Here is a 121,896-nt window from a genome sequence, read left to right on the forward strand (position 1 = left end):
AACCAATCAACCAAAGCAGTTATAAGAAGATTCATCAGTGGTTAAGTTAATATGGTTAAAAAAAACTAATGCATGTGGCCATGTAAGAATGAGAATTTTCTAATAATAATTTAATTAATACACAGTAGGCAGTGTCATTAACATGAACATAAAATAAATGAATATTGCCGTATTAGGTGTTTATATTCCTAGAAAGAATAAAACAACCGAATTTACCATTCCTCGGTAGAATGTAACAACTGCATTTACCATTCATGCCAGTTGTAAATGATTGGAAACATTTTTTTGAATAACCCACCTAAAAGACTGAGCTGATCATTTTCTTACCTTTTATACCTGTAGTACTCCTCAGCAGCTCCTCGAAGATGACGTCTTAGTGTTGCCATTGACTTCTCATCAGTATCATAGTCCATATCACTTCCCCCAAATTGGCCACCTTGTGGTTTGAAGGATGGGTCTTCCCTAAACTGGAAATTTGAAGGTTATATACAAATACAAAGTGCAAACAAGGATCGATGCTCTGTAATCAGAAACCAAGGAATACCAGCTTGTTACCATTTGAGTTAGCATTTTATCAACTACATCCATGTATGGTCTCAGTGGATCGCGCTTGGACATCTGCCTTGATGTGGCTTGAGCAACCTACAAAAATAAACCATCATTAAACTTCAAGATTTTGTTTATGTTGTGATAACTAAACTTATTAGCCTCGTCTATTGTCCTGCATCCCCATCCACAACCCTAAATTATATGTAACGCCACCCTGCTTTGCTTATAAGTTTAAAAATTACTAGATTTTTAGTGTATCCAGAACTTAAAATTAAACCAACTAGATTTGGGGATGACCAACATAGGGGTAGGGTTCTATTATATGTTTATTATAACAATAAGACACAAGTTACAAACAATAAAAATCAGTTCTTATTTTGCTTGCAAGAGATTAACAAAAAGTTTCACCTCTGCACATCCAAACTCGGAAAACAGAAAAGATAGAAATTTAAAAACTACAAAGTAACTTTTACTGGCAACATTTACGGACCACTTACAACAATAGCATTCGAAAGTTCATGATGTGCATCGTCAAGTTTGACAGCCATTTTAGCAATTTTGTGGGAAAGGACTTTCTGGCGGGTGGTCCAGTCAGAATTTCTCCAAACACCTTTGGGAATTTCACTTAAACCGAAGCCAAGAAGAAATGCACCAGTAACAAGTCCAAAAGTATTCGAACAAGCCATGGCTAATCCCAAAATACTTCCACTCCTGTTCATAGAAGAATAAACTCACTAGATATTAAATAAAGGAACAAAGTGGGGGCTTCAATTGAAACCAAAAAACAAACACACATGCATATGTAGAAATGAATAAATAAATAAATAAAGGTCTATAGCAAATGCATGGCTTTAGCAGATAACGTAGTGCATTACAGATGCCCATAAAAACTGGTTCATGCAAATCCTCATTACAAAAGAAAAGAAAGAGTGTTCGGGCACAAACTCATGGAATACATCAGCCATGTCAAACTATGTAGCCAAACATAGCGAAAAAGAACCTGACAGAATATGTCATTGTAAATATTCAAGAAGAAATAAGTTATTATGCGTCCAGCTTTGAGGACACAATAGAACTTTAAAGTGAAATCAAGAATATTTGTTAAACAATACTAATTAGAGAACTTTAAGCAGAAGTATCTTAAAGCTAATTTCATGCAACAAACATCTAAAACATAGTTCAAAACAACTAAGGTTAGTTAATATGATGAGAACCAACCAGCTCTTGTGCATCATAATGAGTAGAATAAGTCCACAAAGGCCAATGAACCCCAAAATTAGATAGAAGACTAAGTTAACATGTACACTAGTCTTCAGTCTTTCTGATACAGTGAAGTCCCCAGCATCTTCAAAACCCTGAATAAGAGGCACGACCGCCCTGTTTAGGATTCACATAATTAAATACATGAGCACATGCACATCTCCAATCTGTACATAAATACCTCCTTCAATGCTTAGTGTGTACTAAATAGGCAAGCATATAAGAAGATGAGAAGTTAACAATAAGCAAATTAACAGATAGCACATGCACAAAATCATCTATTTTTTACAAGTATGCAGTCAACATGTATGTCAGTATGTGCGTATTATATATTATCAACAAATTGAATACAAAGATATATCTTTGATCTTTATATTGAATTTCTTGATAATTTAGAAATCAAAATATAGGACTGACCAAATGGAATAAAGGACAGAAGAATAAAGGAAAACAAGGCATAGCAGATGGAGCAGTAACAGAAGTTGTCACGTGGATAAGAGTAGAAACACAATGGGTTAGGACTTAAGAGGTTAAAGTTGTTAAGAGCAAGGGTTTAGCTTAAATAGTAGGATAGGGGTAGAAGAGGAAACATTCAGAATTTCGCGCAATGGGAAGCTGAGCAGTAGCCCATCCTAAAAAGGGGGAATCCTTTGTTGAAGAGGAAACGCTCAGAAGACAAAAATCTCCTTTTTCTGCTTGTCATTCATCCTACTATCACAAAACTGTTTTACTTTTTTTCCTCTCTTCTTTGTGCATGTTTGGATACACGGTAGAAAACCACAATGAGACCAAAATCTCTAATGGTAGACAGTCACAAAAGCTAAGGGGAGTTGATTCATGTCCATCGCGATTTAGGCTTCACCGTGTATCCAAACATGCACTTTATCTCTCATCTCTCTTACTCTTGGGTTAACGCAAACAAAAGATTATAATCTGAATTTAATCTAATATGAGTTGATACTAATCATAGAGATTCTCACTAAATAGCTACTTTGGCTCAATCCTATTCCACATCATATAAATGACAAAGTATATAGCCAGCCAGGTGAAGCTGAAATTTGGTCCTTTCTCAAATCTACAACTTATTGAACTAAAACAAGAGGTTATGGAAGTATTGCATTCACAATATAGAAACTTTTCCATATGCGTACCAAGTAAGCAAAAACGTACTCCAATAAGACCAGCTCCAAAGGAAAGAAATGCCTCCATTCTCAAGCTGGGAAGATATTGTCTGCACGTGATAAAGAAACAAACACCATTATGTCAATGAAATCATCATCGCACATGCGATTCTTCAACGATCAACAAATTGTTGAATGAAATTGGAAAATCGATGAAGGAAAAAGCAGTAGTACCGCCCAAATGTCAGCAGGGACGAGGATGATGATGGAGAGGGAAGAGAACCAGGTGTATCCAACGGTGAAGAGGACGTAGAGAGGGACGTCAGGGCCGGCGAAGTACCTGAGCGTGAGAACCACCATCCCCATTGTGAGGGGCAGCGAGATCAGGTAGAACACCCACATCTCTCTCCGTCTCCGATGAAGAGAGGAATTCAGAAACGTTGATCGATTCGCAGTCGCAGTGACTTTCCTTCCCGGTAAAGTACCAACTGTACTGCGTGCACTGCACCACCCTCTAGTCCTCATATTTTTCTTGTCAAGGTTTCGTTGTATTCATTTGAATGGGCCAGGCCCAAATACAAGAGAAACATGGTTTAAGCTTTATTCATACAAAAAGCCCAAAATATAGTCACATCAAGCCTGCCCTGCTAGATACACACAAAAAAATTGTACATCAGTTAGAATTTAGAATATTGACAAAAAAAAAAATAGTTAGAATTTAGAAGTGCAATGAAAAGTCTGGGGTGGGCGCAGGCTTCTACGGGTCCGCCATGCTTTTTTTTTTACATCGGAAAGACAAATTGCTTCCATTAGGGATTGATCTCTGGACATTCATCTCCCCCAACCCATTTGTCACTCAGCTCTTACTACTTGAGCTATCATTTGGAGATGACTATCATGCTTTCTATGATTTCCTTTGTTAATTTGATATTTCTTCTTGAATAGATGAAACTAGAAACAAGAAAGAAATAAGATAAATAAGACCGGGATAACAACGTCGGTCTCAAGTAAGAAGCAGACTCAACTCATTTGAGAGTAAGAATCAATTTTAGAGACTAAACGAAAAGCGCAAACTAGCATGATAAAATTTATATATTCTAATAAAATGTTTAATAATTAGTACTCCATTGGAGGTTCTAGCTTATCTACTACTTTTGATCAATACATCTTTGGTATTTATATCTAGTTTTTTGAGAAAACATATTATAATAAGTGTTTAAAAAAACTAATATTTTTTTTTGTCAAAAGATGGAATTGGTGTGCTTAGAGAGCTGCACTTTCATGTTACACAAGCTGCCGAATTTTGAAGCTTCCCTCACTCTGTATGACTCCAAAGTCCAAAGTGAACACTAGAAAGATTCTTTAAACCATAATGAGAATTTATAAACAGTTTCCCCCACTTCCTTTCAATGCTATTGGATTATACTTCATTTTCATTCTCTTCCCGTGACATGACAATGTTGCCAAATCAAATTGTGTCTATTCATCCCTGGTCCAATTTATACTCCAATCCTGGCTCTTTTCTCATTTGTGGAACTGTGACACTCGTGAAATTTTACTTCCAGAACAGAAGGACTGTGAAAGCAAGTTAAAATAATGGTAAGAGATAAATTTTAGTAGAAAATATCAAATTTGTGAATTATTCTTCAAATAAGTCAACGTAATCAATGAGAAAATAAAAATGGAGCTTATATTTGAAGATTGACAAATTAAATATCAATGTATTCATGTGCGCCAATGGCTAATGAAAAGAATACAATGTTAGTGAGTAGGGAAAAGCTTTTACCTAATAAAGCAAGAGAAAATGACTTCTATTGAATCTTGAAGACACGTGATGGAATTGGTTTTGCCTACCGTGGGAAACTGACCCACGGTGGTTCAGTTCAATTTTTCACTGTTAGATTTAATGTTTTTAATTTGAACGGTCCAGATCAATTAATAATAATAAAAATTCATTAATTAAATATATTTAACTTTACTAAAATACCCTTCCCCTTCCCATACTTGCTTCAACCTCACTACAGTCCTTGAACCACTATACTTCCACCGTGAATCTCCCTCAGCCTACCAGCACCACCACCATGGATCCACCATTTTTTTTTAGGTAAGCAAAATTGTATTGAGGAGGTACTAAGGGTACCTCAACCCATGGTAAGTACAGTGAAGGAAAAACAGAAAAAACAGGGAGAATATACAAACTTCCCAGAAAATCACCACACTAAGAAAACAGAGGAAATAATTGAGCCACAAACTAACATAAGTCCAGTACCTATTTTTCTACTTGGCAACCCCCAAAAACCAAAGAGTGTATCTCAGCAACATCACAAAACGAAGCTACAGTAGGCATAAAGACCACTAACACTCCTTGCATACTTAATTTCCTAGATGCAAGTTTCTCTGACAGACCTTCAGTTCTGCATTATTCAGTTTGTGAATTCTGGCCATAAACTCAATTGCATTCCAAACTGTACAAGCAAGACCACTACATAAAAAACCTTTCAATTTCCATGAGATCAGCACTTCAGGCATCATATAAAATAAATTAACAGCTCGTAGGCTTCCCAAGCAATACCGTGGGTTGGTAATCCACTCATAAAATGAAAAATTGAAGCTCTTACACTTAGCCCTCATCCAACTACCATGGATCCACCATAATTCTCACCCAGATCCAAAATCGCATTGACAAAACCCAGATACGAAATTGCAAGGGTTCAAGAGCAAAACTCAGATCCAAAATTGTCTCTAGGCGATTGGGATTCGGGTCGGGGTAATGAACCTGCGAGGTTAGGGAAGTTGAGCATGGCAGAGCGAGAGCAGTGACGTCGTGAGCATGCGCCGCCATCTCCGGGGTGGCGAATGTGCCGAGCCAGATCCGGTTCTTCTTGCGGGGCTCGCGGATTTTGGATACCCATTTGCCCCATGCCCGCATTCGAACCCCTCTGTAACCCAGGTGCTTCCCGTTGCTTTCTTTGGGTAGTTTGGGGTGGTTTTGCGGCGGTGGGAGGAGCAGCATGGTTGTTGAAGATTGGTTGTTTTATGAAGAACATGGAGAGAAAGGGGCGGTGGTAACAAATGAAAAAAAGATGAAGAAGAAAGAATTTAGGTGAAGGATAAACATGGAAAATATTTAAGAATGAAGGTTAGTATTGTCTGATCATACAAATAGTAAAAGTGTACCACCGTTGGTCAGTTTCAAAACCACCCACGGTAGGCGCAGCCGATGGAATTGGATGGACCGAATTGAATGACTTTTTAAGTTTCATCTCATTCAATCCAAATAAAAGTTGTTAATGATCAAACAATACTCCATGACCTAGTGTCCCAATCCAGACAAAACAACACTCATAATGCAACAACTCCCTATTTCATTGCACGCAGCAACAACTTTTGATTACTATTAAATGGAAATAACAGATAGATCTGTCTACCCCTCGCCATAAACAACAAAACAGAGTGTTTGGAACAAAGAGAGGTCTTATTTAATTTACGAGACAAGAATATTTAATACATTGTTAAGATATATATATATATATATATATATATATACATATATATATATATAAAGATATAAAGATTTTTTTTTTGGTTTTGATTGGCGTATCCTTACCGTTAGTAATCGTGAGACTAATCATTCGCCAACAATATTTAATACTAATCTTAAACAACAATATTTTTATGGACCGGAAATAGTATATCAAAACTTTAAAGTGACATACATTAAAAATAAGGTGAATTCTGTGGTACCCATATTTTTTTTCGGGTGTGGTACCTCGTATAGTACTTTAAGTTATAATTTTGTTATTTTCTTAAAAAAAATGGATGATTTATTGTTGCAATTTTTAAGAATTTAAGTTCAATGACCCAATGAACTAATAACATATTGTATTTAAGTTTGTTTATACTGCTCAATGCACGATTTGAAAAATTAGGGTTTTAAGTTTAACTTTCAATTTTGAGAGATCATTTAAGATCCTTTCTTGTCAGGATCTTCTTTCTCCATGCCTCACCTATGTTGAAACTTGCACACCTTCATCCATCATTTTCTTTTCAGTTCAAATTGCATTATTTTTCTATTAATTTATATCATTCTGGGTACCACGTCTTAATCTGACTTAAGGTACCACAGCAAGCATCTAAAAATAACATGAAGAGTACAATACAATTCTAAACTTGACTAGATTTCTCACTTTAGAAGATAATTGTAGTACATGTTTGGAAGTGAGTTTTTCAAATGGAATAAGTGTGTCCATATGAAGCTGTAAGTCATAGCTTCTACCCAAATGTACATGTGTACATGTGCACAAATCATTATCAAAGATACAAGTAATAACAAATGAATGTACCTATTCACTATGCAGGGGTATGAGAGAATAAGAGATCAACCGTATTTTACAAATTAAATGCATGCGGACAGCTATGAAAATTAAGAGTCCAATGATCGAGATAGGTTCGGAAATAAAGAAAAATGGTCAATTATTTGGTCGGGCACAATCACAGTATGATGTCCACTGATCCACTCTCTTCATAGATTTCAGGCTCCTTAATATTCCTCGTGTTTTACTTTATTTTTTTCCTGTGAAAGTCAACCCATTGAAAAATGCTTCCATTACACACCTAGAACAAGAAAAGTAATGGATCCAATATTGCATGTTTGAGCTTTTGAAGCTGCTATATTTCTTCGAATCTAAAGCCACAGCTGACAGCTGTCTTAACAGTATTTCTCTCCAATTTCGCGGGATCACACGTGGTTGGACATCTGTTAAGAGTATCAGACATTCAATTAACATACAATTTAGTAACAGTATTGAATAGCTGCAAATGTTAGTGGTGATTAAAAAACGCTGTTAAATTATATGTCGGTTAAATGTTGCTAAAAAACTTATGTTTGAGCACCATTTTTGGTCTATAAATTTTGTACAACGTAAGACCCATCTGAGTAACTTACAGTGTCTTTGGGCCCTGTATATGGTTGTCGAGGTGTTTTGGTTGTTCGTTTTGTTGGTGCTAGGAGATAAAAAAAATGATGTCAACAGAGTCACATGATGGTTGTCTAGTTCTCAATTTGCAAAATCACTCAGCTCCTCAGTGAACCAGACCAAACAAAATTGGCATATAACATACTACAACCACTCAATTATGCAGACTTCTACAAGTGTATTTGATCCAAGAGTTACTAGACATAGTGCATATCATCATGAACCTTTTTCGGATACAGTCAAAAACAAACTGCCCCATTTTCCCTTTTCTTGCACAAGCAAAATTCAATTATTCAAATATGCAGCAACAAATAATTAATTCTAACTCAACCACTTTAATTTGGACCTCAAATCTCATTATTCACCACCTACAACGAAAAAGGGAAAAAGAAAAAAAAGGTAAAAGAAGAGAGGGTAATGATTACCCCAGAATCCCATGTCAAATGTTGAAGTGCTACCCAAATTTCCAAAAGTTCAGATTTTCAATAGTGTGTCTGACCTGTTTTTCAATTATTAAAAGCATTTCAATCTGTAAGTACACCTTTAACTAATTAGAACCACCGTGGATGGTTCCTAATACAGTAACGCTGATCATCATTCATCAGTTGATAGGGTGTATCAGACTTCATACCCCATTTATTAACTCATATAAATATGCCTCTGATAACAATTAGAGAATGATTAAGACTATTAATTACAGTAATTATTATATTTAATATCATTGGTACATTATATGCACAATTCTTCATGCACCAACCCAATTGCGGAAGCTGGTATGATTGTCATAACAGCTGATTAGGCACAAGAGTAGCCCAACACAAAATGTCTCTGTAGGAATATAAAATAGTGGTACTCCTACAAACTTTGTGAAATAACAGCTTTTAATTAATCATAAACGTTTATTTGTTTTGACATATCCAGATCTAAATTTAGTGTATGTTTAGATAAATCATGAAAAATCACGTTAAAATTAAAATCTCATTCACAAAATTGTGATCGGTGCAAAAAGGTTGCAATACATACAAAATGTTCGATCTAGATTAAGGTTAAGTTTGTTAGAAATGTAAAAATTTATGTAATCCTTATACAACAATTTAAGTTTTTGAGATAAATGATTCTTTAACATGATATCTGAGCATTAGAGTTCAATCATTATAACCGTAAAAAAAACTTATAAGATAAAAAGTTAAATTTCAACACATGATAAGTAATCTTATATATCATTTAAGCTACAAGCCAAAGTTAACTCTTGTGTGAGAGAATTTATATCATCTATACCCAACAACAGTTTAAATGTTTGAGATAAGTGATTCTTTGATTAAGTTGAAGGTTAGTTTGGAGATACATATTTGGCAAACACAAAATATAGTGGCAGATGCTCTATAGTTACTTTCAATTGTAACTACACTGGGGAAAATGACATATAGCTATACTCCAGATTCATGATGAATCGATCCATCAAGGTCCACCAAGCATAAACTGCATTTATGGTGAAACCAATAGCCGATGGCTCAATTTAATGTAACTCAACGCACAGTAAAAATGGGTAATAGAGACACACAGAGAGCATGTGTTGCTTAGCCCATTAGTTTGACATTTTCAACGCTAAAAAAAAATTAAATTCATGTTTTGTGCTGTCAAGAAACTTTAAAAAGTGTGTCTCTTTCTTTTATCTATTAAATATATTTTCTTATAAATCAAGTTAACGGGTCATTTACGAATACTAATTAAGAAAATATAAGTGCTTTGCTTTTGCTTTCTATTTTCATATAGAGAAAAATTAATTACTTGCCAAAAAAAAGGGGCGGGAAAAGCCAAAATAAATAAATGGATGGTAAAGAAAAGAAAACCTCTTCCTTCAAATAATCCAAAATCTTAACTCATCACTCATGCCTTTCGTTTCTCTGATTCCCTCTCAAATCAGCAAAAAAGGAAAAAAAATACCAGAAAAATAAAGGCAAAAGCGAAAGAAACCGCAAATATTTTTTTCTTCTTCAAAATAATAATTAGGATAATTCACAAGTCACAACAGTCACACCACTGTGTGAACAAAACTGTCTTGTCCACGGTCTAATATGCTTTTCTTTAGCTTATTTTATTTAGTGCTGCTCACAGTAATGACTAATCTCTTTAAGATGGGTGATTGCACTAAGCGGTAAACGACGACCGCCAATAATATGCGCTCCACCCATAGGCGAGGATCGAATCCAACCCGAGAGTTAAAGGATGAAGTGAGCTAATCACTACGTTTCTTAATATTTATTATAATAATATTATAGTATACTTTGACAGTCCTTGACAAACAAAAAGTGTAACCGCCCTCTTCAGTCATCGCCTGTTCCTTTCTTTTCCGTTCTCAACACACACATTTCGCTTCAATTTCTGATTTACTCGATTTTCTCCCTTTTCCTCAACGCGAATTCTCCGATGACCGGCGGCGAGAATCACCACCGGACGGAGAATTGAAAAAACGAGCTGTATCCTCCTATTATCACCTCCTCTCCGGCAGCCATGTCCGGGGACAGCGACGTTACGCTGCAGACGTTCCGAGCGCTGGTGGAGAGCGCTGACCGGAAGTTCGCCAAGGTTCGCGACGTACCGGCGTACGGCCGCGTGAGCCAGAACCACTTCTTCCACAAGGTCTTCAAAGCCTACACGCGCCTCTGGAAGTTTCAGCAGGAGAATCGCGCGAAGCTGATGCGGTGCGGTCTCAAACGCTGGGAAATCGGCGAGATCGCGAGCCGAATCGGCCAGTTCTACTTCGGCCAGTACATGAGGACTAGCGATAGCAGGTTCCTCGTTGAAGCCTACGTCTTCTACGAAGCTATACTCAGCAGAAGGTACTTCGAAGGATCCGAAGCTTCAGCCAAAGATCTGGTAGTTCGCTCCAAGGAGTTGCGATTCTACGCGAGGTTTTTGCTGGTTTCGTTGATTTTGAACCGCGCCGAGATGGTCAACCACCTCAGGGACCGCTTTGTAGCGTTGGTTGATGATTGCAAGAGTAACTTCCGGGTAATACATTGTTTTTCTTCTGAAATTGGAGCTGAATTGCTTCGTGTTCATAGGAGCTATCTATTTTTAGCTTAATTTTCGGTCCGTTTGGGAGTGAATTAGTATTTATCGATTTATGCTGTGTTTCCTTTTTGGAATTCATCACTAAAATTGCTGTAACTTAGAGATTAAGCATGAAGCTTCTCTGTTTAGATTATTGGTTTGCTCATGTTCATTGTTTCATGATTGATTTAGAGCTCATAAGGTTGATTTGATAATAATTTGAATAGCATCTTACACTTTAGGTTATATGATTGGGGAAAACTGTGATGTTTTGATGGTCTTGATAGTGGGGTGAGTGATGGGGTTAGTAGATTCCCATGTGATAGTAAAATTTTGTTTGTTTCATTGATTAATGCCGTTGATTGTGCAGGACATCACTGTAGTTAGTATGACCTCTATTTCATTGACACCTGGACCTACAGAACAGGGAAAAATAGATGGAGGGATAGAGTAGATGAGATTTATGTCTTTAAAACAAAGAGATTGAAAGCTTGTTTAAATTAATATATGTCAATTTTGATGACATGTTTGGTGATTTGGTCATAATCATAGCCTTAGTCATGAGCTTCTTGTCTGGTTTGACCTGATTATCATATGAGCTATGAAGGTGATCAGTGGTCTTATATAATGGGTTCTATCAAGGTTTTTCGAGGTTCTTCAATTTTACTGAAATGAAGAAAATTAAATGGTGAAAGTTTCAAAGAAAATAGCCTCCTAGAACCAATTAATGCTTGAAGCAAACTGAGTTCCAAGTAGTGCTCCACTATGGTATACTGACAGAACAAAATATTCTGAAGTTCCTAGATGTATTTACATGTGTTGATTTGATAAGTGGAGTACAAACCAAGAGAAAAAAAGGTGTTGTGATGAAAATAACAATACTTCATTCAATGCTCATAATGGTCAATTGACTAGATTTGGTAAATTTGTCAAATGAGTTTAATATTTTGTTTTTGGCCCAAGACCTCCATCATTTCTGTGCTGTTCTGATTTAGGTATTTATCAGCTACAATTTATTTCAATACATTCTTATTTTGCATATATGATTGTTATTGTGTTGGATTTGAAAGTTAAGCTTCCACTTTTTAATCTGATTGAAATGTATAATTTTTGTTTTTCTTACCATATCCTTTAGTATTTTGAACTTTTAGTGTTTAACTAAAAGATGTCATAAAACTTGATCATTATATAGTTCCATTGATGCTTTGTTTCCACTATTCATCCTGAGAAAGGAATATCTCTGTATGTATTACTTGTTTGACTTGATGAATATGAATTATTTATTTATTTTCAGGAAACTAACTTTAAAGAATGGAAGCAAGTGGTGCAAGAAATTGTCCGCTTCACGAAAGTAGACAAGGGCTTTGGCCTCAGGCCTTTGCGTTATTGTGCCACATTTGATTCTCATAAGGCTTCTTTTCCTTATGTGGCTCGTTTTCATGCAAAGAGAGTTTTGAAATTTCATGATGCATTGTTGACAAGCTATCATCGAAATGAGGTTAATAGTGATTCATGTTGTCTTGATGGTTCTTAAATTTGTATTACTAAATTAATTTACTTGCTGAAAGGGAAGTTTTTGAATCTTCATGTATTCTCACTTTCAGGTAAAATTTGCTGAGCTTACATTGGACATCTATAGAATGATACAGTGTTTAGAATGGGAGCCTAGCGGTTCGTTCTACCAAAAGCATACGGCTAAACCTCATGAAAATGGTGACTCAATTGATCATTCAGCAACTTCTGCGATAATAGATATGAATCTTGCTGCAGATATGACAGATCCAACTATACCTCCTAATCCTAGAAAGGCTACCTTGTATCGTCCATCTGTGACACATGTGATAGCTGTGAGTTTCATGCCTAGGGGAAATTTGAGTAACATAGTTTGAGAAACATGCATGGTTATCTCTGCTAAAATTTATTGACTGTTCTGTTAACTAGGCCTTGTCAACACCTAATAACATTGCATGGGATTTTTATGGCTTCTTTCTCATGACTTGGTTATTTATATCTGCTTCTGTTCTGCTTCATTGGTTGTACTGTATATTATAATATGTTTGTTGTATGTCTGTTTGTCCCAACTGAAAGATTTGTGAACTGCTATTGAGTTTATCACTTGTTAAATATGGCTGTTTTTGTCTTTTCAATGCAGTATTTCACTGGCTGTTGCGATTGTTATTCCTCATATTGAGTTCATGTTGTATGCAGGTTATGGCAACAATTTGTGAGGAACTGCCACCAGACAGTGTTGTGCTAGTATATCTTTCAGCCTCAGGTTTACATTTGCCCCGTTCTTCAAGTATAAATAATCAGTTTGTAGGTCTTGTCCTGTTATGCTATGTGTTAGTTACCTTAATGATCACCCATACAGGGAAGGCTGGTCTCAATAATGTCTCTCAGATGGAAAGTTCTGAAGGGTCATCCAAATCAAGACACAAAGTCTTTTCTCAGTCTTCCCAACAAATGAATTCTGGAACTACTGAATCTCAAAATAATGGCCAGAGGGAAATGATCTGTCATGACAGTTGTCTGTGGTTTGGTCCCAAAGGAAATAGTGGTAGGTATCTGCACTGAGTCTTTTCTCTGTCGAATTTGTGTTATTTTTCCAGGCAATGTTATGAAAATGTAAAATGCTTTTCTTCCTTTGTTGGTCTAGTGTTAATTGTTTGTTATGGAAAAAACAATTACCTTTATTGTAGCTGCACTTACATATGCTGCATTTGAATTTTCAGGTTTGAATAACCTCTACCCTGGTGATCTTATTCCCTTCACTCGGAAACCTCTTTTCTTGATTATTGATAGTGATAACAGCCATGCATTCAAGGCAGGTTTGTCCAAACTTTTTATTAGTTTCCTGGAAGCTTTGTTAGACTGAGCTGTTTTGTGTATTCCTCGAATCTAATTTTACTTGTTAATGACGTGTTGAAGTTTGTAATTAGATTTTTACAGCATAATCTGACAATATTTTGTAACATTTGAAGATGAATTTCAACACACTAGCCATGTGAAATCCTGCCTTGTTGATTTTCTTTAACAATTTGAACCTGAATGTAGAACTTTTTCCGAAGACAGTTGAATTGAGAAAGAATCTTAAATTATCCCATGGTGTTGTTATCATTCATCGTGTAATTACAAAAGAAATGATAAATACAGAATATTTCTGGGTTAGAGATAATTTTGTTATAGTTTTTCAGGGGAGGCCGTCTTTATGGAATATTTGCTTGTTGGCTTTTCCCATGTTAAATGTAGTATATTGGAAGATGCTGTCTTTTTGAATCTTGAGGATTGATTGACAAGTGTCATTATCTATCTGCATTGACATGTTTTAATTGATTGCGGACTTAATAATGATTGCAGGTTTTACATGGTGCTGAAAGAGGAGAGGCGGCTGCTCTATTTCTTTCACCTTTAAAGCCAATTTTTAAGAACCTGTCTGATGTAAATTCACATAATGGAAGCCAATTTACTTTTTTCTTGACTGCTCCTTTATCAGCATTTTGCCAAATGATTGGTCTATACCCCAGTGAGGCTGATATAGTAAGTATATTTTAATAATCTTCAAACTTTTTCAAATCAACTTTAATTCTTGGTGCCTTGGTGGTCTAATTGTTGTGTTAACCCAAGGATGTCTACGAGGAAGCTGAGAACATAATCTCAAATGCTTTCACTGAGTGGGAAACAATTCTTTGCTCATCAACTATCATGGATTTAGTATGGGCACAAGTTATACCTGATCCATTTTTAAGGCGGCTTATTCTAAGGTATTTACTCTCTAGTTTTTCATGAATTAGCCGATGCATTATTTTCTATTTCCATTGGGAATTGGTTTTGCCATTTTGGTGAATGACAGTTTCAGGCTTGCATTTGACTGCCACCTCGACATTTTTTAGGCCCTAGTAAATTGATGTTTACTAAATGAACTTACTGTATGATGTGTTGTATCATTTATCTACAGATTCATATTCTGCCGATCCGTGATATCTTTTTTCTGCCCACCTGAGGAAAGTGAATTGTATGTGCCGCTTTGCTTACCCCATTTACCCACTTCAGTTGCACCGAAGGCTGAGGCTGTGCGTTCTGCGGTCGTGCAACTTGCCATGCACTTTGATGTCGCTGATTCTTTTCACTTTACAGATACATAAGATTTGGAGTTAAAATGTAACAAGTAAAATCTTAGATTAAAATCCATACTTCAGAAGCAAAGGATTTTGTGACCAAAAGAATATAGAAGGTAAGTATGCGTTGACCTTTCGGGCGACATGACAAGAGTAGTGGTGGGGCTTGGCCTGTCATGTGGAAGTCGCAAATTATTGGCGGTGGTTGCCTCTGGCTGTTGTGTTGCTTAATTTGACCCCACCTGCTCCATTGATCAATATGCTGTATTTGGTGGTTTGCTCTTTACTGTTTAGGTCATGGTGGGTGCCTGGTGACTTTTAATGTGTTTGGGCGTGGTAAGATAATTGTTAGTTCAAAAGTAGTTGTATTTGTTCATACTTCATAGTTATGAAAAAGAACAAACAAGTAATCGTTGTTAATTTTTTTTTACCTTTTTAGCAGAATTGGAGGGTGTTGAGACATAGATTGAGGAGGATGTATTATGGGAAGAAAGGTAGGAAGAAAGTAAACTTACCCTGTATATTCAATTTAAGAGTTTTGTCATATTTAGATGTAGAAACCTCGGATGGAATGTGCTACCTTTATTATGATAATAATTCAGTCATTATTTCGTTTCTTTACTTGGTGGGGTTTCCGGTGATAACTCAACATTTCCACGGTGATCTATTATTCATCTCTATATGTGTAGGGATACATTAGTTAAGATAAAATAAAATTGCAGTAATGTCGATGCATCTTTAATTTCCCAAATTGAAAATATATCTCACTGTAAGCACAAATTAGTGTTTGGGTAAAGTAGTTTTGTGTTCTTGGGAGGATTTTAAATGATTGTACCTTGAAATGACTTTCTAACGCCTTAATCTGCAAAATCATGAGGGGTATATTTTCAATTTTCTGGAACATTTTAGCTAAAAGAAAAAGTTCAGATTTAATTAAAGTTAATAAGCTGGTCCGATTGTTAACAATCAACTAGAATATGGTGCATTAAATATGCCTCTTGGTTATTGGCCTGAAAGAAAACAGTGTTTTTTTTATAGGCAAATGTTATTGGTTACTTGTTACTAATGTTTGTAAATTAGTCATGCTTAGAGTTCGAACCGTGAACCCTTCACCTCTCAACTCTTATGTCTTCTAACTCTTACCACTTGAGTTAATGTTATTATGAGCAAAAAGTAGGTTATAAACCTCAGGAAGTTGCTTCGCAAAACGTATCTCATTTTCTCTCTTGAACCTGCACAACAAGACTAGAAAAATCATCCACACACATGATAAAATGATAAGGAGATAATGGATCATCTTGCCTCAAACCCTCTATTGACTATAAGACCGAAAGGAATGACTTAGGCTACCATTCAAGAGAACAAACGAAGAAGCTTGTTGTAGAGATATAATCTATTATAAGATTTGTGAACTTTTGTGGGAAGTCCATTGAAAATAAAAACACTCCTAAATAAAGCTATTCAATATTGTCATAGGCCTTCAACATATCTAAGGGATAAGTGGAAAACTTACCCAAAGGTGGGGTCTTTGATGTTTTACCAGTTTTTATAGGTTTATGGGTTTTTAAGATTTTTTTTTTACTTTGAATATTTTTTTAAGGTTACTATGAATATTAAAACTTAAATAAACCTCATATTCTCAGCCGACTCACACGGTAAGCTTAAACACAAACTTATTTGAACTAACGGTATATAATTATTTGAACAAAAGTGGAGAGAGAAATATCAATTCAGAGTAACCAGCCTTGAAGAATGAAATGTTAGAAAGAAAACGTATCCATTGTGACTTTACTGGTGTCTCTCTGCTATAAGAAAATAACTAATTGCTAATATATATACAAGAAAATAACTAATTCCTATATATGCTACTATCATATTGTGAAAATCATGCTGATCTTCTTTGACCTGATTTCTTTTGATCACTCTAATAACAAAGTATACAAAATTGTGGATTTCATAAAAAAGTATACAAAATTGTGATTGTGAGCATCTTACCGAACAAACATCAATGAACTTCTTAAAACAGTCATCACTTTTCACAAACAAAAGAGAGAGAGAATAAAATAGAACAAAAGATGTAACAAAAAGAAATACAATAGAAAAAAATGAAAACACACTCACTTTTTTAACAGTATATAAAAGACATTAATTATTCAACTAATGACGGATTGAGTACCACCAATGATAAGAATGAAAAACTCAGATTATTCAGAGAAGTGCAAGTAGAGAACTAGATCATTAGAGAATCGGACAGCAAAGAAGTTGCTGACAAGTAGAGTCTGCTTTATCAGTACAACCTTCAACAAGAGTAGTGCTTTCAAAATACTGAAAAATATCATTTGAATGCCAAGACAAGACCGTATATAACTAGCTGTGACAGGTTGCATCTCAATCTCACACAACTTTGTTGAAGTTACAGGATCATACAATATGAGTGTTTCTTCACTTGCAAGCAAAACCAAGATTGATTTCTCTTCTTTTACAGGACGAACAATGTTGAAGCTCCAATTATAATGAGAGTTACCATACATGTGTAGCAGCGGATTAAGATCAACCCGATGCCTCAATGACCATCCAGAATAATTTTCGTTCAACTCAAAAATATCATATTTTTGAGTTTGAGAAACTGTAAGCACCAAATACAAACGTCCTCCACACTCTCCAAAATGGTTTATAGCTCGGTTCTTCCGGGGCATTGGCCATTTTCCAAGGCGCTGAGTATCAACATCAAAATACACTGAAAACTCAGTATACATGCACCAATGGATGGCACGATTGCAGTAAATCCCACGAGAAGCTATTATGTATCCAAATAATTGGAAAGACAGAGAAATACCAGGGCTAGTCCACGAATGGGTTTTGAAGGAATATTCATTGAAAACACAATCGTCATCTTGTTCCACAATTGAAATGACTTTATAGTGTGGCGATATAGAGGGGTCAAAAGTCAGATCTACAAAGGAGAAAACCGTTGCAAGAACGAATGACGGTGACTGCGGATTGGTTGAGGAAATCAAGGTTGAGAACACGAAGGGTTGGGGTTGGGGTTGTGAAGGAGAGTATGTGTGAGTGTGACCCAAACTTATTGGAGAAAATAATGGAAGTGGGGCGCGGGTGGTGGTGAAGAGAGTACGACTCACGAAATCGTTGGTCACAGACGAGTGTCAGCCACGACTTTGAAACTAACTTTGATCGAATAAGAGATTTTAACGGCAACCGAAGACAGATCTCCCACAGAATGTCTGTGCTCTCGGCAACCCCTTTGCCACTTGAGTTTTGCATTGTTTTCATGGAAAATAAATTAAGGATGTGAAAACAAGAATCAAACTGTACTGGGTTTTATATGTGTATTGTTTGGTTTTTTCCCGTAAAATATTATTACATTTTGAAATGGAAGATTTTTTTCAAAAGTAATCTAATGCTTATATTTCAATTCATTCCATTTTAATTTTAATCACAATCGTTTTTTTCCTACTCTATTACATTTTATTTCTAATCCTTAACAAACATATTATATTCGGATCTGCAGTTTTAAATTTTTTTTTTTGACAGAATCTGCTGTTTTAATTTTAATTTTAGTTCTAGTTCTAATTCATATCCTTATGATTTAAGTGGTCAACTTTTCTCAATAATTAAATATTGAAATCAAATAAAATTAGTTAGATATGGGCGCCTTAGATATGATATGCAATAATAATATCTTCTAAAAAAATATTTATAATTTCTGACGAATAAAAAAAAATATTCATAATTAAATGTGATGTAACTGCAGCAACACATTTTTTTGGTGTGTTGAATTGGTTTCTCATGCTGATCCGGGTGTGTTCCGGTATGGAACCGCAGACTAAGGCTAACCAATATCGAGAGTAAGCGAGATAAACAAAGCGAATAAAATGTGTGAAAAAATGATAGGGTCCCTGCCGCTTGGGCGGTCCTTCTTTATTTATAGTTGGGTTTTGATCCGGCTGGATCATGGGTTACCCGGCCCATTTAATACATGATTCGGTCAGCCTAAGTAATATACATATTGATCAGCCCATACCAGACCACAAGCCCTCAAGACACTAAGGCTTAATATAAGGCGAAAGTGTCTTTGATAAGCCCTCAGCAATTTACACCACATAAAATGTCAATAAAGGCGTGTAAATTCAAATATTTATAAATCTTAACCAACACATAATGAATATCATCTTTGCACGCTGAACCAATCTTGTCACATCCACTCAGCTGTCACTTCACATGCCCTTACCGTGGCAGATTTCGAAATCATTATTACTTTACCTGCTTTAAGTTCATCAAGTAGATCTTCTGCATATTTTTGGGAACTTGATACTACAATACTATCATATATATTGAAATTCTACTCACACAATCATCAAAGCTGCAATAAATGTAATAAAGTGTTATAAATTTGAACGAAAAATTATACCTCCTCCTGAAACGCACCTAGTCTCGAAACGTCACGTCCTTAGACTATAATACCCCTCACCACTTCTCCCTTAACAAATCACATCCCTTCAAATTCAAAAAATTTTAGACCAACGTATCCCTTTGGTCCAAACGTTAGAACCTTTGCCTCGAACACAGCCCACACGCGAAGACACGCGTCCCTTTACTCACCATTCAATTCACCTCTTCATCTCCCCTCTCCCTTTCTATATAAGATCCGGAATTCTTACCCTTCTCTCACACTCTCATTTTCACTTTTCTTACCCTTATCATCCTCTCCGATCATCCACAACGGTAAGAATTTTTCTATTTTCTCCACCAAGTTTGCTTAACGTTCGACGACCCCACTGCATTCATCACCAAAATCCCAGAAATCACTCAAACTTCTCTCTTTCGCAGGTAAACCTCATCCTCTTCTCCTTTCTAATTTCTACATTTCTTTTTTGTTTTTTTAAAACTTTAGCCTCACATGAACAACTTACTCTACTAAACCCAGAAACTCAACACAATGTTCTACCTTTCTACCCAGAAAATCAAAGTTTGACATTTCCACCCAGAAATTCAAACTACTTTTTCTCTTCTTCTCACACTTTGAAACTCTTCCTTTCAGGAATCCTTTGAAAATGACTACCAAACGTACTCGTAAGGAAGCTTCTGCCTCCACCATTCCATCTCCTGCTGATTCTCTATGGGTTTCGAGTAAAATTAAAAAACAATTTTCAAAGATTTGCAACCCAAAAGCTGTCATCGACTTAGTCACTAAATATAATTTTAGGAAAGATGGCCTAGATGCCCACCTAGACATAATTCCCTGCGCCCCTGATGAACCATGTTGTTTCGGGAAAACAGATGGTCAAGGGCGAAACTTTACCTACTTATTCGAAAGCCTGTTCTCCGATCTAAAGTATGATTTGCCATTCTCTGACTTTACTTGCTCGGTTCTAACCCTTTTGAACGTTGCCCCCACTCAACTCCATGGTAATGCCTGGGCTTACTTAAAAGCTTTTGAAGTCCTGTGTCAAACCTTACACATCATACCTACCAGCAACAAATTTTTTTACTTCTTTGAAACATGCGGACGAAATGTAAAGGGCGAATATGTCTCACTCGCCACCGCTAGGGGTCTAGGATTGTTCACCCTGTACAAAAGCCATTACAAACACTTCAAAGGTAAATTTTTCAAACTTCGCGAATCTGATGCTTGCAAAGACATATTTTACTTTGCCGATGGAAGCCCAAAATTTCCTTTCTATTGGACGAACCAATACGAGAGCATCATCAAAATTCCCGATGATGCTCTTACCCCCGAGGAATTAGTAGACTGCAAATTTCTATCTGGCCTAGGCTTAAACCTTACAGATTTTATGGTTGCTCTCTCTAAAAATGCAGTTGAAAAATATATTGGTAAGGCATTCTAACCTGTTTCGCCCCTTCCTTAAATTACATAAGAAGACTTTACCAAGTTCTAACTCTTGCTCACCCTTTTGCAGGAACAATGGCTCGCCTAACTGAAGAAGACATCCTTCGATTTCGCCGCGAACAACAGGCTGCTCGCGAAAAAAGGAACCCCGCGAAGTCGGTGGACGAACACGCCACCAGCCACTCAGGTACTGAATCAGGCCGCCCCTTAAAAAAGAAAAAGAAGAATGAAGATCCTACCTCTATCAAAAGCAAAGCCTCGAACCAAACCTCACTGGAGAAGTTCATGGGCAAAGGCGAATCTGCGTTAGCGAACAAAGGCTGTGCATCAAGCACCCCACCCGTTTGCTGGAAAAACTTGCTGAAAGAGTTTGAGGAATTATCCTCGGATGATGTAACTTCAATTTGGGACTCCAAAATTGATTTCAACTCCCTGGTGGAAACAAATCTGGTGTTCGAGGCGGACCGTGATAAGATGAGGAAACTAGGTTTGAAGGAAGCTTGTCAGGCCATGATGACAAAGGGCTTGGAGATTGCTGCTATCTCCAAGATGATCGACCTTGAATCAGCCGGATTCGATGGTCTTGCTTCAGCCAAACTTGTTGAAGAGAAGGAAAAAGAAATTGGAAAAATGAAAGCTACACTCAAGTTGCTGGACAAGTCGAACAAGGCGAATGAAAAGAAAGCCGCGGATTTGGCTTTAGAGTTGGAAAAAATGAAGAAAACCTCTGATGAAAACAATGCTACCCTCCAAACCTTGAATGAAGAAAATGAAAAAATCAAGGCTGACTGCGCTCAATTGACTACTGTGCATAATCAAATGCTCGAAGAAAATTCCCAGATGAAAACCGAAATCACTGACTTGAAAATTTCCGTTCTGGATCAGTTTGAAGCTGGATTTTCTAAAGCACTTACTCAAGTCACTTTCCTTAATCCTGACCTGGCGATCAACTTGACGAGAACAGACCCTTACGCCCGCATTGTTAATGGCAAATTGATCGGCCCGGATAACGCGGATGAGGAAAGAGTTGATGAAGAAGAAGAAAAAGAGGAAGAAGAAGCAGATAAAAATGAAGAGGATGGGAACGCCAACAACAACGAGGGCGAAGGAGAAAATCACTAGTTCCACCCCTGTTCAAGCATATGTTCTGCATGAATTATCCCTTAGTCTTTTTTTTATTTTCTAAGTTAGTTAAATCTGCCTATGTTTTATCTTTATGTCTGTAAGTGTTGAGCCATTAGCTCCACAGTTTATCCTAAGTATTTATGTAATGTTTATCAAGCACTATTAATATGATGTGTTTTCTATATACCAACTCTCAAATTGTATAATTCTAATGGTTCTGCCTCCTGTCTAAATTATTTCTACACTTAATATATTTCTGTTCCTATTCCTATTCTATGAGGACATCACATCTTAACTTAACATAGAAACCATTAAGTAATTCCTTCAATCTCAATAACAAGATTCATCCAATAACAACTAGATCAATCAGACAAATCAATATAATTAATAATACTGCGCTTTACCAACCTTTCAATCAGTAAGTTCAAAGTATAACTTAACATGAATAACTTTTACTAACCTTTCACCAAATTTGATCCGCCTTCGTCGTTTAGTTGAGTACATTATTCCCACATTTTGCAGTACATAATGAAATATGCTTAAATGAATCTCGTCAAATGTTGTGAAGTTTAAACTTAATCAACTACTTTGGAATCATAAGGCCTTTGTGTACATAACTTAGTCAAATTTTTCATTTTTGACATAGTTACTCATGGAAATCAAAGTCAACATATTTGATTTCATTAGTATGCTCGCGTGGAGACTTGTGCTTAGTTTGGACAAGCTTAAATCCAATTTAAGACTGTGCTTAAGAATTCGTGGCCGAATGCTCTTGTTTTAAGAGACTTACTTTTTTCTCAATTGTCTGACGTCGCCCAATTGATAGACCTTAGTTGATAAGTTTCCGCTATGGGTAAAAGAAATAAGTAAAATGATAAGCCCTTGATCATTTTAAAAAGGTTATGCCTCGTTAAAAACTCTCCCGCCTGGGGTAGAGAAAAGAGTGCATACCTGTTATTCATTAATAATTGATGCCTCGTTAAAAACTCTCCCGCCTGGGGTAGAGAAAAGAGTGCATCGAATTTTGTCTTACACAACAAACATAGTCTTAAACAATACAACCAGCAAACATAGACTTCAACACACACAAATTGAAACAACGAAACATAGTCTTGGACGAACATACACTGAAACAAACTGTACAACACAAAACAGACTGAACGAACCACCCTGCACTTCAACTGTAATAGTAACGGAGATGCTGTGCGTTCCAAGCCCTTGGGACCCTTCGCCCAGATAACTCCTCCAAATGATACGCCCCTTGACCAAGCTCTCGCAGAATCCTGTAAGGTCCTTCCCAATTAGGTGATAACTTTGAATCATCAGGCCCCTTCGCCTTCCTGCGCAGAACCAAATCACCAACTTTCATTTGCCTCGGAACCACTCTAGAATTGTATCGCCTTTCCGACCTCTGTTTTACCATTGCCTGCCTCAAACGAACTTCTGCTTGCGTTTCCTCTGCTAAATTGAGATCAACCAATCTATTCATGTCGTTCTGCTCTTCACTATAAGTCGCCACCCTGAAAGTTACATCCTGCAATTCTGCTGGTATCATTGCATCTACCCCGTAAGTCAACTTAAAAGGTGATTCGCCAGTAGTCGATTGAGGAGTTGTATTGTACGCCCAAATGACTGTGATCAACTCTTCAGCCCATAATCCTTTAGCTTCGCCTAGACGCTTTCTAATTCCATTGAGAATGACCTTATTCGCTGACTCCACTTGTCCATTTGTCTGAGGGTGCTCAACTGAGGCGAAACGCATCTCAATTCCCATTCCTGCACAAAAATCCTTTACACTCCTGCTTGTAAACTGTGTCCCATTGTCTGAGACGATAGTTGCTGGAACGCCAAATCTGCAAACCAACTTTCTCCAATAAAACTTTTTGACTTTTTCTGCCGTTATTTTCGCCATTGATTCCGCCTCAATCCACTTAGTAAAATAGTCTACCGCAACCAAAATAAACCTGATCTGAGAACCTGCCGGAGTGAACGGTCCCAGAATATCTACTCCCCACATTGCAAATGGCCACGATGAACTTATTGAGCTAAGAGTCTCAGGCGGCTCCTTATGTAAATCTGCATAAATTTGACACTTACAACACTTCTTCACATACTCCATACAATCCCCTCGTAAAGTTGGCCAATAGAACCCTGCTCTGAGCACTTTCGCCGCCAAAGATCTTCCCCCAACATGACTTGCGCACACACCTTCGTGAACCTCAAACATGATTCTTTCCGCCTCATCCTTGGAAACACATCTCAATAAAGGTATTCCAATCCCTCTTCTGTACAATTGACCGCCTAACAATGTGTAATGACTTGCCTCGCGAATTTGATCCTTAGAAAATGTCAGCACATCAGAACCTTCTGCCTCCAAACACTTCTTGATACGCCCTATCCAATCTGAATCCGCTAAAGTTAACACCATCATTGTCTCATCTTCTTCGATACTTGGGCTGCTTAAAACTTCCTGGATGACTGATTTATTGTTTCCCGGCTTCTTGGTGCTTGCTAACTTTGACAGAATATCTGCCCTTGTATTCTCCTCGCGCGGAACATAATTGACCTGCACTATGCCTATCTGCTTTATCAATCCTTGAGCTTTTAATAAATACTTAGCCAGCTGTGCGTCCCTCGCCTGATATTCACCCTGAATTTGTCTGGAAACTATCTGAGAATCTGTTTTAATTATTATGCTCTTGACTCCCATCTCGATCGCCAACTTCAGTCCTGCAATTATAGCTTCATACTCTGCCTGATTATTGCTTGCTTTAAAGTCAAACTTGAGTGACTGCTCAACTGTCACGCCACCTGGCCCTTCTAAAATGATTCCAGCTCCACTGCCCTTGACGTTAGACGAACCATCTACAGACAAACTCCATTCACCAACTTCCATATTTTTCTCACAGGAAGACATTTCATTGACAAAATCCACCAATACCTGTGCTTTAACCAGACCTTTCCTGTCAAAAGTGATTTCAAATTCTGACAATTCAACAGCCCAGGAAACCATTCGTCCAGCCAGATCATGCTTTTGCAAAACTTGGCGAAGTGGCAAATCTGTTTTTACCACAATTGGAAAGCCTTGGAAATAAGGTCTTAATTTCCTGGCGGATATGATTAGAGATAATGCAGCCTTTTCAATTTTTTGGTATCTAATTTCAGCTCCTTGAAGAGCATGACTCACAAAATATATGATCCTCACATCATCTTTACTTTCTTGCAACAAAACTGAACTAACTGCATTATCAGAAATGGAAATAAGCATTGATAATGGAATACCTGGAACTGGTTTGGCTAAAATTGGTGGCCTAGATAAGTGATCCTTCAAACTTTGGAACGCCTTCTCACATTCTTCAGTCCAATGAAAAGTTTTGTTCTTCCTTAAGCATTGAAAAAATGGTGCTGATTTTTCCCCAGAACACGGAAGAAACCTAGACAAAGCCGCTATTCTTCCTGTTAATTTCTGCACATCTTTAACTGAAGCTGGACTCTGCATATCAAGTATCGCCTTGCACTTATCAGGATTCGCCTCAATTCCTCTCCTAGTGATCATGAAACCCAAAAACTTTCCACTTTGAATTCCAAACGAACACTTTTCTGGATTAAGTCTCATGTTATGCTTTCTTAATTCGCCAAAAGCTTCTTCTAGATCAGAACAATGTGCCATCATTTCCTCTGACTTAACCACCATGTCGTCTACATAAATCTCCATGTTCCGCCCCACCTGCTTGTCAAACACCTTATCCATCAACCTTTGATATGTTGCTCCCGCATTCTTCAACCCAAACGGCATAGTCTGATAACAATAATTCGCCTGATTTGTCATAAAAGCTGTCTTCTCCTCATCGGGCTGGTACATTCTTATCTGGTGATACCCTGAATATGCATCCATGAGGCTAAGCATTCCGTACCCTGATGCCCTATCAACAAGCTTATCAATATTTGGTAAAGGATAAGAATCCTTAGGACAGTGTTTGTTCAAATCTGTATAATCCGTGCACATTCGCCACTTTCCATTAGCCTTCTTCACCATAACAACATTCGCCAACCAAGTTGGATACTTTACCTCCCTAATAAATCCAGCTTCTAGTAACTTATTTGTTTCCACCTTCACAGCCTCTGCCTTTTCTTCGCCCGTCTTTCTTTTAAACTGAACAATAGGTTTCGCCCCGGGATTTAAAGCCAATTTGTGACATATAAATTCCGGATCGATTCCTGGTAAATCCCTTGCACTCCATGCGAACAAATCCATATTCTCAAACAATAACTTTACTAACCTGTTTTCCTGACTTGTAGTCAAATTGACACCAACTTTCAAGTTTCGCTCCCCAATCTGGATCGCCTTAGTTTCCTCTTCTGATTTCATCTTGTGCTCACTAAATCCCTCTCGAGGATCCAAAATAATTTCTGACTGTTCTAAATCCACCTTATAGACCCGATGCCCCTCTTTCACTGCCTTCTTACCCATGTGCCCATACTGCTTGAAGCTTTCTGAATAACACTTTCGAGCAACCATTTGATCAGCCTTTAAAATTCCAACTCCTCCTTTGCTCAATGGATACTTCGCCGTTAAATGTCTTGTAGAAATGATCGCCCCCAGTCTGTTTAGTGATGGCCTCCCAATAAGTACATTGTACGGTGAAGTACACTTTACTACCAAAAACTTAATAGCAAATGCCTCCGCACTCTTCCCTTCTCCAAAAACAGTCTTCAATTCCACATATCCTCGAACAAATACTTTTTCTCCAGAAAAACCCACTAAAGAACCATCATAAGGCAATAAATCAGCTTCACTGAGCCCCAACTTTTCAAAAGCGTCACCATAAATCAAATCCGCTGAGCTTCCTTGATCCAAAAGTACCCTCTCAATTTCATAATCCGCAATCCTCAGCATTACAACAATTGGATCGTCTTCGTGAGGTTGTACTCCCTCAAAATCTCGCACAGTAAACGTAATATCGGGTTGATTGGTTGCCCAACTTCCCCAATCATTAGAGTAAACAGCATTAATAGAATGAACGTACCTCTTACGAGCTGAGTTAGTCATTCCTCCGCCACGAAATCCACCAAAAATAGAATGAATTCGCCCCTTTGCTTTTCCATCCGACTGCCTATCTTGACCATCTTCCTCAATCTCTTTTCCATCTTCGGTTCGTCTTATTGAAGTTCCTGCTTCATCTGAATTGCTTCGCCCTTCAAGCTGCTTCATATACCCAGCCTTTATCAATTTATCAATCTCCTTCTTCAAAGTAAAACAGTCATCAGTATTGTGTCCTGAAATCCTGTGATACTCACACCACTTCTTCTTATCCACATAACCCGTTGACGGCTTTGGCTGTCGCGGAAAACGAATAACGTTCGCCTCCAGACACGTGTGCAAAGCTTCAGTCAAATTAACCGCCAATGGAACTGCACGGTCATTTTGGTTCCGAGTCCACGTCATCGAATGTCCTGGCCCACGCACTCCATACGGTTGAACACGATTTTTAAAATTAGAACGATTCTCAAATCGTCCGTCATAACGGTTACGATTGTTATACCCTGCGTTGCCACGTTCGGTCCATCCCTTCGAATATTGATCCGCAACCGCTCCCTTCTTCGTCTTAAACTGCTGTTTCTGCCCTGGAACTGCTGCATTCGGGCGGTTGTTCTTGATCCGATCACTCTGCTCCTCCCTGATGTATCCTTGTACCCTTTCGCGCAAATGCCCCATTGTCTCCACAGGTTTTCTACTCAAATTACTGTTCAATCCACCCGGCTTCAAGCCCAATTCAAAAGCTGCAATGCAAATTTCTGGCATTTTATCCTCCAAATGAACAGATAATTGATTGAAACGCCCCATGTAAGACTGCAAAGTCTCGTTTGGTCCTTGACTAACATTAAATAATGTCGCCGGAGTTACTTTTTGTGCACGACTGGTAGAAAACTGAGACAAGAACTTTGTAGATAATTCAGTGAAATTGACAATTGACCTTGACGGTAGAGTTGTAAACCAAACCATCGCCGATTTCTTAAAAGTTGATGGCAACATTTTGCACTTCAACGCGTCTGATGCGCCTACAATGACCATTTTTGTGTTGAAATACACTAAATGGTCCTTTGGATCTGAATCGCCGTAGTAAGAGTCAAGTTTCAATGTCTTTAAATTGTCTGGGACGGCAGTGTTCGCTATTTCCTCTGTAAAAGGTTGAAAGTCCACCACCGTCTCAGCCATTCTTCGATCGCCCTCTCGTAAACCCTGAGTCTGATTGATATCAGTAAGTTGATTCTGTAACTGTTGATTATGTTGACGAAGTTCATTGAGTTCGTCCATGATCCGCTGAAGAACATCGTGAGGAACATCATTTTGTTGAACATGATTCCTCTCTCCGTTCGCCCCGGATCGAGTCACCATTGCGGTGAAAATTGAAGCCTAGGAAAGTATCCTTCGGCCCCACGGTGGGCGCCAATGTTCCGGTATGGAACCGCAGACTAAGGCTAACCAATATCGAGAGTAAGCGAGATAAACAAAGCGAATAAAATGTGTGAAAAAATGATAGGGTCCCTGCCGCTTGGGCGGTCCTTCTTTATTTATAGTTGGGTTTTGATCCGGCTGGATCATGGGTTACCCGGCCCATTTAATACATGATTCGGTCAGCCTAAGTAATATACATATTGATCAGCCCATACCAGACCAGGGTGTGGTGAAGATTAAAGTCTCCCCCCAAGAGTGCGGCTCATAAGAATTGATCTCTCCAAACAACAATTTTTTACCATTGAGACGACACTCATCAGATAATTGCAAACACATTTGGTGCAAATTTAAGAGTAAGATTTTTTTTTATAAAAAGAGTAAGATGATACACCTGACTTTTTAAATAAATTTCAAATTAATTATGATTTTTAAAGATTATTTTGTCTAACTATTTATTTCTAATTCTTATTTTGTCTAATTCTATCCTAAAATAGAACTTGTAACAAAATAAAATGTAAAATATAATCTTGCAGAGATCCATTCTTTTTAACGGTGTTCCATTGATTTTACTTCCTCACCAAAGATGAGATTACCTGCACCTTCAAACGGTGAACATTGTATCGTTCAATTGGGCCATGCACTGTTGCAAGTCGGTGATATTGTATTGCAGGTTCATTAAACAACTTCATTAATTGACCAAAAAAAAAAACAACTTCATTTTTACCTGTTATTGTATATTTGTATTTTGTAAGTTAATTACAGTGATAAATCACCGTTTACTTTCTAATCAACCTGCATCAAACTAGTCCAGATTTTTTTTCATCAGCAAAATAATTCATTTATAAGACCAAGCTGTGCTAGAGGCCCAAAACATAATGTCATTACAAAAATAATACTCCCTCCGTTCCTATATATAAGTCACAAATAACTAATTCTCTTAGATTAAAAAAAGTAGTTACTAGTAATAAATTTGTAAAAAAAATGATTTACTTTCCTAGATTACCCTTATTTACTTTCCTATTATTTTCTCTCTCCAAGTTAATACTTCTAAAGTTTATCATCTCTTTCATATTAAATATGAGGGTAAACTTGGAAAAATTCATTTAATGCTTCCTAGATATTAGAAAGTGACTTATATTTTGTAACAAAAATTTTTCAAAAAATGTGACTTATAATAGGGAACGGAGGGAGTATCATTGACAGAAAAAAATCAGGCTATCAGTTAACTTTTTCGTTTCTATCCTAAAATAAAACTCTTTAAAACAAAATCTGGTACAGTAAAAAATAGAGAAATCAGTAAACAAAATAAAAAAGTCAAAAGTTTCTACCAAATTTATTCCCAAAATAATATATTCTTTTCCCAAATATGTCCTAACTAAGTTTTTTTTTCTTTTTCGATGAGTTATGTCGTAACTAAGTAAAAAAAGGATTTGGATCCTCTCAATTGTAATAATATTTGAGTGTCAATTTTCATAATCTCACCATTGATTTGTTCTCATTTATTTTTTTAATTATTAAATACATAATAATCAATGATGAGATATTAAAACTTGATATGGTTAAGTTTTTTTAGAATTGAAAGGATCCAATTCATATCCTTATGATTTTGTACCAAAAAACATCTTATGATTTAAGTGGATACTTTTTCTCAATAATTCAATGACTATGAAATAAAATTATTTAGATATACGATATTCAATTATTTTTGTGAAAGTTATGATATTCAATAATTAAATGTGATGCATGTAGCACATTAGGTGCACATATACGAGTAAATTTTTTCTTCATGATACCTGACTTTTTAAATGAATTTCAAATTAATTGTGATTTTTAAGATTATTTGTCTAATTCTAATATTCTATCCTAAAGTAAAACTTCTAACAAAATAAAAAGGTAAAATCTAACACCAAAAATTATTTTAAGTGTGATACCCGCATTATGTGACCTAATAAATTATCGTCATGTGTGATAGAGATTTGACCGTCGAGACTTATTGATGATAGAGAAGGCAACGTCTATAGATTGTGGCCGACCAATGATGGTGCAAATTTAGACGCATATGTTTTGGGACAAATTTTTGGTGATGCGGATGAGACGAAGGTTGATAATATCGTCTGAAGGATTACTTTGCAAAAATGATAATAATAACATTTAAAATTTATAAAAGAAAATAATATTACACATATATGATGCCAACTCAATCAAAATACTTTAAACCACACCATGATGATATGACTCAAACACTTCATTTCAATATCAACTTTGTGTTTCCCTCGTCACCACACCCACACACTCATGCTCAGTAGCATCATAGTCTCCATTGCACTGAAGCCAACACCGTCTTCCACTGCGCGCCACACCCACTTCCTTCTCGTGTTCGCCAAACACTTCTCCTCTTACGATGTGTACCGTGCCAACCTCAACATCGCCGCATTCTCACGAGCCGGAAACATCACCGCCGCACGCCAAGTGTTCGACAAAATGCCAACGAAAGACGTCGTCACCTGGAACTCCATGCTCACTGCCTACTGGCACAGCGGCTTCCCGCAGCACTCCAGAGCGCTATTCGATGCAATGCCGATGAAGAATGTGGTTTCATGGAACGCCATGGTTGCAGGTTGCGTGCAAAATGACATGCTGGACGAGGCGTTTAACTACTTCGCTGCCATGCCGGAGAGGAATGCTGCGTCGTACAATGCGATGATATCAGGCTTCATTAAGTTTGGGCGGTTGTGCGACGCGCAGAGGTTATTCAAAGAGATGCCTTGTCCGAATGTGGTTTCGTACACTGTGATGATTGATGGGTACGTGAAGGTGAAGGAAGGTGGTGGGATTGCGCGCGCGAGGGCGCTGTTCGATGCAATGCCTCGCAGGAACGAGGTTTCGTGGACGGTGATGATCAACGGCCTTGTGGAGAACGGGTTGTATGAGGAAGCGTGGGAGCTGTTTGGGAGAATGCCGCAGAAGAATGTTGTTGCCAGCACTGCTATGATCACCGGGTTTTGTAAACAGGGGAAGGTGGATGAGGCTTGGACCTTGTTTCAACAGATTCGATGCAGGGATATCGCTTCCTGGAATATAATGATAACGGGTAAGCCAAAATTTCAAAAGCCAGAGCATTTTTATTCTCTTGTTCATTCAAAGTTCCAAACTTTAGGCCAATTATATTTATATTATATGCTCACTTGTAAATAGAGAAAACAATGCTAAATTGATGGAGAGAAGCCCCAAATTGATTCTCAACTTGTACTACCAAGTACCAACTTCGAGTTAATCCCCAACCAAAGAAATACCATTTTAATCTCTAAGCACGTTTGGTTTCACGGTTGAATGCTCTAGAATCATTTCTGGTTAAAAGCTACAAGTCTTAGCTTATGTGTAATCTTCATTGGATTCTATGCAAATTGTGAAACCAAAAATGCACTTACTTGAAGTTGGTGTAAAAGTTGATGTGAGTCCCTTTTAAACAGTGAAGTCAGTGTACAATGTATTTTGGTTTATATATTTAGAACATATTTTATTAGAATGATGGGGAATGGAAAAACAAGAACTAGTTGCAGCTGAAGTCCTAGGAGCAGGAGGTTTTTATTTTCTTTCTATGCTGTCATTGCATTTGTTTAGATTTTTTTTCATAATTATTTCATTTTTTTCATAATTGATTCATGGTTTGAAGGTTATGCGCAAAATGGGAGAGGGGAAGAGGCACTGAATTTATTTTCACAGATGGTCAGGACTGGTATGCAACCGGATGACTTGATTTTTGTTTCACTTTTTACTGCCTGTGCTAGTCTTGCATTGCTTGACCAAGGAAGACAGACATATGCCCTTGTAATTAAGCATGGCTTTGATTCAGATTTGTCGGTGAATAATGCCTTGGTTACTATGTACAGCAAATGTGGTAGCATTGTTGATTCTGAGTTAGCTTTTGGACAAACTTCCCAGCCGGACATTGTTTCATGGAACACTATCATTGCTGCATTTGCACAGCATGTTCTCTATTACAAAGCACGCTCCTACTTCGACCAGATGATAGCAGTTGGGGTTCGACCTGATGGCATAACTTTTCTGAGTTTGCTATCTGTCTGTTGCCGTGCCGGGAAGATTGATGAGAGCATGAATCTGTTTAATTTGATGGTCCATGACTATGGTATTCCACCAAGGTCTGAACACTATGCTTGTTTGGTTGATGTCATGAGTCGAGCGGGTCAGTTGCAGAGAGCCTGCGAAATAATCCAGGAGATGCCATTCGAGGCAGATTGTAGCATCTGGGGCGCTCTTCTTGCGGGTTGTAATGTTCATTTAAACGTGAAATTGGGGGAACTGGCAGCTGGAAGAATTTTGAATTTGGATCCTTGTAATTCGGGTGCTTATGTTTTGCTGTCTAATATATATGCTGCTGCTGGAAGATGGAAGGATGTCAATAGAGTCAGGGTTCTGATGAAAGAGCAAGGAGTTAAGAAACAAAGAGCTTATAGTTCGGTGCAGATTGGAAACAAACTACACTGTTTCGTTGGAGGGGATCCATCACATCCAAGTATTGATGATATTCATATTGCTTTAAGGAGGATTACATTACATATGAAAGTGAAGGGTGACTCTAAAGAAGAGGCTGTTAGTTAATTCAACTGCCAACTATTTTGACTTTTTTACAAGTGATGATAAAGATTTTATTGGGAGCCAGGGGGAGGCAATCGTGTGTAACTTTTACTGAGTTGAAAAGGACAGAGGGGAGGGGAGCAACCCTCTATAGTTTTGTAAGAAGAGGGTAGGGCAAATAAATCCAAGTTACTATTATTCCCAATGCAGATAATATTTTTAAATGTACCTATATAAAAAGAAAATATTTTTCTTTCATGTCCTCTCTAATTTAGAGGGTTGTGTTGTCTTCTCATTTTTAATCACTAACATGAAAATTTCAAAACTCATTATTATAATGGAGGATGTGGAGAAATCAGCTAAAAACAAGATAAGAGGAAATATCATTCAGAGGGCTAACTGGTATTATACATCCTCACTTGATCTCAGCTACAATATTTAAAAGGTTGATCACTAGCAAAGTAGCAATATTTAAAAATCCAACAAATCTAAAAGCTATATAAATTCAAATATTCAACAAGTTATCTGTAACAATGAATTAAGAACAGTACATGACGAAGAAAGTACTAAATAAAATGTACTGAATATACTTACTTAAATTTCGGTAAAACCAAACTTTCAATGTAATTTTCGGCATAATAAAAACGAACTTCATCAGCAATTTTCTTGCGTTCTAATTTGCTATCTCTAAGGGTATAGAGAACTCCATTTGCACGAGAAACCGACAATAGTAGGGCATCACCATTATCAAATACACTGATTGCAAAACAAGGCCACGCAAGAATTTTTTCAGAGCCATTAATGCTAAACAACTTAGTCCAAGATTGGTGTACTCCAAACTCCTTCATTTGCCATAAGGCAAAATTCCGTGTTTTGTTATTTTCAGAAATACATAGACAGCCTCTTAATACTCCAAGAATTGGCTTAAAATAGTTGTCTATATCTTCCTCTCCATAACAAAAAGGCAATGCCAATTGTGTATACTTTGGTTTTCCCAAATCAAAGGAAACAATTTTGTAGCAGCAATCAATAAGATCAGTATCATTCTCCGAAAACATCTCTCCTAACCAATTAATAGTGTTACTCACAGAATATGAATATGATGGTAAACGCAAAATCCAATTGGGAGCAGGGAAGAGATGAATTGTCCTCCAACAATTATCACCCATTTTGTAAACATGAAGTGCTGTCTGCTCAGGGTACACATGCACCACTTTGTAGGTGTCCGTTGAAGAATCATAACCAAACCCAAAATCACCAAAGCTACGTAAAGTTGGGGAACTAGATAGTGACCTTGTTGCTGGGTTCCAGAAATAGACCGTGTGGTAGCAATATTTTCTACGAAACTTTGTACTTTTCAAACAAATCAACCCGTTGCACACTCCAATCAACCGGTACCCGGAGATATCAGCAGATTCTGCTTCAGTGTCTGCTCTTTCCAATAATGAAGTCATAGAGCGAGGTGAGACATATGATGATGATCCTGAATTATGGATGTCACATTCTGTGACAAAGCGGACATGGGAAAAATCTGCATTCATTCTACAAAATGAACGGTGAAGGTGCAGTTTTACTAACTGAGAATCAGACATGAGAGACTTCCATGATTTGGACACAGACTTGAATCGCATGAGAGATTTTACTGGAAGACATGACAAGATTTCAACCACCAGTTCTTCAGGGAGCAACGGGAGGAGTTCGAGTTCAGATTTTGGTGGTGGTCCTCGTCGTCCCAGGAGATAGTAAATAAACCTTGTTAGTGATTCAAACAAACTGGAATACTTGAGAATTTCTAACCCCATCTTCATCCACAGCTGCTATGGCGATATCCGTGTTAGAGAAACCCTTATTGCTCACTTATTTAAGCAGTGTTTGGACAAAGGTTATAACTCTCTGGCCCAACTTGGAGGTGGCCCGAATATGAAGCACAAGGGTACATGGATATCAATTAACATGCATATCTAGTGGTGAACCAGGCCAGGGGTGTCAATCATTAATCAAGCGCCACAAACAAGTTAAGGAAAAGAAATAAGGAATCCAGTTACGATGAACCAGGCCAGGGGTGTCAAATTGATGTTACTGAATACTGATTAATTATGAATAAGGCTTAGGGATAAACCCCGTTTGGAAACACAACTTAATTAAGCGCTTATACATAAGTTATTTTAAATTTTTTATTGAAATAAGTTGAAAATAAGTTACATATAAGCATAAGCTCCTTTTCATAAGTTATCCTGAATAGCTTATGAAAATAAGCTCAAAACAACTTATGGCAGGTCATAAGCTGTTTGTATAAGCTCTCTCAAACACTGGCATAAGAGTTTATGCTATCAGATAAGCTCAAATAAACTCTTTCAAATGGGGCCAAAAAGTATATCTCATTCGTCTTGTCTGCTTAACCATTTCAAGCTCATGTCGTCACCATTCTATATGTGTTAACTTTCAAAAAATCAGTATTCACTACAAACTCGACAAATTAAGGGTTTTTATCATGGATTGTGTCTGAGGATAAAAAGTGTGTGTATTATGAATCGAAGAATTTGGAGATGGAATGAAACACAAAAGTCATTGAAATTCATCATCAAAAGTCATTGAAATTATATAGTACGAGAAAAGCGCTAATATATATAATTATATAGTGTCGGTAAAAAAGCCGGTCTTATGACCAATTTAGCATTGGCTTGGTGATAAGGTTATGGTTGTCGTTAAATGACTCAAAGCTAACTTGTAAGGTCGAGCATAAGGCCGACGCTATAGTATGTGTTAGTTTAGCCGACACTATACACTTGATAAGATATCTGACTCTATTGTCCTAACGTTAGCATTAACCGTATATGTCGACTTTAATTAAAGTTAACGATTTAGCATCAGCCTATATTAACGCTAATTAGGAAATCTCTAAAAAAGAATCAAATAATCGTATCACATAATGCGAATTTGATAGATTGAAAAGCTTACTGAAATAATTTAGATGTATGGTAATAAGGATAGGATTCTTTGAAATAGTTTCAAATGCATTGATAAAAGAACACAATGCAGGAGATATATAACCATTATTATAAAAATGACTTTTATTTAAGAAAAAAAAAACTTTAAAATAAGAAGAGGAGTATAACTTATGGCAAAATCACTTCTCTTCCAACTTGAAAATTGTTCCGGTATGGAACCACTGAGCGGGCTAATCAAAATAGGGGGCGAATACAAAGTAAACAAGACAAGTAAAAATGCGTGAAATGATAGGTCCCCCACCGCTTGGGCGGTGCCTGTTATTTATAGCTTGGGTTTTAATCCGGTTGGATCATGGGTTACTCGGCCCATTTGGTACATAAGTTTGGTCAGCCCAATTATCAGATACATTGATTCGCCCATATCAGTCTACAAGCCCTCAAGACACTAAGACTTAGTATAAGGCGAATGTATCTTTAATAAGCCCTCAACCATTAAATCACATACAATGCCAACAAAGGGCGTGTAAATTCTGATGCTTGTAGATTTTGACAAAACAGATAACGATAATCATCTTTGCGTGTTGAATCAAACTTGTCAGATCTCCTCAGTTGTCACTTCATATGCCCTTACCGTGGCAAATTTCAAAGTCATTATTGCTTTACCTGCCATAAGTACATCAAGTAGATATCCTGCATATTTTTGGGAACTTGGTGCTACAATATTATCGTGCATTTTAAAATTCCACTAATATAATCATCAAGATGGAAGTAAATGTAGTAAAGGTGCTATTAAATTTATAAACGAAACATCATCAATTTTGAAACGTCACATCCCCCGGACTGAAATACCCCCTCAATCTATCCTTTCAACAAATCTCATCCCTTCAATTTCAAATTTCTCATACCAACGTGTCCTTTTGATCCAATCGTCGGAACCCGTGCCTCGGGCCCACGTATGAAGGCACGCGTCCGTTCACTCACCATTTACCTCACCCTTTCATCTTCATTCCTCTTTCTATATAAATTCCAACATTTCTACCCTTCTTCTACACTTTCATTCTCCAATATCCATACTCTCTCTTTTTACCATAGCTAACAAAGATTCAAGCTTTTAGTCCTTTCTTACCGAGTTCACACGACACCCACCATTTTCCACCCACATTCAGTGGCAACATCTCCAGAAACCATTCAAGTCTTCATCTTTCCCAGGTAAATCTCCCTTCCCTTTTTCCTTCTGCATACTTAACGTTTTGTATGAACATTTTGCATTTTCAAACCCAGAAACTTAAACTTTCTTCAACCCAGAAACTTATTATGAATCTTTTGCATGTTCGGTCCTACAACTTAAACCCAACTTCTACCTTCATCTTAACTTTCTAAAATTTTACTTTCAGGATTCCTTCTGAAAAAATGGCTGCCAAACGAACTCGTAGGGAAACTTCTGCACTTAATGTTCAAACCACTGCAGACTCTTTATGGGTTGCTAGTAAAATCAAAAAACAGTTTTCTAAAATCAATACCCCAAAAGCTGTCATAGATTTAATTACCAAATATAACTTTAGGAAAGATGACCTAGATGCTCACCTAGACATAATTCCCTGTTCCCCTGACGAACCATGTTGTTTTGAACAACCAGATAACCAAGGGCGAAACTTCACTTACCTCTTTGAAAGCCTATTTTCCGATTTGAAGTACGAACTCCCATTTTCTAATTTTACTTGTTCTATTCTAACCCTTCTAAACGTAGCTCCTACCCAACTTCATGGTAATGCATGGGCTTACCTGAAAGCTTTTGAAAGTAAGGGCATCACCATTATCAAATACACTAATTGCAAAACAAGGCCACGCAAGAGTTTTTTCAGAGCCATTAATGCTAAACAACTTAGTCCAAGATTAGTGTACTCCAAACTCTTTCATTTGGCAGAAGACAAAATTCCGTGTTTTGTTATTTTCAGAAATACATAGAGAGCCTCTCAATACCCTAAGAATTGGCTTAAAATCCTGGCCTACGTCTTTAGGTCCAGAAGAAAAAGGCATTGTGTATACTTTGGTTTCCCCAAATTAAAGGAAACAATTTTGTAGCGATCAATAAGATCAGTATCATTCTTCCAATACATCTCTGCTAACCAATTAATAGTGTTACTCACATGATGATGAATGCAAAACCAAATTGAGAGCAGGGAAGACATGAATTGTCCTCCAACAATTATCACCCATGTTGTAAACATGGAGTGTTGTCGGCTGAGGGTTCACATGCACCACTTTGTAGGTGTCTGTTGAAGAATCATAACCAAACCCGAAATAATAAAAGCTCCTACGTAAAGGTGGGGAACCATTTGAAAGTAACCTCGTTGCTGGGTTCCAGAAATTGACCGTGTGGTAGCGATTTTCTCTGCATAACTTGGCACTTTTCAAACAAATCAACCCGTTGCACGCTCCAATCAACTCGTACCCGGAGATATCAGCAGATTCTATTTCAGTGTCTGCTGTTTCCAATAATGAAGTCATAGAGCGAGGTGAGACATATGATGATGGAAAATTATGGGTGTGACAATGTGTCAGAAAGCGGACATGGGAAAAATCTGCATTCATTCTAGAAGATGCATGGTGAAGGTGCAGTTTTACGAACTGAGAGTCAGACATGACATGAGAGACTTCCATGATTTGGACACAGACCGGAATCGCATGAGAGATTTTACTGGAAGCCATGACAAGATTTCAACCACCAGTTCTTGAGGGAGTAATGGGAGGAGTTCGAGTTCAAATTTTGGTGGTGGTCGTCGTCGTCCCAGGAGATAGTAAATTGACCTTCTTAGTGATTCAAACAAAGTGGAATACTTGAGAATTCTAACCCCATCTTCTGAATCCTCAGCGGCTAGAGAAACCCTTATTGGTCATTTACTTAAGCAGTGTTTGGACAAAGGTTAGAACTCTCAGGCCCAACTTGGAGGTGGCCCAAATATGAAGCACAAGGGTACATGGATATGGATATAACTAATTGTGGGCTCATTCTCTTGAAAGTTGAAATAGGGATCTAGCTCTTCATGGACGATCCAATGTGTGTTTGGTTTTCAGTTCACACACGTTCCAAAACAGTTTGAACTGAAAAACACGAATTCCAATGTGCGAATGTGAAAGTAACTCCTAGGTTCCGTTGGATTGAAAGCGCTTTCGAGTTGATCTCAACTGAAATCCAAACACACCCCAAAAAGGTGCAAAATCACTTCTAACGTGGGCAAAATCACTTCTCTTTCCAGTTTGAAAACTTACAAAATTTTCTAACTTTTACTAAAAAATCCAAATAAAGGGCATGTGAGAGGAGAATTACATTTCCGTAGATGTATTTGCATGTGGTATCAACCGAAATGCGGGTAAAGTTACAAAATGCATGAAAATGAAAGGTGACTGAAGCAGTGCTGTGTTTCCCAAACCGACGTTGAAGAAAGAAAGAAAAAGCATCCACTTCCATTCCCTTCTCTTTCTGCATAACATAACACGCCACCACTCCACCACCGTTCATATCAATAAGCAATCACTTATTGCTTTTGCTTCTCCCCCACTTCCTTCCAATAATCAACAACGAAAAGCAGGCCCACCCACAAACCTAAACCCCTTCCCCAAGGGCAATGCTGCCCCACAAACCCACCACCTTTTAACCTCCACCGTTCACTACTCCACACTCTTTATTTGCTCCTACTAAGTCATAAACTCTCACATTTCTTAACTAACAAAAACATAAATAAATAACCTTGTGGTCATAAACTCTCTTATTTGCTCCTACTAAGTCATAAACTCTCATATGCACAATTTTTTTGTTACACTCATGCACAAATTTAAGCATATAACTTACAATTTTAACATCGTTTTTATAAAATGAAAAATATTAGTAGTATACATAAATTTTCATGGCTTAATAAGTTTGGTCATTGAATATATTTTATTGACCTTACAATTTTTTACTTTATCCCTAAAATGAACTAGTTTAATTTTTAGTCATTAATGCTAAATTTTGCATCCAAAAAATGTGGAAACCTAGTTCACTCAACAACTTGTGATCTATTTAAGAAAAAAATTCCATATTTCCACCTGAGCAAGACACACTTCCCTTTCTCCTCTAGTGTAATCAGGCACCAATGAACAAATGGTGAGAAGCGGTTTCGATTCATTCAGGCACTTTTTTTTTACAATAAATAAAAACAAATATATATTATTTCAATGACAAAAAAATCTTATTTAAGTTAATTTTCATCTATATATATTTATATTTTAGAAAAAAAACTACTTAATTTCCTAATGCATTGATGTTATCATAAAGATAAATTAATCAATAAAAAAAAAACTAGTTTGGGAATAAAAGTAGGGTGAACCTAATATGCACCAATTTTATGTGGTGTAATTTTACACCACCTACTTTGACTAGTATAGCAGGTCAACACATTATTTTTATAAAAAAAAATATTATTAAAAATTTGTTATGTATTAAATTTCTTTAAAAAAAATGTGTTGACCTATTATAACAGGTTAAAAAAAGTTGTCTAAAATTATACCACTTTTAATAGCTACCTCGGAAGTCGCAATTTGCAACCACCACCATTTATGCGCGTTTTCTTGGTATGCATTTTAGTCCCACTCGCCTGGGAGTATCGTCGTTTCTGCACTCGCGTTTGTGGTACTTGAATATTGAAATGGTCAACACGGGTTGACCTGTATTCTGAACTGAATGAGCACCTTCTTACGCTCACGGAAAAGAAGGGCGAGTCACTATCGTTACCCTACACAGCCTACAGTTTGTCATGGAATAATCAACATCGAAACATTTGTTTAGCTGCTGCAAGTTCTAACCAGTGAATGGGTGCCACGTGTTGACTGTTTCTGTCGTTTTTGCATGTTGGATTTACCATCACGTTATGTGAAAGTTTGGGTAAACTTTGTGTTTTGTAACTTAGCAAGGGGTTTGTTTTATGGTTCGAGAAAACAAATCAACAATTACAGGCTTTATATGAGAGGAGGGGAAAGATGAAGAAGAGAAGGGGTGGGGGAATGTGTTTCGCGTATCAGGTTTAGATTTGAGAATTTTAATTTTTAGGGTATATATAGTTAGTTTTAGTTAATTTTTTTATTTAAAATTTTTATTAAGTGAATAAGGGTTCACATAGCATCTACATGACACTCAAGTTTACATCCATATTAGTTAATGAGCGTCGCATAAACGAACTTATTTACATTTTAGACGTCCTTCAAATAGAAGGACCAAATTTTCACATGTCAAAATTTTGAAGACAAAAATTGCTAGACCAAAGTTTCATAATCGCGATTGATAGATGATGAAACAAATTCTCTCATTTTAAACATCCTTTTATTGTGCTTGGGTTTGTACAACATGAACACACTTATATTACAATTCATAAAAACTTTCATTCACTTTTTATAACTCACAATTTTTTTTATTGTATAGTCATAAAAAATATCAAATATAGGACTAAAGAAGGGCCTACTAAAAATTTTAATTGATGTGAAGTCCTGTGTCTGAAGGCACATTGATAGTCCAATACTCTACTTGTAGCTTGCAATAAATGGCATCCAAACCCAAAACCCAATCATCTTATTTTGGCAAACCTTCGCGCATTGAAATTTGGATGACCATAAAAAAGATGCAATGATGCACGCAAACAACTACTCCCTCCGTTCCAAAACTATTGTAGTTTAAGGGTTATGCACAAAGATTAAGAATTCATTAATTGATGTTATAATTTGACTGAAACACCCTTATTTAATATGAGTTATATGAAAGAGAGAGAATGAAAATCATTGGTCAACTAATTGGTGAGAATTGTGATTGGTGGAATTAAGAGGTGATACTTGGGTGGTGTAATATTAAATGAGGGCATGAATGGAAGAGAATGAGATAAAGTGCTTTGGATATGTAAAACAACAATGGTTTTGGAACAAAATAAAAAAGTTAAAACTACAATAGTTTTGGAATGGAGGGAGTAGTACAAGTACAAGAAGAAACAGAGGCACATAGAAATAGAAAGAGAAGAAGATTGCTCAATTCCCTAGCCATCTCATACACACTTCAAATTAACACAAAAGTTTGTCCTTATTGATGTTGCTAAGCTATACTTATAGAGTTGAAGCTAGCAAACTTAACCATGGAAGAACGGTATGAGATCATCAAAGATATTGGGTCAGGAAACTTTGGTGTGGCAAAACTGGTAAGGGAGAAATGGAGTGGTGAGTTATATGCTGTCAAGTTCATCGAGAGAGGCTTCAAGGTTCTGTTTTTAACCACCATTTCAGTGCCCAGTGTATCTTTTTTGTTGTTATGTTTCTTGTACATGAACTTTGGATCGTTATAAATTAATGAGTTTCTATTGGCTGTTTTGCAGATTGATGAGCACGTGCAAAGGGAGATCATAAATCATAGGTCCTTGAAGCATCCCAACATCGTTAGATTTAAAGAGGTACACATTTTTTTGTCTCAATGAATATAATTTCTCTACTTCTCCTTCATAGTGTCTGCTTACATACATGGTGAAGCCAAAATCATATCGAACACTCACAAAAGCTGAGAGATGTTGGCATGTTGCTCTTGTCCAACCTTATTTTGGCTCACTCGGGTTTTGCACTGTGTATCTAAACATACATATAGTTTAGTTTGTTCTTAATGATGTATATGCCCCTCAAGCAATCTCATTTTTCAGTGAAATTTTTTCTGTTTTCCTTTAAAGGAATTGCTGGAATCATAGAAAAAGAACTGAATTGGAAAACTTTTGAGTTTGATTCCTTAATTTTCTTCTCTTATTCCTTATTGATTTTAGTGATAACTTGTAATATATGAAATGGCCATTCATTGCAGGTGTTAATTACTCCAACTCATTTAGCAATTGTGATGGAATATGCTGCAGGGGGAGAACTATTTGAAAGAATATGCAGTGCTGGTAGATTCAGTGAGGACGAGGTAGCTTAGATCATGTATTGTAATTAATTGATAACAGAATGCTTTTGAAGACTTTATGATAGTGTTTTTCTCCAAGAGGCCATTATAGTACTGGTTAACTGTTTTAGATTCCAAAACAGTAATAAAGATTGCATGCACTGTTCATAGTGCATTAAAACTAGTTTGAGTGCTGTTTCTGCATAAGCAAACATACACTGATGTTGAAACTCAGAATGGCAAGTTTATAAGCCCTGTTTCCAACACAGTTCGATTGAGGCTGTGCTCTATATTTAACATATTTTAGTCATAAATTTGCAATTTTTTATTTTAACAGTTTGTTAACATTTAATTTGGACATCATAAATAGTGTTTTCGTGCATGTTTTGATACACAGTGAAAAACCACGGTGAAGTACCCACAAAAAGTTAAAGGAAGTTGCTTCCTGTCTCTTGTGATTTTGGTTCACAGTAGTTTTTCACTATGTATCTAAACATGCAGCTCTTCTTCTTTTTTACTTAGTATTGCTATTTGACATTCTAGACAATTTCATCCTAAATTCTTCTTATGCTTGCACAGGCAAGATATTTCTTCCAGCAATTGATTTCTGGTGTCAGCTATTGCCATTCAATGGTAACATTCTTGTCTAGTCTTAATCTCAATGGTTTCTCTTTCCATGAATGTTACATTGTCAGCCTCAATCTGCTTTAGCTAAAATGAACATGTCATTTACTTGCAGGAAATTTGCCATAGAGATCTTAAGTTGGAAAACACACTTTTAGATGGAAGCTCAGCACCCAGGCTCAAAATCTGTGACTTTGGTTACTCAAAGGCAATAACTTGTCACTTAATTTCATTTAATCTATGTTTCGAAGTCCATTTATAGCATGTTTGAAAATCCTTCTACAATTGATTCCAAAGTGAAAATCAATTATGGGGAGAAGCTTTGTGAGGAGAAGCTTTGAGAATAGCTTCTGTGTGCCATAATTGATTTTAAGGAAGAATAAGTTGATCCAAAAATGCCATTAGATCCTATTGCAAAAGTATTTTCTTTATCTCTCCATGAGATCAAGCATCTTATTCCACACTTTTCTCTCATCTCTTACATGTACAAATTTTTGTACAAGTATAATTTCTCATTCTGCATCTTTTTTCAGTCATCTGTTCTGCACTCTCAGCCAAAATCTACAGTAGGAACCCCTGCATATATTGCACCTGAGGTCCTATCAAGAAGAGAATATGATGGCAAGGTAACTTTACATCTAACTTTTCCTATTTAACTTTGAGCATGTCTGAATTCACATTCATATCTCCTGGAATCAATTCTGCTCTCACAAAACTATTACTAGCTTCTCACACAATCAATTTTATTTCCAACGTAAAAATCTACCGTGGATCCAAACACGCATTTACTCATTTGGAGATAACATTCAGCCACCAACATTATGTTCTTAATATTATCCTTGGAAATGATTAGGTAGCAGATGTTTGGTCTTGTGGGGTGACTTTATATGTGATGCTGGTTGGCGCTTATCCTTTTGAAGATCCAGAAGAACCAAGAAACTTCAGAAAGACACTTCAGGTTAGTTGAACTGAAACTAACAATTAATTAGTTGCCTTAATTAATTTGCTTGAGTGTGATAGTGCAACATAAACAAATCACACAATTTATTAATTTTCTGTTGAATAATTTTGACAGCGTATTCTTAGTGTCCACTATTCTATTCCAGACTATGTTCGCATCACTCAAGAATGCAGACATCTCTTATCTCGAATATTTGTAGCCAACCCTGAGAAGGTACAATTATTTGGGTTTGTTTACATAAAATGAAAACATTCTACATATTTATTAGAATTAGATCTTATGATGTCAACATTTACATTATTTATGGCATGTTTGAAAATTCTCATAAAATTGACTTTAAGCCCAACTTAATTTTGGGAGAAAAGTATATTTAGGATCTCTAACTCCCCCATAGTTACTAGAGCTGCAAAATAATAAGTGCATAAATGGTTATCTCAATTTATTTTTTTATGATTCAATCTGAACCATTTAATATAAGAATTAAGATTCAAGAATTTGCAGCAAAAAGATGCAGAAAACATGCTTATACATCCTTATTCTTTGCAACTCTTTGCTGCAAATTCTTAGATATTAATTCTTATATTAAGTGGATCAACTAATCCATAAAAAGTTAAATTGGCCAAAATATTTATACGCTTATCACTTTTTCATGATCGAGTAACAATAAAGGCATTAATGAATCCTAATTAAAAAAAGTATGTGAATACTTTCTTTGTGTCAAAATTGATCTTATTAATTATGAGAAAAATATCATCTGATTTAAAGATGTTATTGTTGATGCAGAGAATCACAATACCAGAGATTAAGATGCACCCTTGGTTCCTAAAGAACTTGCCAATAGAATTTATGGAGGAGGGTGTAGGTGGGTTGCAAAATGATGATGTTAATGATGATTCATGTCAGATGATTGAAGAAATATTGTCCATAATTCAAGAGGCCCGGAAGCCAGGTGAGGGCCCAAAAGTTGGTGGGCAGTTTGTTGGTGGAAGCATGGATCTTGATGATATGGATGCAGATGATGCTGACATCGATGACATTGATACAAGCGGTGATTTTGTCTGTGCATTGTGATTGTGTGTATCACACTTTGTGAATGCTGACCAATTCCCTCAAAAGCAGTTTAAGATAAGATATTCCTCTTTACCTTTAATAGGGGAATCAAACAAAAGCTCTCTTCATGGGTTTTGATTGGAATACTTGTCTTCTTCTAGTGACTAGTATCGGTTTTAGGGTGGGAAATTTCATAAACACTTTGATAAAGAAGCTGCAAAGTGTAACTTGTGAAGTTATTGTGTTGTGCTTTGCATTATGCCTAACCACCAATCCAGACATGTTATTCATCTATGCTTGAATGGGAATATGGGGATGTTACTGATTTCTTGCTATGCTTTTTCTTCTTGTATGTGTGTAAAGTTTCTGTTTTGCACGATCTCCACTTTTCTGGTTTTAATGAAAAATATTTGTGATGTGCTTTGTTTTGTTTTTTTCCCATGAGAATAACTATGATGTCATTGATGTGTTAAGTTCACATTTGAATAATAAGTATTTCAAAAAAAATTGAATAAAAAGTGATCTCATTGTCATTATATCTGCATCGGATGAAAGAAATAAGCGAATAGTGTTAATATGGATTATGCTGATCCATACATGCTACAAGGTCACAGATGGATGCTTGTTAAAATATATATTTTTTAGAGAAAAAAAAGTTTATTAATAAAAAAAGAAGGTACAATCCCCTAACAAAGGAGATGGAGCGGATAAAAACCTGCAAAAAAAAAAAAAAACACAACCCAACCAAAAGAAAACCCAAAGAAGCCCTAAAAGACTCAAAAGCCACCTTAAAACAAACAACAAGAGCCCAAAAAGCCACAAAAACAACGGAGCGACACAAGACCTCTACAAACTCGCAGATCCATTTTCTCTGAGGAACTCCGCTAGATCACGAATGGTCTCCTCCTTGCTGCCGGGGAACTCCAAACCGCATATTGTCCCAAAAGCCAAACCTTCTTCGCAATGTATCTCCTACTCCGGGTTCAAGCATTTCTAACGTGAAGTCGGGATAATCCAATTGCCCGCGAGCCTCAGCTATACAAAATGTCAAAAGGATATAGCGTCGCAACATCCAACAAACTTAAGCTAATCTAAACTATGGGTGACAATGTGAGTTCAACCTGCTAAGCTAACCAACTTAACCCTAAAACCGGATGGGCCGCGTTAGACATTACAGCTCGTGAACTCGCATAACTCACCAATTCGGCGAGCGAACCCACCAACTCGGCAAGCCCGCCCATGGTCCAACATATATTTTTTAAAAAATTATATTTTTTCTTCAGTATTTGGCAGATTTTAATGCGCTAATTTGCAATCCAACCCGTCAGTAAACATGGCGAGTTGACATTTCCAACTTCTATTTTCTGATAGGTTAACTCAACTCAACTCGACTATAGGTCGAAAGCGGGAAGGGCAAGTTCGCCCATTCGCATCTTATTCTCCCTCAAACTCGATTAACCGACCCGACTACAACCCAATCCCATAAGTATTGGATCGACACTGGGCTGTTGTTGATACTAGTAGTTGGGCCAGAGCTTGAGAGACGGAGAGGCCCAATAAACGCAACCCGCATGATTTGCGAAAACCCTACCAAAAAACCAAGAGCGTCACTCGTAACTAACCAGTCGTGTGCCTCCAACTCGAAAGCCTCGTAGCAGAAAGAGTTAGTTACCGGCAACCATGGGCAGAGGAGGAAGGTCACGCACGCAGAGAAAGCATTTCCGCCAGAACAGAGAGAACGAGTGGAAGCGTTCCAAATCGGATCCCAACGCTTCCGAAACCCAAACTACACCATGGACTCCCTTCGCCACTGCGAACCCTTCCTTCGATGCCTACTACAAGGAGCAAGCTGTGGTGGCTCCCGATGAGTGGGATCAATTCGTCGCGTTTCTCAGAACTCCCTTGCCTGCTTCCTTCAGAATCAACTCCAGGTTCAACCACCATTTCTCATTCATCGTTGCATTTTTGTTTGCTCTTATCTATCATATATTCACATGAATTCGTGTTTCGATTTGTTTGGTGATTGCAGTAGCCTGTTTGCTGACGACCTTCGCTCGCAACTGGAGAATGATTTCGTGCATTCTCTTCGTGCTGTGGTATGTTAGGTTCACTGCAGAAATGGCGGTTACAGAATTGCTACTGCTGTTTGTGATGTGTGTGTGTGTGTGTGATTAGAGTCTCTATTTTGTTGACTGTGAGTTGTTCCTTGTAGGTTCCTGAAGGGGTTGAGACTGAGGCTATTCGGCCATTGCCGTGGTATCCGGGGAACTTCGCTTGGCATTCGAATTTTTCTCGGATGCAGCTCAGGAAGAACCAAACACTTGAGAAGTAAGTGTAATCTGAATGATCTACAAGTTGCATTTTATCGCGTTGCGTTTATAGAATTAGTGGATGCCATGTTTTTTAGGTTCTAGCTGCGCATTAGGACGTGAAGCGCCAATATCGCATCTATGGCATAATGACACGTTATGATTTTTTAATGTGTTGTTTGTGTGATATGTGAATCGTTGAATGGATTAACTGTGAAAAACGCCATCCTTAAGCCTTAACATTCTAACATTTTTCCTTTGCCATCTTATTCTTACTTATACAGATATTTTAATTGATCTATCCATATGACTATCTAGTAATGGTATACTGAAGTTTTGCATGTTTACCTTTTTAGGAAAGGATTTGGGACAAAGCAATGTAATTTCCTAAATTAAAAGAATAGTAAACAAACTACGTTTAGTTCGCAATTCTTGCTCTTTGCATATGACTCGAGGAGGGGCGATTGCGCATTGTTATTTATGTATTCATTCTTATTTTACATATGTACATACACACACGAGTGACATGACAACACATATATCATAATGCATGAACATGATGCTGCTAAACAATAAATTGACATGAATCACACATATTACATGGTTATCTGATATGTCAATTGCTACCTCTGATGACACTAAATCTCACAGGTTCCATGAATTTTTAAAGCTAGAAAATGAAATTGGAAATATCACAAGACAGGAAGCTGTCAGTATGGTGGGTTACTTTCTCTACTCTTTCAATCTTTGGGGTCATGCAAAATGATCTTCTTTTATTTTTAGAATTCTTAATGGTTCAGTGCCTGTAGGTTACTGCTACTTTCGACTTTTCAAGAATTTAACTAATGTCAGTCTAATGATTGTTTTGAGACAGGTTCCTCCCCTATTCTTAGATGTGCATCCAGACCATTTTGTACTTGATAGTAAGCAATTTCTAGTGTACAAAGTACTTTTTTGTTATTTTTACCTATTTTGACCAGCCTCTTGCTTAATTCAGAATTAAACTTTCTTTTCTTTGCTTCTGTTTAGTGTGTGCCGCACCAGGTTCAAAAACATTCCAATTGCTTGAGATTATACACCAATCAACTAAAGCAGGATCACTACCTGATGGAATGGTTTGTGTCGTTTTAAATAAAAAAACATTGCTGTCTCTCTTTGCTTTTATAACGCATTGGCGATTAGCAAAATCTTATTTGATTTTCTTGACTTTTTTTCTTATAATTAGGTTATAGCAAACGATCTTGATGTACAAAGATGTAATCTTCTCATCCACCAAACGAAAAGAATGTGCACAGCCAACCTAATTGTTACCAATCACGAAGCGCAGAACTTCCCAGGATGCCGTTTAAATAGAAATCATGAACAGATGGAGTTAGATCACCATATTAACCAACTACTATTTGATCGTGTTCTGTGTGATGTTCCATGTAGTGGAGATGGTACACTTCGTAAGGCACCTGATTTGTGGAGGAAATGGTAGTTTTTGCTCCTTTCTCCAAGCTCCAATTCCTTTTATACTCTTTTCAACCGTGGATTTTTTTATGACGTATTTTGCATTTTTTGCAGGAACTCTGGGATGGGACATGGGCTTCATAGCCTACAAGTTCTAATTGCTATGCGAGGTACTTTTTCACTGTTTTGAATGTCTATTTGGGACCTGCCGATGCTAGGCTTGTGTTTCTGTTCCTTATACTGTATGGTTACAGTACCCTTTTTTTCTGGTCCTTTTCAATTAGAAGATTGGTAATGGCCAACAGTGTTTGGCCATTTGCATGACTAGGATTTAAATCCAGGGTCCCTCACTTGTAGACAAAATTTAATTCTAATGTAAATACTTTCTGAAGTAGGTAGATTGCCCTTCATTGGAATGAGGATAGCCTCCCCTCACCCTAAAAATTCTTGTTATTGACCAGAATGCTTGACTATAAATTGAACTCAACTAGAACTTTCTAGCACGGGCAAGTAGGTCCAGTTATGGAAATTCCATGGTGACTTGAGCTTCATTTCCTTTTGTTTGGAATTGATCATAAAGTTGAGTGGAATATTTTATCGTTCCGGATAATTTGCTTTGTGAATTATCATTCTATGCTTCTTCTCTGCTTATGTGAAAGAAAACTCTTACTTGCAATATGTTGAGCCTGAAGGCCCAGATAAGTAATTTCTCACATGTCATGTTGGTTGTGTCTTCTGAAATCGAAAGGCATTCTTTTACACGATGTAGATTAAATTTTTTGAAGACAGATGACGGGGGTTCAAAAACTGCTTCTTTGACATAGCTGAATAGAAATGAACTACTGTTTGAGAGACTTAGATTCTAGCAATCTCAACAACTAAATTGATTTTCTCAGGTTTATCTTTACTCAAAATTGGTGGAAGAATGGTTTATTCAACGTGCTCAATGAATCCTATTGAGAATGAAGCGGTGGTTGCAGAGGTAATCTACCTTAATGCTTTATAATTTGGCGCAGGCATGTTAGTGTGAGGTTTACTCTTAAAAGTGCTTTTATATATTTAGATAAACTGTTTTCTTAGGCATACCTGTACATGTACAGGCAAGTCTTCAACCATTGGTGTGAGGGGGTGAAGATGACCTTAGCCTTATAAGAACTACCTTGGCTAGTTGGCTATATACTTAGTGATCTAGTCTATATGTGGTAATTGGATATCAACACAACCTTGTCAGTTGTCATGTGATTGGACATCTAGAGCGTGGAGTTTGTAGTATTGTCGCAAGGTCAGGATGACTGTTTTCGGCTGCTACGAGGCTGGGCTGCATAGGGATAGCCACAGGGCGAATATCAAAGATTGGGATAGGTTCTGATATCATATTAGAATTCGGGCTCGGCTTTAGGGTTCCCCAAAAGCTTGCTCGAGGGGTTAGAATTGCCTAATACTTATCTCCAGTCTATGTGAGATCTCAATTAATCTTGACTTATCACCCAAAATATGTCAGAAGTGAGGGGGTAGAGAACAGAATCATCAGATATATATTGCAAATTGTCACAGCATCAATGCTAGAGTATAGAATTGCCACCACCAAAGATTGCAAACAGCCTTACTGAGCTTTTCTTGCAAATGAGAAATAGGAAGATCTTTAGCTGAATTGAGATACACATGAAAATATCCTGAGTAGCTTGCTCAACTCTTTTTTCTATTTTTTTGCAGGTTTTGCGTAGGTGTGGAGGATCTGTGAAACTTGTTGATGTCTCTAGTGAGCTTCCACAACTTATTCGCCGGCCAGGTCTCAAGAAATGGAAGGTTTGTGTTTGCTGTGACCAACTGGCCGGTTTCTTTCTTTGAGAAGTCAGAGTTTTGATTATGTAATACTCACAATATTATAAAACAAATTTCTTGTCATAGTTACAATTAAAGAATACATCAGAATCGCTGCAATGCAAAACGTTTATAAATTAAAATAAGATATTTATTAATCTTCCAAGTGTTGAGCCAAACTGTTTATGTACTTTAATACATATTAATAAATAATGAATAAGAAAGTAGTATAGACAATGTGTGAATTATTTCTATTGAAAATTCTGATATTCAATCAGTTGGATGTCCATCATGTTAATGCCAACATTTACATCCATAGTAAAAAATGGAAAATTGAAGTTTTAAATTTTCAGAACAGGAAAATTTTATATTTATCCAACTTGAACATGTATTCCAGCATAAGCTGCTAATTCTGCCTGTGATTCAGCTTGTGGCTTTAAACGTAGGTGTTGCGTTTGTTTTGTAGAGTATGCATTTGATTTTTTTTTAACGTGTTTGATTTTGGGGTTGCAGGTGTATGACAAGAGCACTTGGTTTGTCTCTTACAAAGATGTTCCTAAGTTTCGTGGAGGTGCAATTCTTCCCGGTATGTTTCCCTCTGGGAGACTTGATAACAGTAATCGTAATGTTGACATGGGAGACATTGCTAATGGTGCTAATGGAAATGCTGAAGATTGTATTCAAGCTGTTGAGAATCCAGTGATGCCTGAGTCTGTTGAGGAAGTTTCTGATTTACCTCTAGAACATTGCATGAGGATAGTGCCGCATGATCAGAACACTGGAGCCTTCTTCATTGCTGTTCTGCAAAAAGTTTCCCCTCTTCCAGGTAGTTTCTCATATTATTTTGTTCCTCTGTATCTGATTCTGTTAAAAGATAATCATGAGATTCTGGTGAACTTTGGGAAAATTTTCAAGTTGTATATGTTCATTAATTCACTTTGACAGACTTTTGCTTGCCATGATAGGTTTTTAATTATTTTTTTTTTGCAGCCATTCAAGAAAAGCCTAAAATAGACGTTGGTGGGAAATGTGCAGAACCAGCAAACCACAGTCTTCAGGATGCACAAGTACTGCAGATTAACTCATCAGAATGTGCAGATGAAGAAATCCTCGAAGAAGCTTCAGAGGAAAATGTAAATGACAATGAACCTGATACAGAAGATTTGGAAGTTAGTCCTGTTCCAAATGAAGAGGACTCTAAGGAAACTGAAGAGCCCCATAATGTACAAAATGTGGAAAAGAAGATTCCAGGCAAAAGAAAGTTGCAGATTCAAGGGAAATGGAGAGGTGTTGACCCTGTCGTCTTTTTCAAGGATGAAGCAATTATTAGTAGTATAAGGGATTTTTACGGAATCGATGAGAAATTTCCATTCAGTGGCCACCTTGTTACAAGAAACGATGATACAAGTCATGTGAAAAGAATTTACTACATCTCCAAGTCAGTCAAGGATGTTCTTCAGTTGAATTTATCAGTTGGGCAGCAACTTAAAATTACCTCAGTTGGCCTGAAGATGTTTGTAAGTATACTTTTTCTCAATTCAGAGTCCAGAGATGATGTTTTTGTTAAAATTCTCATTTTATGTGGTTTTATATTTATCATTCATGCTTTTATGCCCTTCACTGGCAGTGAGTAATGGGCCTTTTTTATTAGTTCTTCTGAATAACTGTGAAATATGCTTGCCTTCATCTTACAGGAAAGACAAACAGCAAGACAAGGCAGCGATGCACCATGTGCTTTCCGAATATCATCTGAAGGGCTGCCCCTTATTCTCCCATACATCACCAAACAAATTCTACAGGCATCACCTGCAGATTTCAAGCGTATTCTGCAGGACAAAGATGTAAAATTTGATGATTTTGCTGATGCTGAATTTGGCAAAAATGTGGCAAACCTATTGCCAGGCTGTTGTGTGTTAACTCTGGCTAAAGGTATGTTGTCAGTATCACTATGTTATACAAATGGTCGATACTCTACCCATTACAAAATACCATTACATGCATGTTTGGATTGGATACACGGTGGTTTTCACTGTGAATCCTGAATCATGGTAGACAGAAACAACTTTCCTTAGCTTTTGTGGCAATCCACTGTGATTTTGGCTTCACCATAACATGCGCTACATTGACATCGGCATATCTGTTTATGGGGCCTTTGCTTTACTGCAGGGAACGAAGTTGCTACAGAGTCCCTCAAAGTGGATGAGTCAACAATAGCCATTGGATGCTGGAGGGGTAAGACGAGATTGACTGTGATGGTTACTGCCATGGATTGTCAAGAACTGCTTGAAAGGCTTTTAATACGTCTAGACACAGAAAATGGCTCCAACGGGCATGTAGACAAATCCTCTATTAATGCGAGTGAAGTACAGCCTTTACCGGAGTTGAACGGTGGAAATGAGGATGATGTAAAAGCTACTGTAAGCTAAAAAAGTGACTATTTAGCTGATATTTAATACTCATTTGTAACACATTTTTATGATGATGCATACAAAAAATGGTGATTTTTTCCCCTTCACCCATGTAACGATAGTGATGAAATTACTTGTTCTCGTCATTACTTTCTAAGATACAGACGTTTGTTACTGTTTGTATTAGTAATATTCTATGACTTTGAAAGTTTGCATGAATGGTTTGTATCATTTTTTATTTTTGGAAAGTCGTTCAAAGGGTATCCGAACGCAGAAGTTTACTTCCGGGCATAAAGTCGACAATTATATCTCCGTAGTATCCTTGGTAAAGGATTAATATACATGTTAATCTGATTGATGATCTGATGCTTACTAATTGTTGAGTTAAATCTTGTTTCGGATGAGCCTCTATCATGAAGTTTTAAGCCTAATAATATTGGTTCTGATTTGGAAAAAAACTTGTCCCTCAAACTCAATTTCAGGGGAATATCAGACAAATAGCCATACCGGAAGATGAGCACGAATCATGAAATTTTCACATACAACAAAGTTTCAAGTTAAACCAATCCACGAACGAAACTTATGTATATACTATATATACCAAGCAACTATATCCACCTCCGTTTTTGGTTCTTAACTCAGCAATCCAAACAAATTAAAATTAAATGTTAAATGAAATGCGTCAAGCCTTTAAAAATTGGTAATAGGAATATCGAACCATCAAATAGACTACATTGAAACAAAATACAAATGAAGTCAAGATGCCTGACAGCACATATTCCTCTTAGCAGGGATTTCCTGTGCAGGACCAGGGATGATAATTTTCTGACCAGACAAAGAAGCTGAGTTCCCATTTCCCTGAGATTCATCAGCAGCTAAGCTCTTCTTGTTGACAATGTTGTAGATTTCTGTCAAGACGGTTGTGAAGGCTGATTCAACATTAGTTGCTTCCAGTGCTGAGGTCTCCAGGAAAAACAAGCCTTCTTTCTCAGCAAATTCTTTTGCGTCCTCGGTCGGTACATCACGCTGGTTCACAAGATCACATTTGTTTCCTATGAGGATGATGACTATGTTCTTGTCAGCATGGTTACGCAGTTCTTCTAGCCAACGGGGTATATGATCAAAGGTCTGGCGTTTAGTAATGTCATAAACCAACATTGCTCCAACAGCACCCCTGTAATATGCACTTGTAACTGCTCTGTATCTGGAACATAAACCATTCAAATATCAGGGCAACTAAATTTTGACTTAATATTCTGCATGCACTCACACGTCAAACAAGCGCAGCCGCACACGCAGGAAAAAATGGTTCCTATCCTAAACATGGTTGATTACAAATAACTGGAAAAAGGGAAACATGTACAAAATAATTATGTTACCATGCACAAATTACCAATCAGAATAAATTTAACTTCCTTTCTACCAAATAAAAAATCATGTCAAATGACATAGTACTAAACCAAATTGTGCCTCATGTAAATGTACTTGATAAAAAAATTAAGAGTTATGAAACACTTATTATGAACCAATCTCCTAAAAGGATTGAGCTGATACAGAGTGAAAACTAATATTTTGCAAACTCACGGCCCCCTTCAAGTGTGAATAACTAGCGTAGATTGTCCATGGAGTCATTTCCATTAATAATGATCTATCACATAAAGACATCCGTATTTGTGTGTGCTAAATCTCAAGGAGCCTGAATTTTAAGCTAAGGTTTCTATATACTTAACATTGGGAAATCACCTATATGATGGAAAGGAAATTGATACATATTGCGAAAGAAACACAAAGGAAGTTGATAGATTACTATGAAAAGAAACACGAGACCTATATCATACAAATTGACTCCTATGTTTCCTGTCAAAGAGAACGGCTATATTTGACACGTAATAGTTTCTTGCGTTTCGTTTATATTTTATTCGTAATATATAACAGGAGCTGCAATGCCAGAAATTTCGGATAACATACCACTACCGTAACCTAAAATAATAAACATAAATCTCCCACTTCTAAGCCACAAATAACATCAATGCATACACAAGACAATGAATGAATTAAAGTCCTATTAAAATACTACATGCATTAAAAATAGCACAAAGATTGCTTACATGTTAGAGTAACATGTTTTCACCTGCATCAATTGAAGTGCTACTACTAATAAACAATCCAAGTATATCCAACCATACCATCATAGAAAACATGTGCTTATGACAAGAAACACAAAATCCTTCATGACTTGAAGCAAATCAATTACGATAATGGATTCGGATCCTCTAAAGTTCAAAATACAAGCATGACCAAAAGAATTCAATAATAAAAAATGTGATAAAGTACATGAACATACATAATAATAAAAAAATCAATAATTAAGCCTGTGCTTATTACAACAAACACAAAATCCTTCATGACTTGAAGCAAATCAATTACAATAATGGATTTGGATCCTCAAAGTTCAAAAACACAAGCATGACAAATAAAATCAATAATTAAATTTGTGATAAAATACATGAACATGAACAATAAAAGTCGTTAAACATAAACTCATACAACAAAATAAACAGTTGCTAGATTCTCGATGAACAGTTACAATTCTACACTTGTCTATACACATTTTTTTGACCACAAAGCATGATCGTTAGAGTAAGTAAACAACAGATCAAGTCAGTAACCTCAATTATCATATAAACTCACTGAAACCACGCGATCCTTCATCATAATAACCAGATCAAACACGAAACGATGCTATAAACTGAAAAATTAAAATCGAAGATCGATGCAGGAAGCAAAGCTAGCTAGCTAAGTAGAAATAAAAGCGAAGCTACCTTTCTTGACCAGCAGTGTCCCAGATCTGAGCCTTGACGGTCTTGTGATCGATGACGAGAGTCCGAGTTTGGAATTCAACACCAATCGTGGACTTGGAGTCCAAGCTGAACTCGTTCCTGGCGAATCTGGCTAGAATCTGTGACTTCCCGACCGCCGAGTCGCCAATCAGCACCACCTTGAAGACGTAGTCTATCTTGGCGTTCGCATCGCCGTAGCCTCCTCCACTCGCCATTTTCGATCTTCCTTCCACTTTTTGCTTTTGCTTTTTCTTTTCTCTCTCACAAACAATCACTGTCTTTTTTTTCTTTCTCCTCTATTATCGCACTTAATATATATAGTGTATCTCTCTCTGTTTCGTTGTTTGTTTGTGTCTATTGCTTCAAGGTTAAAACTAATTAAATGAAATGGATTATCATGAAATGTTAACCATTAATAACACAAGCTCAACAGTTAACACATAATGTGGATAATAACTAGTTTAAAGTAGTTGTTTGAAATTTTAAATCCGGGAGCCCTCCATGTAATAAAAAAAAAATTCGAGAGTTCAATCCTTATTACTAACATTTTTTACGAGACTTTTGGCCTTCACTATATTTGATGCATGTTATCGAGGGCATTTTGACGCTTAATTTAATGTTAAGTATAACAGTTTAACGAAATAAATCTTAGTTTCGTTGTTCGAAGAATATTGGGTCTAGCTAGTGGTAATTTAGTATTGGAATAATGACTGGCACTTCGAAGGGCCTCACGCGGCATGAGGGACTTCCACCAATCCTAGCTAGACTAGAGCTAACGGGTTCTGAATGATTTACCTCCCAACATAGTCAGTTATAAAAAAAAATTACTCATTTATCATTTTCACTTTAAATTCTCATGTTAATATTTTTTTTATATTCACGACTTAAAACGTTCAACTATCCTCTTTCAAAGGCTAATGTTTTTATAGATATGTAAAGAGATGAAAATATATATATATCCAACCATATCATTTTAATAAATTCAAATAATAAAATATAATTTTGTTTCCACATGATCTACTAATTACATCAATAATCAATCTGACCATATCAGAAATAATAATATTAAATTGTACAGGTAGTGTTATTATCACTGCAGTGGACAATAATGACACATGTAGGAGCCTGTCTGGAATATACAGGTGTGTTTACCCCGCCAATAAGAAGAGGTGGCTGGGTAGCATGAAGGGGTGCACAGTTTTGGGTGAAAAGTGGCGCAACACTATTGGGCTAGCTGTTTTCACCTTGCGGTGGGAGAGGGAGAGGATCATGTTCTACTTCTATCTGTTTAAATTAATGCTGAACGATAAATAAATGAACACAGGTTTTACGGCATTTATTTGCTTTCCAGTTAATGCAGCAGCGAACAAAACAGCGTCCTGATCTTCTGTTGTTGCTTATGTCTCGGGTGAGTTGTCTCATTGACTCATTCTTCATACCAATCCTGTTTTGATTTTTTAATTTATTTCGCTCCTTAATTTTAACACTATGTTTGTTTGAGGTGAGATGCAAGAGAGAGATACAAGAGAGAAAGAGAAGAGAGATTAATAAAGCACCTTTGTTTGGTTTCTGAGTACTGTAGATGAGAGAGAGATTGAGAGTTAGATTTTCTCACTTTTTCCTTTCTTCGCAAAACGCGAAGAGATTCCTTTTTTTTTTCTTTTTTACCATTCTTGCCGTTAGTGGCGGTTACACGGTTTGTAACCGCCACTATTTGCATTCTCTCACATGTTTTGCATTTAAATTATTTTTTAATTAAATATTTATTTTTCTCTTTCTTCCACATCATTATTTCTAATCTCTCTCTCTCTTCTTTATCTCTACCATACCAAACAACCTCTAAATCTACTTTATTTCTCACTTATTTCTCTCTACTCAACTTCTCTCTTCTCTACTCTCTCTTCTCTATCTCTCTCTATCCTACCAAACAAAGTGTAAAATCGTTTTATTAGTCACATTATCCGTCAAGGTAAGTTTAGCTTTTAATGGACACATATTTAATAGCTGAAATTCATTTTGTCTAGGCTTAATTGCAGTTTTGCTCCCTTATCTTTCACTTATGTGTGATTTTGCTCCCTCATATTTAAAATGAGCGATTTTGATCCCTAAAATTCTAATTTGTGAAAATTGGCTCCCTTTGTCAATTTGCCGTCTAATTTCAGGCGGAATTTGCTTGTTCCACGATCAAGGATGACGTAACTTACCTCCCAAAATGACACATAAGTAAATAAAAAAAATAAAAATGACACAAATAAATTAAAAAAACTAAATTCACTCATATTTAATTAGGGATTAATATTTCAGTTTTATTTAATTATTTTTTTACTTATTTAATTATTTTTTTTATTTATTTAGTGAAATGACATTCAAATGCTCAATTTTAACTAATGGAAGGAGTTAATTTTCACAAATTGAAAGACGAGGGAGTAAATGTGCTCGTTTTAAACATGAAGGAGTCAAATCACACATAAGTGAAAGATAAAGGAGCAAAACTGCAATTAAGCCTTTAGTCTAATGGTTACAGTTAAATCTAAGCTAGAGGGGAGAAATCAACTATGTGTGCAGCGGTTTTATGGGTTTTTGAAGATGGAGGAACGAGATTATTTTTAGGGGACAAGCAGTGGACGGTGGCGTATATTTGTGAGTGGATTCAACAGAAATATTGTAACTATTCTTATTGCTTTAGTGCTCAAGAGGGCCACGGGTTTGCTTTGAGGGATCGTGTCTACTAGTTGTATTTAAAAAAAAAAATTGTGTCGTTGATGGTGTATATAGTAGTAGCCTTCGTTGCATGAGGTCTTATTCATGATTTGTTGGGTGTCTGGCTCAGTGGATTTTATGTAGGTATCCTTGGAGGAGATCCCCTTTTGGTTGAGATTCAGGCCCTGAAAATTGGACTCTTGATTGCGTGAGGGAAGAACTTTATGCATGTTATCTATGAGTCGTATTTCTTTGAGCTAGTGAATGCGCCGAAGAAGAACCGTATGACTTTCATGGTTATCGAAGTGCATCAACACATCTATTAACTTCTATATAGATACAATGGAACGAAACTCTCAAATTTTGAGATGCCAAATTAGAAATATCATTTATCAGATCTGCACAATAATAATATATAGGTGATCTAACCGTAATTAAATCCATAACAACTTTTGAATCCATCTCAACCTTTCAACTCATAGGTCTTTTTCATGTACCAATCTCATGCATTTTAAAACTACCCACAGCTCAACTCTAAAAGAGTTACACAATCAAAGGTTAACCGCAAAGCCCCTAATCACCCAACCACAACAATCCCGTACCAAATCCCAAATGCCACCTTATAGCCCTGCGTAAAAGTTGAGGTATAAGTAATAAGCTTTCATATACACTCCATCACCAAACATCGTCCACGGAATCAACAGCTCCCTTTTTATGAAGATTATCAATCTCATTAGGCGATGAAAATTTTATTGAGATTTTGAAACATACTCTTTCTTAACTCGCTCAACAAATTTTATAAACATAATGATATCAGATGCTCTAGATATCCTCCGTATTTATATGATGTTAAAGGTTTTAATTGTCTTGCTTCCTCGCCGACCTATTCACATACTTTTTTTTTTAGTAGATGTAATTTTCCTCAATTCCCAAAAAAAATCATTTGAATTTTATTTTCATTGACCATACGTTAATTTAACCAATTAACATGGTGCTACACAATTTTTTCAAGTGGGTCAACATACAAATATCATTTCAAAAAGAACATACAAATATAAAATGTGTCATTGAGCACAAAGAGATTTGGGCCATTCGATCCACCAAATAGTTGCAGTTTCGTAACCCACATAAATTAGAAGAAGGAGGTAACCTAATCTGCATTACAATTCACAATTCGCACTTGTAATTTACAGAGAGGAGGAAAGGTCTTGTTGAGCAGAATCAGAAGAATATGGACGAGGAAGAGCACGAGGTGTACGGAGGAGAAATCCCCGACGTCGGAGAAATGGAAGCAGACGTCGACATGTCCGCCGCCGACGATGACGCCGCCGCCGTCAAGGAGCTCGACGAAATGAAGCGCCGCTTGAAGGAAATGGAAGAAGAAGCCGCCGCTCTTCGTGAGATGCAAGCTAAAGTCGAGAAGGAGATTGGCACCGTTCAAGGTTTGCATAATCCTCTAATCATCAATTCAATTATCATCCATGTTCAAATGTTTATGAGTTTGCTGGAATTCTACGTTGTTATTGTCTTTGACTTTCTCAACGTTTTGGCCACACTTGAGAGCACGCTTATCATCATCACGAGCTACCTTGTTTTTTTCTGCAAAGTCTTTTACGTTTCTGTTGTTTCATATAAGCTTAGCTAAAAGTCAAATTCTCAATTAAGCTCAACTTTAATGGTTATTGGAAAAATCTAAATCAATGAGAGCTTAGGTAACAACTAACAACCTTGCCTCGAATTGCTTGTTGGCGTTTTCATCGAAATCAACAAATCAAAGTTTTCTGAGACCCTTGGGCATGTATGATGTTTCTAGGACCAAGCCAGGTTATTTGAGCCGGAGACACCCACATCTAGGTGGGGCTAGCTCTCGGAGTGTGGATTTTTTTCATCCATGAGACTCAAACCCGGCATCATCGTAATCACCATTATTATTGATAATAACTTGTTCATTGAATATCTTTTGCAGATCCGGCTGCTGCAGCTGCTTCACAAGCAAACAAGGAGGAGACAGATGGTCGGTCCGTTTTTGTTGGCAATGTATGAAAGCCTATTTCTCCCCCTCTCTATCTCCTTTATGTGGATGTGCCATTGTAATTGGTGTTATTTAGAGTTGAACTAGAAGGGGAACAGAATGAATGTGTTCTGTGCTTATGAAATTTAAAAAGATATCACAGAAAGGAATAAAAAGTGAAAAAAGATTGAGGAGAAAAACTCGTATGTTTCTGAAAAGAAAAGAAAAAAGAAATGGAAAAAAAAGTCAAAAACATTTACAGAAGGAAAAAATAGAATGAAGTTGAGAGAAAATTGAAAAATATGAAAAAAAGAAAAGGGAAAAATAAGAACATGTTGGGGGAATATGTGTATGGCATCTCATGGGAGTGGCAGGAAGTGGTACACCTGGAGTTAGAATGTGTTAAAGATGCTTCAACTTCACCACCGGAGGAGACAGCTTGTGGTTCTTTTGGAATAACATTCTGTAAGTGTTGGGCATGCAATCTTAGTCATATAGCCCTTTTGTTGATTGCAATGAGGTCTGAGGTGCGTCTGATGTGTGTCATTTGACCAACATGCCAAAGGGTATGCAGGTGCTGCTTCCCTATGGTCTTAATTGTTGATCTCATAACTGTTCTCTTCTCTATGAATTAAACTACCCAATATCTTTTGGTTCAGGGTTTTGATTTCTTATTCCAAGTCATTTCACTGAACATGAAGTTGCAAGTGAATGATTATATACATTCTTTTTTTCTTTTCCCCCCTCTGCTATCACTTCTTACAAAATTCTGATACTGCAAGTTTTACTAAAACAGTTTGAATTTGGACACATTTATTCATGTTCCACTTATTCATTATCTGTTGGTGATGCATTAGATTAATAAATTTCATAGGATATAGGTATTGCAATCTTGCTCATTCTTGGGGAAACTTGTAGACCGGATAAGGTTGGCCATGTTTTAAATTGCTTTCAGGAGGAAACCAATTTGTAGAATGTGTGAGAATGTTTCTGTAGTTTGAGCAAAAGCCTGTAATATGACTATAATCTATTATCATTAAGTCTTTGCTAAGTTAACTTTTCAAGGAGTGTGTAGCTTAGTTTGGTTTTGTGTTTGGGATGTCATATGATGATTGCCTTTTGTGGTTTACGAAGTCAGAATTCCTCTGACGTGCAAGGAGTTTGAAAAATGCAGATTCATGTTGTGATTTAGAGAGGAGAATGGTTATGTTGTGAATTGTGGTACATTCAGAGGTCTATCTCTTTTTGGCTCCTTTCTTTAGGGATAAAAGTATAATTTGATTTTAAAATTGAGGGATACACCCTGGAGTTTTATGAGAGTTGAGTAATTTATGCAATTCCCCGTGAAATATATCGTAAATATGTTAGTAATAAGCTTCTATATTTGGGGTAAGATGGTAGCATAATATAAACCGGGACAAGAGTCCTGAATATATTTATGTGATCTATAAGGTGTAATTATGAATTCTAGTTTTTTTTCATTATAACTGGATTAAATGTGAGCACCCCTGAATTAACTTCATATGTTGCTCACTATTGGTGTCAAAATCCTTTGAAATTGATTTGTCTTTTACAGGTTGATTATGCATGCACACCTGAAGAAGTGCAGCAACACTTTCAATCATGTGGTACAGTTAACAGGGTCACTATCCTGACAGACAAGTTTGGCCAGCCTAAAGGTTTTGCTTATGTGGAATTTGTGGAAGCTGAAGCTGTTCAAGAGGCTCTCCGGTTGAATGAATCTGAACTGCATGGCCGTCAACTGAAGGTATGTTATTTCAATTGCTACTGTTCGCGTAATTCATACAACCCTTGGGTTCAAAAGAGCCATGAAATCATTATACTAAAATAGTAGTTTTTAATGATATTGATTAATTTATGATTCCAGGTTCTGCCTAAGAGGACCAATGTTCCTGGAATGAAGCAATATCGTCCTAGGCGCTATGATCCTTACATGGCATATGGTTTCAGGAGGCCATATGCTCCTTCTCCATACTTCTACTCCCCTTATGGGTATGCTGCATGCCGCTTTTGTTTAATTCACGTATGTTATGCCTAGCTGTTTTATTGATGTTTTGTGGTTTCTTTTCGTTTTCTGTTGAACTAATTGCAGGAAGGTTCCTAGGTTTAGAAGGCCAGCGCGTTACATGCCTTACTACTAGAAGTTCTTATGGAATGGTGTTGAAGATTTGGTGATGGGTGCATCCTGGAGTAAATAACTTATTCTGGCGAGCTTTTAGTGATGCTAATCTTCATCTCAATTATGTACTCTGTGACTAAGAATATATTTTTTTGTCCATTTTTCTTACTTAGATCTTGGGAGATAGTCATTATGTGACTGTATTGTTGCAAGGTCAGTCTTTATACTTTACATTACAGTGACAAAAGAATATAAACTGCATTAAACTTGTCTGGTCTCTTTCCCTGTTTAGAGCCACCAACACATGATGATTAATGTCTGGTGTTTAGATACATAATCGCCTTAGAAATGCTTATGCCTTAGCTTTCTCCCTTAAGATAGGGACTAGGCTAGGAGGAGTCTCCCTTAGAAATGCTTATACTTTAGCTTTCTCCCTCCCTTTCTTCCTCTGCTTAATGCTTATTAACCAACTCTTGGATCTTAAAGTTCAAGTCCCCTATGGGAGATAATTACAACATGATAATGTTTGCGATGACCTGAGAGTTCATTTCTATGACCTTTGGCAAGTATTAGGATCAAGCCAACCGAAGGATGATAAAACTTAAATATAATATTGGGATAAAACCCTCTTATATAAAAGCACATGAGGGTTTAATACAGACACACACTTTCGTTTTGGGAGAGGGGAGGGGGGAGGTTGTTACAGTGGTTTGTCAGAAACAATGATGGGGAGAAAGGGTGGTGGGTGGGAGGAGGAGGAAGAAGGGAGGAAAGGGAAATAACCCTCCTCTTATTTTGTTTAGGAGAGTGTTTAAAACATTTATTTTTAGGGTTAGGGCTCGTTTGGCACGCCGTATTAGGCATGATAGTATAAGCTTATACAATACATTATGAGTTTATCCATTGTTTGGTGATGACATTGTATTGTATAAGCTTATCCATCAAAGTCCCCTTATACGTTAAAATGGCGTATTATTTAATCCATCATGTGAGTGATGGATAAGACATGATAAGGTTGTGACGTATAAGTCACCATCACTACCACCCTCCATTGCTGCCAACTTACACCACCATTGGCACCACCACCGGGTGTTGCCGCCACCACCCGATAACCACCGCCGCCCAACCGTCACCACCACCACCACCGCCCTACCGCCACCACAACCACCACCATATCGCCACCACCACCATAATCGCCACCACCACCCTATTGCCGCCACCAACACCACAACCACCACCCTATCGCCACCACTATCACCATTGCCTCCACCCTCCACCGTTGCCGCCACGCTACTGCAGCCGCCACCGCCACCCTATCGTCGCCAACACCACAACCACCATCGCTGCCACCACCTCCGCCGCCACCACCGGTGTTACCGCCACCACCACCGACACCACAACCACCACCCTATCGCCACCACCACCATAATGTCGCCACCACCGACACCACAACCGCCACCCTATCGCCACCACCACCACCATTGCCTCCACCCTCCACTGTCGTCGCCGCGTTACTGCAGCCGCCACCGCCTTATCACCACCACCACACTATCGTCGCCAACACCACAACCACCATCGCTGCCACCGCCGCCACCACCGCCCTACCGCCACCGCCCTACCGTCACCACCGACACCACAACCACCACCCTATCACCACCACCACCACCATTGCGTCCACCCTCCACCATAGCCGCCACCTACCGCAGCCGCCACCGCCTTACCACCACCATCACCACCCTATCATCGCCACCACCACAACCACCATCGCTGCCACCACCACCACCAACTTATCTCCACTGTCACCACCACCGCCACCAACACCAATCTACCACCATTGCCACCACCACCACCAACCTACCACCACTTCCATCACCACCGCCACCACCGTTATAATCACCTCCATATTTGATTTTTATTATATCATTATTCAATATTTTACTAAACATAAAATTGCATTAATTTAAATGATATTGTAAATTATACAGAGTATGGCCAAACGCTGGATAGTATAAGAATGTTATCAGGGCTTATACTATCAGGCCTAATACTATCAGGTCTTATACTATCAGGCCTTATACTATACGTCGCACCAAACGGGCCCTTAGTATATTTTAGGTCGTGACATATGGTTTCATCTAAATTGGTTCATAATTTTTTTCCATAGCTTTAGTCTCAAATAATTTTTATTTAAAATAAGAACTAGTGACGTCATAATGCTTATGTGGTCCAATTTTTCTTAGTCACCCGCTCACGTGGTATTAGTTAAAGAGAGTTTATGTGAATTTTTCACATAACTTTTGGTCTCTCCCAACCTTCATGCTAATCTTGATCAAATATGATAAAAATTTGTTGTGTGTTTGTTTAGCCCCGTTTTATGGTTTCAGTTAAAAATAAGTGGATTAACATGCATCATAACCTGTATCAGCATGTTAGAAAAAAAGTAAAACTGAGTTTTTAATCATAAATTTGGGTTTATGAAAAGTAACTTCATATACTTTTCGATTAGAAAAGAACTAGTAACTTCATATACTTTTCGATTAGATGTTATTTTACAATATCCTCTTCTTTCCCTCCTGTCTGGATACTAATCTTAATCAAATTCCCTCATATCTACATACTAATCTCAATCAAATACGATAGAAATTCAATGTCTGTGTTTGTTTAGCCTTGTGTTTTTATGGATTCACTTAAAAATAAGAGGATTAACATGCATGATGCATCATCATGTTTGTGTATTTTTCAATTAAGTAAAACCGGGGTTTTAACCATAAAAAATGGGTTTACAACAATTAACTTCATCCGTACTTTTGAATCAGATAAAAAAAAGAGTTAGATGCTAGTATTTTACAATTTACCCATATTGTTACACCATTTTTTTTTTTACATCGGAAAGATAAATTGCATCCGTCAAGAATTGATCCCGGATCTCCCCTACCCAACTCATATTTCCCCGAGCTCCTACCACTTAAGCTATCATACGGGAACGTTACACCACAGTGGCGGAGGCACAGGGGTGACTCCCCCCTGCTTAGTCACCCCTGCGTTATTGGAATTTCTCTCCTGATGTTCCTTTTTTTTCTATTAACAATGTGGGACTTGACTTTCTATGTTGTGGGTTGTATTTTATCTATGTGGGACTTCATTTAGTCACCCCTGACTCAAATGAAACATTAAGTTTTATTAACGAGGTGTTCATCCTTGTTGTGGGTTGTGTTTTGCCTATATGGGACTTGAGTTTTGACAACTTCATTTTTTCTTTTTTATTAACGATGTGGGACTTTAGTTAGTCCTATGGTGTGAGTTGTATTTTGCCTATGTTGTACTTTGCATATTCAACACCTAGAGAAAGAAATTTTACAGCTAATCAGTGAAAAAAATGAAAAGCTTGACTATGAGAGAGTGGAGCAGAGGAATCAGAGAGAAAGCAGAGCTAGAAATTTTACATGAGAAGTTGTGACTTGTGAGAGAGGATGAATCAAAGAGAAAGAAGAGCTATAAATGTCACACTTGAAGGAGATTGTCACGGTGGTGAAGGTTTTGGGGATGCAGGAAAGTTGATGATGGTGGCAGTGAATAGTTGTTATTATTGTGATCTGTTGGTGGTTCAAAGGTAATGGAAAGAAGGGAAATGGAAGATGATGAAGTAGAGGTGCTGCTTAGTGTAAGGACTAGGACATTGGTGGGAAGGTGGAAGAAACATTTCATGGAGGATGAGTTTTGTGATATGATGCTATGGGATGAAGGAGATGATTTTTGGAGGTCTCTGTGAAGAAGTGAAGTAAGTTTTTTTGGTGGTGATAAGTTCCCTAGATATCTCCTAGTTTTCTACCTATACAATAGCTAAATAATAAACTTCATTGCTCTTCACTTTCTCATGTATGAATTTTTATACATATTCAAATTTTCATAAGTTCAAACTCGAATTTATCGGTTCAATTCTTTTTTGGTTGCTTAATTGGTCTGATGATATATGAGATTAAATTTGTGGTGTTTGTGTTTTGCTTAGGAAAAAGGTGATAAAAATTATGCACATTAAGTGTTTGTAAAAAGTTCCTTTAAGATTTAGCCTTCAATAAAGGGGCTTAAAATTTTCTTACAAATTATACTCATTTAAATCGTAGTCCCCCTCCTGAAATTTCTGGCTCCGCCCCAGCACCATTTCATAGTATACCTATAGTTTTATGTTTACTTTAGTAATTTAATCTCTGGAACTAGTTTCACTCTATTCAATAAAAACATTCATCTATTAATACTTACTTTTTTATATCATTTTGAAACAAAAATTCATTTTTTCAAACTATTTATCCAGCTTAATTTTACCTAATTTATATGAATTTTATTTTCTTGCATTGTAATATGAATTATTTTACACTTACATTCCATAATTTCATGCCACACGTTATCTTAAACGTCAAAAGGCGGTTAAAAGATTTTTTAGTTTTTTTTTTTATAGATTTTTTAGTTTATTAAATATAAAGTTTATTTTCTGATAGAACAAACAACCACTTGGTTTTTTTTGTGTAAAAGTACATTATTAACTCCATTCTGTAAAAAATAGATAGATCTACATTACCAAAAGTGTCTTTTAGATTTAACATTCCAAACTACCCTTGATGCTTAGGAATCCTAAATTGTATATTCTAATGGGCAGAACATGAAAGAGATTTGAGACTCCATTGACATTCCGTTCCATTGAATTATGAAACAAACACAATCTTAACTTAATTATTTTAAACACATTCATTTCATTTTTTCCTTTCCATTAAAATTCATTCATTTCATTTTTTCCTTTCCATTAAACAAACTTTTACATGTTGTTTTGTGAGAGAGGGTTTCAATGTTGTTTCTCTATCACCTAATTAATGAATGTCATAGTGTAAGTGGAGTTCCTTATTATTATGATTTTTAAAATCTGAAATATGATCCGTTAACTATTTGTGTTATGAATTTATGTTTATGTTAAAAAAACAATTATTCAGAAAATGTTTGTTTGTTTATGATATTCAAATTGTTTCATAACTTTATTTATGTTCATCTTTTTCATCAAAGAACCCCACCCCCATTCTCCATATCCATCATCATCAACCACCACCAGTCTAATATCATCAATCACATCCTTCTCTTTTTTCCCCTTTCACTCCCAACCCTATGCTTTGCAAGTTGCACCCACCTGAAACACTCATTGTCTGGGTTCGCAAAGCTCCCACCTATTTTACGTTTTATACAAGGGATAAGCAAACTTAGGCAGAGATTCTTCAAGGATCATCGTCGGAATTGAAATTGGAGTTTGAAGAAAGCAACTGAATTAAATCAATCCCATAAAACAGCGAAATCAACCTAGAAACCCCAATCTACAGTAACCCTTGGACCACCTATGACCTTTCCTTCTGCCGCTTACAACCTCCCATGCGACCATGACCTCCATTGAGCAAGGCAAGGACCATCGCAAAAGTTGAGCCCAACACAACCTCTTCTCCAACCTTGCTATCATGGATATGCTCAAACGAGCCAAGCCCTTCACAATCTAGGTTTTGATATGAATTTTCATAATTTTGAGTCTCAATCAGGGTATTCTCCAGCTCCGAACCATTTCTTCAAGTTTCAAACCATGTTGCCATTGGTGGTGGTGGTGGGGGTTTGATCGTTGTTATTGGCATCAGTTCTCGTTTGACTCAGAATCAAAAACAGTTGGTTCTAAATTGGAAGTGATTGCATGATTATGAATCAAATGTGTTGTCCCGGTGGTGTTGTTGTAGCCATAGAAAAATCACAATGTTCAGGAATGAAGATGAAGTTGAAGGTGATGAAGATTGAAGAGGGATTAGTGTTAAAAAAATTAGGATTAGATTTAAACAAATACAAAATCATGTTCTTTTAGTTAAGAGGAAAACAAAATCTTAATGAAGGTTTAATTTGATTTTTTTTATTTAAAAATTAAAGTCTCTGAATGATAGCTTAAATGGTAAGAGTTAGATGACATATTGGTTGAGAGAGGAATGTTAGGGATCAATCCCTAGTGGGTGTAATTTATCTTTCCAATGTACAAAAAACATTTTTTAATGGTTATTGTTGATATTCTACTCAGCCTAATGTTTCATTCCATGTTTAAAGGGAAGCTAATGTGTGCACTGACAAGCTAACTGCATTACCAGTTTGATCTCCATATAAGGTCTCTACTGCATACTGAGTTAAATTCGCTTCTTGTTTTGTACTGGCACTGTTATGTTGACTTAGCGTAGTTTTGTCCTTCTTTCAGTTATTCAATAAAAATATTTAAACTTTATTTAAAACTAAAATTGTCTAAATCACCCATGAAGATAATGCTATCACGTTTAGTGGACTTATGATTTTATTTAGGCTTAAAGGGTCAAATGACCCCTGAAATTACAATAATAAAGAACCTCACTTAACATTCATTCATTAGGTGATAGAGAAACAACATTGTATTATAACCCCTCTCACAAAATAACATGTAAAAATTTGTCTTTCCATAGTATTTCCACATTTTAATCTTGGAAAAGCAAAATCTGACTTTTCAACATGTGTAGTTAAAAGGTTAACTAAAATCCAAACAAACTTAACATTAAAAAATGATGCTTCTATAAATGAAAAAGAAATAGATAATCAATAGATTCAAAACCTTCTTCTCATCAATGCATATGAACCATCGTCAAAACCGTAGCATGATATCGATTCTCCGATCACCGTTGCTTCCACCCAATTCACAAGCTCCCTACATAACACGCTAACACTTTCAATTTTCAACGTTACAATGTTACTCACTTTCACTTCTCACCACCCTTTCGTTCCACATTCACTCTTCACCACAAACAGAATCTGCAACAACCTCTCCCTCTCCATCATCCCCTTACCCCCTCTGCATCTCAACAACACCGTCAAATACTCCACACCGCCGCACAGGTTCAGCTCCTTCACGACCCATGCCGACTCCCTCCGCCGCCGATCCGAACCTTCCGTCGCCGGCGATTCCAGTTTTGACTCATTTCTCTCTTTACTCGAACTCACGTGCCTGCTATCTTCGGTTGTTGTGTCGGCAGGTGTTGCGGTGATTGCGGCATGGAAGAAGGAGCTATTGGCGGTTATTGGAAGCAGAGCTTCTGTTTGGGGTGTTTTGATGTTGGCGGTTGGGGTTCTCACTGGGGCGGTGATTCGGAGGCGGCAGTGGAGGGAGACGGTTGTGACGGGCGGGTTTGCTGGGTCGGAGGTGAATTTGCTTCAGAGGATTGGGAAATTGGAGGAGGATTTGAGAAGCTCAACGAATGTTGTTAGGGTTCTGTCGAGGCAGCTTGAGAAATTGGGGATTAGGTTTCGGGTCACTCGTCAGTCTTTGAAGGACCCCATAGCTGAGGTAATTACTGCAAAACTAGTATTGTTTTATGATTTCACAATTCATGTGTGGAATATAGCTGTTGACTGAATTTAAGAGTTTGTAGGAGGAAATTAGAGTAGCTTTTAGAATAGCAAATGGAGAAGGTCATGTAGGATAAGAAGTTAGAACCTGTTTGGTTTCATTCACAGAACAATATCAGAACGATAGGATAAGACGTTTGAACCTGTTTAGCTCTTTCAATCTGTAAGCAAATTGTATCAAACTGTTCAATATGGAAGTGAATTGCACATTGCCTATTTTAACTTCTGTTGGGAATTCATTCAGAATGAGAGTGGCTAGGATTGAATTTCTATCCTTTTTTTTTATATACGCTTTGGTACCATGTTAAACATCACGTTTCTCGAAAGCTTAAGTTGTTGGCTAGGTGTCTGTGACTGTGTTTATATATCCACCTTTCATCGCTTTCATCTCCTCCTTCTTCACCATTATTTTCTAATTTCTATCTCATTGGAATCCAGCTCTGGATCTTCAGTATCCCTTTGCTTCTTACTTTGCCTTGGTTTCAGATATTTATAGTTGCTTCTCTAACACCAACTGGTCTTGCTAATACCCGCTTGTCAATTCTTATTTAGTATCCCCAAAGAAGACTTCGTCTTAAAAATGTTCATCAACAAATGTTTACAATACCCTAAGCTGTTGAAAGTCATTCAACTAATTATTTTGTTAAAATTTTGATTTGATCCATTAGCATCATGTTTATAAAATCAGATACAAGTCTTTAGGGTTTTTACACGTCTGTCATCAGTTAACTGTTAAAATTTACTACCGACTAAATTCAATAAGGCTTATGCACTGAAGGCAACTGAGTGTCTCACTGAAGGTAACTGTAGTGCAGTAGTGTCTCAACCAGGAAGAGGCCCTGAACCCTTTTAATGCCTCTCCTCACTGACTTAGGTGAGCTCTTTGGTTCCTTTAGACTATACTGATTTACGGCCACAGAGATTGTGTACAGGTCACACTACTAAGCAATGAGCATTATTTCACTTCCATGTGGCTCTGTCACAGTTGGAAAATCAACACGTTGCTTACTGAATTACTCAGAAATATCCCTGTGGCTCTTAAACTAGGGTTGAATGGCAGCAGTCCAACAAAGGTAGTTAGAATCAGAAAGAGTCGCAGTTCTGAGAGTTGAAGAGCCAAGACCACAGAACTGAACGTTCCTGTTTTCCCGGTTAAGGGAGAGGTTATGGAAATATGTAATCGTTACCAACTCAAAGCAGGAATGCAACAATCCCACTCAGGAATACTGCCAAACAGCACCAAACAGTGGAAATGGGAGCCAAATAAGGGTTATGCCATCAGGGGTGAGAGCACAGCAGACCTGGCAGGAATAGGGCTAAAATAACAAGGCCAATCTGAGTCCAACGGCAAGAGAGAAAACCCAGACAAGGATGTTAGAGCCAAACCATGGAAGTTTTGGTGGAGACTCAACAATCTATTTGATGTTTACAGCACGGGACAGCAAAAAACACTTAAATTTGTTAAATTTTGCACCTTGACATTTCTTAAGTAAAAATGTATTGCTAAATAGTTTTATGTTAATTTTTTTGATATTTAAATTATTTTTAATATTTATTTGTCATACACTCATACACTAGCTGATTGCTTCTAATTGAAGTTTAATATATTGAGTCTATGTAATGTAATGAACAAAAGAATCTGATGAAAAATATATCTAATTATGTGTTCATTTCTTGAAGACTGCAGCTCTGGCGCAGAAGAATTCTGAGGCTGCAAGAGCATTAGCAGTGCAATCAGACATTTTGGAGAAGGAGCTTGGTGAAATGCAACAGGTTTTACTAGCAATGCAGGTAATCATCCTCCTGTGTTATTTAATCCCTGCCCAACATAGGAGGAACTATTTAGAAATAAAATGATAGGTGCTTATTAGTGGAGTTTGAAGGCAGGATTATTTACTGTCTGTTATTTTGTTCCACTCACCTTTTTATCTTTAGCGTGCATTAGGGATGTTTTAATTTTGATCCACTGATAGTGTCACACAAACAACTGCTAAATCCTTCACTGCAAGTGCAAAATCTTAGTACAATGATGTGCCATATTTTTTATATTTTGAATGTGAAAACTAGTGCTACGTTGATCATGGGTCCAGTTGAAACTCATACTTTGGGCTTAAGATCTAAGTTAAAATTTTCTTGATCACCTTTCTTTCTGAAGTATCCTCAGAATATTTTGATCATATAGTTTGAGTTTCCTTGATTGTGTAGGAACAACAGCAAAAACAACTTGATCTTATTCTTGCAATTGCGAAGGCTGGAAAGCTATGGGAAAGCAAGCGAGAAACTAGTGAGGAACACAATACGTTAGAGGTTTCTAACTCAGCGTCAGATGAGGTAAAACAGGAGGTCCGTCAAATTTGAAGCTTGGGTTAAACTGAGAGGAACATCCTAATTTTTCAGGGTGGTGTGCAAAGTATTCTTTCTTACTGCTGTGTACACTGAATCATCAATCAACACACAAAGTCATGTTACCCTGAATTTTTTCAGCACAAATAATAATCACAAGTTTTATCCAGAGTGCCTCAAAGTTTGCTGTGAGTACAGGTGAGAAGAAATTACTCAACCCAAAATAAGATGTTTAGAATATGCTGAACTCTCTCGTTATAGATTTCAGGAACTTACTGGTGGTTAGTTGTGCTAGTGCTTTTTTTCAAGTAACTCATAATCAATTTTCTTTCTACATGCTTATGTTATCGTTATAAAGGCTCAGTATTCACACGTTTTTTTATTTCTCTTCCGTTTTTCTGTATCCAAGTCAAATGACTTAAATATACCTTGATATTGAAAATGTTTCTTGGTTAGATTGTTGTATAGCTCAGTTACCCGAGTAAATATGCCTTAAATCCATTGAAGAAAAATAATCTGTTCGAGGCTTGAACACGAACACATCGAACTAACCTTTATTATTTGTTTCTAATTTGTTAGTTTGTGAGCTGGTATGGTATGTATTGTAATATTATATTCTAGTAGTGTTGCATATCAGCATATATGAGGTTTGTTTTTCTCTACTTGATGTATGTGCTGTTTGACTGTCTTTGTAGCATTAATCCAATGACTTTACACAAAAAAAGAGGATAGGGAAGCAACGATGAAGACTATAAATTATCATGAACCATAATAATAAACCACATTATCAAAGATAAGGATTTGTACATAGCAAATCAATTTTCAAGAATATAAAAGGGTGTTCAAGTAAGAGTCCATTCATTTTAAAGTTTAGTAGAATTAAGTTTGTGAACTTAAATTTACAATAAACCTATTTGTGTTTTAAGGTTGTGAATTAAGGTTGAACTTAAATTACAAACCTTATCTCATGTAGTCAAATTAATTATATATTTATTCTTCGTATAAAAATATTAGCTATATATCAATTGGTTTTCACATGTTGTGTTTCGTATAAAAATATTTTTTCTTCTAAGTCATATAGTCCATGTTTAGATACACATAAACGGTAGAAAGTTATGCTGAACCAAAATCATTTCCCTTAATTAATTTTTACTTATGTCGATTATGATTTTAATTTTATTGTGATTTTGTCTGTTAGATCTCGGTCACCCCTTGTAAAAATCTTGCTCCGCCCCTATGGAGAAGGTTGCCAGAGAAGGGGGAAGGCAGTTAAATAAATTACAGTTAAAAAATATGAAAAAAAAAGTAATAGTTATAATTTAGGTGAATTTGTGGTACCAATATTTTTTTTCGGGTGTGGTACCTCGTATAGTACTTTAAGTTATAATTTTGTTATTTTATTTAAAAAAATGGATGATGTATTGTTGCAATTTTAAGAATTTAAGTTCAATGACTCAATGAACTAAATCACTAATAACATATTGTATTTAAGTTTGTTTATACTGTTCAATGCACGATTTGAAAAACTAGGGTTTTATGTTTAACTTTCAACTTTGAGAGATCATCTAAGATCCTTTCTTGTCAGGATCTTCTTTTTCCATGCCTCACCTATGTTGAACCTTGCAAATCTTCATCCATCATTTTATTTTAAGTTCAAATTGTTTTATTTTTCTATTAATTTATATCATTATGGGTACCACGCCTTAATCTGGCTTAAGATACCACAGCAAGCATCTATAATTTATTAGCACTTAGGCAAAACTGCATTAGGAAGTGTAATTTTCTGTTTTCATATTTTTTAACAGTAAAACCCATGGTTCTGTTTTTGAAATATAAACAAGTAAACAACAGTAAATTGTTTACTTATCTAGGTTTTCCCAAGGGGGTTTTTTCTAGAAAGGTTTTAACGAGGCAAATTTCTTTTATCTTTCTCCTAGGGGTAGCGGGTTTAGATTAGAAGTTGTTTGGGGGTTAATCTGCTGTATCTCTACTGCTTCTTGCTTCTGTAATTTTTTTCTTTCTATTTGTATTGGGTTGAAGTATTGGATTTCAGTCTCAGAAATCACCTTGAAGTAATTGATTATCACAATCAATGCTATGTTAGGAACAATCAATTTGTAAGAGAAGAAAGAAAGTCAAGAAAAACACATTCAGATCAGAAGAAGAATGAACAGAGGGAAAAACTTTATTAGCATTGATCGCACAATCACAGTGCATATTACAACATTTATAGCTAATCATTAGCTAAGGACTAAAACCAGCTCAGCTCACAAACTAAAGGACTAAAACTCTAAACCTTATAAAATCTGAAGGACTAATTCTAAATTACACAATATTACAACATGAAGTACCAGGGGTACTTCTATTTAATATATTTTTCAATGGCTTATAAAAAAAAAATAAACAACAGTAAACAGTTCAGAGCAAGCATAGATTTGAAAGGTACATCATAATATATAGACGCAAGCGTGACTGTCAGTCTTTTTGCAGTGAAAGACCTTTAATTAACTCCGATAATGGTATTTTCATCCTGTCATCAAACTTTCATTCATCAAAAGCTAATAAAGATTGACCAAAAAAATAATCAAAAGCTAATAAATTTAATTTTGGACCTCTGAGTGGAAAAAAGGGACGTACGACCGGTCATTCACAGAGTCACAATCCCTCTCACCCTCTTTGTGCAATGTCAATAATCTAATGCCAGCTTTGACTAATTGAAAGCCGCTGCGAACTACGAAAGGAATCACTTAACCTCGAAAAGGAAACTGTGACAGGAATAGTTACACTTGCCCTTTAAGCTTATTTGGTTTGAAATGCTTTCTTCAACTGTGCTAGATCAATTTTAGAAATTCACCACTATGTGCACATGTTTGGCTTTACATTAAAGTAATTGTGAACACGATTTCACATCTACAACACACCTCACATATATACTCTCAATTTTTCTCTCTATCTCTCTTTTTAATACATTACATTATATATCATCTCTATATCTATTTTCTATTCTATCTTACTTTAGATGTCTGCAACATTTGGGTGTACACAAACATAATTGTGTTCTTTGGTGTCATGTTACATGTCGAAAGGTTCGTTATTATTATGCTTATTATAATGATATCATAGGGCCACTTCCGTAGGAGTTCAATTGAATTATGAGAGGAAAGTAATAAATACTTGTCAGCAATGTCATTTTTAGTCATTCAATTCTATGAAAACGAATTCGTATTTCTTGGGAAAAATCCAAAATCGATCCACTCTTTGGAGCTAACAAGATTGTTACACCACATTCAGTTTGCCCAGCAGCCATATAAATAGTCACTGCAAAATTACATAATTAACCGTGTTTATGGGTTAAGAGAAGTTGTTTCTATTCATCACAACCCTGATTCACCTGATTCACTGTGATTTTTCAATGTATACCTGAGCATGAGCATGAGCATGCACTTAGTCGAACACAGTCAAAATGATAAACCCTTGGGGAGTAGTACATGAAAAATTAGATAGCATAATAAATGCTAATTTTAACCCTCTGAGAGGAACACAAAGAAACTTGTTTTTCCACCAAAGCTACTACTAATAATCACCAGTTCACCACAGCCTCCTCAAGAAGCTACTAATATAAAACACTGAGCAAGGGGTCCTTGATACTGATGTGGATTCTCCCAATTTGCTTAACCCTCTTGACTCGTTCCTTTCACTTTTTTCTTCTGCAGAGTCTGCACTAGCCTGCACTGCACCCTCTCTCTCCACTTTCTCTCTCTCTCTCTCTCACTTCCTTCCAACACATCTTCCAATTTATGTACCTCTCATCTCCTCTTTCTTCAGGCTATAAGCCATGACAAGAAAAGCACTCAACACTAGAAAAAATTAAGTAAAAAGCCATCTTTCTTAGCTGTGTTGTTTCAGCACAAACACAATTCGCTACATAAAGTTTCTACAGGTCTGGCATTCGGATCTGACTTCACTTACACATTAAATTTTGCCTCCTTCTCTTTTTGCTTCTTCTTTTAGATGGGGAAGGAATGACTTCAAGGGGTGACATGATATTCATTCATGGCTTCACTCAACTCACATCAGTGCTTCACAACCTTGTTTCTCATAATCCTGCTGAATCATCTTCCCTATCTAGTTTCAACCTCCAATCAGCCGAAGCCTGCAATTTCTCCCAGGGTAAGCTTTAATTTAAGCCATTGTTGCACCTTCCACCTTCTTGGATTACCTTTTCTTTCATCAAAATAAAAATTACTTATAGGCTATAGCATGTTTGAATAATATCAATCCTGACACTTAAAAAAACCGTGTTTGGATTTACTTCTTTTTTATCAAAATTAATTTTAGAACTTAAAAGCTACTTACAGAATTTTCTCCTGATTTTGGCTTCAATGTCCATTATAGAATAGTTTTCAAGCACTCTCCCCAGATTCAATGCATGTTTGGATATACGATAAAAATTCAGTGAGGGCAAAATTACGGTGAACTGCCACAACAGATAAAAGATAAAAGAAGTTGCTTTTGTATAATATTGACATGTATTGAAACATGCAGTTAATTTTATCTTTGGAATCAGTTTAGAAGATTTTTAAACATGTACTTAATTAGGTTCTTTTTTTGTCAATTTTGTGCAGGAGCTGTTATTTGAGGAGAAAAATAGGTTAGGTTCAATGCCTCCAAGCTGCCACAACAAGTGCAATGAGTGTCATCCATGCATGGCAGTTCAAGTGCCAACCTTGCCCACCCATAACTCTGTTAATCCGCCCCCAGATCTTTCAAAAACTGCTTCCATGGAAAATTGGCCTTACCCTTCTCTTCAAGGTACAAGGTACTCCAATTACAAGCCATTAGGTTGGAAATGCCATTGTGGTGACCACTTCTTCAACCCTTAGAAAATCAAATCCTGTACAACACCCTTGTGGAGATTTTGATTCAATTTCCTCATCTTGGTCATTTTGCAAAATGGTAATTACTAGTTACCGATTACCCATCTCCTTTTTGATCTTATTTTGTTGGTTAAATTAAATTATTACTAAATGTTTGTGTTTTTTTTGGGGTCCTTGGTAATTGCTGCTTAGGGTCATAGATATGTGTCACTTGCGTCAGCATTGATTGTATACATTGAAGTTTGATTGATACACTTGTATAGCAGAGTTTGTTACAGCTAGACCTGAATTCCGCCTATATGTTGAGTCTATATGTATTATTTTGAGAAAATTTTCTTTGGTGCTTTATTGTGTTTTTTGTAATCAATCTTATTGTGTTGTGCAAAGATTATGTGGTAATTTTGGTGTCAGATCTCTGAGACGGTTGTGTCTTGTTACATTGCTAGAATTGTCCTTTCTCTACTTTCCTTTGGTTTATCTACTGTTTGGTGTGAATCTGTCTCATGACCTTTTGCTTATCTCCTCGGAATTTACATTGCTCACATGCTGTTGTTTTTCTCTCCTTACACATGGTGGTATATCAATAATTATACCTTCACACCTCAACACACTTCAACATTTCAGGTGTGGAGAGGTGGAAGAAGAGAGATAAAAAAAAAATGAGAAAGAAAATAAAGACTTGATAGATGATTTAATTGATTAAGGAAAAAGAAATAAATAGAAAATGAATGTGGAAAAGTGATGAAGGTGTGTATATATCAAAACTCGTGCTATATGGATGCTCCTTATCCATAGCAAGAGTTTTGTACAATTATATTAAGGCTTTGTGTCTAGTGAATTAAGAAAAATATGGTTTATGAGTAAATAAGGTTTTTTTACAAATAACTTTAGTACATAAGGACTATATTGCAAATAAAATATACTGAAAAAATAATCAGTTTTCTTATGAGTAAATAAGGTTTTTTTTACAAATAACTTTAGTACATAAGATAGTTTATAGATGGATCAGTTTTGTCAATGGTCTACTATATTCTTGTATTAATAATGGTCATATCATTGCCATATAAAAAAATAATCAAATTTCTTATATACTCCTCTTAAATGGGTCCACCATAGAATTATTAGACAATCCGAATAAGAATATTCTTTTAAACTATTTTTATGATATTTTCAAAAACAAAATTACTCTCTTATATTTAATTAAATTAAATCAATTATAGTAAAAAGATGTTGATTAAGTAGTTAGTAAGTTAGACTGTGACTAACGGTGAAATCACAAAGTTAAATATAATGTAGCAAACTTTAAAACAAGCTTAAGTTCCTTCCATAAGTATATGTTCTTTTTTTGAAGTGCCATAAGTATATGTTCGGTGCTGAGTATTACATTAAACAAGCTAGTTATTTGTTAAACTTACCTGAAAACAGTAATACAACTTTTATTAAAACCTGAATTGAATTGATCAAAAACTCTTGCCCACCATATTAAAATTGATATAAACTCAAAATAGCTTAATTCTGATACAAGGCAAGTGCTTAGGCCTGTAAATAGGGTGGCGCTACAATTGTATTGTAAATTGTAATTGCCTACTTATGACTTATGACGTATGTCTTTCTAAGCCTCCACTTACCAAGCGATGGCCGAGACGGGTACACTTAGTCACTGACACATCTTTTGTAGTAATAGGCTAATAGCATTGTATTTGATGTATGTATCCATCTCAATGTAGCCGTTTTTTGTATTTGATGCATGTATATCCATCTCAATTTGACAAATGCAATCACGCGTTGAGTTTATTGTGAATAGAAGTAAACATGATTTTTTAAGGTTTCAATATGGATTTATTTTGAGTTCAACAGATCTAAATACACACTAATTAGTTTGTTAAGAAAGGTTTTTCGGATTTTAATTTATGCTAAAGTTGTTTATAAGTTTTTTTAATGGTTATTTTGATTTGAAATGTATATGCTTTCTTTACATTGAAATAATTTTTTTATGATATAGTCTTTGATAAAATAAAATTGGTCAACCAATAATCTTTGATAATCTAATTTAAGTCTTCAGCAGGCAGTGCTGCAAGGGCAGGCTCTAACTCATTTAGTTGTAGTGGGCTGGGCTTAAATTTAGAAATGTGTATTTGTTTTTTGTCAACCATGAAGCTCCTTTGACAAAATAATAAAATGAAGCTCCAATCCACATGAGCAAGAGTCGGGCCACAACTTCATGTTTGAAACGTTTTGCATAATCACTTTTAAAAGAGAAAAAAAATGAGATGTAAAGTTATTTCTATCAAAAAAAACATATAAAGATGTGGTATGTGACTAAGTAGAAGAAGTACTCCGCCATCACAAGATAACTATATTGAGACTTTAGGTGTGAAAAAATAATAAATACAACTCTTATTTTTTTAAGTTGAGTGAAAGATATGACGTCCTTCGTGACAAGATCTAGCACAATTGGTAGATAACAAAGTTCTTAAGCATCTAATTCATGGTTTGATTTTTGGGCGGTTCGCATTAAGAATGATTTGTTAGGACAATAGTTAGTAATTTCCAAACTTTGAGAAAATTAGTCTCATGATTGTCGGTTAGACAATACCTAGAAAATGTAAAAGATATATTTTCGTTCCCTAAATGTAGTAGTTTAGTACTCATCCAATTCAATGGGGTTATAAAAAAATAAATTCTTTCTCTCATGCCACACTATAACACACTACAATTCCCTTTCCAAAGGATATAGAGTGTTGATTATTCTACCATGCCTTCATAAGGTTCCTACCGCTTTCCCGGTCTCTACCGTCGAAATTCCTCTATGTCAAATTTAATCACACCATCCCAACTCGGCAACTCCTAAGCTAAGAGGATGCCGGTGCCGCTTCTATGAAATCATATGATCTTTTTTATAACATACAATAAATAAAAGTTGAAAAGTACAAAGTAGATGATGTCAAAGTGGGAAAAATAGACACTAATTAAATGCTACCATTTCATGTCATGAAGTGGATGAAGTCAGAAGTCAAAGTCTTCCACCCACAAACGCTGAATTTCCTGGAAGCCAGAATCAAGAGAGAAGATCTATATGTAATGAATGAGCATATCAGAATGTGCAGATAACATTCTGGGATTCATTTGAAATTATCTTGTTTTTAGTGTGGAAGGTTCAGATATGGAGAGTGAAAGCAAACAAGTTCATCAGCAGGAGATGGGGAAGAATCTGGAGGTATTAGATATCCTCAAGGAAACTCTAACCATCTATGTCAAAAACATCAACTTCATAATCTTCACCATTCTCACTTCTCTTCCTTTCTTTTGTGTCATGGTTTACTTTGAAATTCTGCTTCAAAAAACTGTGATTGATACCCCAGAAATCCTCTCACTTCTACCTTTCTACGAAAAACATGTTGTCTATACGTATGTAATGGACACCCCAGAAAACCTCTCACTTCAACCTCCTTTTAACGAAAAACATGATATCTATATGTATGTGAGTGAATTTGATTCTTTTGTCCTTCAAAATAGCACAGATAAAAGTTTTAGCAAGGACTATTTGCCTGTTTTAATTCAACTTGTACTCATTTACTTTGTGCCTCTGCATGTTCTAGAACTCTGTTCTGCAGTTATAACAACAGATTTAGCTTCAAAGCTGAGGTCAGATTCAGAAGAGAATAACATGAGTCTCAAGCAGATGTTTCAAAAATCCACTGACATATCCATCATGAAAGGCACATTCATCACTTCTTTGTATATGCTCTTTTTGTCAGCTTCTCTTTTAATGGCCTTCCCATGGATATTTAGTAACTGTTACGGTTTGTCTGAGGTTTTTGGGGGCTACATTTTTTTTGCAATTATTTGCTGTGTGGCTATTGGAAAATTGCTAATGATGTATTTAGAATGGAGTGCTATTTGGAACATGAGTATTGTGATATCAGTGTTGGATGGTGTATATGGTCCTGGAGCATTCAGAGTTTCATATTTCTTCAGCAGAGGTAATCAGAAGAGAGGGCTTCTTTTGATGCTTGTTTTCTTTATTTTTGGATTTTGTTTAAGGTTAATAAGTCTGTCAATGGAATGCTATAAAGGAGGGATTGGAATTTTTCTGCAAATTGGGGTCCTCACTGTGGTGAATACACTGAAATGGGTGTCATGTGTGATTTATTTCTGTGATTGCAAGAAGAGAAAAATGGAGAAGAGAGTTGATGAGGAATTGGGTAACGATCTTGAAAGTGGTTCTTGAAAGACATTTTGGCTGTGTAATAGTGAGCAATGTTTTGATGTATTAGTGATGGGAGCCTTGAATAATGTGTAAAACATGTCGGAGTTGGAAATCTTCATTTCCATGAGCCAGAAGAATGGAGGGTCTGTTTATCTGAACTTTAAACAAGGATTAGATTATGAGTAATATTTTTTGTTGAATGTTAAGAGTATGATGAATGTATTTCATTATTCTTTCTATACTCTAGCATGAAAATTATGTTCTGTTTTTTTAGAAGGAATAAAGATATCTGATATATAGTTAAGCAATGACAAGATAATGGGCTAAGAATGTTTATTTGGTTGGGAAAATGGTTTGGAGACATGCAAAGAATGAGCACTTAGTTTTGATATTATGGCCACTGGATTTTCAACTGCAGATAATGCAGTTCATTTTAGAATTGTAGAGGATCCATGTCCTCAATTCACAAATTCAATTCTCCTACATATGTCCCGGAAGGATAGCTCAGGTGGTAAGAGCTAGGACATAAGGGTTGGGTGGGGTGAAGGGTGAAGGGTCCCGGGTTCGAACCCGGAGGAGAGATTAATTTACTAACACTTCTAATAACTAACATTTGCCAAAAAAAAAAAAATACTCCTACATATTACATATTAAATGAAGTAAGAATTTAATGATTTTTGGGGTTCCAAAAAACCAAATGCATTAAGTTTTCATTTAATATTTTCTCTATTTAGTACGAGAATTTGTAAAAAGATAAATCATTACTTGTAAAAAAAAATAAAACACGTTTAGCGGTTCAACCTCCCTAAACGTGTGTGTTTAAGAACACATATTTTGTTGGTGCAAACTCCAATAAACGAGTCTTATATTTTTTTACATTTTATGTTTAATGGTTGTCAAAAACCTCCGCTAAACATGTTATCGATTGAATGTCATGAATTCTTAGCTACAGTATAAACATGTTTATCACCTTGTTGTGCCATTTAAATTATTATGATTTTCATTTTATTTTCTATATAAAGTACAACTATTACTTACATATAATAATTATGAAAGCCTTTATCAGAAATAATTCATAAAATTAAACACTACATAGGACAAAGAAAATGAAGTACTGAGGGAGAGGGCAATGAGAATGCATAGCCACACAAAATACAGAGTGATCACTAAAGTGATGAACATGGTGTCATGGTGAATGGTTAAGGGTGGTGATAGACATGGCCTCTACTCTCACTCTTTCTCTGAGTCTCTCCACCACCACCACTTCCTCCTCCTTTCTCCCCCACACCACCATTACCAAAAACGGGTTTCGATATCCAAGAATTAAGCTCTTCTCCTCCAAGCACCGTGTCTTCTCTGTCTCAGCTTCATCTTCTTCACCTTCGCTTCAAGCACTCATATTTGACTGCGATGGTGTCATCCTAGAGTCCGAGCACTTGCATCGCCAAGCCTACAACGACGCGTTTGTTCACTTCAATGTTCGCTGCAACTCTTCTTCTCCTGAACCACTCAACTGGGACATCGAGTTCTACGATGTACTCCAGAACACCATCGGTGGAGGCAAACCCAAAATGCGATGGTTCTCTCTTTTCCCTCCCAACTTGAATAAGTTTCTGTTTTTGTATATAACTTTTTGTTGGGTGTTTGATTATTATGTTTTGTGTGATGTGATGCTATGTGTGATTGTTTTGTTCTGTTTTGAGGATTTGAAGGTATTTTAAGGAGCATGGTTGGCCATCATCCACATTATTCGAGACGCCTCCAAGTAATGATGAGGATCAAGCTAAATTGATTGACACTCTTCAGGTATTATATGTTTCCTTTCTTTCTCTTGGCTGTGTTTGGCTTAATCACCATTAGCTTCACTTAAGAGTTAGTGTATGTTTGAATTTTCGTTGAACTTAAACATCGATCCAGGTTTGAGAATGTGTCAAACTCAAGTCATTGTCACTTGTTATCTTACTTAGAATATATGTCATTGCATTTCCCTTATCTTGGTAATGTAGGGTTGGAAGACTGAGAGATACAAAGATATAATCAAGTCTGGAACTGTAAGTCGATTTCTATATATTTCCCATTATAATATTTCACATTCCTAAACTGCGAAGTTGGCATCTATCTTGTTGATCAGTTAATGTTAAATACTTGTCCGTTTTGGCGCAGGTAAAACCTAGGCCCGGAGTTTTGAGATTGATGGATGAGGCCAAAGATGCTGTAAGATAATGTTGTATGCTTGTTATCTATTTCTAGCATTGTAGTTATCTCTTGTTTCTGTTTTGTTACATGAAGAGTAACTTGTATTGTTTAGATGTCTACTATATGAGTTGTTTTGATTCTTGTACCAACTGATCACCATGTTGGTTAGCTATATCTGCTTATAAGCGTGTCACTGTTTTTTGCCTGACTGTTGTTTCAGGGGAAAAAGTTAGCTGTTTGCTCTGCAGCAACTAAAAGTTCAGTTATTCTGTGTCTTGAAAACCTTATAGGAATTGTAAGCCATTTTCTTATATATCCTCAGTAATGGAAATGTAAAGTCATTTATTAATTTGCATTGAACCAACTGGTTTTCTATATTGTAGGAGCGCTTTCAAAGCCTTGATTGCTTTCTTGCTGGTATATTTGCAGAACTTTAATCTTTTTATTGGTCATATAACATCGAGACATGTTTAATTTTGTTCAATTTTTTTATCTACCAATGCTTTGTGTACTCTAGTTGAAATTTATCTATCCATTTTATTTGAACTTTCAGGTGACGATGTGAAGGAAAAGAAGCCTGACCCATCAATATATTTGACAGCTTCCAAGGTTTTAGCATGACAATACGATTGAGAACTTGGAAATGTAAAATTCTGAGGTTTCTTTTACACACCAACAGACTAAGCATAATTTACATGATGTGCCTTGCAGAAGCTGGGTGTATCAGAGAAAGACTGCTTGGTGATAGAGGATAGTGTTATTGGGTTACAGGTAGAACCTCTTGTGCCTAAGATTTAAACAATCTCTTTACATGTATATAAAATGAAAAGAAAACAAAACTAACTGCATGAGCTTGGGTAAGATTGTTAGGGGCCAAGGAATTATCTTGATTTGTTATTTGATATAACAGGGTCGGTAGTTGGCTTAGTGCTGTGCTTGGTTCCATGTTTGAGAGCCTTATAATAAATTCTCATTGACCAGAATCACTACTATAATATAGAGAGTTGATTTAAGCCCCAAAATCGATTCTGCGAGAAGCTAGGGGTGGTAGCTTTTGCGGTGAAAATAATGAACAGTGGGAGTTCATTACTGCATTTCACAATATTACTCTATAGAAATCACTTTTTCCCTCACACGTATTCAACTATAATAACTTCACTTTCAACTCACTTTTACTAAAATAGATTTCACCAAAATCAATTTTGACAATGCTGATCCAGACCCGCACTTAACCATATGGAATTTCAAATTAAGATCTTCTATATGCTTCCTCATTTCACTGAATTGCATTTGTTCATATTGTTTAACTAACAAAGCTGCTCTAACTATCATCTACTCTAAATGAACCTCTACAGGCAGCTACACAGGCAGGGATGTCATGTGTGGTTACCTACACATCTTCCACAGCTGAACAGGTTAGGGTCCTCCAAATGTAGTTAACAAGAAAATATTGACCATTTTGATATTGAACTTGGAGAGGCATTACTATCCATCATGATGACAGTACCTGGATTCAATTTTGTATCTAATGTAGGATTTCAAAGAAGCCATAGCAATCTACCCTGACCTGAGTAATTTGAGGTATAATGCATTGCTGAAAACTGAAGGTATCAGGTTTTCTTAATCTGAACTCAGGTTACTCTTTTACTAAAATGGTGTGCACCATCATGCAGATTGAATGATTTGGAATTGCTACTTAAAGATGTGGTAACTGCTAAATAGGGGAATTGCTTGTGGTTTTGGCAGCACTGCAATGGTTTCTGTCAGGAGGATGGATTGAATATTTGATGTTAACCACAGGGTTAAGATCTTGTGTTTTTTTACTTGTTTTTCCTTATATTTATTGATGGCTGATGTATACATGTAAGATAAATATGTAAACAGTTCATTGCAAAATGTAATTAAGATCATTGTCCATTGTTTTTTTGTCATATTGAGTCCCTGCATAGATGGTTCATAAGGATCAGTGCAAGTAATTTGCAATATTTTTATCATTTTTTTAATGAAGCATGTCAATTCATTTTATGTATTTAAACTAAGGAATAATGGACCATTGGATTAAATTGTTTGATCGTAAAGACATGGTAATTAAGTTTTTTTTCTAACTCAACAAAAACCTTATATTAAATCAAATCGAATCCGGCATAGAAGCCAATACATCTGAACGCAAAAAGCTAGAAAGCCCCGGCGGACCCTCCTCTATCCAGACAACATCATGAAAGGTAGAGGCGTGCCGGGCAAGATAGTCAACACAAAAGTTTCCTTGACGACGAACAAAAGAAAAATCAACATAATCAAAAGCTGAAAGTAAACTACGACAATCATAAATAATTGAAAATAAATAAGAAGTTCCATTCGCCTTTTTCCAAGCCTGAAAGAGAGGTAAGCAATCCGTCTCAAACTGAACGCGTCTGAAGCCAAGATGTACAGACAACTCCATAGCCCACCTAAGACACAAAGCTTCAGCCACTGTTGGAGAAAGAGCAAGCGTTGGAAATTTTGTAAAGAGTGAATATGTGTATGTGAATGATATATAAAATAATAAAACTATAAAACTGAGTTTAGAAAATGAACGTGTAAATTATACCTATCAAAAAAAAAAAAATACAAGTAACTAAGTAAGTTTATGAATTTGGAATCTAATCACACGTTCACAAGGTGTAGTCTAATAGTTTATTGACAATGCCATACTTTTTTTTCTTTTTGATAAGCCATTGGCATCTTGTCTTTCTTTTATCAATGTTGGATTGTTAGTTTAATTTTCGATTGAGTTATATTGTACTTGATGATTGCTATATATGTTTGTGCGTAAGCGTAATATTAAGAAGAGAAGAGTACTTTTGTCACACGAACTATGTATCTTTTAATCAAATAAACTAAAATAAGCTTTCATATCATACGGGGTGGTGGCGCAGTTGGCTAGCGCGTAGGTCTCATAGCTTGAGAGTAATCCTGAGGTCGAGAGTTCGAGCCTCTCTCACCCCAATTTCTTTTTGCTTAAATTGGTTTTGTATTTTTTCCCCTTGTTCACGACTAGTAAACTGCACTTTAGTATAAAAGTAGCTTCGTGCTTTTAATTCAAAATTTTACCAAGTATTTTTTCAAATGATCTGAATGTTTTCATTGATCCATTAATTCTAGAGACACTTTTTTGATTTTTCCATAAGAAATTCAAGATATAATTTAAGGGGAGAGAGGGTAAATAGTGCTACTTACTTAAGTAGTACATCTATGTATGTATTAAAAAAAAATATAGTACATCTATGCATAAAAGCATCTATGAGATATTAATTAAATATTTGTTTGAATCCATTTTCAATTCATATTTACACATATTCTGATAAAAAAAATACGTTTATTTAAAAGATCAAATAAGGTAAGTTAGATGAAAGGACTTTCACATCCAAAATCCAACTTAACTCTAGTACAAAAATACCTTAAGTTTGTTTCATTTTAGTCGTATGATATATTTCAAATCATAAGTGATGCTATGATGGTTTAATCATTTCTACTCAGTTTAACGAGCTTGTCTAAATGAACCTTAAAAAAAATTGGGTTAAATCATCATAGTCCTAGGTGTACCAATGATATTTAAGATAAGTGGAATTTCTAACCCACGTATTTTAAATATTATTGGCTCACCCAAGACTAAGGTGACCCGAATTTTCTAGGGTAATTTAGATAGAACCATTTATTATGAACACTATCCTCCAGAGCAAAATAAAGAAAATTTTAAGTGAATAATAGCCATGAAATTTCCATTGAATTAGCAAGACGTAATCGAGTTTATATAATTAGATCTGTAACTTACTACCACAATCCGACCTTAGCTCAGTTGGTAGAGCGGAGGACTGTAGTTGGGCAAACCTTGCTGGTATCCTTAGGTCGCTGGTTCGAATCCGGCAGGTCGGATATTTTGTTTTTCTTTTTTCAAAACACACAATAATCGTATTTTACTTTACTTTATTCAGGTCAGCCATTTTGGATTTTTGTCAATTAACAAAATGCTTGAGATTCTTCAAGTTATGATGTCATTAATAGTTTCACCGCTTAAATTTAATGACTGGTCTAACTAGCAAAAGACAAACAGATTACCATGGATGCTATTTATTGTTTATAGATCATCTATTCCCAGTTTCCCACTCTGTTTCTACACTCTCATCATAATTTTATGTGAATAGTCAATAATCACTTTCAACATCTTTAAGTTTATACATTTTCCTTACTGAACTTTTTGTGAGAGGCAGACAAATTTGTTGCATCAGAATACAACTATTGTTAGCGCATGTTGTGGTGGACTCGGTTATTGTAAGCAGTCGCGGCAAGAGAATTAGTCATTGTTATTGGCGGTCGATACCCTCAACTAAAAAAAGAGGTTGGTTACTTATAGTAGAATGAAAACACATGTTAACATCATCCCATTTTTACATCTGTGACAAAAAATTGAAGGTTAGATTCACATAGTTTCTTTTCCAAAACCTCAATATACGAGTAACAAAGCTGAAGAGACTGGTTTAGTTTCTTTTCAGTTATTTATAGCATTTACATAATAACAGGAAGGAGAAGGAGTGAATGAAGACATATAGATGATGAATTGGTGATGACACAAACATCACGATGAAGAGAATAATTATATATATGGAGTTGGAATCAAAATCAAGTTGTTTTTCCTTCCCACTGCAACTCCAAAGTTTTCAATCATGTCCAATTCCTCAGGTTTCATACTATTCGGGAGTTCCCAATCAAAGTGGTAGAGTAATGCAGCTAGAGGAAGCTCAACATTAGCTATGCCAAGTAGAAGTCCTGGACATATTCTCCTTCCTGCCCCAAAAGGGAGGTACTCAAAGTTATTCCCTTTGAAATTCAATTTTGTGTCATGAAACCTCTCAGGTATGAACTTCTCTGCATCATACCAATGGTTTGGATCTCTTCCAAGTGCCCATGCATTTACTTCACTTTTGTTTTAATAGGTATGTCATACCCATCAATCACGCATGATTCCCTGCATTCTCTTGGGAGCAATAGAGGAATAGGTGGGTGTAACCTCATGGTTTCTTTGATCACTGACTTGAAGTAACTAAGATCTTGTAGATCAGTCTCGTTAATAGTCTTCTTTCCCCTGAAAGCCTTTCTTAGTTCAGTTTGTGCCTTCTCCCTCACTCTTGGGTTCTTCATCAACTCTGACATAACCCACTCTATTGCTGTTGCTGAAGTATCAGTCCCAGCTGCAAACATTTCCTGGTCCACACATAATAGGTTGGATCAAGTAGTCAGAAATACCAATAAAACCACATGATGATTGCATTGGAATCAGACAAGACAATACATATTTTCCGATGTACAAAAAAAGACAAGACAATACAACTCATGATCGTGTTTATAGAAAAAGTATGATAACAAAGTTATGATAAATTTACTAACCCATATCATGGCTTTGACGTTTTCCATGGTGATTGGGATGTCGAGATTGCCACTTTGTTGCACGCGCAAAAGAACATCAATGAGAGTTTCACTCTTACCATGATATGATTGGTGCTCGTTGATAATGTGATCTAAGATCTTGTCCAACTTCTTGTGCATACTTTCCAATTTAGCTTTCAAACGAGTTATGAGATGAAGAGGCTTTAGTGAAGGGAACAAATCAACAGCATCGAAACCTCCTGCCAGTTCCAATCCTTTCTTGACCAAAGTCAAAAGCTCATCTTCATACAAGGGTTTTTGACCAAATGTTGCCCTTGAAAGTAAGGTGCTTATCAAAGAGAAAACACTTTCAGTAAGGTTGAAAGGTGAACCTGCAGACAACTGAATGGATTGTATGAGCTTGGCCACCTCATCTTCTCGAATGAAGGAGAAAGATTGAACCCTTTTGGCACTCAGAAGCTGCAAGGTACATATCTTCCTCATTTGTCTCCAGTAATCACCGTATGGAGCAAAGGCAATATCTGTTGAATCATAGCCCAAGATTTTCGCAGCAAGGAGTTCTGGTCGTTGTGCAAAAGTAAGATCGTGAGTCTTCATTATCTCCTTGGCCATATCAGGGGATGATACAACCACGGCATGAATTTCGCCCAGCTGAAGGTGCATCAGAGAGCCATATCTGTGAGCTAGATCTCGAAGAGCATGGTGTGGAAGTGATCCTGCTGCTGCCAGTTGATGCAGGTTCCCTATTAGAGGCAGTTTCCATGGCCCCGGGGGAAGTTTATGAGCCACAGTGCTCCTCACTTTGAGTATTTGCTTTGCAAGCCAAAGCAGCAAGAAGAAAAGTGATGTAATAACTAGGAAGGAAGATTGGAATTCCATGGCTTGAATGGAAGTGTTGGGAGTTTGAAACTGGTGTTATTATCTTCCCTTCCTCTAATATAATTAATAAGTATTGATGAGGTGTTGCATACACCAAATGTATGACGCAGCAGTGAAAATAATTGTATATGAAGATGCTTTCAAGTTTTGACCAAAGATTCTCGATTATAACAAACAAAGTTGCAAGTTTAGTATATCTATTAGTTGAAGAGTGTGACTGTGAACTTAGTTTAGTCTACTAAAATCCATTGGCACATTTATATAATCATAACTTCCAAGTAAATGCTATAATAAAGAATGAACTGAGCCCCATCCATACATTATATTTTAATGCAGAACCAGGTGCATCTGAGGCTGAGTCCGTGCTGAACTTAATATTTATCCATGTAAAGCAACGTATGGACTAAAAGGAGCCAAAAAACTTAATATAAATCAAGCCAGCAGGCAGCAACCATGCTCACTCCAAAACTGCCATAGACATATATAAAAACAGAGAAAGGATATGTTACGGTTAGTAGAATCGAGTCTTCACTCAATCCAAAGAGAAAATGCTATGAATAGAGTCTTCACTCATACGATTGAGGGAAGATGAGGGAAGACACGATTCTACAAACTGTCATATAAAAGAATAAGACAGTACTTCTATAGTTTTATTCATTTTAAAAAAAAGTATAAGATGTCATTGTCACTCACAGTGTGCTTGGACAAGTGAGAAAGTGCCAAAAAGGAGGCCATAGCTCCCTATTAAGTAAGCTTTCATTTTGTCACTTGTTTCTTCTCCCTGCCAAAGAAAATGATACATTTAGGCACCAGAACAGCAAACAGTATATTATTTCAAATACATATTACATATTACATATTGCTACAAGTGTTAAAATACATGTACCAGCTCATGATATTACACCCCGGCGCAGACCAGCACCACTTTCACCACGCTCTTCGGGAACTGCGCCGCCATGCTGTAAGCGACGAAGCCGCCGTAGCTGATTCCGCCGAAGAAGACGAGGTCGGGGATGAAGATGTTGAAGCGATGGGAGAGGAAATCACTCCACTGCCACATTGCGGTGGCACCCATGCCGTGGATGAGGAGAATAGACATATGACAACAGTGTAATAACTCCTCCATGAATGTTCTTGGAGTATAACGACACAGTAAGATAAAAGCAAATGTCTAACAATAAATAGTTTAAAATATGTATGGAACCTTTTCTATAAGACTATAACTCATAAGGGATTGGATAAACATTTATGAGAAGATTTAGGTTAAATAACTCATTGTCCAATCACATTAAAGATAAATAGATTAAAATTTTTATATTTTATTTATTAATTTATTTATTGGTCTATTGAGCTATGAGATAGTAACACACATATATAGTTCATTTTAATAATTGGTCTGGTGATAGACAAATTAAATCATATAAGGATTGCACAAAATTCAAACCATGAGAAAATTATTTGTTAGGAGACACATAGATTTTTAAAACAAAATTAGTCATATCGTCAAATGGAGAGAGGATATCCTACAAAGACAAAAATATATGTTTATGTACCAAACAAAACTAAAACAGCTAAAGTTTAAGTGTTATAATTAGCTACTTTATTAATTAGAATAAACCTCTAGTCCTACCAATTATTGGTAATTTAGTGCATACGGTCCAGGTTATACAATAACTAAGTGTCTTGTAAACGCTTACAAAAATTAAGATATTAAAATTTTAACAAAAATATCTATGAATTTATTACACATTTTCTAACATTATCTAATCAAACTCAAACCAAATGTTTAATACAACTCAAGTCCCCACTCCCAAGATACACATAAACTTACAAGTAGAATTCATAAACAAAATTTCTTAGCCACGGAAGAGCAGCTAGCTACTACAACAGAAATACAATAGGTTTCATTTCATTTCTAGAACATGTAGCTAATGTAACCAAAAAGAACATGTAGCTAATACTAATACTTGTCTAGGATGAGAAATGTCCACACGTGCATAAAAACTCCAACCCTTAGCTCTGCCCCAGAGAGATCCACAAAATTTTGCACTGGAGAAAAAGAATAATATAGGTGCTCTCTTCACAACAATTTCAGCGTTTGACAAATCAATAATTGATACAGACAATAGATAGAAGACATTTAGTTTTGGTATCATATCCTGAATGGAGGGTTCCCTTCCAACTTGGCCCTTTTCGACTTGAATTTCTCAGTAGCAATTTCTTGGAAAATATTTGGCCCATCAAAGTTGTGTTTGAAGGTCCTTAACTTCTTCCTCTTCCCCTTATCTAATTCTTCATCCCTGTAAATTTCAACGTGGCAAAATTCAAATTTATACATGAACATTCATATTTTGATTTATTTGCAGCCACTTCACCAATCATTGCCTAAAGGACTAGTCATATAAAGGAATCTACAAGGCAACAAACAATGTGCAGACAATCACATCATAGTTGGACTCGAAAGAAGCCTAAAGAACATGAAGCTCTGATTATCTAACAAAAGCAATTTGAATACATAGAAGAAAAGATTTAATAATAGACACTGATAGGTCTTTGGGGGGAAAAAACACGTTTTCTCTCTTAAAGAGAAAAAACTAAACTTGGAACCATGGCGATGGAAAAATAAGTTTGTTCAAGCAGTCAGCATACTATAAATAATAAAATGTGAAAGGAACAACATATGGCAGAGCTCACCATTCATCCCCAACATATCCAATGTCCTTAACCTTCTCACTACTCTTTGTCTCTAGGGCCCGAGATGAAGCTATTTCTATATCATCCCAACGTGCAACTGTACCCATATAAAGAAGAGATGTATTATATATATATAGAGCATGAAGGTGTCAATACTAACAAAGTACATTTATTTGGAGGGGAGTGGGAATTTGAGTACCTAACCATAAGAGAGCAAACTGAACAAATTAATTAAAACATGGATACGGAACACAAATTTTCTGTATTGTGAAAAATAAAATCCAATTGGGAAATACAGTAAAAAAAAACTTACCGACTGTCTCCTCCAAACCTCGAGTTAGCATACTCATTAAACTATTATGCATTTGATCTCTTTCACCACGCCCAGATAAGTCTTCTACTTCCATAGAAGTTGCAAGTACAGCATCAACTCTCCTCATGTCTCCTTTAGTATTACTTCTCATCGGACATGGATCATTAAACTTAAGGTTAGCCCCACTTCTATAACCAGCCTTGGTTGCTTTACTTTCAAAGCAACTCGATACACAGGGAGATACATCACTGGAAGATAATCCAACGTCGGATGACAAAGAATGTTTATCCAACTTTTCTTTGTTTAGATTCCTCAAACTCAACTTGCGGCGTTTACATCTTTTGTGATTCTTCTTCTGGCCTGTGTACGTCATGTAAAGGAAGATTGGCCGAAGCTGCATACTTGATACCTGATACTTCAGAAATTTCTTTTTTGATTTCTTCACATGCTTTTGTTTAAGTCTCTCCATATTCAATGATCTACATTCAGACTCGTTAAGAATCAGTCCTTGAGAACCAACCGCATTTTCACACACTATACAACCAGCATTTGTAGGCGCTGAACCAGGTGCAGAAGTTCCAGCCTAAAAATAAAAAAGTAAGGTCATACATGAACATAATACGGCTCAAAGTAATGGGCAAATAGGGGATAGCGTAAAAACCTGCCAGTTAACATCTGATGAAGTTATAGGGCTGGTGCTGATTGACAAATTTGTACTTGGATCTTGAGCTATATTGATATCTTTTGTGCCAACAATTTTCTAAGTTGGGGAGAGGATTCACAAATCAGTAATCAAGAAAAATGAAACAGTACTAATTAAGCACTAGAAGTAAATGAAAAAAATTACCTCAGGAGACTGACTAATGAAGTCTGGCACTATTGAATCTTTAGTGCCCTCTTTTGAAATTTCACTTTCATTGCACATATTAGTTTTGTCACCAACTGGTGCAGCCATACATGTCAAATCAGTATGCACATATTTGTCTTTTTCAGAGTGATCTATTGATGACAAGCTCTGTGGTGAGTCCTTCATTATCTGTGCGCATGAAGAAAGTTCAGATGCAGGTTTATTATCTTGCTTCATGCTTTCTGCTAATACCAAACTATATTTTTGCTCAACCAGTGTATCCTTAGAAACAGATACCCCTAACAAATCAGCATTTGACATATTCTTCATAGTTTTAGCAGACAGAGTAGGCTCTACAAGACCATTTGGATATTCTTTCAATACATGATTTGAAGTTGAAGAATCCCTAATTCCATTCACAATAGTGTTTATATTCTCCTTCTTCGCGATGTCAACAGGCTTCCTTGGAACAATACTTTTACGATCACGAACATAAAACAACATGTAAGCTTGCTGATTCAAAACTTCCCGCTCGCTGACATGATTTACCTGTTGTAGTTTCATCCAAAGAACAATCACCAATAAGATAAATCATAATCTTAAGCTATGCACCCCCAATTTCATAACAAGTAGTTATCCAGAGTTTAGCCCAAAAACAGCGGTATTTATTCAGTTCTAAGAGAAAGCAACTCAACTTTGGCAAGAATTAGGATGTATGTAGTTTCTAGTTCAGACAAACTGATCACCTAAATGCTTGCATTTTTTTTTTTTCAATTAAACAAACACCGATGCAAAAATAACTTTCTGCATGGTAATAATTACTTCTCTCAATAACATTTCTTTTTAGCCCCCCACATCTTTGGAAGAAAACATGGTGCTGGACAAAAATTACATAAGCATACTATCAGCATCCAATCATCATTCAAGGTATACCTCATGTTATTTAAGATGCAAGCATAATAGTGGCCAGAACGAATGTTGAAACCAGAATGGCAAAGAACCACCCCCTAAAGCTTGAAGTTCTTTTTTTAATGGAACAAGCATCAATGCAACATAACTTTCAAGAAAAGAGATGCTATTCTACACGGAATATTTACTTTTAGGTTATCCTTCATCATGACAATGCCTGATCCATATACCTGACCTTATGAGCATAGGGCTTTGGTTGTTTGTCAATTTGTTTGTTTTAGTTTCCCATATTGGGAGGGCTGGCTGCATTTTCTTAGTTTTTTTTTTGTTACAAGAGGAAGACGCATTTTCTTAGTTTATTGAAATGTATGAAATTAATGCAAATAATTATAAAAATCATAAAGCTAGACAAGCATATTTTCAGTACCCGGTTGTCATCCAAGGTATACCACATATTATTTGAAGTACGAACATAGCAAAAATAGTGGCCCGAATGAGTGCTAGAACCAGAATGAACCAGAACCCCATATAAAGAGTACTTCAAATCTCCATCCTGCTAGACGGAAGAAAGTTGCAAGTGAGAAGTATAACATAACAAAATTTCAGGGACAAATAGAAAGCAGTCAAACAGCATAGTAAATATTTTGAAACAAGAAACAACAAATTATTTGTTGAGCCTGTACATTTGAACATAATAAATCCCTTCACAAAACAAATATTGAGTGCATATTTGTATTTTCACTAACAAGAATCTTGCACAAAAAAACACAGATATACATATAGAAATTATATGATTTATATCATTAGGAAGAAGAATTTGCTTACATATGAACCACTGACAAAAGGTTTTAAATCCAGTGCACAGCCAAACTGAATCTTCTTTTTAATCTTTTGCCCAGGATCATGAGCGTGAAACCTCTTTAGATGAATGGTTAGCACATAAGGTGCCTTGTGAATTGTTAGTTGTTTGAGAGCTCTAACTTTCTGCTTGCATCGTTGACAATTGTATTCCCTCTCGCCTCCATCCAACCATTCTTTGGCTGTGAAATTGACAAGTGCTTTTTGCACTGAATCTGCCCTAAATATTTCAAGACTTAAATCTAAGAATGGTTCAAACTTGTTGGAGCTAGAAGAACACTCTTGGCATTTCACCTGGAAAAAGCAACCACTAGGTATTAGAACTGAGGAAAGAAAGTATAGGTCTGCAACGTTCTAGTGTTTGGTACAAATTATGGGAAAGTGTTTCTGAGTATAATTCATTTCCAGGAAAATAGTTTGCTATATCCACATTTCACCTAGTTTCTATTCCCATGATAAAAGGTCAGAATCTTATATTTCCATGGGAATGAAGTTACTTCAAAGATAACTATTCACTTCTACCACATTCTGTCAAGTTTTCCCTATATTTTGGTTATTTAAATTTTTGAATCAAATAATTTAAAAACATTCCTGGGAGTATTCAGTATTTACCAAACATATTTGTAAATTTTACCAGGGAATAACATTCCTAGTAATAATACTCCCAGTAATGTAACTATTGTTATTATAATCCATTACCCTGAAACAACATTGAGTGAACTGTTTTCAAACCTTAATTAGCAATGTCATTGCTCTTGAAAACTAAGCCACAAATCAAGAAATAATTACCTGACTCCGAAGACGCCCGCCAAAAATCTTATGAACCAAACTTTTATCATAAGCACCTGGTGATTCACTTGGTAGTCCAGAAGGTAGGCAGCATTTATGCATGGACTCAAGTAAGTTCACCATATACTCATGTGCATCCTCCTGCCTTGCATTTCGAAAATTACGTGATATGCCTGATCTCATGTCAGGAAGTACAAAATTCTGTACAAAATTCAAGCTAAAGAAAGGGGACAGTGCATTTCAAACCAAAAATGGATGCAGGGAACAGGACAAACACATTAAACAATCACTCTAATGTCAACCCAGACATTATTATGTCTTGGCTAACATATGAAGCACATGAAATAGGGACAAGGATAAATAAATAATGACAATACGTTATATGCCTGATCTCATGTCAGGAAGGACAAAAATCAAGCTAAAGAAAGGGGACAGTGCATTTCAACCCAAAAATAGATGCAGAGAACAGTACTTATAGACAAACATATTAAACAATCACTCTAATGTCAACCCAAAATTATTATGCCTTGGCTAACATATGAAGCACATGAAATAGTGACAACGATAAATAAATAAAAACAACTTACTAAGCCTCTTAGCTTTATAAGCAGTCAAAATAATAAACCCCATACAAGTGATTCATTCTTTTTCCTGCTCAAAAGTTGAAGAGGGCAATCGGTAAACCACAATGAGAAGCATGAGGACAAACCTCATGGTTTGGTAAATAAAAGTCAAGAAGTTAGTTGCCATGTTTCTAGAATAGACTACTTAGATGCTGGTAACGTCCAATCTTAAGATGTTGATATGAGAAAATGTGAAGTTTCATGTTAAGAACCTCATAGGTTCAAAAGGAATACATGTCCCATAAAAACAAACTTACAAGTTCCAAGCCAACTATTCTCCTTGGCTAAATGGAATACATGCTCAAACAGTATAAATCAAGAGAGGACATTATTTGCTAAATCATAAATAACATAAGGATACGACGTAGATTTCCAACCAGGTCTTGAGGAGACAATATCTTCCCATTTGCTTGCAGTGCACGACTAACATGATTCTGTATTGCACAGAGAGCACAAAATCCAGCAACGCGGCCTACAATGATAGCAAAATGAAAACGACATACACATGAATCATTGCCAAGTAACATGGAAAACCACGACTACTTGACTACTTCAAGTTAAGTCATTTAACAATGACTAGCACGCACACCAAAGCAAAAGTGAACCACAAGTGACAAATCTCCACCAACATAATCTGAAAATGAAAATGTGGAGAGTTGCTCACATGAAGTCTTATGCTTGCCACTTTGCAGGTATGCAGCTAGAGGCTCTGTGTATGTCAAACACTGTAGTACTGAATTGAGAAAGCAAGTATTTCCCAGATTTTGCAACCCAGCTCCCTGAAAAATTATGAACAGCATCCTTTGTTAAAGCCAAAACAATAAAATGCCAAAACTCGTATCTAGTGATTGCAGTTAAAAAGTAATAGAATACTGCAAAAGTATAACTAAATTTTTCAAGTAAACGAAAGAGATGAGGAACTCACTATCCTTCGAAAGGTAATCCCGAAGCTGAGTTCGGGATCGAAGCCAAACTCAGAGTATTCGGAGTGATGTTTATTGGGAGCCGAAGAAGGTGTACGAGTTGATTTAGAGGATGAAGGATTAAGGGTTTCGAGCTGGAAATTATTGGAGAAACCGTGGAAGGGCTTTCTAATGGGTAGGAATTCGATTTTTCTGTTAAAAAGTAAAGAAGATTGTGCTGGATCCGAGGGCGGAGTTTCCGTTTGGATCTCCGCCATTCAGATTAATCGCACACGACCAAGAAGATGCAATCAAGGGAAGCAATTGCAAATTTTGATGAAGAAATCAAGCAGAGTTGAACAGAGCTGGACGGTGGAAGGAAAGTGGGAAATAAAACTTGTTATACAAAAAACCGTATTACAATGTGTAAATCTTACTGGCTAGTGGCTACTATTAAACCCTACAAAACAAAATCTCAAAAGAAAAAAACTATATTATCAAGGTGTACAAAAAACACTGATATATTTTAAAATCTTTGTAATTTCTAGGTGTACAAAAAAAACTTTGAAATTTAATTGGGTTGGTTGTGAAAAAATATTCAATTTATTATACCAAACAAGATATTCATATAAATAATATATTATAATGATAATAAAAAATATTTTTTTCATAAATAAATCAACGTGAGTTATTTACTATATACATATGTTGGTTCCCCATAGATGGGTGAGTTGAATTGAATTCAAATGGTGTCTATTCTTCATTGAGGAAATTGAGGAAATTGGTAACGTGTGGTCGGATACTTAGAGACCCTCGGAAATTTGCTTTTTTGGGCGCTTTAGTCCGCCTTATTCATCGAAAAATCTACTACATACACACATTTGACAAGTCTACTGATGCATGATTAATTTAATGGTACAATATTATCTTCTTCTTTTTTATAAGCAACAGTATTCTCTTCCTTAAGGAATATTCATGTTTAAGTATTGTGTGTAAAAATTTGGATGGGAGTGCTGTGAGAGTTATGTATTGTAAGTAAAAGGAGCCAAAAAACTTGTAAATCAAGCCAGCAACCATGCTCACTCCAATACTGCCAATAGACAAATATAAGGATATGTTACGGTTAGTCTTCACTCAATCCAATGAGAAAATACTATGAATAGAGTCTGCACCCATCCGATTGAGAGAAGACACGATTCTACAAACTGTCATATAAAAGAATGAGATATTTTAATATGTTGAAAGAGTGCTTCTATAGTTTTATTCATATAAAAAAGTATAAGATGTCACTCACACTTTGCTTGGACAAGTGAGAATGTGCTACAAAGGAGGCCATAGCTCCCTATTAAGTAACCCCTCATTTTGTCACTTGTTTTGCTTCTTTTCCCTACCAAAGAAAGTGGTATACGTTTAGGCACCAGAACAACAAGCAGTATACTATTTCCAATACATATTACATATTTCCATTACATTACATACATATTCCCTGCTATCATGAACATAGCTTCCTGAAGAATGAGTTTATCGTGGAAGATCCGTAAAATTTCTTTTCCGATTCTCATACATCCTTTAAATCACCATCCTATCTGAGAAAAATATACAGCATGGTTGATTTCTATGTGACTAACAAATAGATACTCAAACATATCCATAACGCTGAAAATATCTTCCATTTCTCTAATCCACCTTGTGACCGTTACCGTTGTTTCCCTGCAAAGATGGAGTGATGGGACTGAAGAGGAAGGATTTCAAAGCCTTGCACAACTCCTTGGGCTTCTCTTTATTGATCGCATGCCCTGCATTCTTAATAACCACTAGTTGTGCCTTCTCTCCCAGATGCCTTCACGGCAAGAATTAAATTTAATATTAAAACAATCAGGCAAGTGCAGAACATGATAATATGTATCATTTATGTTTATGTTATCTTTTGATCGTTGAGATAACTCGTTTTTTTGGGTTATCTTTTCTCCCTAAGGGTGCTGTCCTTAGGGGTTTTTTGTGGATATTAATAGATATTCCTTCATCTTTCAAAAAAAAAAATAATAATGATACATGAAGTGGACGAAGATTGCTACACTTGGTGTCTTTATCAAAACCTAGTATGAGTCAACAAAGCTGAAGGACAGAAAAAAAATTGGAAGATTAATATCATCAGGGTACAAAAATTACCTTTTAAGTCTATGAGCTAATTCCAGTGGGAATACCTGGTCCTGTTCTCCCCAGACTATTAGTGTAGGCTGCATCATTGAAAAGTTACACCTTTTAACAAGTTAAAATGCAAGATTGCAAATCGTGGTAAATCTAACTCATAATGCGTTGAAGTCAGCAGAGAAGAAAAACCTGGGTTATCCTTGGAAGATTAGCCAGTTTTCTATCCTTATGTAATGATTTGATTAATTCTTTCTTCTCCTGGCGGTATTCCGTACACATCACCTAACAGGAAAACCAGTTTCAGCAACCAATTTGGTGAATTGGCAAGGCCAAGCTTGTGTATTCACGGCAAGAGATAGGCAATGAAACAATATACAAGTAGTCACAGTTTATTCAATAAGACAACACACACACAAAATCAATCTTTATCTGGTCCAAATGTTACAGATCAAATGGGATAATACAACCAACCATCGTGTACACAAAGAATTGCTCAAATAACAAATTGATTGAAGTTTCCAGTCATTAGTGTCCCATTGACCACAAAATTTGGTCTGAAAGTTGTTTTACTCTCTTCAGCATGGTAATGATGAAAAGCCTGTTTATATACATGAAGAGAGAGTGTAAAACAAACAAGCTTGAAATCTAAAGTAACATACAAGACATTTGAATAATGTTATGAGTCCTCCTGAGATGGAAGACAAATTGAAAAAGGATGGGGCAGATCCAGGTCCGCCAAAATAAGAATACAAAATTAGTAGCCTTAATCTCCGTATTTCGGACTCATCATGACTAGCAGCCTAACCTCGGACTCCCCGAACCTAACCCTGTAAAAGGCAAGGTCAATACACCACAAGTACACGCATTCTCTCCTTCTTCATCCATACTTTCACCCACTTCCCTGACTTGGGGGTCAAAGTGTTATTGTAGGTACACCCTTCGAAGCTGGATCACAACAAAGCTACCTGAAGACCATCTTTTCTGAGGTCTTCAGGTAGCTCTGTTGTGATCACATCATATAATAGAAAAACACACCTTCTAGCCAGGACAGGATCATTCTTTTATTGAGACACAAGAAACAAACAATATAGAATTGAAGGTTACACACAGTCCTAGCTACTAGCTACTGTTTAGTATCACAAAAATTATCACCGATCATCATGTGGAACTTCTTTTCCTATCCCCCTAACAAAGCAAAATCAATCAAGCTAGAAACTATGATATGAAAGAAACACCACTCACCTCAATGTAATCGGTGAGAAAACAAGTGGGCATGACCTTCATAGGCTTGGCAAACGTGAGCTGCACGAGCTGCCTCATCTCCTCCGGCGTCTGCGGAATCAAAAGACTAGCAGCCTCTTCCACACTCTTCACCTTAAACATCCCTTCATCCATGTCCTTCTCCTCCAAGCACACCCCAGCACAGACCAGCACCACCTTCACCACGCTCTCCGGGAACTGCGCCGCCATGCTGTAAGCGACAAATCCGCCGTAGCTGATTCCGACAACGCTCACGGTGTGGACCCCGTGGGCCTCCATGAGAGCCATGACGCAGCGAGCCTGGAAGGACTCGGATCTTTCGGGGCGGGTAGAGTAGGAGTCGCCGAAGAAGACGAGGTCGGGGATGAAGATGTTGAAGCGACGGGAGAGAGGGGAGAGGAAATCGCTCCACTGCCACATTGCGTTGGCACCCATGCCGTGGATGAGGAGAAGGGAAGGTTTGGAAGGGTTGTGGGACTTGGGGGTCCAGCAGTGCATGATGGTGCCGTCACCGAGATCGGTGGTGGTGGATTTGAGGCCGGAGGTGGAGAAGGAGAAGCGGTAACAGCGGTCACGTGAAGCAGTGTAGCTGAAACACCCAGCCATGAAGCAGTTTGGTGTTGTGTTGACTAACCAGTGGAGAGTTGGAGAGTGAGGTGAATGAATCAGTGTTGTTATTGCAGTTGGAGTTGCAGGTGAGAGTCAGTGACCAAACGAAATAGTAACGTGGACAAATCAATATCCGACAAGAGTCAAGAGTGTGATGAAAGATGAAGATAGGAAAAAGAAATACCGGAAAAAATGCTAGATAAGCTAAATGTAATAAAGTATTCTAGTTTTATAGGTAAATCCTTCACGGTTGAATCACTCTTCGCATGAGGAAACTTTGCAACCGAGACATATATAAATGATTCATTTACTCTAACACCATGACACCATCAAGCTTGCTTAATGGCTCCATCACATGGCATCCCTCATAGACACCATCCGAACAGAACCAAAATGTTGGTGTCGGTCGTTCTTCCTTCCTCCTTATTTAAAAGAAAAAATTAGCAATTCTCCTAAACAAAGCAAAGAGGATTCCATGTTATCATCGTATTGAGGCTTCCTACCCCACAATGTCTCTTTTGGACTCCAATTGAGCCTTCGTATTCCCTGTGATCGTTTTTATCACCAACTCCACCATCTTCTTCCTTAGACATTTCACGGCCAAAGAAAGAGCCACTACTCCCAAGATCGGCCACCTCTAAGGTGCTAACCATGGAGGGATGTGGAACTCAAGGCTTTTTCCATGGTTGTTGGTTCATGGTTCAAGAAAACAAAGGTGATAATAAATGGATACATTGACTCACAAAATAGAGGATCAAATAAAGCTAAGGAGGATCGAAATGAGTGAGTCCAGTGTGGGGCTGGTGTCCTGGACTTGAGATAGAGTAACTACCACCTTGAAAAGTAGAAAGATTGGAAGCCTTTTGAACCATAACGTTATAGAGAAGTTGGATCCCCTTAGAGCCATATCGTGACAAAGAAGACCGAAAAGGAGCAAGATAAGGGCAATTAAGTCGAGGCTGGTGCAAAGCTGGTGGTTAGACCTGACATCGAGCCTCTACCGCCTTGAACGGCTGATGCTGCCGCAAGAGAGCTAGTGGTTCTTAAATTCTAGCAAAGCATCTATAAACATGAAAAAGGATAGGCTTAAAAGCATTTGTTGCCCCTGATGTTTCATGTTTGTGCAAAAGACACCCCTCATCTATTTTCGTCTATGTTTGTACCCTCAATGAAACAGAAAAGTGTAGCGAGTACCCCTCCGTTAGAAAACTAACGGAAGGGGCTGACGTGTTTTTTTTTAATTCTCCTATTTTCCACATGGCTTTTCTATATAGAAAAAAATAAAAAAAAAATAAAAAAATAAATGGTGATTATGGGTTTGCGATTAGGGTGGGGGATTGGGTGCTAGGGTTGGGTTGTGTGGGGTGGGTGGATTGCAATGGGTTCAGTAATTGCAGGCACTAATGGTGTCAACAACCCCTTTGCTTCAATTTCAAACCCATCAACAACTTATAGCTTCGTCATGCAACAGAGCTTGAACATCGACTCTTTCCCTTTGGACCCATCAACTCACAAAGTTTCTTCAATAGCAACAATTTTGACAGTGGATTTGAAAGTGGGTTCTTCATGGGTGGGAGAAGCAACGCTTCAAATCCCCCTGCTTTGATGGGGTTCGGCGGGTAAGTTGTGGTTCTGGATCTTGGGTTGTGTTCTGGGGTTGGGTCTTGGGTTTAAAGTGGGTTTAAAGTGGGTTGCAGTGGTGGTTCAAGGCGGTGGTTCTGGGTGGGTTGGGTCTTTCGTGGGTTGGATCTGGGTGGTGGGTGGTGGTTCTGAGGTGGTTCTGGGTGGGTTGGGTCTTTCGTGGGTTGGATCTGGGTGGTGGGTGGTGGTTCTGAGGTGGTTCTGGGTGGGTTGGGTCTTTCGTGGGTTGGATCTGGGTGGTGGGTGGTGGTTCTGAGGTGGTTCTGGGTGGGTTGGGTCTTGGATTTATGAGGGAGGTGCATGACTTGCAGCGGAGTGGGGTGTACGGGACGGCAACACTGGTGTTCTCCGCCTCTCAATTGCAATTTTTCTTCCTTCCATCCACCATCTCTATGTGAAATTGTTAAAATTCTGAAGCAGGTTAGATTTTTGGAAGAAGAGGAACAGTGGCGAAAGGAGAAGGAAGAAGAAGAGAATTTGGGATTTCTGGATATTTTGAACCTTATCTTAATTTCATGAACTGGTAGATTGCTCCTTAAATGTATTTTTTGGTTTTGTTATTGTTTTTGGGTTTGGAAGTTTAATTTTATTCGGTTTTTGTTCTTGATAAAGGTTTTGAGATTTTGATTTTTGCTGTTTTGTTCTTGAAGAGGAACAGTGTTGTGCTTGTTTTGGGTTTTCTGGGGTTTGATTTCCTGAAGATGGTAAAGATAGGTGATTGAAGAAAGATTGAAAGAAGAAGAGGATATCAAGTTTATGATGGAGAATGAAGAAGATAAATGCTATAAATAAAATTGTGTTGCTTATTTTAACAATCCTACATGTAGCTCAGCTGGTTGATAAAATCCACGTGGCATTAGAGAAAATAAAGGAAAATGTAAAAATAATATCCACGTCAGCTCCTCCGTTAGGATTTTAACGTCAACCTGACGGAGGGGCATTCAGTGTACTTTCTCAAAACAAGGGGGGTACAAACGTTTACAAAAAAAGAGTAGGATTATCATTTGCACTTTTGAAATACATCAGGGGCACCAAATGCATTTAAGCCAAAAGGATAACAAGCATAATTAATAAAAAAAAGGTCAATTTTACAGTGGACCATTTCTCAAGTCTGAACTTTATATAAGAAGGACTGAAGGAGTATTGTTGAAACATTAATATTCTCAATAAGAGATGCAAATGGTAGGGTGATAGTTGAAAAGTAAAATATTAACCATGGTTAAGCCATTTTCTTGATGGATTAAGATCTTTTATTTTCAAATGGCGGTGTTTCAATTTCTTGTCTCATCAATAAAGTCTTGTCATGTCAATTAAAAAAATACATGAGTGAGATGGTTACAAACTTACATGATTGTTTCTAATTGACATGCATAATACTTATTAGAATGATAGAGATTAAGACACTTTTTTTTTTAAAATGAAATGTATATTATAAATAAAAGCCTGAGCCAAAAACAACTCAAGGCATGCAAGTACAATCTGATCTGACAGAGGCTAAAGCATCAAAATACATCATGAGCTATGCTAGAAACCCACCACCAACCCACAGAATGACTAAGACGGAATCCCAAGAAAGAGCCTCATTAAAACCTTACTTGGAAAAACCCATTGGGATAAAAACCAAGCAAGGAAAAAAGAGTACCACAATCTTGGGATAGTCATTCTGCACCAGAACAAATAAAATCCTTGATGCAAATAATTTACACTAGCTCAGACCATGGACATTTAATTCACTAAAACAGCAGCAACAGCAGGCAAAATCGTGATAGTAACAGCAGCAACATCAACAGCAAACAACAACAGCAACAGCAGTAAACAACAACCAAATTCGTACAGCAACAACAAACAACATCAGCAACAACAACATCAACAGCAGCCAACAGCAACAACAACAGCAATAACAGCAAATGAAAACAACAACTAAAATCTTCCAACACCCTGCAAACAAATCAAAACGGCAGGAAAATAGTTTCATAGCCCTGTGTTACCCACATAAGACCAAATCGGTTCCACACGGAAGCACCCTTCCTTAGCCAGCTCATCCGCCTTCGCCTTCCCTTCCCTTAAAATATGAGTCACGCCATTCCAAGCCACCAACAAGTAATCAAACATATGGTCAATAGGTGAGGACATGAACATCATGATGAAGGGAATAATCATACGGAGTTGGAATCAAATACAAGCTATTTTTCCTTCCAACTGTAGATCCAAAGTGTTCAATCATGTCCAAGTCATCTGGTTTCATACTATTGGGGAGTTCCCAGTCAAAATGGTAGAGTAATGCAGCTAAAGAAAGCTCAACATTGGCTATGCCAAGTAAAATTCCAGGACATATTCTCCTTCCTGCCCCAAAAGGGAGGTACTCAAAGTTATTCCCTCTAAAATCAAAACTCGTGTCATGAAACCTCTCGGGTATAAACTTCTCTGCATCATACCAAAGGTTGGGATCTCTTCCAAGTGCCCATGCATTTACTATCACTTTAGTATTAACAGATATTTCGTACCCACCAATCATGCTAGTTTCCCTACATTCTCTTGGGAGCAGCAAAGGAACAGGTGGGTGTAACCTCAAGGTTTCTTTGATCACCAACTTGAAGTAACTAAGTTCTTGTAGATCCGTCTCGATAATAATTTTCTTCCCCTTGAAAGCTTTTCTTATTTCAACTTGTGTCTTCTCCATCACTCTTGGGTTCTTCATCAGCTCTGACATAGCCCACTCTATTACCGTTGCTGAACTATCAGTCCCAGCACCAAACATTTCCTGATCCACACATAATATGTTTCAATAAATAAACCACATTATGACTGAAATTGAAGCTTACAATACAACTCATGATCATATTAACAAAAAAAAAGTATGATATGCAATTTATGATAAATTACTAACCCATAGAACGGCTTTGATGTTCTCAATAGTGATTGGTATGTCAAGATTGCTACTTTGTTTCACACGCAAAAGAACATCAATGAGAGTTTCATCCTTTCCATGGTTTGATTGATTATCATTGATAACATTTTCTAAGATCTTGTCCAGCTTCTTACGCATACCCTCCAATTTAGCTTTCTTCCGAGTTATGAGATGAAGAGGTTTTAGTGAAGGGAACAAATCAGCAACATCAAAACCTCCAACCATTTCCATAGTTTTCTGGAGCAAAGGCATAATTTCATCTTCATAGTTGGATTTTTTACCCCATACCGTCCTTGAAACTAAAGCGCTTAACAAAGAAAACACGCTTTTGCTGAAATTGATTGGTGAACCTTTTGGTGTAGAAAATCGAATGGATTGTATGAGTTTAGCCACCTCATCTTCTCGAACGTATGAGAAAGATTGAACCCTTTTAGCACTAAAAAGCTCTAAGGTACATACCTTTCTCATCTGTCTCCAGTAATCACCATATGGAGCAAAGACAATATCTTTATTTCCATAGAACATAATTTGAGCAGCAAGAGTTTGTTGTCTATTTGCAAAAGCAAGATCATGAGTCTTCATTATCTCCTTGGCCATATCAGGGGATGATACAACCATTGCATGAATTTCGCCCAGTTGAAGGTACATTAGAGGACCATATTTGTGAGCTAAATCTCTAAGAGCATGGTGTGGAAGTGATCCCGCCATTGCCAGTTGATGCAAGTTCCCTAATAGAGGCAGTTTCCATGGCCCCGGGGGTTGTTTATGAACCATGGCTCTGCTAACTTTGATTTTCTGCTTTGCAAGCCAAAGCAACAAGAAGGGGAGTAAAGTAATAGCTAGAAAGGAGTACTGTAATTCCATTGCAATAGTGAAATAATGGAGGGTGGAACTGATGTCCTTGTCTTCCCTTCCTATGATATTATTTATAGACTCAAATTGCATATACTAACAAAGAAAATAATTATATAGGATAATTTGAAGTATTATATTGACCAAGGTATAATATACAAACTTGAAAGATTGATATATCTATTTGATTGTAAATTTGATCTTATCCATTTGAAAATATTTAACTTCCAATAATCAATTAATATTGTATAATGAAAAACCTTCAAATATGTCAAGAATTATATAATTTCAAGACATAAAATTAAATAATAATATGATATATTATGTATATTCACTCAAATAAAATTATCTTTTAATTAGGAAATACACGCCTTATAAATAACCTGAAATATAAATTTTTTAACTAGGTAAAAATTTAAAATACATTAATTAGACTTTTATAAAATTTGACTCATCAATAAAATTATCAGTTAATTATTCAAAATATTTATATTTCATTATACTAATTCATAATAATAAAAAATTCAATTTCACATATTTAAAGAAAAATATTAATATTATTTAAATTTTAAATATTAATAAAATTTGAGGGAACTTTTTAAATAATAATATTGATATTTTCTTTAATCCAATTATTATATTAATTATTATTTAATATTTTTTTATATTTAAAACTACCTGTGAGACAAAAAATTAAATTAATATCATTTTAATTTAATTATTAATCACAAGTTCGGGAATTGTTTTAAAATAATAGGTAAGACAACACACACAAAAAACAATTAGACTTTTAACTAGCTAAAATTTGAAATATAATTTTTTTAACTAGGTAAAATTTTAAAATACATTAATTAGACTTTTATAAAATTTGACTCATCAATAAAATTATCAGTTAATTATTCAAAATATTTATATTTCATTATACTAATTCATAATTGTAAAAAAATTCAATTTCACATATTTAAAGAAAAATATTAATATTATTTAAATTTTAAATATTAATAAAATTTGAGGGAACTTTATAAATAATAATATTGATATTTCCTTTACATCAATTACAATATTAATTATTATTTAAATTTTTTATATTTAAAACTACCTATGAGACAAAAAATTAAATAAATATCATTTTAATTTAATTATTAATCACAAGTTCAGGAATTTTTTAAATAATAGTTTAATACAAATAGATATTTTTATATATAAAAAATTTATTAAGTATTAAATTTAGAATAACCAAATATGTACTACAGTTAAGTATGTCTAATATATATATATATATATATATTTATTTATTTGTGTGTGTTTGTGTCTTTTTAAATATTACTTATATCTTAGCTATAAAAATTCTTAAACATATTAATATAAAAATAAATATACATAGTTTAAATATCAATCATAGACTAAGAATTGAGAAAAATTAATAATAATTTTATTAGAGAAAAATCATATTGATAAATAATTTATGTTATAAATTGTATTAACTCAAATTCAAACGTTGCAGCAGTTACTTCAAGGACGCAAATCAGGGAGAAATTCAAGGGTTTGGTTGACTTAGTTAATTCTAGGTGCAGATCGGGGAGGAAGGACCAGCGAGAGAACATGGAGGAGCGTATGTTTCAAATTCGAACGTTGCAGCAGTTAATTTTGGGACGCAAATCATGGACTTGGTTGACTCAGTTAATTCTAGGGCGCAAATCGGGGAGGAGGTACCGACGAGAAAGTATGGAGGTGCGTATGCTTCAAATTCAAACGTTGCATAGCTTAATTCTGGGACACAAATTAGGGAGCAGATTGATGACCCGAGTGTTTAAGTTATTTTTCTAGTTTATTTCCACGCATTTTGATATATTATTTAGGATATTTTGGTCATTTTAGGTCACTCCATGATTATTTCATGCATTTTACTATTTTTATGTGGTTTTTAGTATTTTTATATATTTTTATGATTTTTATTTAGATTTATTAGGATTTAAGTTATTTTATTTTTAATTGATATGTTTTATTTTGAATTATTATCTTTTTAGTATTTTATTTTGATTTATTTTATCTTTTTAGGATTTTCGGAATAAAAGGAAAAGAGAAAATCAGGAAAAAGAATCTCATCTGGTGGTGATAGTCCACGGAGATACACTGCACATGCTGAAATGGACGGCTGCGGACACTCTCTTTGACACGTGGTTCCATCCTTCTGAGGGTCCACCGTAAGACAGTGGTGCGAAAAGGACTGGATTCCACCCCTTTAAGCTCCGTCCAATAGAGGCACGACACGTGGCAGGTGTTGAACCAAAAAGCAAAATCAACAGAAAGGGTGATCACGTGATTGAATTTAAAATTACATAATATATTTAGAATAAAGACGGAAACAGAAAGGAGGAAACGGATTGCATATATATTGGAACGAGGCCAGAGATTTTGGGAGGTGATCAGATATATTGAGGGAGCTTTTGAGCCTTCTTCGAGTTAACCCTAGCACCACTTTGAGCTTTTTGAAGAATCCTTTTTATTTTAATAAACTATTTGATCATGGAAGCCATGCTTGGCTAAACCTCCGTAGGTACTTGGGGTGTTCGGTTTGATTCTCTTGACCTTATGTTTTGATTTACTTTTTGACTCATGAATTCTAGTTTTATTTATGAATTTCTCATCTTTTATATATGAATCTTTATGCATGAAGATTACCTTTGCTATTTTGTATGCGATTGAGAAATTGGTAGAAAATAGGGATCCGGTGAGGAATTGATTAGGAACGCCTACGCCTTAGAGATAAGGGTAACTTCTAATTGTGTTGGCTAGTGACTAAGTACTTTAATTCTCCAATTAAATTCGTCTAGGAACTAAGAGATTAGTGTTAGCAGTTTAATTGGAAGTTCTGCGTAGTTAAGAGATTATCACGTGGAAACTTAGGCAAGCACCATAAATAAGTTAGATAATTCATGAGTTAATTAGTCTATTAAGAAAATAAGTGAGATTGATGAAATCCTACCCCAGGTACTTCCCCTTTTGATTACTTTTAATACTGCGTACTTGCTTTTCACTGAATTCTTCAACTTTCAATTAAGTTCGTTTTCAACAACAATTATTTACCCCCAAACCCTTTTACTTAGTCTTTTTAGTGATTTATAGGTTAAATTAATTTAGGCAATCGCAATCCTTGAGTTCGATATCTTTTATTACTACATAACGAATAAGTACACTTGCTTAGGAGTTACCACAGATCATGGACTTAGTTGACTTAGTTAATCCTGGGACGCAAATCATGGAGCAGGTTCAGGACTTGGTTAAATCAGGATACACGTTGGAGGAGATTAAGGATTGGGGAAAAAATAAAAGGGAGTGAGATCTTTAATGGAGGATTTCAAATTTTGAATAGAAGGTGAAATTCTGGTTCACGCACAAGACATATGTTATACCAAATGTCTAGGACATCGTGCACAACATACATAAGATAAATCAGAAGTTCAACACAGTATTAAACCAGGAAAACAACAAAGAATAACACAGAGAATTGGTAACCCAGTTCGGTGCAACATCACCTACATCTGGAGAGCTTCAGCCCAAGAAAGATAATCAACTATTATAGAGAATCAAGTACAAAAATGTCTTAATTGAACTGCCCCAATTCACTGCCTTTATACTTATTCGTACTCGTGGTTTATTACTTAGGTCTCCCCCTAAGTATGAGAACCCCCTCTCACTTTCTCACACACAATCATTGTCACAGTGACTGAAACAATAAACAACAAGATAAAGATGAAGAGACTACAACTCAACTAAACAAACCAACTCTATGCCATATGATCATCAATGGAGGCAGTAGAGTGGTGTACAAATAACACAATAATGACTCACAACCTCAAACCCTAAAAACACGACCAAACGGTGCCCAATGCACACTTATCAACTAGGGTTAAGCCACCTTAAATAGTCGTTCTTCAGCAGGCCTTGATCTTCAGCAGACCTTGTCTAATGAGGTCAACATTTGCTATTGTTGAGATTTGCTTGTTGTAATTCGCTTGCTAGAATTTCTATTGTTGTTATTTGTTGGTGTCGTGACCTGTTGTTGTTGTCGATTATTTGTTGTGTTGTATTGGTTTCCTGTTGTTGTTGTATTTTAATTGATGGTGTTGTTGTCGTCGTCTGCTGATGTTGTTGTTGATGTGCTGCTAGTTGTTGTTTTATTAATTTGCTACCACTGGAGCTGTCTCTTTGCTGTTTTGGTTTTTGCTGGCTGCGTATTTTATGGACGGTTTAGCATTTTTTGGAGGGACGATTTAGGGATATGCTTTCGGCCTATGAGGCGATTTTGTAACAAGGATGCATAATTGGCTATCTTAAGGGTATGATACTCTTTTTCCTTGCTAGACTTTTCCCACTGGATTTTTCTTAGCAAGGTTTTAATGAGGCTCACCTTTAAGTTTACGTTTATAGCCGTTTTGCGGGAAAGTTTATTTGGAAGCCGTATAGTTATTTGGGGGTATAGTTTTATGCACTCTGTAAGAGCCTTGATTGACCAGGCTTGATTCGTTATTAATACTACTACTTTCATTTTCGAAAAATAAATAAATTGTATTAACTATTAGTTATCAAATTTTCCATTTCTTATAAAAGTAAATAATTTTTAAATATTGATTAAAAATATTCAGGATATTGATTATATATCAAAAATTGGGGACAATTGAAATTTAAAATTAAATTGGTAATATTTTTGTATATAAACAAATATTTAGAATATTATAATCAATTAAAAATAGTTTTAAAATAAAAATGCCTTTTTAGTGTATTATTTGAAAAACATTTATTTAAATATATGTTTCAATCTATTATATACTAGTAAAAATGACTTGAGGAAGCATGACACATGAAAATTATGTGAACAAATTTGAATAAATATAAATATACTAAAAAATTATTTGATAATATTAAAAACGTATTATTTGATTTAAAATATTTTAAACTCACTTCATGATTTTTTTATTATTAAATAAATAAAAATTTAAAATTACTTCCTTGTTAATTATTAAATATTTATTAACATTAAATTTGAGTAATGTTTATTACTTAGGCTTAAAAGAAATTTTGGTCCCCTACAAATTCGAATTGTGCAAGACAAGTCCCTAAAGAATTTTATTAGCATTTTCAGTCCCACACTAATTCTTTCGTTAACGGTTTCGGTCCTTATCGGTTTTCCGTCAAAAATCTAACGATTTATGGAAAATCCAGAAACATTCATCTTCTTCATACATCATTCTTCGTATGTTCTTCAAACTTTTTTCCAAAAAAGGGGGGAAATGGAAAAGAAAAAGAACAAAATCTAAAAACCTTAAATCCGAAAAACCATAATCCACCCACCTCAAATCCAAAAAAAATTATAACCCACCCACCCTCAAATCCGAAATTTGTGAGAGATCAATCAGCTTTATTTAGAAAACAAAACATTGTGGGTTGGTGAGATTTGCTTAAGAAAAACAATTTTATCTCCAAATATTATATCTGATAAGATCTTATGATATGTGGGTATGTTTGTTGGTCAATTCGCAAGTGTACGAATACCTCCGGGTTTTAAATTATCGAACCACAGGGAATTGGTGTGGCAATTCAGTTTAAGATTCAAGTTTAAGGTTGAAAAGCAAGTAAAATTCAGTTTTAATAATTGGTTGTTTCTTGAGTTTGTAAAAAGACAAGTAATCAAGTATTAAAGCGATTGAAAAACAGAGATGAGATTGCCTTGGGTTCTTGTTCAACTATTTCAGTTTTAGCAAACCTTCCTATTCAATTAATCCCGAGTCTCTCCCTGATGTTCTAGCCTAGATAGTCATCTATCGATGCCTCGTAAAGAAAACCCTTTCTAATCAAAAGATAGATTCAATTCCTTGATAACCTAAACATTTGTTAGAAGCACTAAGCATGCAATTCAGGCCAACAAACCTCAACCCTTCCTCTATTCCTAGCAGCAAGTATAGAAGAGGTAATCTCACAACAAGTCTCAATTCTATAACAAACTATCGTTATGATTATAGAAAAGTAAGAAGCTAGCATGCATTCAAGCTTGAAAGATAAAGCATAGAAGTGAGATTCAAGGGTTTACTCAGAACATCATGAATAGAAAAGGATTGATAGCTAAAACATTCAAAGTCTTACAAAGAACCCAAAGCAAAAGGGGTTTTAGCCAAGCATGGCTATAGAATCCATACAAGAAAAGAAGGATAAAACTTGGAACATGGACTTGGAGAATGCTTCTCCTCAAGCTCCAGAGCCTAACCCTACTTCTAACTTATTTAGGAATGTATAGAAATGACAAAAGTTACAAAAGAAATGACAAAAAGCCTATTTATAGGCAAACAGGTCGAGTCTGGGCGCTCAGGCGCCAATTAAGCACGCCTGAGCGTCAATTCCAAGCTGAAAACATGCTCTCTGGAAGGCAATTGGCGCTCAGGCGCTCAACCAGGAGCGCTCAGGCGCCAATTCCTTTCTAGCATCTTGTAAACATCGATCCAATTGGCGCTCAAGCGCTCAACACGAGCGCCTGAGCGCTCTCTACATGCTAGAAAGCCTCTTGACCTTCTTCTTAACTCCCCTTTAAGCCTCCCTTCAATTTTCCAAGCCTTTTGACCTTCTTTCTTCATCAGTTTTCAGACCTAGCTGCTTGGGAACAAAGCAAGGAAAATATCTAGGATTTCCAAGAGTTTATTAGCACAAAAGACCCTCAATTCAAGTAGAAAATATATGCAAGTCTTAAACTTACTTAAAATGCATGAAAGGTCCCTATAAAACTATGAAATTACCAAAACAAAGTAGAAACACAAATAAAGATAAAAATGCATGAGAATGCATGAAACACTACATGAGACTCAACAAAAAGACTCAAAACAAACTAAGAAATGACCCTAAAAACACTACTAAACTAGGGTCATCACACCACTATACTCTACGACAGCTCGCCCTCGAGCGTAAAAAACACTCGCTTGCCCTCAAGCGCAAGAAATGCTCCCAAAACAAGTGCCCAACAACGAATACTTATTACAAAACCGGGGGATTTAGCAACCACAACTGGTTCCAAAAGAAAGACACAACAATCCACTTCATGCAACTTTTAGATAAAGGAGAGTGTAGAGTCCATCATGAGAAGCATATAGATCTAAAATTCCTAGGATGAGATATATATTAAGTGCACTGAGCACACAAGTAGTTCACAGGTCCTGAATGTCATTCACTCAATAGCAACAAAGATCAAACATGCAAAAATTCAAAGAGACTTCAAAGGGTTGAAATGTTGGCTTGGTGAAGTACAAGGTGGTTGATCCCTAAGGAAGGCTAGGCTTCAAGCATCTTGAGTGTGGTCCTATTAGTAACCCCGGAGCTTTCAACAACAAAAATTTTAAGCACAAGTCTCTTGACCCCTTTTTCAACTTTCTTTTCTTCTATATTTTTTTTTCTTTTTGCAACTCCAACTTGATTAGGAGTCTCTTTTTTCCTTTATTTTTCTTTTTCTTCTTCTTTTTTTTTTACACTTTGGGCAAGAGACATTTCCAACTTAAATTACTAGCTCCAACACAATGCAAGGACAGACACTCCCCAAAATCCAACCAAACATCCGTCCCAATCACTTGGCTACAACAAATTCTCCAATAAGGCTCAAATGGGACAACTAAGGACAATGTTCAAACCAACAACTCTGAAGCTCAAAAACCTACAAGTCTCAAGAATTGTGCAAGTATCACAAAGCATGCAAAGAGTGAAATCAATACAGAACCAAGAAGTACGAGTGAGACAGGATCCTCCAGGGAAATTATATGGTGAAGGGTCAAAGATGGACCCTTATGGACTCACATCAACTCTATCCTTAAGAAACACTCGGAAGACCGAAGTCTCCTCCTCTCTTCCCCAAAGCATGCAATCACTCATCCCCAAAAGAAAACACAAGTATTCAAAAAAAAACATTTTCTAAAACCAGCACAAGTTAGAGAGCATAACTAAGGGCAAAAACATGTGAGTATAGGGAAGTAAAGACCCCAAAAACGACTCTAACTTACAATGCATGATCAAACAGAAAAAAAAAGTTCTACAAAGAAAAATATGCAAAAATGCATGAGCTAAACTAAGGGAAAGAGTCGACCTCCTTTACAAGTTACCATGGAGGCCTTAGACACACCTCTTACTCCAGAATTCAGGCTCTCATTCCCTGCAGAATGCAACAAACAAACAAGAAAAATAAAACAGAACTTGGGTTGTCTCCCAAGCAGCCCTAAGTTATAGTCCTAGGTGGACTCTCCTTCCTTTGGTGTTAGGAAGGAAATTCCTTACCATCAATATTTCTTCCACATGTGCAAGGTATGAACCTTGCACAAAACCTTTGGAACATCTCCTCCCAAGAGAGGGTATCATCTAAACCATCATACCAAATCATTGCTCCCCCCTTCAAGGAGTGAGGGAAGAGCTTAATCTTGAGCTCATCACTAGTCACACCTTCCATCTTTACAAGGTGACTAGCTTGAGTGAATCGAGCCATGTGGTCTTGGAAATTCTCATCTTTAGACCCCCCATACTTGTTTTCACTAACAAGCTTGATGAGAGCTTTATTAAGCTCAACATCTTTTTCACTTACCTTGGGGGTCTCCTTTGAAGACCTGGACAAGCTTTTGATCATATCACAAACAAAACCATCATTAATGTTAGTTTGCAAATTAGGATTGAAAACCGAAAATCTTACCTTGTCCTCACCAACTCTGAGAATGAGCTGACCCTTATCAACACCGATCTTGGCCCTACCTGTGGCTAAGAAGGGTCGGCCTAGAACGAGAGGAATCTTTGCATCCTCCTCCATGTCCAGCACCACAAAGTCCACGGGGAACACATACTTGTCCACCTTCACCATAACATCTTCCACAATCCCATATGGTGCTTTTAGGGATCGGTCCGCCATTTGCAAAGAGATCATAGTTGGGGTAACCTCACCTAAGTTCAACCTCCTAAACATGCTAAGCGGCATCAAGTTGATGCTCGCTCCCAAATCACACAAGGCTTCAACAACAGTCAACCCCTCAATTTCCACTGGGATAGTAAAACTCCCAGGATCCCTTCTCTTCTTAGGCATTTTCCTTTGCAAAATGACACTACACTCCTCGGTCATCATAATAGTTTCATCAACCTCACTCAACTTCCTTCTTTTATTTAGGATATCCTTCATGAACTTAGCATAGATAGACATTTGTTCCAAGGCTTCAGAAAAAGGAATATTAATGTGGAGTTTCTTAAAAACCTCCAAAAACTTGGAAAATTGTTTATCCATATTTTTCTTAACCAAAGCCTTGGGGAATGGAATCTTGCTGAGTTCAGGAGAAGGAGTACTCACAACTCTAGCTTTCACCGGTTCACTCACTCTCTTCTCCATGACACCCTCATCTTTTTGCTCTACTTTCTCATTTTTCTCTCCCTCATCTTGTTTTTTTGACTCGTGTAACACTCTCCCACTCCTAGTGGTAACAACAGCAAAATTCTCTTGTTTAGACAAAATTAAAGAATCGGGAGAAAACTTACCTTGAGGTATCTCGGCCATTTGCTTGACCAGCTGGCCAATTTGACTTTCCAAGTTCTTTATAGCCGCCTCTTGGTTCTTATGGTTGTTGTTCATGCGGTTGATGCAACTCTCCAATAGCTCCTCTAAACTCCTCTTGCAATTCACCTTTCCAACAACTTGTGTTTGGACAAGAGGTTCATGATTTGAGAATGGAACTATGCTTCCTTGAGCTATAGCTTTGGCTTCATTGCTCTCAGCATTGACAGTACACAAGTTACTAACATGAGGTCCACCACAAGACTTGCACTCCACACAAGTCATTCTTGCACCAATAGCCTTGGTCTCCTTAATATGCATTCGAATCTCCGCCACTTGTTCGGTGAGTTGCTTGTTGGAGGCCAAGAGCTTGTCATAAGCTTCCACTTCAAACTTACTCCTTCGGGTTTGGCGATCATTTTCAGAGTTCATGGCTCTCGCTGCCATCTTTTCTATTAAGTCATACCCCGCTTGTGGGGGAAGAGCATCGAACTCGTCATTTGAAGCCGCATCTAGGCCAAACCTCCAAGAGTATTGTAGACCATCATAAAATGTTGCAACCAATTCAGCTTGGGTGAGATTGTGTTGAGGACATTTCCTCAATAGCTTCTTGAAGCGCTCCCAAGCATCATAGAGATTTTCCTCAGTGGTTTGCACAAAATTCATAATGTCTTTTTTCAGCTTCCTCAAAAGAGCTCTTGGGAAGAACCTTGTTGTGAATTTTTCTGCTAGGTCTTCCCAAGTAGTGATACTCCCTTGAGGTTGTGAATTCAGCCATTCCTCCGCTGCATCCTTCAAAGAAAATGGAAACAAGCTCAACCGAATTGCATCCGTCGGAACATTGTTCACACGATAAGTGTTGCAATTCCGGATGAACCTCTCCATGTGAGCATGTGGATCATCCAAAGTACCTCCACCATATTGGTTTTGGCTCACCAAGTTGATGAATGTCGGTCTCAACTTAAAGTTTCCCACTCCCTCGGGAAATACAATGCTCCCGGGATAGTCATAACTCATGGTAGCCGAAGTGAGTTCCCGAAGAGACCGGTTGGCATTCTCAACTTCTTGTTCACATAATCGGAGGGTGATCCCCTCTTGGATTCTTGCCTCGATATGGGCTTGCATCTCCTCCTCCGTCATTTGGCCACCCATGGTGGTGTCTCTTGCGAGAGTAGCCTGAAAGTTTGATACTAAACAGAGAAAGATTAGTAGCACCAATTCTAGACAAGTTCAAAACAAAAATAAAACCACAAACTAAAAACTTAAACCAAAAACCACAAACAATTCCCCGGCAACGGCGCCAAAAACTTGTTGGTCAATTCGCAAGTGTACGAATACCTCCGGGTTTTAAATTATCGAACCACAGGGAATTGGTGTGGCAATTCAGTTTAAGATTCAAGTTTAAGGTTGAAAAGCAAGTAAAATTCAGTTTTAATAATTGGTTGTTTCTTGAGTTTGTAAAAAGACAAGTAATCAAGTATTAAAGCGATTGAAAAACAGAGATGAGATTGCCTTGGGTTCTTGTTCAACTATTTCAGTTTTAGCAAACCTTCCTATTCAATTAATCCCGAGTCTCTCCCTGATGTTCTAGCCTAGATAGTCATCTATCGATGCCTCGTAAAGAAAACCCTTTCTAATCAAAAGATAGATTCAATTCCTTGATAACCTAAACATTTGTTAGAAGCACTAAGCATGCAATTCAGGCCAACAAACCTCAACCCTTCCTCTATTCCTAGCAGCAAGTATAGAAGAGGTAATCTCACAACAAGTCCCAATTTTATAACAAACTATCGTTATGATTATAGAAAAGTAAGAAGCTAGCATGCATTCAAGCTTGAAAGATAAAGCATAGAAGTGAGATTCAAGGGTTTACTCAGAACATCATGAATAGAAAAGGATTGATAGCTAAAACATTCAAAGTCTTACAAAGAACCCAAAGCAAAATGGGTTTTAGCCAAGCATGGCTATAGAATCCATACAAGAAAAGAAGGATAAAACCTGGAACATGGACTTGGAGAATGCTTCTCCTCAAGCTCCAGAGCCTAACCCTACTTCTAACTTATTTAGGAATGTATAGAAATGACAAAAGTTACAAAAGAAATGACAAAAAGCCTATTTATAGGCAAACAGGTCGAGTCTGGGCGCTCAGGCGCCAATTAAGCACGCCTGAGCGCCAATTCCAAGCTGAAAACATGCTCTCTGGAAGGCAATTGGCGCTCAGGCGCTCAACCAAGAGCGCTCAGGCGCCAATTCCTTTCTAGCATCTTGTAAACATCGATCCAATTGGCGCTCAAGCGCTCAACACGAGCGCCTGAGCGCTCTCTACATGCTAGAAAGCCTCTTGACCTTCTTCTTAACTCCCCTTTAAGCCTCCCTTCAATTTTCCAAGCCTTTTGACCTTCTTTCTTCATCAGTTTCCAGACCTAGCTGCTTGGGAACAAAGCAAGGAAAATATCTAGGATTTCCAAGAGTTTATTAGCACAAAAGACCCTCAATTCAAGTAGAAAATATATGCAAGTCTTAAACTTACTTAAAATGCATGAAAGGTCCCTATAAAACTATGAAATTACCAAAACAAAGTAGAAACACAAATAAAGATAAAAATGCATGAGAATGCATGAAACACTACATGAGACTCAACAAAAAGACTCAAAACAAACTAAGAAATGACCCTAAAAACACTACTAAACTAGGGTCATCAATGTTCCTATTGTGGCTTGGTGTATGCGTTAGTTCATCGATGTCCAGAAAAAGTTTGAAGGTGACAATCCTAGCGAAGGGCGCGCAACCAGGAGAACATGGTTTGGGTCAAGAAGCCATAGAAGGCATGTCGTTTAACTGATTAACAGGAATCCTCACTTCAAGGGCACGATGGATTATGTGGTGGGCAGATCTATTGATTTATGGGTTGATGAAGGTTAAAGAAGAAGGAGATGGAGAGGATAAAGTTTGGGTTTTTTGAGTTCTAATTTATGGGTTTTATTTGTATTTTAGGTATTTGAATTTGGGTTTTTGATTTTGATTTTTTAGGTTTTTAGGTTTGAAGATGATAGAGGAAGAAGATGAAGATCATATTTGCAGGTGATGAACAACAAAATGTTTCTGGGTTTTTTATTTTATTAATAATTTTTTTACCTTAGTTGCAGTTTTGGTCCCCAGAACCGTTAATTTTTTAACGGAAAATGAAACAGGGTCCAAAACTATTAATGGAGTGTAACGTTTGGGACTAATTATGTTATTTTTAAAGATTAAGGACTCATTTTGCACAATTTGAAATCGTGGGGGACCAAAAGTGCTTTTAAGCCTATTACTTACACAAATAGAACTCTATTATTATTTATTAAAATGTATAAACACATTTTTTATTTATTATATTGTATAATTAGATACTATTTTAATTTTATTTTAGTATTTAAAATATTATAAATCATATATGATGTTAACAAATATCGTTAGTAATCCCGTGCAACACACATGTATTATGTATAGTATTCCCTTGTACGAAACAACCTATATAGTTATGACGGTTACACTAGTTTACATAATGAGGCATGTGATTGTTTGAAGTTTATTGGGTCCTACCGAGTGAGTTATTTGCACCAACTCAAATGCATGTTTTGAAAGATTAAAGAGATCTATATATATATGAAAATAAGGTTTTCTTCTAGAAGATCTATGCCACATGTCTCCTCATAAGTAATTCATTTTCCCTCCAAAACAAAAAAAAAATCCAACATTTTTTGTTTCAACATGATTATCTCATATCCTATTTAATTCACTTAATTGTCTATTTCAAAATATTATTTTTAAAATTTCGAAAATTATCATGAGTTTTAATTATTAATATATTAAATAATAATAATTAATAATAAAAGTTATTTAGATTAAAAATGAATATTAGATTTTTTATTTTACAGTATTAATTTTTAAAATTTCGATTTTTCAAAAATACATTTGATTTATTTTTCCTTTTTTTCAATTTTCAGTATTACTATTTTTTTAATTTTGGAATTTTTAAAAATTTCGTAAAACAAATAAATATTTCCTATTTTCGCACTCATCATTATTATTTTTAAGAAAATGAATTTTGAAGTTAAAAGATAATAATGATGACAATAAAAAAAATTAATGAGTCGAACATGTCATACCAAAATCATTTCAAAAAATTAGGAAAATGTCAAGTATAATAATGGTGCATAACTCTTGAAATCAATTCAAACCAATAACTATGATTAAACCATGCTTAATTAGGAAACTTTAAATTTCAATTAAATAACCAAATGGAGCATTTCAAATCAAAAAAAGAG

General features: G+C 36.4%; 16 protein-coding genes, 3 non-coding genes and 1 pseudogene across 22 annotated transcripts in view; 12 read left to right on the top strand and 8 right to left on the bottom strand.

Annotated features, from left to right (window-relative positions):
• The window catches only part of LOC130711419 (uncharacterized), a 7,232-nt gene extending 3,791 nt beyond the window's left edge, over positions 1-3,441 (bottom strand). Inside the window, exons 1-6 of one of the 3 annotated variants that reach the window (XM_057561018.1) lie at positions 3,165-3,441; positions 2,961-3,040; positions 1,768-1,926; positions 1,047-1,260; positions 556-642; positions 328-467 (exon numbers count right to left, since the gene is read on the bottom strand). In XM_057561018.1, the coding sequence (XP_057417001.1) occupies positions 328-467; positions 556-642; positions 1,047-1,260; positions 1,768-1,926; positions 2,961-3,040; positions 3,165-3,332 (848 nt within the window). In that variant the 5' untranslated portion in view covers positions 3,333-3,441. Of the gene's footprint in view, positions 1-327; positions 468-555; positions 643-1,046; positions 1,261-1,767; positions 1,927-2,960; positions 3,041-3,164 lie in introns of those variants that run through there. The other 2 variants (XM_057561019.1, XM_057561020.1) reach the window with 2 other exon arrangements.
• Positions 3,442-10,194: 6,753 nt separating this feature from the next.
• On the top strand, positions 10,195-15,696 carry LOC130711452 (uncharacterized). The gene is made up of 9 exons (XM_057561073.1): positions 10,195-10,918; positions 12,255-12,458; positions 12,565-12,807; positions 13,169-13,235; positions 13,332-13,517; positions 13,693-13,784; positions 14,318-14,497; positions 14,585-14,721; positions 14,916-15,696. The coding sequence occupies exons 1-9, from the start codon at positions 10,418-10,420 to the stop codon at positions 15,100-15,102; spliced, it is 1,797 nt and encodes a 598-aa protein (XP_057417056.1). The 5' UTR covers positions 10,195-10,417; the 3' UTR covers positions 15,103-15,696.
• Positions 15,697-30,717: 15,021 nt separating this feature from the next.
• On the top strand, positions 30,718-33,380 carry LOC130714976 (pentatricopeptide repeat-containing protein At4g02750-like). Its single transcript, XM_057564964.1, has 2 exons — positions 30,718-31,617; positions 32,200-33,380. Exons 1-2 carry the CDS (start codon positions 30,822-30,824, stop codon positions 33,144-33,146), a joined length of 1,743 nt encoding a protein of 580 aa, XP_057420947.1. The 5' UTR covers positions 30,718-30,821; the 3' UTR covers positions 33,147-33,380.
• Positions 33,381-33,712: 332 nt separating this feature from the next.
• LOC130713395 (F-box/kelch-repeat protein At3g23880-like) lies at positions 33,713-34,924 on the bottom strand. Its single transcript, XM_057563167.1, has one exon. The coding sequence runs from the start codon at positions 34,922-34,924 to the stop codon at positions 33,713-33,715; it is 1,212 nt and encodes a 403-aa protein (XP_057419150.1).
• A 3,285-nt stretch (positions 34,925-38,209) lies between these two features.
• On the bottom strand, positions 38,210-38,779 carry LOC130713396 (uncharacterized). Its single transcript, XM_057563168.1, has one exon. It carries the CDS (start codon positions 38,777-38,779, stop codon positions 38,210-38,212), a length of 570 nt encoding a protein of 189 aa, XP_057419151.1.
• Positions 38,780-42,086: 3,307 nt separating this feature from the next.
• On the top strand, positions 42,087-46,058 carry LOC130711312 (serine/threonine-protein kinase SAPK2-like). The gene is made up of 9 exons (XM_057560871.1): positions 42,087-42,345; positions 42,460-42,534; positions 42,930-43,031; positions 43,587-43,640; positions 43,747-43,839; positions 44,165-44,257; positions 44,485-44,589; positions 44,707-44,805; positions 45,376-46,058. The coding sequence occupies exons 1-9, from the start codon at positions 42,223-42,225 to the stop codon at positions 45,661-45,663; spliced, it is 1,032 nt and encodes a 343-aa protein (XP_057416854.1). The 5' UTR covers positions 42,087-42,222; the 3' UTR covers positions 45,664-46,058.
• Positions 46,059-47,243: 1,185 nt separating this feature from the next.
• Positions 47,244-53,870, top strand: LOC130711311 (uncharacterized). Its single transcript, XM_057560870.1, has 14 exons — positions 47,244-47,573; positions 47,672-47,738; positions 47,855-47,970; positions 48,603-48,669; positions 48,826-48,874; positions 48,981-49,066; positions 49,177-49,427; positions 49,518-49,573; positions 50,300-50,385; positions 51,117-51,209; positions 51,738-52,050; positions 52,215-52,741; positions 52,919-53,153; positions 53,391-53,870. Exons 1-14 carry the CDS (start codon positions 47,323-47,325, stop codon positions 53,648-53,650), a joined length of 2,457 nt encoding a protein of 818 aa, XP_057416853.1. The 5' UTR covers positions 47,244-47,322; the 3' UTR covers positions 53,651-53,870.
• A 276-nt stretch (positions 53,871-54,146) lies between these two features.
• LOC130711313 (ras-related protein Rab11A) lies at positions 54,147-56,777 on the bottom strand. The gene is made up of 2 exons (XM_057560872.1): positions 56,455-56,777; positions 54,147-54,836 (listed from the first exon to the last, which is right to left on the bottom strand). Exons 1-2 carry the CDS (start codon positions 56,685-56,687, stop codon positions 54,389-54,391), a joined length of 681 nt encoding a protein of 226 aa, XP_057416855.1. The 5' UTR covers positions 56,688-56,777; the 3' UTR covers positions 54,147-54,388.
• A 3,481-nt stretch (positions 56,778-60,258) lies between these two features.
• LOC130714281 (polyadenylate-binding protein 2-like) lies at positions 60,259-63,591 on the top strand. Its single transcript, XM_057564185.1, has 5 exons — positions 60,259-60,614; positions 61,139-61,209; positions 62,760-62,951; positions 63,072-63,196; positions 63,297-63,591. The coding sequence occupies exons 1-5, from the start codon at positions 60,404-60,406 to the stop codon at positions 63,343-63,345; spliced, it is 648 nt and encodes a 215-aa protein (XP_057420168.1). The 5' UTR covers positions 60,259-60,403; the 3' UTR covers positions 63,346-63,591.
• A 6,363-nt stretch (positions 63,592-69,954) lies between these two features.
• LOC130714650 (uncharacterized) lies at positions 69,955-73,552 on the top strand. Its single transcript, XM_057564571.1, has 3 exons — positions 69,955-70,692; positions 72,435-72,545; positions 72,960-73,552. Exons 1-3 carry the CDS (start codon positions 70,096-70,098, stop codon positions 73,110-73,112), a joined length of 861 nt encoding a protein of 286 aa, XP_057420554.1. The 5' UTR covers positions 69,955-70,095; the 3' UTR covers positions 73,113-73,552.
• Positions 73,553-76,723: 3,171 nt separating this feature from the next.
• On the top strand, positions 76,724-78,384 carry LOC130716226 (EPIDERMAL PATTERNING FACTOR-like protein 1). Its single transcript, XM_057566432.1, has 2 exons — positions 76,724-77,267; positions 77,723-78,384. Exons 1-2 carry the CDS (start codon positions 77,151-77,153, stop codon positions 77,978-77,980), a joined length of 375 nt encoding a protein of 124 aa, XP_057422415.1. The 5' UTR covers positions 76,724-77,150; the 3' UTR covers positions 77,981-78,384.
• Positions 78,385-80,975: 2,591 nt separating this feature from the next.
• Positions 80,976-82,423, top strand: LOC130715767 (uncharacterized). The gene has a single exon (XM_057565887.1). It carries the CDS (start codon positions 81,138-81,140, stop codon positions 82,203-82,205), a length of 1,068 nt encoding a protein of 355 aa, XP_057421870.1. The 5' UTR covers positions 80,976-81,137; the 3' UTR covers positions 82,206-82,423.
• An 856-nt stretch (positions 82,424-83,279) lies between these two features.
• On the top strand, positions 83,280-86,311 carry LOC130715130 (haloacid dehalogenase-like hydrolase domain-containing protein At4g39970). The gene is made up of 11 exons (XM_057565175.1): positions 83,280-83,763; positions 83,897-83,990; positions 84,191-84,235; positions 84,348-84,398; positions 84,601-84,675; positions 84,764-84,797; positions 84,934-84,989; positions 85,092-85,151; positions 85,736-85,795; positions 85,915-85,961; positions 86,054-86,311. Exons 1-11 carry the CDS (start codon positions 83,402-83,404, stop codon positions 86,100-86,102), a joined length of 933 nt encoding a protein of 310 aa, XP_057421158.1. The 5' UTR covers positions 83,280-83,401; the 3' UTR covers positions 86,103-86,311.
• A 969-nt stretch (positions 86,312-87,280) lies between these two features.
• Positions 87,281-87,365, top strand: TRNAM-CAU (transfer RNA methionine (anticodon CAU)). The gene is given in 2 exon segments: positions 87,281-87,318; positions 87,330-87,365. It is a non-coding gene; the product is annotated as a tRNA-Met (tRNA).
• An 835-nt stretch (positions 87,366-88,200) lies between these two features.
• On the top strand, positions 88,201-88,292 carry TRNAY-GUA (transfer RNA tyrosine (anticodon GUA)). Its single transcript is given in 2 exon segments — positions 88,201-88,237; positions 88,257-88,292. It is a non-coding gene; the product is annotated as a tRNA-Tyr (tRNA).
• A 519-nt stretch (positions 88,293-88,811) lies between these two features.
• LOC130715410 (cytochrome P450 71D8-like) lies at positions 88,812-90,970 on the bottom strand (annotated as a pseudogene).
• A 1,442-nt stretch (positions 90,971-92,412) lies between these two features.
• LOC130715627 (ubiquitin carboxyl-terminal hydrolase 23-like) lies at positions 92,413-99,043 on the bottom strand. Of its 2 annotated transcripts, none has more exons than XM_057565744.1 (11): positions 98,639-99,043; positions 98,378-98,492; positions 98,075-98,185; positions 97,091-97,263; positions 96,269-96,595; positions 95,871-95,996; positions 94,535-95,083; positions 94,349-94,447; positions 93,688-94,270; positions 93,375-93,471; positions 92,413-92,980 (listed from the first exon to the last, which is right to left on the bottom strand). In XM_057565744.1, exons 1-11 carry the CDS (start codon positions 98,891-98,893, stop codon positions 92,833-92,835), a joined length of 2,583 nt encoding a protein of 860 aa, XP_057421727.1. In that variant the 5' UTR covers positions 98,894-99,043; the 3' UTR covers positions 92,413-92,832. The 2 variants fall into 2 exon arrangements, with proteins under 2 accessions (XP_057421727.1, XP_057421726.1); XM_057565743.1 differs by having other exon boundaries at positions 95,871-95,999.
• Positions 99,044-100,024: 981 nt separating this feature from the next.
• On the bottom strand, positions 100,025-102,953 carry LOC130715628 (uncharacterized). Its single transcript, XM_057565745.1, has 4 exons — positions 102,009-102,953; positions 100,956-101,048; positions 100,785-100,852; positions 100,025-100,455 (listed from the first exon to the last, which is right to left on the bottom strand). Exons 1-4 carry the CDS (start codon positions 102,630-102,632, stop codon positions 100,293-100,295), a joined length of 948 nt encoding a protein of 315 aa, XP_057421728.1. The 5' UTR covers positions 102,633-102,953; the 3' UTR covers positions 100,025-100,292.
• A 3,115-nt stretch (positions 102,954-106,068) lies between these two features.
• On the bottom strand, positions 106,069-108,063 carry LOC130709927 (cytochrome P450 71D8-like). The gene is made up of 2 exons (XM_057559058.1): positions 107,164-108,063; positions 106,069-107,037 (listed from the first exon to the last, which is right to left on the bottom strand). Exons 1-2 carry the CDS (start codon positions 108,046-108,048, stop codon positions 106,393-106,395), a joined length of 1,530 nt encoding a protein of 509 aa, XP_057415041.1. The 5' UTR covers positions 108,049-108,063; the 3' UTR covers positions 106,069-106,392.
• A 10,103-nt stretch (positions 108,064-118,166) lies between these two features.
• Positions 118,167-118,273, top strand: LOC130716464 (small nucleolar RNA R71). Its single transcript, XR_009012076.1, has one exon. It is a non-coding gene; the product is annotated as a small nucleolar RNA R71 (small nucleolar RNA).
• Positions 118,274-121,896: the final 3,623 nt, after the last annotated feature.

The sequence above is a fragment of the Lotus japonicus genome, chromosome 4 (genome assembly GCF_012489685.1).
Source record: "Lotus japonicus ecotype B-129 chromosome 4, LjGifu_v1.2".
NCBI classification, from domain to species: domain Eukaryota; kingdom Viridiplantae; phylum Streptophyta; class Magnoliopsida; order Fabales; family Fabaceae; genus Lotus; species Lotus japonicus.

Coding starts and splice junctions, on each gene's coding strand:
- LOC130711452 (XM_057561073.1), top strand. CDS start 10,418: ATGTCCGGGGACAGCGACGTTACGCTGCAGACGTTCCGAGCGCTGGTG. Junction 10,919..12,254: donor ATTGCAAGAGTAACTTCCGG/GTAATACATTGT, acceptor ATTTATTTTCAG/GAAACTAACTTTAAAGAATG. Junction 14,498..14,584: donor ACCCCAGTGAGGCTGATATA/GTAAGTATATTT, acceptor TGTTAACCCAAG/GATGTCTACGAGGAAGCTGA.
- LOC130714976 (XM_057564964.1), top strand. CDS start 30,822: ATGCTCAGTAGCATCATAGTCTCCATTGCACTGAAGCCAACACCGTCT. Junction 31,618..32,199: donor CTGGAATATAATGATAACGG/GTAAGCCAAAAT, acceptor CATGGTTTGAAG/GTTATGCGCAAAATGGGAGA.
- LOC130713395 (XM_057563167.1), bottom strand. CDS start 34,924: ATGGGGTTAGAAATTCTCAAGTATTCCAGTTTGTTTGAATCACTAACA.
- LOC130713396 (XM_057563168.1), bottom strand. CDS start 38,779: ATGGCTTCCAGTAAAATCTCTCATGCGATTCCGGTCTGTGTCCAAATC.
- LOC130711312 (XM_057560871.1), top strand. CDS start 42,223: ATGGAAGAACGGTATGAGATCATCAAAGATATTGGGTCAGGAAACTTT. Junction 43,032..43,586: donor GTAGATTCAGTGAGGACGAG/GTAGCTTAGATC, acceptor ATGCTTGCACAG/GCAAGATATTTCTTCCAGCA. Junction 44,806..45,375: donor TTGTAGCCAACCCTGAGAAG/GTACAATTATTT, acceptor TTGTTGATGCAG/AGAATCACAATACCAGAGAT.
- LOC130711311 (XM_057560870.1), top strand. CDS start 47,323: ATGGGCAGAGGAGGAAGGTCACGCACGCAGAGAAAGCATTTCCGCCAG. Junction 48,670..48,825: donor GACAGGAAGCTGTCAGTATG/GTGGGTTACTTT, acceptor GTTTTGAGACAG/GTTCCTCCCCTATTCTTAGA. Junction 51,210..51,737: donor CAGGTCTCAAGAAATGGAAG/GTTTGTGTTTGC, acceptor TTGGGGTTGCAG/GTGTATGACAAGAGCACTTG.
- LOC130711313 (XM_057560872.1), bottom strand. CDS start 56,687: ATGGCGAGTGGAGGAGGCTACGGCGATGCGAACGCCAAGATAGACTAC. Junction 54,837..56,454: donor GACACTGCTGGTCAAGAAAG/GTAGCTTCGCTT, acceptor TTTATGTTCCAG/ATACAGAGCAGTTACAAGTG.
- LOC130714281 (XM_057564185.1), top strand. CDS start 60,404: ATGGACGAGGAAGAGCACGAGGTGTACGGAGGAGAAATCCCCGACGTC. Junction 60,615..61,138: donor GGAGATTGGCACCGTTCAAG/GTTTGCATAATC, acceptor TATCTTTTGCAG/ATCCGGCTGCTGCAGCTGCT. Junction 62,952..63,071: donor TGCATGGCCGTCAACTGAAG/GTATGTTATTTC, acceptor TTATGATTCCAG/GTTCTGCCTAAGAGGACCAA.
- LOC130714650 (XM_057564571.1), top strand. CDS start 70,096: ATGTTACTCACTTTCACTTCTCACCACCCTTTCGTTCCACATTCACTC. Junction 70,693..72,434: donor TGAAGGACCCCATAGCTGAG/GTAATTACTGCA, acceptor CATTTCTTGAAG/ACTGCAGCTCTGGCGCAGAA. Junction 72,546..72,959: donor AGGTTTTACTAGCAATGCAG/GTAATCATCCTC, acceptor TTGATTGTGTAG/GAACAACAGCAAAAACAACT.
- LOC130716226 (XM_057566432.1), top strand. CDS start 77,151: ATGGCTTCACTCAACTCACATCAGTGCTTCACAACCTTGTTTCTCATA. Junction 77,268..77,722: donor AGCCTGCAATTTCTCCCAGG/GTAAGCTTTAAT, acceptor AATTTTGTGCAG/GAGCTGTTATTTGAGGAGAA.
- LOC130715767 (XM_057565887.1), top strand. CDS start 81,138: ATGGAGAGTGAAAGCAAACAAGTTCATCAGCAGGAGATGGGGAAGAAT.
- LOC130715130 (XM_057565175.1), top strand. CDS start 83,402: ATGGCCTCTACTCTCACTCTTTCTCTGAGTCTCTCCACCACCACCACT. Junction 84,236..84,347: donor ATATAATCAAGTCTGGAACT/GTAAGTCGATTT, acceptor GTTTTGGCGCAG/GTAAAACCTAGGCCCGGAGT. Junction 84,990..85,091: donor TATATTTGACAGCTTCCAAG/GTTTTAGCATGA, acceptor TGTGCCTTGCAG/AAGCTGGGTGTATCAGAGAA.
- LOC130715627 (XM_057565743.1), bottom strand. CDS start 98,893: ATGGCGGAGATCCAAACGGAAACTCCGCCCTCGGATCCAGCACAATCT. Junction 96,000..96,268: donor CTTTTGTCAGTGGTTCATAT/GTAAGCAAATTC, acceptor TCTTCCGTCTAG/CAGGATGGAGATTTGAAGTA. Junction 92,981..93,374: donor GGATATGTTGGGGATGAATG/GTGAGCTCTGCC, acceptor TGAAATTTACAG/GGATGAAGAATTAGATAAGG.
- LOC130715628 (XM_057565745.1), bottom strand. CDS start 102,632: ATGGCTGGGTGTTTCAGCTACACTGCTTCACGTGACCGCTGTTACCGC. Junction 100,853..100,955: donor ATCTTCCAAGGATAACCCAG/GTTTTTCTTCTC, acceptor TCAATGATGCAG/CCTACACTAATAGTCTGGGG. Junction 100,456..100,784: donor TTAGCTCATAGACTTAAAAG/GTAATTTTTGTA, acceptor CTTGCCGTGAAG/GCATCTGGGAGAGAAGGCAC.
- LOC130709927 (XM_057559058.1), bottom strand. CDS start 108,048: ATGGAATTACAGTACTCCTTTCTAGCTATTACTTTACTCCCCTTCTTG. Junction 107,038..107,163: donor ACATCAAAGCCGTTCTATGG/GTTAGTAATTTA, acceptor TGTGTGGATCAG/GAAATGTTTGGTGCTGGGAC.